Raw genomic sequence first — 127,916 nt, 5'->3', positions numbered from 1 at the left:
TGTGCCCCAGTAGAGCTTCTAACCTCCTTATCTACCTGCTCACTATTTCTGCCCATAACACTGTCCGTAGGTAGGTGCTGTGATGATGAGCTTGCTGAGCCACTCCCTGCACTGAGACGTTCACAGGGACTGGCGTTGATGTTCCCCGAGGTGCCCTTGCCACCAAGTGCAGGGTCTCTGGAAAGAAGTCAGACCTTAAATAGGTGTTCTTGCAGCAGAGTAAAAAGAAAGAACACTGAGACCAGCAGGAAGAGCAGCCCAGGTCTGTCCTGATGCTAATGGAGATCAGCACCACTCCAGCTGAGCTATTCCAGGGCTTATTTCCATCTGATTGCGATTGGGAAAGATTAACTGAGGTAGGCAAGATATGCTAGATATTAGTCTTCCAAGATATCAGTAAGGCTTCCAGGATACTGTAAATGATCCTAGAAGCCTTCTCCTTCCTTTTCTCTCACAAATTAGCCTTTGGGAGGGGTGGGGGACCCCTGAGGGTGGGGCACAAAGGGGTATTTTAGTGAGTCAGAGTAGGGATTTGCCATTGGACATGCCCCTCCTGTGCTGGGCACAGAAGGCAGCCCGGCTGCCACAGGGGCACAGAGACCTGGCAGTGCCTTGTGTGACTGATGCCAGGCTGTGTATGAAACGGACCCAAGAGACCTGAAATAAATGGGTTGGGCTGTGTTCTTGGGTATTTCCCGCCACCAAACTGATGTCCCTCTGACTGCATGTTCACAGGCTGTGTGTTACATGCTCCTCTGCTTTTCTCTTCCTGCAAAGGCAGATGCTGATTCACAAGCTACTGCTGTTGTTCAGCCAAAACCCCCATTCAAAACCCCTTCTGTGGGGTCTGATCTCAAAACCAGCAGTGAGAATCTCTGAATCGAAGGCTACTTGAGCCTTAAGGTAAGATAAAACAACATCAGATGTAAGCAGTGCCTAGCAGTGTGAGAAAACACTGTGTTCTGCCAGCCCAGTGAAAAGAGAAAAAAAACCTGAAGTGAAAGAACCCATCAGAACCACAGTTTGGATATGTTCCCCCCAGGAGCTGCTCCATCTCTCTGCACTCAGGGCATGTTCACACCACGGCAAGGAATGGCATGAACTCACTTTCATTAATCACTTCTTGTCAGCCAAGCAAAGTGGGAAGTAAATTCTGTTTGCTGAAACCACCATGCAGGTGGTCTAAGCGAGTGGATGTCAGCTCAGCAGGAGCAGGGAGGGGTGTGCACCAGGGGTTACTGTGGGTCAGCTGGTGTCTTGATTGCTTGTGATTGTGTGAACTAGCCTGAAGATGCAGACAATATAAAGCAGAGTGATGCTTATGAGGTTTTTGAATCTCATATCTGCTCTTACTTGGTCCTGGAGGTTTTCGGCAAAGATCACCCACTGAAACAAAGAAGAATCACTTTTCTGAAACATAAAGGACCAAGTCATGTATTCAACCTCTTTCAATGCTTCTATGATCTTGCAGAGCCTTTGAATTCCTCTTTACCTACAAGAGGTTTACTACAGTGCAAAATGAGTTCCTGGAACAAAAAGATGCTCCTTTTCAAGGGGATATGGGTTGTTGAGGCTTCAGGTAATGCTTTGAGGTGAGTTGTCATATGTTGCTAAAATAATTTTTTCCCACCACTTTCCTCATGTCAGCATTTCTAGAGCTCCAGTGCATTGTGGCTGCTGTTGTTATGTAAGAATTTATGAATGACTGAAAAGTTCAAAGGCATATTGGCAACCCCAAGTCCCAAAAAACTAGGAGTCATCCCAAGCCCTACCCCGTTTCCCAAGACAAAGTTGTTTGCCAACTATTTCTTTTCTTAACTTTTTTTTTTATTAGCCCACAAACTTTAGGAACTCTTTATTCACCTCCCAGGTTTTTTGAGCTTTTAGATTGCACTAGTTTCATGGTTTCAAATCTTTCATCCACAAAACCTTGAGGGCTAGGGACATACTTTGTTTATAAATGAAAGCTGAAATTCCCTTGTTTCAAGGAGCTGGGATTTTTAGGATATAATACCCAAAGCATAAAAGTTGTGATAAAATCACAGGAGTTGCCAGCAGTGCACAGAAAAGAGACATTGGATTGCAGTGAGCTGCAGGCATCACTGGCTACTGTCATTTTAGTGAGTCAAATAAAAATAACATTGTGGTTAAACATGAGCTCTACAGGCCTAACTAAAGAAGATAACCTCATCTCTTTCTAGCTGCAGTGCTTCACAAAAGCATTGCCTTTGTAATCCTCTGGATTAATGTTCACACTCAAGCACTCTGCCCCAGAAGCCTCTGCACCCCTGGCAGAGTGTGTTTAAAAGGATAAAGCCTCTCTGGGATGCAGAGGAGGCTGGTGCCAGCCAGGCACCTCCTGGGACACGTGGCTGTGGCTGCTTCCAAACCAGGAGCATTTCAGCCCAAGTAATCCTTCTTTCTTCCCTCTCATTCCTCTTGACTGTTGCTTTTATTTCAGTGTCGTGCCGCCTTTCACGTAGCCCCCTTCAGCCTGAATTGGATCCCTATTGTCTGTGTTGTCAACACAGCTGTTTAAATCCCTTCCCCCAAATACCCCAGCTTTCCAGAAAGCTCCTGCCTGCAAGGCCCAGGCGCTGTTCTGAGTTTGCAGCTTTCTGTCAGGTCCTGGGCTGAACTCAGATTCCTGTTTGGACCAGCATGAAGTCAAAACGGAAACCAACTCAGGAAAACCCTCCACTTCGGCACAGCCTGATGTTCACTGACTGTGCTGGAGGCTGCTGCAGTGCTCCAGCCTGGGACTGGCAAGCAATGCAGGGCAAAGCGAATGACTAGCATTATTACAAATGCTTTGCAATTATACAGCACCTTTTCATCTGAAGATTTCAAAGCTTTGTAGCACTCACGCAAAGTTACTTATTATCCCTGGCGTTTAGCAGAGTCAGGAAAGGAAGGAAAGCAGCAGCTAAGTGACTTGCCTTAGGTCATGCAGTGAGTCGGCGTCAGAGGTGGGAACTCAGCCCGAAGTGCTGACTCTGTGGCTCATGCCCCAACGCGAAGACACACCTTGCCTTCTCCCAGAGTTAGAGTGCCAGACCACCTCCTTGGGGGGTGCAGAGATGGGGGAAGCACTCTGCCCACCCGGAGAGGCAGCAGAGCCCGGGCAGTGCACTGGACATGCTTGGCTGGGAGCAGCACCCACAGCTCCTAAGCCCCCCTCTGTTCCCTCTGTGCTCACTGCTGAGGGGCTATTGTGGCATCTGTTGTGCCTGAGGCTGCAGACCAGCTTGCTATGGCATGGTGTGGCTGAGTGTGGCTAAGTATACCAGTGACCTGGAGGGTCTGGAGGGCAGGGTGTGGTGTGCCATGCCCCGGGGCTAAGCATAGCTACTGCAGACCCCAACTCCAGCCCACTGGCTGTACGCACATGGGAAAACCACAGGGACCTTCCTTGACAGGGGACAGCTCTAGGGACAATTCAACCTTGATACCCCAGAACACACTATTGAGGACCAGAGATGGTTTTCCTTTATCAGCACTGCAGCCAGGCTGCTACTCTCCCACTAGCCAAGCCCTGGCTACAGTGAAGGTGCAGCAGCACTGGCTTCCTCCAGACCAGGCGGTCCAAGCCTGCCAAGGAGCCTGGATATACATTCAGTCACCTGCCAGGAGATCAGAAACACGTTTGTAAGATGTTACACTCTTTACATTTGTAAGATGTCACAGCCTTTGACTGGCTCAACAGGCTGTGCTGTGGGAGGGACTGGGTGCCAAACCTTTGTGGCTTTGCAGCAAGAGAGCTGAAAATGTTAAGTCCTTGTGTACCAACACTTCTCTAACTTCAGGCAAGTGGTGGGATTTAGTGACAGTGTACTGCTTCCTGGAGGAAAGTCAGAAGGAGGGAGAGGATAGACAGAGGAAAAAAGCAGATGTGAAATGGGGTGAACAGAGGCAGATAGACCTCTAGACCTCACCGGCCAGGAGAAGGCCTTGGCTGTGTCTCTAGGCCCTGCTGAGGTAAATCTTCTTGTTGGTGTTTACCACAAAGGATGACTTGCACAGTTATATTTATCAGGTAAAAAAAATAAATTCAAAAAACACCAACTAATCTGCTTCTGCTCTTCCACTGAGCTACTTATTTTTACCCTAAAACTATCAGGAAAATGTCCTTTGGTCAAGTTTTTTCTCAGAGACTTGAGATGCTGCAGGTTTTTTAATGATAAACAGTACCCTGTTCAAAGTATTATATCCCTATTATGAAGGCAGGCATGACTGATACAGCTTCAGACATCCAAGGGATGTATTTAAATAAATAACAGGAACTAATCCATATAGCCAGCTTTCCTTAGGAGCTTGGGGATTTACATGTCTAAACTTTACTGCCATGAGACTCCAGGACTGGGGATAAAACTCTAGTTAACTAGAAGCATAACTTCACTGGAGATAAAACCCAGGCAAGGGGAAAATCTTGAAGACAGAGACTGAAGTAGAATGAAATTCAACCTCAGAAATGATACTCAGAATGAGCAATCACTACAAGGAATCATTTTAAAAAGAAAAAGAACTGATCAGGTATAAAAGCTATATCTCAAAATTGAGTTGGAGTTTTGTCTTTTAAAGGACATCAATAAAAAAACGGGAAAAAGCTTTTCCTGTTTGCATACAGCTGAAGAAAACGGGAGGAAAAAGAGATTATATGGGGTAGAGGTTAATCTGTATTGGGTATGTGCAAAACCTGAACTCATACTTTTCTTTAACTTTTGATGAGGATGTTAATCATGTGGCTGCAGATGTGAGGGATAATAGGATAGGGGTATGGAAATGTTCATGGCCAGGATAGAAGCAAATCTCAGGGCTCCTTCCTGCCCTGAAGGCAGAGGAACGGGCTAATCCACATGCCAGAGCTCTGGAAGAACTGGCCCGATGTCTTTAACAGGTCCCTCAGTCAGGGACGGGAGCACAGTGAACCTGAACAGAAGTGAACTGATCTGGACAAGAACAGGCATGAAGGTTTCATCTTAATAGAATATGGACAGCTTCAGAAAAAAATGGTGAAGAAAAGGCTAGCAAAAGAGAGGGAGGTAATGGCATGAGATTAAATGGGTTTATCAAACCCATTTATCTTTTAGCTGCAAGCTATCTGCTTAGTGAAGGAAATAGGGTGGATCTCACCTATCTGGACTTAAATTGCACATTTTATATGGTACCATGCAGAAAGTTCTTAAGAAAAGGGAGAAGTGATTTAGCACAAGATATATAAAGATACATCCTTAAAGACCTGCTGTAAGAGCAGCGCAGGGCTGTCAGGCTGGAGGGCAGCTAGCAGGGGAGTGTTAAACATCACTCCTGCAGATCTGGCAAGTGCTTTTGTAAATGAGCCTGGTACTAATGTTACTGGAGAACTGGTGAAATTGCTGATGACAGAAAATATGAAGCAACCTCAGGACAAAAGAGGCTTGAGATATTACACAGGAAAAGGTAGTTAGCAGCAGAAAGTGATGGTCATAGGCACAAATGACCAAACCTTTTCCTACAAACTAACTGGCAGCTCACACTTTGATCAACAAGTAACTGACTTGCCAACACAGTGGAAACAGGAAACAAGAAATGCAGTCCTGGGAGGCAGCAGGAGAGGTGCAGCCTAGGCTGCAGTGAGGGCTGGGGTGAGTTTGAGAAGACAGTATTTTGCTTCATTTTGCAGAGCAAATGCCAAGAGCAGGAGGATTTCTCTGCATAAATACTTGTAGTAAGGGAAGAGAGAAGAGCTGATGGTGCTAAGGGCCAGTGCTGGTACAGAATAAATGATCAAAAAGAGGCATCAGATATTTTGATTAGAAGATCGTTACTAACCATTTGACAATGTGGTTCTGGAATAGCCTCCCCACTGCAGTTGTGCATGCAAAATATTAAATTGCTTTGAGGATGGAACTTGGCAAGTTTATGAAAAGGATTATATCACACAGTGCCTTTGATAGAAGAGCTGATAGCACAGAAGTTCCTGCCAGTCCTAAGCACAAAGGTAAACGTTCTGTAACCCTCTGTCCATATAAATATAGAGCATGTGATTATATACACACAAAAAGCAGGCACATGATTTATTAATCACAGGACCTCAGCTTGTCAAATAATAATTACAAGGCAATAACACACCTTGTTTTAATAAATGGCTCCCTAAGACACTCTCCCACAGTAAACCAGTAAAAAAGGACAATTATTCTGAGGTAAATGCGGTATTTTGTGTTTCTGATTGTTAGCTCTTAAATGAACTCACTGTCTGGAACCCTTAAATCAAGTACTCCCATTTTTCTGCACATTTCACAAGTTCAGCCCTTTCCAGTAAAGCGTCTTTTCAGATGCGTGATTGCCCTTTGTTAAGGCAAGAATGAACAGATGACAACGGCAGCACAGAGGAGACATGCCTGGAACAGTTTTACAGCGCAGACCCAGTGCTAATGCTTCTGCCAGCAGGGCGTACTCAGAACTGTGAACAGGGGAGCCTTCTTGTGCAGTGTGAGGGGCAAATCCTGGAAAGCCATCATAGAGGCAGGAAGGCAGTGGTTTGGGAAAGTGTTTATCCAAAGCTATGGCAGTGGGTGACACTGCAGTTTCCACGCTCAGGCAAACGCAATGTGATCCCCCTCCACCTCCAGCCTCGACAGGCGCTGCTCACACAGGTCTGCGGCGCAGCCCGGCTCCCAGCTCACTGACGGAGCCGCACGACGATGTTCAAAAGCAACTCTAATTACTGAGCTTCAAAAAAAGTGAAAGCGTGTTTTAGTACCCTTTCAACCTGGAGCTGACGCTGCCTGATGAGGAATGGGATTGCTGTGCTTGCAGTTCATTTTATAAAGGCACCTTTGTAGAAGATGCAAAAATAAAAGTAGTTTGAAGGAAAAGAAAGCAGAAGGCCAAGAGACAGGCAACTGAACAGAGCAGACTGATTTAACAGATATGATACGTTTTTGCTGTCTGCATTATGTGTTGAAATTTATATTCCAAGTTACACAGTAACAGACTCGACTGTAATCAAACAGCACTGCTGAGGTGTCAGGAGCACAGATGCTGCCTATCGAAAATACTTAAAACAGAAAGTAAAACTTTGAAAAATCCGCAGTGGGGAGCACAAGGAAAATACTAGATGTTTCTAACCCAAGACAACTTCTGTCTGTTTTTCACTGCTCTCTCTGATACGGGAGGTCGGAAGACCTATGTGAGTCACCCCAGCGACAGCTCCGATAAACCTTGATGAAAAGCAAAGGCCGGCAGCAGACTGCCCAGGGCAGCCTGGAGACACGCCGTGTCTATTGTGCACTACACATCGGACTGGGGGAAGGGCTGCTCCACGCGTTTTGGGGAACTTCAGCCAATGGATTCCTCCCCTGGGTGTTACGGGAGGGCTTGGCCAGCATGTGAGAAAGGGAGGGGAGAGTTTGAAAACAACCCAGTAGGCTCTAAGGAAGGAACGCTGCTAGAAAGTGACCTGCTCGCCTCCGTGCAAGCATTTTGCTCCAGGTGATCGGCGGAGCTCGGGGTGGAAGCGCAGGAGGGGCCTGGCAGCTCCTGGCGGGTCCCGCTTGGCGCGGGTCGGCACAGGTAACCCGGGATGCAGGTGCGGGGCAGCGGGCGCTGGGCTGAGCAGCCCACACAGGTTGCCTCGAGCTGCAAATCCACCAGAAATGGTCGAGAGAGGGTTTTTTTCCTCGGGGAGGAGGAATTCTGCTCTTTTGTTTTAATGGGGATTTTGGTAGTATTTTTGCTATTAGTATGGCTGTGGGAGGGAGGGCAACAGGGAGCAAGCAGGTCTCCACAGATCAGAGCTTGGGATGTGATCAGCTGTCTTTTAATTATTGCAGGCAGTTTTGAGGTTAGAAAGGCAAAAAGAGGCGATATCTTTTAGTACACTGGTTGATACAACGGAAAAATACAAATGATCTTTCGTGCACATCAGCTCTTTTACAGGTCACAGTGCTTTAGAAATCAGAAAATAGATAAATCTAGAGGAGATTTTCAGTGATTGATAACTCAGCTGCTAATAGACACATTCAGCAGAAGAAAGAAAAACCACACCATTTTCTTGTCTGGAGGTGTGCTGGATAGTTTGGGGTTTTTCATCTTCTTTTGGCTACTGACCCAGCTTTTAGGCCTCTTGGAAGTGATCCAGTCCTAAATGTCACCAGAAAATCTTCTAGCAATTTTCCATGGTGCTTTAAAATGTGTAATTGGCATGATGTGGTATTTTGTGGCATCTTCCCTTGTGCAGGTCCTGGTTACTGTTTCAGTTTCTTTGCCACCTCTTTCCTCTTTACTGAAAAATCTCTTTAAAGCCCCTTTCTGCCTTGCAGGGGAAGCTGAATTCCATGATCTATGTTAATAGCTGGAATTTATTTTCCAAATCTCGGTTGTGACATTGTAGTGGTTTCCTTGGTAGGCGCTAGTCAGTGGAGGTGCAAAGAGCAAACTAGGAATTGGTTTTTGATTGATGGGGAAACAACATCTTTTGAGGCTGCCTCTAGGTTGTGCATGAAAAAAAGTCTTGTGTGAGCACGTTGGACGGTTCTGACTTAAAAAAGTCTGGAATTTAGTGTCTTCATGAGCAAGAAAGGTTTTCTTTCTGTCATTTGTCTGATAGGGAAAGTATTTATCATAAAAATATGCAATCGTGCTGCACATTCTTGTAACAGATAATTGTTGTTTTAATTCTTAAACCCAGTTTTGATGATTCATGCAGAGCTGGGCCAGTAAATGAATTCAGAAGCTCTTACACAAGGGAACTTTGGCTCTTATTTCAGTCAGAAGTACACAGATTTGGAGTAGACTTATACTGGAAAAATATATAAAAATACTACAAAGATCAAGTCATAATCTGTTAACTGAGGAGGTTTCTCTCACTGGCAGCTGAAAAATCCTGTAACACACACGTACCAGAGCAGAAGTGATCTGTGTTTGCTTCCCTCATTGAGCTGGTCTGCTGTTGCTTGGGCTCTCGGGAGTGACAAATTAGGGAGAGAAAACAAAGGGTTAGCTGAGTTTTTAGGAGAAACCGTGAATGGAAGCAAAACACATGACAATGACTGTCATCTCTAATTAAGTGTCTGGCCTCAGGCTGTTCGCATGGAATAAATAGGGTAAATGTAAACTAAAATAAGGTAGAAGGTTTGGGAGGCTGTTGGAGGGACACGCACGGTTTGGCTGTCCATCTTACACCTGCCCTGTGTTCAGAGTTCCAGCAGTGGAGAAGGCGGATGCAGCACCTTTTCCCGTCGATTGCCTGAGTAGTAGGAATCTTGCCTGCCAAGTCTGTGGTGTTTCCCAGTCCCCCGCCCAAAACCCTGTCCCAGTGCTGAAGAAATGGTAGAGGGGTCATGTGTGGAGGAGCAGCAAAAGGTCTGAAATCCCCTTGTTAGGCGAGAGAAACACGCACAAAAAAGAGATAATATATTATTTTTCTGATGGCTTTAGTTCAGAAAAGGAAAAAAAAAATTGATTTCTAATGAAAGGGGGCAGACAGCACGCTGAGGGGGATCCAGGTACAGCTGTCCAGGCTTGACCCGGTGCAAACCCCCCGCGTCCCCAGGCGGGATATGAGGAGCTGTCCTTCCTCGTCCAGGGGTCCGTCCCTTCACACGTGACCCAAACCCTGTCACAGGTGTTGCCCAGCGGTGCCAATGATCCCCCTAAGCGGAAGGATTCGGGCTGTGACCGCCCGGTGGGGGCCGTGGGCGCTCCGGGCCGTGTCACAAGGAGCAAATGGAGGCCCTGGGCAGGTGCGTGTGCGGCGCCCCCTCCTCCTCATCCCGCACCAATGGCTCCTTCCCGCTCCCCCCGCCGGCCCGCCCAAGATGGTCTCGGCCTTCCCACAGATCCGAACCCGCTCCAGACCCCGCCCGCCTCCATCCGCGCCTGCCGATTGGCTGCGGCGGCGGGCAGGAACCAGCCAATCGCGGCGCCGATGGCGGCCCGGTCGCTGGGGTAGAAAACACAAACAAGCAGGGGGCGGGCGCGCGCGCGGGGGCGGGGCCGTGCGGAGGCGGGAGCGCGCACGGGCGGCGGGGGCGGGAGCGCGCGGCGGCGGCTGAGGGGACGCGGCCCGGCCCCGGCGGCCCTCAGGGAGCGGCGGTGCCCAGGACGTATCCCGGGAGCTGCGGGCGCATCCCGGGGGCTGCGGGTTCTCTCGGGCCGCAGCCGGGCCGCCTCAGCTGCTGCCAGGCCTGTGCCTGTGCGCCAGCCAGGCCCTCGGCCCCGCTCCCAGCGGCCTGAGCCCTCACTCCCTCCCGCTCCTCAGGGCCGGGGCTCCGTCGCCGCTGGTCCCCGCCGGTGGCACGGGTTTGGTGCGGGTACTGAATCTCACCTGGTTTGTGTGTGTGTGTGTGTGTGTGTGTGTCTGCAGAACAGCAGCTGGTGCTGGCGGGTCTCCAAAGCTTCGGTGATGGGGGGGAGGTGTTGGCCTAAAGCTGGGGAGAAGGGGAAAAAAGTGTATGCTGTGTGGGAGGTTCCTCAGGGATGTTTTGCACGTAAGGGAGGTCTTGATAAGTTCTGGAGGCCTTGTCCTGTAGCATGTATTGTTCCTTAAGGTTAATGTGCCACTGTTTGTCTGCTGGGGTAGAGTTGCCTGTTTGGATAAAGGAGTGGTGGTGGGTACAGAGCACGAAGCATATTTTATTGGTGGATTTCAGTGACTTAGGAAATACCCTTGTCTGATGAACTACTTTAAAAGCACTGTTCATATCACTGATTCATCTTAAGATCTCTTGCAGCATTTCTTTTTTCAGATGCATAAAGTGACTTCTGTCCATTTTCTTCCTGTATTATCTCTTGTAACAAAATCTGGGGGTTATTTATTCTGATGTTTTTAAGGCAGTTTTTCAACGTTGATTGGTAGTGCTGTATGCAAACTAAAAAGTGATGGGGTTTGGATACAGTGATAAATACCAGAATCTTGAAGCTCCAGCAGATCTGGTGGCTTGAGTTAGTGAAGGATTGAGAAGGTGCATTGCTAAACTGAGAGTGTATCTCCTGATCAGTGTGACAGCAGGAATTGTAGGGCTCAGGTATTTTATCATCCTTGTTATGAACAAAGTAAGGTGCTGGATCTGAGAAAGACAGCACGTGGAAGTTGTGTTGTTATTTATTATCTTGTCAGAGGTGGAGGATTTCAACCAGGGTCGTCTACAGGAAAAGCATTTCTCCACTTGAAATTTAGGACTTGATTACAAACAATGAAAGTTGTGATTATTATTGAATACAGGTTTTGTCCTTTGTTGTCTTTTTCAAAGAGTTGAACAACTGATGGAACATTCCACTGGGAAGAATAAAACTGTTCTTACAAGGTAGTTTGCACAGATTACACTGAGACCCGCGCAGAGAAATCTCTCAACCAAGAGTGACTGGGAACACTTGACTACTCCTGAATGACTGCTTGAGGTAACTCAGGGAAAACGTTTATCTAAAGAAGTGGTGTGGGGCAGGGAGGACTCTCATTACACAAGGCTGGTAACTTTTTGGGTTGGCACTAGGAAACCCAAGATCATGACAGCTGAATGCTGTGCCCTAAACCAGAGTTGCTTTATTGCCAACGGTCCTTGATGAGTCATGGGTCTGTGGTAGGCAAGTGGGCAGGGGAGGGAAAAACAAGGGAAGAGAAGAAAAGGGGAAGGGAGAGCAGTTGTTTGGTGTCATGATCTTGCCAGTCAACGGTGAGCAGTTCTCAGGGCAGCAAAGGATGGGGGGGGGGGGAAAAGAGCCACTGAATTTTTACGGGGCAGACACAAATACCAGTGATATTCCCAGGCCTATGAAGCGATTTGTAAAAATCTTGCAGGTGGAAAAGTGTATGGGGGAAATCTGAGACTGCTTAATTTCTTAATAAAGGAAGTTTCCTTACATAAAGGAAAGATGCATGATGCCATCCCTTTCACAGGGACTGGGGTGGTTTGTAGGACAGCAGCTACTAGGAAGAGGGAGAAAGAGTAACAGAAGAAGAGAAGTGTTTAAGTGTAGAGAACTTTATCCCTTGCAGATTTAATGGTGGTTGTAAAGAGTGTTTGAAGGGTGCAGAAGCACAGATGTGAAAGCTTGACAGCTGTATATACACATACAATAGAACATAAAGACTCTGTCCTTGAGGGGAGGAACAAAAATTAACTTGTTTTCTAAGGGCTGGTCTGAACTCGATAACTTGGTACCATTTTATCAGTATAACTCACGTGAAGGACGTTCCTCTCATGGATGCAATTATAACATTGATATTGTGTGCTCATACAGATAACGACTTTGGAGAACAGGACAGTCTAGGTTGATAGCGGTGGCTTTTATCAGCTAAAAAAAGGTGCATACACAGGGCTTTTACCCTTAAAATAACGGCTTTTGTCGCCTTTATAAGCAACAGAACTGACAGCTGCTAAGACATCCAGGCTTAGGTGTGTTTGAGAGTGGTGCTTCTCTCATGCTACACCATTTGCCTTCCCAGGAACTTTTCAGTGGTTACTGATAGTTAATTATAACTTAAAACCCACCGCTTTTTGCATTGCATTTTGTGAGTGAAACCTTTGCAGCTTTTTACTTTTAAGATTTGATCTAGTGTTTTTCTTTCCCTAAGCTTCTCTGTTTCTGTTTAGGCCTTGGAGGGAAAGCATTAAGACTTTACATTTCACAGTCAGTTCTGTTAAGCAACTATGGAAATAGAAAAGGAGCACATTTATATCACCCCTACAGGTAAGTAATGTATTCAGTATTTTTTCACTTAAAATTGCTTACCTGACTAGAAGTGTTCTCTGTAGATAAAATGTATTACCCGATAATTTTCTAACAGTACTGGTTAAAAAAACCAAACAAAAACTCATCAAAAATTTACAGAATAGTTATTTCAATTTTATATCATAGTATCCTGCTTTATTACATTTATTTCAAAATTTATCAAAATAACAAAGTTAACATTTCTTTAAGTTCCTGAATAGTTTTGGAACTTGTCTTCTTATCTTCTGAGTTCAAGTAATGCTGGTGTGAAGAAAAGAATAAGCTCAAAAGTAAAACGTGTAGATGTGTTTGAGAGGTACAAATTCTGCTTTTAAGTAACTATTTACCTCAAAATTAGAGGAGACAAATGATGAAGGGCTTGGCTGGAAGTGGGCTGGCATGGGAAAAATTTAGGAAATATGTGTTAGGGACTGCTCTGAAATTCACTGTTTTGTCCATACCACAAATGTCTCTTATGATGCTTAGTCAAGGTAACACAGCTTCATGTTGTTTTCTGTGTCTCCAAAGTTTATGATGGTCTGGACTGACTCTTTTATTCAGAGAGTTTTTGTAGGTTTAAATGTTTTTGAGGAAAAAATGTATATACGTTAAGATGGTATGTAATGCAGTTGAGGTAGCAACATGGTCCATATGATTTCTTATATTAAAGCAGGGTTAGGCTGATGTAGAAGATACATTGCTTCTCAGCAATTTAGAATTATATTTGGAAAATAAAGGAGAATCTGCTAGAGAGCTGTGTCGACCTAGTTTGGACAATTAAATTGGCGTGTAGGTCAGTACTTGTAGAAGGCTTTGTTAATTAAGGTAGCACCATAAAAACGCAGATTTTAAGTGAGCCTGCTGGCCTTAATGACAGGGTAATAAGGTAAATTTGGATAACTTCTTAGTATATAGCAAGCAAAGTATTGAAGTTTATAGAAGACTGTTATTGCTTATGTATGTGTATGTTTTATGATGTAAAATGAGAAGCTGGAAGATCTGCATCATTTTATATGTACTTTTAATTAAATTATTTTATTTTAGAAAATTGTTGGAAAATAATATATGTGTCCAGCCTGTTTTTTCAGGTAACTGATAGTGGAGGGCCAGTTGGTTACAGTATTATGGAGAAGGAGGTTGCAGCTGGGAGTGACAGTGTTATATAAAAAATATTAGTTTAGTAATGCAATGAGAAATATTAAGTATTATGGGTTGGATGTTTCCTGTGGAGGATTTCCGTTAGTCTTGAACCTGGGATCAAGATTGTGTAAGGAGGTTGAACTGTAGCTTCCCCTTTTATCCCTAGTTGCCAGATCCAGACCTGTGTTAGTTGTTGGCCATTTTCTTTGGAAACTGAGAAAGAAGTGGTCATTGAAAAGTGTAGTTTCTGGACAGCCAGGTCGCAGGTCTAAACTGAAGAAGTTCATGGGAGACTGGGCATGAAGAATTTGAGTGCATATTTGTCTGAGATGAGCTGGTTATGCTGATGGGGTCTCCTGGGGAATGAGAGGAAGGAAACCTGTTCTGTTTGGGTTTGCTTTTTCCCCCCTCTGCTAGCTTTATGCAAATCTCTCATTGTTTTATTAAAATGTTAGACAAACTGAGAAAGCTGCTTGTGAGGAATCTTTTCCTGGATGTGATGCATGCTTTTCTTTTTTAGCTTGCTGCAAGCGTAAAAGGAATGCTTTTGTGGGAGTAATGAGTGGAAAGATGAAGCTTAGACTGGGAATGGCTGCATTTGCTCAGCTGTAGCATTCGCATCTGCAAACACTAGTATCTAAATGTTATTTCTTTGATCACAAAGGAGGCAGTTCCATCAAACTTTACTCAGTTTGTAATGTAGTATCCTCTTTGATATGAGTAAATACTTTTGAGGTTGGAAATATTTTATTAGTGCGCTTTGCTTTCAAAACAATTTTTCATGGACCTGTTTTGAAGTGATAAAACACAGTTCTGAGAAGTACTGCTAAATGAATGTTGCTAATGAGGATGTATTGGTATGGTGAAGTGACACATTAGCTAAGTTCAAATACAAATTTAAAATACTTTTCATATTCTGGGTTCATAGCAGTAAACTTTTCTGTACAGCAGGTTTGGCACAGTTGGAAAACCAGCTGCCTCTGTGTGCCTTATTGTTGCCCTTCTAGGACTGGAGCTATAGGTTGTGTCTTTGAGATTCCACTTAGTCTGCAAGAAAAGGAGGCTGTTCCCTTTGTGTGTGTGTGTCTTCCAATTTGCAAGGACTCCTAAGGTACTGACTGGAATGTAAATAGGTCCCCAGGTGCCTTTTTTTTTTTTTAATGTTGATGAGTTAAGAAGGGGAAGAAGAGCTTAGGAAGGGTTTTGGCTCTAATGCTCTCAGTAGGACATTCTGCTGAACTATACAGCGCAGGGGGGACACAACTGTGAAATAGGACTTGAGGTCTAAATTTTAAATGTGCACTAGCTTCTTTAAAGTGTGAAGTTATTGCACTTCTTGGTGCTCTGAGACATTTAGAGATCCTTAAGTTGTGAGAGAGTTTTCTGTTGGGTATGAAACAAACCTATTATATCTGATTGTGCTGGAGAATAATCCATGTCTGTTTTAGAAACAGTCTTGATGAAACCTACAGTGAGGAGCAATCCATAGAGAAGAGAGATCCCACTGTTTCAAAAGACTTTATGTATTCTATGAATCTTCATTACTGAACTCTCCAAGCTTTGTATTAAACAGCATTTTCCCTCCCCAACTTTAAAAACAAAATCTAAAAGTAGTGATGTTTTTATATTCTTCTAAGTCTAAACCATTGCTTTTCTTGCTAGTGAGCTGTGTTTGAAATTCCTTGAATTGAAAAGGGGGAATGTTGGTTGATGATTTAGGGAATTAATTTCACTTGGGTGACTAGTCTTTTAACATTAGTGAGTTTGTAGAGAATTTACTGTATTGGCAGTTTCATTTGTTTCTAAATGAAGAGATGAGTGGGTGGAGTGAGAACTAGGCACTTAGATCTTACACACTGAGGAGTTCTGATAGTTTTTGTTTAACAAGGGTGGGGTTTTCTGTGCTTTATGTATTTTTAAATGGTTTATTCATTTGCTTTCCAACTCTTGACATATGCTGTGTTTAGGCTGTAGATATTTTGTGCAGGGGAGTAAGGAACTCCTTATTACTGTGATATGTAGTCTTATTTTAAAACAAACATAATTTGCCTTAATGCTATTGGAAATAGATGTTCTGTTTAATGTTATAATCCTTTTTCAATGCAGTGTGTTTTGGTATTCTGACATAAAAGTGTTTAAAACTAACAGATTTTTTTTTTCCTGTCTCCTTTTTAAGAACTTGAGAATCTAAATGATGCTCCATTTTCTGGTGATGAAGAAAATGGTGGATCTGAGGAACGAAAAACTGAAATCAATGGAAATTGGATTCCTGCAACTTCGATTACTGAAGCCAAAATAAATGCTAAAGCGAAAAGACGGTTGAGGAAAAACTCTTCTAGAGATTCTGGGAGAGGAGACTCTGTTAGTGAGAATGGAGAGACACTGAAGATTGGAGTTGTACCAACAAGCCCAAAGGGGAAACTCCTGGACAGGCGATCCCGGTCTGGAAAGGGCAGAGGTCTGCCAAAGAAAGGTTGGTGTAACTTAGTGAAGAGAGTAGCATGAAATTCATATATGTAGCAGGAAATCTTATATGTCTGTGATCAATTAACTTCTGTCTTTGAGTTAAGTACCTTTTTATAGAAGACTTAATACACGAATGTGAACTGTTGGTGGTTCACAGAACTGTTCCTAATGCAAATTTAAAGCATGGTTATATGAAAGTACAGTTTCAACCTTCAGTAATTCTTGTGCAGTTTCATACTGCTCCTAGAGTCTTACCAGAAAGTGATGAAAAGACTGGTTGCTGAAGTGAGAATACATCAGAGAAACATACCCTTTTCAGTATATATTGTTAGTCAGGAGCTGGGCACAAGCAGTGATAGATCACTTTTAAGTGAAAGGATTTTGTGTTGAACTCAGAAGTGTTCTTTGTAAACTGGTGGTCCTTACTTTCCCATATTTTGCCAGGTGGAGCAGGTGGTAAAGGAGTCTGGGGGACACCAGGTCAAGTGTATGATGTGGAAGAAGTAGATATTAAGGATCCTAATTATGATGATGACCAGGTAGGCAAATAGTTTCTTTGCAAAGTTGTGTTTTATTTCCTTTACTGATTTCAGTTGCTGTGATGGTTATATTAATGGAAGCTTGAGTTATGTGAATGTCAGCCTGGCTGCACTAAATGCTCGGTTTTATGTTAAAAAATGGATTATTGGCTAGTTAAAGTCAGCTGGTGTAGAAGTGTCACAGTGTAATACTCACAAACCTTACCCCCTGAGCTGTCTTTCTGTGCCTGACTAGGCAGTGCTCCTTTCCCAGGTGTGTTCTCCACTGCTGGTTCCCATGGAGGTGGATGTTGCGGTGCTGCTCTGTGTTGCACACGGGCACTGTGTTAAAAATGCAACACAGACTTGCTCAAGTTGGGAGTTAAGTGGGGGACAGTATCCTTTATGGATTTTTTTCTCATCCCTGTATTCCCAACCCTCCCAGTGTCTTGTATCTATTTGGTATAAACTCTTCAAACACTAACAAAAAATAAATGCTGACATGTATTTATTTGGAATATGTTATGGAAGGTTGTATCTTACAGCCATATTATTGGGGCAAGGGGAAGAAAGTAAAGCTCACTGGGCAAAGGAGGCTTTGTAACATTAAAAGGGAAAGACTGACTACAAACACGCTGTTAAAGTCCCTGAGATCAATATAATTGTGAGACCATAAGTAAGTTCTGTGTTACATAAGCAGAACAATGGTGGCGTCCTTTGAGTAGAGGCTGTTTGCTGTAGCCATAGCTGCTGAAAGAGTGGTATGTGGGAATATCAAAATCTTCCAGGATCAATTTTCCCTATAATTCAATATTTTACATTAATAGATAGTCATTAAAAATGAAGCACATAGAAGAAAGTTTAATGAAGATTGAATATTCTGTGTAACTTCTGTAAACAGAGGCTGGTGTGATGGAATTACAGGTTTTTTGACTTCTGCTGTTATTTCTTGATCATGGAAAGTTTCTTTCCATTAAACGTTAGTTGGAAGACTAAGTCTTTGTTCAGATTTCTTTGTTCAGATCTGTAGTGTTGCTCCAAATCTTGCTTCTGTGGTCTGTGCAGAGTAGGGAACTGAATGATAGCAGGGAGATCTGGTGTGCTGGAACTCTGCAGGACAGGTGATAAAAGAGGTAGTTGCTGTGGGACTCTTTTTTTTCCCTTGGGGAATGTCATTGCTCACAAATATTCTGACAATGCCTTTTCTCTGGTTCATACATGGTATCACCTGTCTGGTCACACAGTCACTAAGGAAGAGGGAACAAGGCAGGGACTTGCTGTCAGGGACCCAAGCGCCACTTGCAGGGGAAGGTGCTGTGGCACAGCCAACTCTGCTGGCCTGGGACAGGAGCTTCTGTTGCTCTCCCTTCAGTACACAGGCGCCTGAACTCTCTACTCATGTGATGTCAGCAGAATCCTAGGAACAGAATTTGGAGTGTTTACCATTGTTTACCAGTAAATTCAGCCTTTCAGTTGAATTCAGGTAACAGTAAATTGAAAATACGAAGAAGCATGACATCTAGCCAGTATTGTCTACACTTTAACAATGGAGACATAATCTGACATTTTCTGGCACAATACTCACTACCAAGAATAAAGCATTAAGGATTTAGAAGATCTATTTCAAAAGTGTTAGCACTGCATAAGATGTAAGAAGAGACAGTACTCAGGGTATATACTTTTGTTATCTTTTAAAACAGGAGAATTGTGTCTATGAAACAGTAGTTTTACCTCTGGATGAAAGAGCATTTGAAAAAACTTTAACACCGATCATACAGGAGTATTTTGAACATGGAGATACTAACGAAGTTTCGGTATGTTACATGCCTTTTTATTTCTTTATTTTAGGTGGCAAACCCGTAGCATACAGGGTAATCCAGTTGCTAGCTGTAAATGAGTTTATAGAGAAATTGGCAAGAAACGTGTTATAAGAGTACCCAAGCAGTTACATTTATTACCTGAGCAGAAGCATATATGTAATTATATAAATATAAGCACGTAAATATTTATTTATAATCTGTTTATACATTTAAAGACAAAAAATTATGAAATCTCATTCTGTTCTGTTTTTCAAATCTTTCTTAGGAGATGCTGAAGAATTTAAACCTTGGTGAAATGAAATACAGTGTGCCAGTGCTGGCTGTTTCCTTGGCCTTAGAGGGGAAGGCCAGTCACAGGGAAATGACGTCTAAGCTTATCTCCGACCTTTGTGGGACAGTAGTAAGCAAAACTGATGTGGAAAAATCATTTGATAGACTGCTTAAAGAACTACCTGAATTGGTGTTGGATTCTCCCAGGGCACCACAGGTATATTTGTAAATTTTTATGCCAGTAGTCAAAAGCTTTGTGTGGCGAAAATAGATTGAGTAAATTGAAATAGACTCTATATTTCAAAAAATATCCGTTGATTTTCTTACTGTCTGTAATCCTTACCCAATTTCCCAGGCTGCTTTTACTTTGAGACAGCTCATTTAAATAAAATCTGAAAACCAAGTAGGTTATAATTATCTACTTAAAACTTCTTTGAGATTCAATGTTTACTTAAAAATGCTTCTGTTTTCTTGCAGTTGGTGGGCCAGTTTATTGCTAGAGCTGTAGGAGACGGGATTCTAAGCAACACCTATATCGATGGCTACAAAGGCACTGTGGATTGTGTCCAAGCTCGGTAAGTTTCTTTTCTATATAGTGACAGTTTTATATTCCAAAGGTGATGATCAGGAATTTAGGACTTCGGGATAAATCATATGGTTCTTTAGCTTTTTTTATTTTTAAAATTTAAAATAATAAAGAAACCCCGCAAAGTCTGCAACAAACCCAACAAAATCCAGAATGACTCAAGTCAGAGGAGAAATACTGAAAGTGCCTGACAAATGTATTAATATATATGAGTTCAGTTTGTCAGATTTGTTGTCCAGCTTATGTTTGAGGGTGAAAAATGAGCTGCAACAAAAAGTGGTTATGGAAGGTTTTGTCTTAGAACAAGCTTTAACGTGATTAATGAGTAAATATAGCATCAGGACAGCTGCTGTAAATATGTTGTGAAATACACAAGGGATTAACTGTTTTGCCTTACAAAGGTTTGAAGCTTGTGCAGTGCTTTCCGAGACTTTCTCTGTAATGCTTTATTTGTCAAGAAGTGTAATTGTTTTCCATGTCATTGTGAGAAGTTTGAAGGAGCAATCCCTAACAAAGAGGGATGTTTTAATAATGAGTCATGTTTTATTATTTTTTCTCTCATATGTTTCAGGCTTGATACAGAGGTGCTGAACTCCTGTATCTTCTAGAAGTGGCATTTGTAGTGACTGTAGTTGAGCACTTTTAGAAGGAAGGGGAACTTAGCTGCCTACCTCGGGGGTCCAAGTTGTGACAATTGTCTGTCACTTATACAAATGTCTCCTGTGGTTTGAAGGATTGTAGCCTGCATTCTGCACATCTGGGATGCTTTGTTGCCTTTTTTATTTCTTGGCCAGTCTTTTCTGCTCGTTAAATCTTGGTGAATAGAGTTATTGTTATTGGCTTGCCCCCAGCATGAGGACTGGGATAACTGTTCCTTCTTTAGCTGGAGGGTACATACTGTATCCGAGGCTTCTTTTTTTTCACCTTACTTCCCTTTTTATTCTTTTTTTCAACAAACTGGCAAGCATCCCCAGCTTGTGCCATTTTTTCCCAACTACATATTTACCTTCTGAAGTGCTTTCTTGGCTTAAATTCTTAAGGTTTCATAATTCTTTAGACCCAAATGGAAAATAATATTTCAGTAGAAAAGCTGTTCTTCAGTGTGGCAGCAACTCAGGCCTTCTTTGTTTAAGATACACCTGCCAAGCTGTGTTCTTGGAGGAGCCAGGATACAATCCATCTCTGCGTAAGAAAATATTCAGCTCTTTCCTGTGAGGATGTTGCAGGGTCTGCATTGATGACTCAGATCATGCCATCACAGGGTTGTTACCTGACCTTACCATGGTATGACCAGGAGTGTAAAGGTGGCAGAAAGAGAATGTAGGGAGTTCAGTTGCTGCATGGTTCCCATGGAGTTGCTAACCCTGACCTCTTCCCTGAGACCTGATAGCTTTGCCTGAAGAGAAATGGCCATGGAAGAAGTTGAAGATGCATTTTAATGAAGTTCTGTAATACTGTTTTAAAACACTGACTCTGCTTTTAGAGCTGCGCTGGACCGAGCGACTGTGCTGCTGAGCATGAGCAAGGGTGGGAAGCGCATTGACAGCGTGTGGGGGTCAGGAGGGGGCCAACAGTCTGTGAAACACCTGGTTAAAGAGGTTGGTTTTGTTTTGTTATTTGGGTTTTTTCTTTTTTATAATTCACTTACACAAAGTAGTCTTTAAAAACCGATATTGGTAATTTTGTTGATTTTGTAGTACTTGTCACTGGTGAGAACATGCTAGTACAATAACATTCTGTATTGCAAGTGTATGTTTATTTTTGCTTTAAGCAAAACTTTTAAACATTTAGCTTTTTAAGAGCTCACAATATAAAATGCTGAAGTAATTAGAAGAGCCAAGATGAAACTGGCAAAACTAGATAAACTATTTTTTTTGGCATTGCTGATCAAAAGCACAGTAACAACTGTGAAAAAAGAGAGAGGCAGAAACAGGAGTGTTTAGGGATCCATTCTGTGAAGTAAGCAGGTTTAAAGGAAATAATAAAAATAATGTCTAGGATGTGAGGGTAACAGATGACAGGAGGAGGCGTTCAAGGGAGCAGATAAACTTAATGGCACCCATATTAACCTTCTATGGTGATACAAACACAGCTTATAAAGCAATGGTTTTGGTGCTTGTGCATTAGCACTGTGGGTAGGTATTTGGCTTACACTGTGTTTCAGGTTACTGATAACGTCTCAATTTAATTAATGCCTGAATTTAATTACATTTATAAAAAGACTGGAAGCAAGTTTGAAGAACTAACTTGCTGCTGGGTTGATTGTGGATTATCAAAACAGTTGACAGGTTTTAAATTTATCTAATTAGTGTTGGGATTTTTTGTTTGTTTTAAAATTCAATAGATTGATATGTTGCTGAAAGAGTATTTGCTTTCCGGAGATGTACTGGAAGCTGAGCGTTGCCTTCAGGAACTGGAAGTACCCCATTTTCACCATGAACTTGTATATGAAGTAAGGAGAAATCAGAGTCCCTTTAATAATTGTCAGCAATTTGATGTGGGCATGCAAATAATATAACTGGAATTTGAAGCTCAGGTTGCTTGTTCTGTTATTTGAATAACTAAATTGTTTCATGCAAAGTTAATGGTTTGTGTGCTCATTTTTGTGTGCATTGTGAAACAAGTAAGCTGCTGCTGACTCTGGGAAGATCCAGAACTAATTTTGGGGGGTTAAATAGTTGAATTCATATTATTATAGATTCCTGAAAAATAAGAGCTCAGTTTATTTTCTGCTGTGGAATAGCACCAAAAAATCTCCCAGTGCTCTGTTTTGGTGTGGTTGTTTTTATTTGGTTTTTTTTTTTTTTTTTAGTTTCAGATATCTGGGTATTCTAATGGGTATTACCTCTTTTTGTTAAGTTATAGAGCTTCCTTTTTCAGGGTGGGATTGTTTCATCTAGGAGATTTGTAAAAGCTCTGAGATATTTCAGACCCAGACTATATGGGAAACTGTTACCATTTGTACTCTTTTATCTGCCAAATTGGGAAATGGTTGTTTATCAATAAAGCTGAACACCCACAATCTACAAAATTTCCTTTGCACTAAATTGACTCATTTTAGAAAATTCCTTCACAATAGAAAACCAGAATCATTTCAGTTGATGTGGGTTGTGAAGATTTATAGATTTTAAACTTCTTAGTTCTTCTAAAATCACAGATAAAAAAACTAAGGGATACAAAATTAATTTCACAAAATTAATTATATGCCATCTGTACTGCAGCAGCCATATGGATATAGTCATGTAGTTCTGAAACGAGAGACAGAAAGGTAATACTTCTCACTCTGTCTGGTCCTTTCTGGTTTTTCATACCTTTTATCTTATCTAAAGAACTTTTCATCAGTTTTCATTTTCAAATGATAATAATAATAATAAGCTGACATTATAAGTGTATGTAACAAATGGACTTGTTTCCCCAGAAAATGCCTAATAATGTATTCATTCCATTTTGCACTTACACACCATGTACCTGAGCCACTGTTTTCTTTTTAGTCAGAACACTTGCATAATTTGTTTTAGGCCATTGTGCTGGTTTTGGAGTCAACTGGAGAAAAGACCTTTCAAATGATACTGGATTTGTTGAAGACTCTCTGGAAGTCATCTGTCATTACTGTGGACCAAATGAAAAGAGTGAGTATGGCATTTAGAGAATTCTGTGTAAAGTCTTCCAAAATTTCTATAGTTTCTACCTTCATTTAAGTACTACTTGCAGTCTCTTGCTGACTGTTGGGTTGTTGTTTTTTTTTTTTGAATTCTCCATGGCCATTCTGTATCCCATACAAATAATTTGTTGCTTATGGGAATGGCCTCAAGTTGTGCCAGGGAAGCTTTAGATTGGGTATTAGGAAAAAATTCCTCACTGAAAGGTTTGTCAAATAATGGAACAGGTTGCCAGGGAATCTCTGGAGGGGTTTAAAAGACATGCAGAGGGGGCACTTGGTGGACTTGGCAGTGCTGGGTTAACAGTTGGACCCAATGATTTTAGAGGTCTTCTCCAACCTAAATGATTCTGTGATGTATGTACAACACAAAGATTTCTAGCTGCCTTTATGCAGTTAAATGGTTAAAATGAATAATTTAAAATGCTGCAATATTGCTTAATTTTTAAATTTATCTTTTTATCCGGTAGTTCTTCCTAATTGAAGTTGTACAATAAAGGCCCACTAATTACAATGTCAGTTAGAACGGTGTATAGAAACTAGTTTTACACAGTTGGAGTCAGCCATGGCTTTGCTTCTTGGTATGAGTATGGGACAGCAGTTCTGTCCCAGGGCACAGAACTGGGTACCACACCAGAACTTATGGCAGAATTTACCCAGCTGTGATGAAGTCATCTCTGGTTGTCACCATTGTTTCTCTTGCTCCATAAACTTGTGGTGGTGATTTGTGGCCACATTTTTTCATTTACATGGAAGACATACCAAATTTTCTTCCCATGTTACTACTACCCATGTGGTAGCAGCCAGGCTAACATACAGATTTTGTACTGTCTGGATTTCTGACTTCTAAAGAAGTTAAAAACTCAGCTGGTGTTTTTATAAAGACAGGTAGTTGCACAATACCATGGTATTGGCTGGTATTATGCCTTGTTTTTTCACTGACCGGCAGCTGCTCTGCTTCAGGTTTGTTGAAACCGTCCATGGTATGGGTGAAACCATATTGAAAAGTAAATCCTCTGAGTGCAGAAGGGTATTTAAAGATTGTAATAAAACTGTAGGATAACCAGATCATTATTTGAATCCTTGTACTGCAGGGCTATGAACGAGTTTACTGTGAAATCCCAGACATTAACCTGGATGTGCCACACTCCTATTCCGTGCTTGAGCGGTTTGTAGAGGAATGCTTTCAGGCTGGAATAATCTCCAAACCACTGAGAGACCTCTGCCCTTCAAGGTACTTGTTTCCTTGTAGATGGTTGAAGGCATGCTTTCTTCCTATTGTGGGTAACAGAAAGCAGGATCTTGTGACCAAAGTATTACAGATTGGAAGTGGAAACTATGGAGGATGGACAGAGTTGAACTGGTAAAAAGTTTATTAAGAAGCTGCACTGATGTGAAATCTGTTATGTGGAGGCTGGGATAAATACTTGAGGAGAGTCAGCCTCTGGTGAGTCCCAGGCAGCACCTCAGTGCTCCCCAGAGGATGAGGGCTGCCTCTCCTCTGGATTGCTGACTTGCTTGATAGAAATCAGTGCAGCACCGAGATGGAAGATTCAGGTGTCACAATGATCCATATAGGTGACAGTGGAAAACTGTCAGCTACAGTGGGGCAACCCCCCTCCCCCCAAAAAAATTCTTTAAAAATGGTTTAAACTTACCAAACAGCATGAGTAGAGTTCTAAGATGAGACAGCCAGTTCTAATCTTTACGTCAGGACATTAATGTGAGATAAGTTCTATACATCCAATCCCTCATATCTATCTGTCATGTGGGTTTGTATAGTGCTTTTGGTTTGTTGTTGTTTGTTTACTTATGGCATAATTAATTCTGTTTGAACTGTAGTTAATCAGTCTCCTGTTTTTTCCTTCTGGTCACAATACAATTAACCAGTTTCATTTCCTGTGGGGAACACATGTAAATACATGTAAATTTTTAAATGTGATGTTAGAACTATTATTCATAGTTTTATGCATTGGGAATACTATTTATTCGACAGATCTTTTCCAGTTTAGGTGTTTTGTTAGAGTTCTTAAACTATCTTGACAGCTTGTGATAAATTTGGATCTTGAAATGTTAGTGTCTTTATCAAGAACAGCCTCCATTTGTGAACTTTACACTTAAAACTGTGTTTGTGTGTGTCTTGGTATCAAATGCTTTGCAAGTTTGGGGTGTGGGAGGGTTGAGAGTCATCACTGCATCAGAAGCTTGATTATATTTCAGTTACCATTAGTATACTGAGAGGCATTTTTGGCTCGTGTGCTTCAGTTTTGGGTAGAAAACTGCCATTCCTAGGTTTTCAAACTTGCATTTTTAAGCAGCTGAGCTGATACTGTGATCACTGACAACCCTGCTGAGCTCGCACACCTTATATTTGACTCCCAAGAAGGTTCTTCTTAGGGATAAAAAACAAGCAATGCTACTCTCAGTTACTGAAGATATTTTCTACTTTCTTACAGGGGCAGAAAGCGTTTCGTGAGCGAAGGAGATGGAGGTCGTCTTAAGCTGGAAAGCTACTGAATGTGAGAACTGACTCCTGAAGCCTTACAAGTTTAAAGGGAACATAGCTAGCTATCTATATATACAAACACGCATGCTTCTTCCGTGTGTGTATGTATATATGTATACACATATATAATATACCAAATCTGAGAGTTGCTTAGCACAGTTCGTATTTTTTTAAAAGCACATGTTTTGGGTACAAATTGTTTTTTTGTTTTTGTTTTGTTGTTTTGTTTTTTTGGTTTGTTTTTTTTTTTTTAAATAGTTTTGTAAATTTCAGAAAGAAATGTTCCTTCTTTGGGCATAATAGTAGAACAACTGGCCACTGCTGTGGTGGTGCCTTCAAATAAGCTATCTCTGTACGTGCCATGTTTATGACCTAATCATTCCCCATGTGCATCCATGTCCGACTGCTGCGCTCTTTCCAGGACAGTGCTGTCATCATAAAATCACTGTTTATACTAAGCTTTATAGAAGGGTCAAGTTAAGCTGCTGTGATCCCATTTCCATTGCTGCTGAAGAAATACTGTGCTTTGGGAGGAAAAAAAATAGAAGTTTCTTTGTTTTAAAGAGCCCAAGAAAATAAAGAGTTGGATCATAAAGATAAATTCATCTTTTTCAGGGGAGAACACTGGTTGGTTTCACCCCCCGTGTACCAAACTTGTCTTTTTTTTCTATGTAACTGGAAAAGTGAAAAGTTCTGGTAAAACATATTAAAAATATTTTTTGTGAAGCTCTTGTTTGTGCCTCCTTTTTATTTCTTTTAAACAGAACAAATTTAACTGTGTCCAAATCTCTGAAATCTCTGTGTGCAATTCGGCAGTACATCTAACACCGCCCTTTGGTATTGCAATCAGGGCGAGAGCACTGAATAATTAAACTCATGGTAAGTATTTACCAGATCTGTTTTTGAAAACACAAGTGCCTGGCGTAGGAGCATCCGGGCTGGCACAGATACTGTGAACGTGTCTGTACAGCACAGCTTTGCCAAGCCCTTGCTCAACAACAAGATGGATCTAAGGAAGACTCGTGTACAGGAACACTGTGGAGCCTCTCCTGTGTTTTTCAGTTTCATGTGAAGATGTGAAGTGTTCAGAAGTGCTGGGAGTAGCCGTTCCAGGCCCGGGAACACGACGTGCTCCAGCAGACAAGCGATGCCCTGCTTAAGCGGTCTGGTAAACCCCGCTTAGAGCAGTGGGGTTGTGTAACTCGGCTCCTCCCGCGGTCTGCCGGGGCCGTCCCTGAGCAGCTCCTGCCGGGGGCGGTTCTGGTACCTCTAAACCCGCGTTTAAAACCTCGCCTTGGAAGCGACCAGTGGAACTTCTACACGAAAAGCACCCGACACGCGGCCTCCCCTGCCCAGCGCAGCACCACCTCCTGCGTTCCAGGCCAGACTTTAATCCGCAAGCCCCGTTACAAAGCGCTACCTCTATCGCAGGAGCGGCCCCCCAGGCTCGGCCCCGCCTGGCTCGGCGCCCTCCGCCCGGGGCTATGGCTGGGCCGGCGCGGCCCCCGCGGACGGCGGCGGGGCCCCCTCGGGCGGCTGCGCGGCCTCCAGCGCCGCTCGCTGCAGCTTCTCCAGCTTCTCCAGCGACACGGACTTGAGCGGCAGGATCTTGGGCTTGCACAGCACCATGGTGGCCGCGTCCTCCACCGACAACTGCCCTGAGGGGGGAGAAGGTCTGTGCGTGAGCGCTGGGCCGGGCGGGCCGGGCCGAGCCGCGCCCGCGGGCCGTACCTTGCTTGGGCAGCACCTCCCGGAGCGCTCCCGTCCCCTCCGGCATGGCGGCTCCGAACGGGACCGCCGGCGGGGGAACTACAGCTCCCAGTGCGCCCCGCGCGGCGCCCCGCCCACGCCCCGCCTGTCGTGCCCTCCCGGTGCATGCTGGGAGTAGTAGGCCTAGCGGGAGCGCTGGCTGCCAACGTGCGCGCTGGGAATTGTAGTCCTTGGCGTGGCGCTGCGCCGGGGCAGCGCCGGGCGGGACGGGAGTGGCTCCGCCGGGGCTGTCCCGGGGCCGGGATGCCGCTCCCTGCCTCAGCTGCGCCGGGCTCTGCGCTGGGGCGGCGCCGTCCCACCTGCGCGGGCCTGCCTGGCCCCGGCGAGCCGCTGCCTGCCCGCCCGCCGGGGCCGCCGCGCCTCCCCCCGCTCGCCTCGAACCTGGGCTTTGGGGCGTTTTTATGGTTTATTTTATGGGGTTTTTTTGGTTTTTCTTTGTTTTTTTTTTTTTTTAAGAAAATCCCCAGCAGACACCGTCCAGCAGACAGGCGTGGCCAGGGCGTACGCGTCCCAGTGTTCATTTCCAGGCAGCGCCTCGGGATTCGCGACGTGAATCAAGGTTCTGTTTGACATGTAAACAGCAGTAAAAGCCGGTGCTTTTCTAAACACCGGGAGATTAAATGTCGCCGAACCTGATGGGCCAGCGCACCGGGATCCCCCACGCCCCCCAAGAGGATAGGTTCGCCTTTTGGAAGATCCTTGCCGCTGGGAGCAGCTTCCCTGGGAAACCCCCCTGGGGAGCCGCGGTGTGACCCGGTGTCGGCGGACAGGGATTTGCCTATCCTGGGTCTCTGCGATGTCCCAGAAAGCCCCGATTCCGGGACGTGTTGTAATTTTAGAGTTTGCTAATGAGCTTGCCTGTGTGCCCGGCACACACTGTGTGCCTTGAGGATTGGCAGTGCAGGCTGGTAATCCTGCTAACCTGGCCCTGGCAGGTGGTGACAACTCCTTTAATTGTTCTAGGATTGAGAGCTGGGTTCTTGCTATGCACAGGGCCTGGCGTGGATGAGTAAAATGAGGGAGAAAATTATTTTTGCTAATAATGCTTTTCCATTCTGCCTTGATGGTGTCTGTGGGCATGCTCCCCTCTGCAAGCTCAGGCACCATGCTGGACGTGTCGCTTAGGTTTGCTGGGACATAAAACTGTGATAAAACATTTATGTTCCAGTAAGTGACACCTCTCTGATAGTTATTTAAAGTCTCTGTCTGCATTGTTCCAGAACTATTTCCTTTTTCCTCTAAGCAACCTAGAGTAGGAAGCTGACGGTCCCTCAGGTAACCCGCTTTCACCTCGCTGGAAGCTTCGCCTGATGCTGGGTTGGAGGCCAGCAGAACCCACAGAGGGTGAGAGTGGGTCTCCTCCTTCCTGCCTTTTGTGGAGCTGGCCAAAGATAACACTTCTGGATTGGTCCCGCTTAGCGCAGAAATGGGCCCTTTTTGTTGTTACTCACATATTCCACTCTCAGGTCAGAAAACTGGCATTGATGACGCTGTAAAATGGACGTGCTCACTTGGGACATCCTTCTCTACTCTTTGAAGTGCTCAGAAGCGTTCCTACTGATTGCAGCGGGAAAAGATTCTTTGTCTGATGTGTTAGTCCATGTGCCAATTAGTATTTCATACTGACTGGAAGGGAAAGGACTAGGGACGGATTTATGATGGATGTTTGTAGAGCTGGGCATTTTAAACAGTAAGTGCAATTTGCAGATCAGTAATTTGGTAGTTGTTTGTTTTTAAAAACCAATTCAGCATCTTAGATATGGCTATGCCTGAAAGTAAACATAAAAGACAGCGAATTATGACTGAAAATTCCACACTGTGAAACCAAGAGTTATTCCTGTGGTAAAAAATACGGCCTGTGGAGCAACAGAAATGAACTGAAAGCAAGGTGTTGGAAATCGAATTGCAGGCCAGGTGTTTTGCCAGTGTCCTTCACAGTGCCAATGACTGCCTGGAGTCCAGCATTATGTGAGGACGGGCGTTTGGAGCCTGTCTCAGTCGTGTAGGGAATCACTTTCCAAATGCAGTTTTCCTGCCAACAGGGTTTGTTTGCTTGGTGATAAGAAACAATGGTCAACTCGATTTGTTACATGAGCATTTTAGTGACTGAGAAGTGGAGTCTGGCATCCTATACTAAATCCATTTTCTTAGTTACTCAATTGCCAGCTTGGCAGCTTATTTAGAAAGCTGATAGCACTGGGACAGATGTGACTGTGGAGGTTGTTTTCAACACTCTCTTGTAAGTCTACTTTTAAGACACCTCTCTCAGTTGGGAAAAAATCCCACAGTTACCACCTTCAGGACTGGGAGGTCTGGATGAGAGAAAGGAGAGAGGCATGGGCATTGTCTGCAGCTTAATATCCTACTTTTCAAAGTGCCTTAAAAACAGTACTGAGTTTAGTTTTGAGTAAGGCTGATTTATTCACTAGAGTGGTATTAGCTATACTTAAGAGGGAAAAGCGTGTCATGGAGGACATAATTCCTCTTATTTTGTTGGAAAGGAAACAAGAAGAGAAGTTGTGACTTTTCTAATTACAGATGAGGGATCAAATCTTTCCCTCTGCTAAAGAAAGCATAGTTATACCCTTTTTTTTTGCCATTTTTGGTCTCTGGGATCAACATGAGCTTTAACATACACTCATTTCTCTCATGGACCTTTCCAGTTTCCAGAAATAGCTAGAAAGTTATTTGCCAAAACCTTTCAATCTGGGAAAAAGCACCGTGCACTTGCAGTGGGTCTGTGCTGAGTCGGTGCATTATCTTGGTGTCACCCCATGTGGCTGGAGAAATCAGAACTAGACCACAGCCATAATGATGCCCAGGTCTCAAGTTGTGTCCCCATGGCATGCAGCTTCCCAAGTCCTGAGACTTGATCTTCAGATAAATCCCAGTGTTAGAGAAAATGTGAGCGTGGTATCCATGGAGAGGACAACACGCTCTCGGTTGCACATCCTTATTTTACTGATGTCACAAACAAGTTATTCTTGTACACTGCAGAAAGCCTCACAACCACAAAACCAGCAATAATTTTATAAATGATAAGCTTGTTTTCCTCCTCCTCTTCCCAGATACTCCGAGTGCAGCAGACAGCAGAGATGTGCATTGCTGGAATCCAGAGTGTTTCGTAATTTGGCAGCCACTTGCTGAAAGCCCTGCAGATACAAAACAACACTTATTTCAAGTCTTGAGAAACATCTACTAAGTAGAAGAAAAAAGCATTTAGGTGAAGCAATGTTGCCAGTCCCATTTGTTTATGAGGCTTGGGTTTTGTCTCTATACATTTTAAATGCTTTTTATTTTCCTTCTGCTTTTTGAGCCTTTCAAGTTCATGTTTTCCATGTTTTCCATATAACAAGAAAGTCTGGAATCAAGTCCTTACTTTAAAAAACAAAAATTTGGTTCAGAGTCCTGTATAATCATGTAGCTCCAGACAAAGGGTGTTTAAAAATAAAGCCGCTTTGATGAGAACTACCCATCTTGAAGGTGACTTTCTCTCCTGAGTTTAAGTACATACTTTGTTGACAGTTTAAGAAGCTTTTAACAGCACCTGATCTGTGTTTGCTTTCCACTCAGATCTCTCTCTCTTTTCTTCTTTTCTAAAAATCTAGAGGTGTTTCGCCTCTATATGTGCTGACAAGATCAGAAGTGCAGTGTACCAGCATGGCTGTGACTGTGTTGAACAATGCACACCAATGCTTTCAGAAATACAGGTGCAGATTTCATGCAATTGTCTCCTTAAGCTGCTGAGTGGTACCATGGGACACAGAGCCCAACTTCAGAGACAAGAGGGGGAAGGTGGTTTGGGTTTACTGGGTGGAGTAAGGCGGGGAACAGAAAGCCTGGTGTGACTCCCTGAGGGAATCCCAAAGAATCCCAAATGCCTTCAGAGCCTGAAGCTTGATAGCTTGTGTTTAACCCAGTCCTTGTTTTTGAAAGGGAGTTGACAGACGAGTGATTTCTTTTAGTTGAGCTTTCAGAATATGCTTATTTTAAATTTGTTGTTCGGTGCAGTGGGATCCTCAAGCTGTATGCAGAAGACAAGAAGGACATGATCCTATTCAGTGTGATGATTTTTCTTTCACTGCTACGTACGTAAAAGTGTCTGGAAATCTATTATCCAAGGGACACAAAACCAGCTTTTTGACAGGCTGCTCTTCCTGCTAAAACCTGGTAATTGCAGAGACCTGACTGTGTGTAAGTCCCATCCTGGGCTCCCAGGCCAAATGCTCTATCCTGGCATTTCTAGGAGGTTACTGCTCTACTTGTGTGGTTTGAATCGCTTAAGTCTTTGGCCCTGTGCCTTGGAGTGCCAGCAGAGGCATGCTGTAATTGCCCGTAAATGCACCGTCTGTCATATTATTGTTTAATTATTCCAGCTTCTTACCGCCACACACTGCTCAGTGTCTCTCTTGCTATCTTTATTTAATTGAGTGGAAAAAATTCGAGACTTGTGCTTCACTTACATCACTTTGTTTTTACTCAGCTTCGCTGGATCCTATGATGAAGTCCTGCCTTTTGTATGCAGAAGTCAGTCTTCTATATAGAAAAACTATTGTCAATATCTAAAGCATATGTTAGAAAGAGAATCAATATTTTAACACATGGTAAAGTCAAACCATAAATTTCCTGACACAGACAAATGATTGTATTATTCTGCCTTGAAACACTACTCCTCCCCCTGAGAAACAAGAGAGGGAAAGAAAACTCTTGAATAACTAAGCCCTTGTCCTCACAATGCAGGACTGTTCTTAGCCTGTTGCTCTGTGTCGCTTCTTTCTTTTCTGTCTACTAACTCTGTCTTTTTTGTGTGTGTCAAATGCCTTCCTTTTCAAGACCTGTCTTTCCCTAGCCCATCCCTGTTCATCTGTTCCAGACTATTACCGGGATGTCAACTCTTTCCTGAGATCAGCTCGTGATGACCAGTTCCACTGCCAACTTGCTACCATTTCAAATATATTTGTGCTTCCTCCCAGCCTTGCAACCAGCCCCTTAATAATGTGTGTTGAAAAAATAATCTTTCAGAGCTCTCTCCAACACTCTCCATGTCCGTATGGCCTATAAAAAAACTTGGCAGCACACTGACTGCTTTTCTTTCCTCATGATCCCTGTGTCTGTGACAAATGTATGTCATTTTTCTGGTCTTACATTATCTTTCTGCCTCTGAATCGAAACACTTCTTGCACAGCCCCCTGCACACAGATCAAGGCTCTTCTGCACTACAACAATAATAATTAGGGTTGCTGGTACTCACTCTGCTCTACTTTTCGTGGCTCTGGGCAGAAAGAGTTTCATGATGTCCTTTTGGAAGATCTATTTGCACCTGAATGATCTGGTTTTCAGGGTTTTTTTTTAGAAATCCTCAGCTGAAACTTTCCTCTACAGGTGTACTCCCTATAATGCCTGGCTCCCTAACGGAGAGGTTATTATTGGGGTGATTCTTTTCACTTCCTCTAGCTGAACTGTAAGATTACTCATTACATACTATTTTCTGATTTGTTTTATTTTTCATCCCTCTCTTTTCTGCAGGAAAGAGCAATTTATATTAGGATTGGAATTCACTTCAGGCTTTACTGCTATTTGTCACCACTCAGGAAACCCATCCCTAGCTCTAGGAGAACACTCAATCCCTGCTGACAGCCTGGAAGAGGAAGAGAAAATAGCAGAGCTGCAGCTATTAAGACCAACAGGCAAATATTTTATTCAAACTCAACTTTTTCTTCCTGGGTTACTTTTAAAGAATATTTTTCTGTTTGTGGGAATGTGAATGTGGGTTGTTTGTTTGTTTGTTTTCCTGGGGACTCTCCCATTCAGCCGATCTTCATCTTCTCCCACCTTTCAGACAGCAGAGCTTGCAGCAGTGACAAGATGTAATCCCAAGTAAAACTGCCTCTGCCTGTGGCCTTGGTTAACCTGCTAGCAGAGATACGTGCCTGGGCACGGGGCAACTGTTTTACACAGCTCAGCATGGACGTGCTGCCACTCCCAGTCACTTTTAGGACCCAGTTGAGTTGTTTACAGCAATCTCAAAAAAACTTGTAATAAAAATTGTTCTGCCTTCCTGAAGCCACCACTCCCAGAGACCTTTCCCCTTTCTTGTATACTGTGGGAGCCTCCTTCCTTTGGCTTCACACCTTTATCAGCTGAAAATGATCCAGTACAGAACTGGTTGTTGTCAGGCGCTCCCTTAGAAAGATGGGCTACACTGCCACTCTGTTGTGACTGTTGAGAACTGGAAGATCAGAGAGGAACGCAGGGAAGTGGAAGCCTGCACCTTCTTTTGTGTGGAACAGAGTCAGGATATGCCCTTGTATGAAGTTCAGCAGAGGAAAACTTGGGCTACACTCGCATTCCTACATACCATGCCATACCAGTCAGCCTGGTACTAATCTTCACGGACCTTTGAAGGCATGAAACAACATGCAGTGTAAATGAAATCTAAGCCACACCATACCAGATTATTGGTGCCAGCCAGTTTTAGAAGACTGACATGAGAGCCAAGTGAAACAGGTACAGTGGTAAGAGATGCCTTGTACCACCTGCAGGCACACAGACCCACAGCACTTGTGCAGCATCAGAGTCCAAAAGCAATGTGCGGCATGTAAAGAGCTGGTGAACCCAGGGCCACTTAGACTTGAATGCACTTTCCTGGGGAGGAAGTGGCTTTTCCCTTGGAAAGCTCAACTCCCCAGGGTCTGAATGAGGTCAATGGAAAAAGTGATTTCTTCAGAATATGATTCAGAGTGCCTAAGCATAGTCTTATCTTATTGACTACAGACAAAGCTCAACCTCTGTAGATTTAAACTAGCTTTTGTGAATACCCATCCCCTCTTGCCCCTTAATTGTGGGAGTTACACTAGTCCTGGACATGGTTAGTCCTTGGTAGGCCCACTGCCTACTGAAATTCAGGTGCTGCAAACTTGAGCTCGGAGAAGCACAGAATTTCCTGTTCGATCCTGCTTTGTCCTTTTGAGTTACCCTGTGATGTCAGAAATGGATTTGCAAGTACCAGAAGAATGAAGTCAAGAAAGGTTGATTTCTTTAGGGATGCCCTGATTGGAGCTGAAATAATCAGCATCTGTTTCAGTTTAACTGAGTTTTTCATTCTGGCCTTTCTCCCCTTTCAAAGTACAGGCAACTGAAGCCTTTAATTTGCCCTGTCTTTTCACTGCAGAGAAAAGTAGGAGTTCCTAACAGCTGATACTATCCTGAGTAGAATAGCTACACTAAAAAAATACAGTTTATTGTCTGTTGTGAATGAAAAAGCTCTTGCTTGTTTGTTTGTTGTGTTGACTTTGAAAGATAAATTGTTTGAACTGGTTGACTCTCCATTTGTATAACTGAAGATTAGCTTCTTGATAGCCTGCTGGATTTGCAGTTTTCTCTTGAACTAAATAAACCGAAGAACTGCTGGCCCAGGGAGTGTTAGGACACAATGCATACTGGAAAAAGTTTGTGTGCGTACAAGTAAGAGAAAATAACTTCATGCATGACATTCTGGATGTGCTGTTTTAGTGTTGATATGTCCTGTCGTTCCATCTGGAAGAGCTCCTGTAAGACCTAGGAAGCCCGCTTAAAAAATTGCCAACAGACACAGATAGGTGGCTAATGAGTTGAAAGTTGAAGCTGGCAGGACAAAAATTGTTTTTTACACAAAGTTCTACAATCCTAAATCGTGCTGCTTGTTTTTGAGAACATAGGTACTCGGTCCTCTTATCATACATTTGCTTTGTAGAAAAAAAATGGAGAAAAAAGCAAAAATAACTTCAAGTAAGCAGACCTGGCTCTGAACATGTAAAAGGAACAGAGAGTAAAAATAGCAACATCTTACTGTACTGAGTCCTTCAACAGAGAACCACAATTTGAGGTTCTCCTTCTTTGCATCCTCCTTTGGTATTGCAAAGGCACCTTGCCCCAAGCAGAAGCTTTTGCTCCGGGGAGGCAGCCTCTGTTTTCAGTGGGACAGACCTTAGTGTCAGCCACTCGATTGCAGTATCAGCTTCTGGACATTGACAAGAGCTCTGACTGTCCACGTGCATCCTCCAGGCATGGTTTCTATGCCTTACTACCCTTCAGCTTCTGAATTGTGCCAACTGGTCCAGCCATCCCCGTCTTTGTATACTCATAATAAAGGCAGTGGAGCCAAAGTGACAATCAGGGGGAAGATAGAAAAGAATGACAAAGGCATACACTATCTTCATGATGGGTATGATGGTCACAAAATGAAGTGGGCTTGTTGTGCCATCATCCTTCAAAACATGCTTCTCTCTCCCAGAATAGAGACCCATTACAAACTTTGAATAAGAGACTGAAGCCAAACTTCTGATAAAGCAATTATTCAAAGGAAAAGGGATAGAATAGGGCAGGAAGATCTGATAGACTGAGGTGTAGATGAGAAGATAAAAACCTAGGACAGGGAACTTGGAGATTTGAGATGGGATAGAGGGAAATTGAGATACACAAAGAAAGAGAAACTGGGAATTAGAGGAGTTTTATGCTGAGACTGGCTGGTAAGGATCGGGCAGAATTCAGTTTGCCAGTACATGAAACAAGAAGGAAGAGTGAAGGAAGTCAGGGGGATAGGCAGTGACACAAAGAACCAGGTAAGAGAACTGAACTAGGACCTGGCGTAGGGAACCAAAGTTGGAGACCCTATTGGAAGTTAAGAAAGGAGAGGCAGCCTGGGGAAGGAACAAGTGATCCAACTCTGAAAGTGGAGGCCAGGCACAGGCAAAGGGGAAGGGAATGGAGTAGCAGGGAAGAGCTGTGGGAAGCAGCCCCGCACAGGGCAGAGCAGAGGGGTATGTGGGTGGAAAGGGGCCCAACGGGCTGTGCTCGCTGGGACATCCTGACTTGCAGAGCTGGAAGTGGAACAGAGCTTCCCTGAGGCTGGCCTTCATATTGGCTCAGCCAGCAAAGAATTTGCTTCTTGTGCTGTCTGCCCCAGCCTACGGTACAGAATTGACTGGAGCCGAGTGTCCTTGGACAAGGCAGCGGCAGCTGCCTGCCTGGGGGAGGAGAGCAGGCTTTCTTGTAGTTACATGACAAAAATTTTACAGTTGGGAGGAGGTAGTGAAAAGGCCACATGACCAAGAGAGAAAGGGTCAATTCATTAGTCTGGCAGCCACTAAATTAAGAAAAGGCAAGTGAGACTATTATATCAGAGGTATCTGAATTCAGTCAAAGATGATTCTGAAGTTGCTAGATTGATCTTGTGGTCGGCTTAAGCAAGTTTAACTAATTAATTGCTTTATTTTGGCTCATTGTGTAAGAGCTAGCTCTTAATAAATCACACTGCTTTGTAGAAATATGCTTGAAACAACTGTGTAAATACTGAATAGCCTTAGGAGTGGTCTTATGAATCCATTGAATAATCCAAATTCCAACAGTCATCCCCCTCCACTGCTGATCTAGATGGAGGATAACAGTCCTGTGCTGCTGCTTCTCTTTGAGTAAAAGGGACAGAAGTCTGTGTTGGGCACACAAAGGTGTCAGCACGGCTGATGACCCATGGAGGTGCTGTGATGCTGCATGATCTTGCACTGACAGTTGTCCTTTTCAGGAACACAGGGAATGCTACCAGTATTACAGGAACATTAGGAAGCTTGCAAAGCCAAGCCTTTAAAAGTTAGGCAATGTTCAAATGCAATTGCCAGTGAAACCTTAATTCAGAACCCTAATTCATTTGTGTGGATGGCAGTAATTCAAGGTCCTTGCACAGTCCTGTGGGTTTTCTGGGGCAATGAAGACGGAGGAACCTCTGACTTGCTGTCTGTGGAGTTATCTTAAGGAGACGTACTTAGTCACAGTACCACATGGTTCAAAATAGGGGGCCGTCAGCACAATCTCCTGATCCTGAGAGCCCCCTAACTAATAATTGTAAGGGTTGTGACTCTTATACTTGCCTTCTGCACTGGGACTGGTGTGCACCAATGAGATCTGGGGACAAACAGTACTGATGGAGACCGGGAGTCTGAGAGCTGAGCTTTCCAGCATCCAGTAGGAGGGTATAAAATTAACTACTCCATTTGTGCAGATTAAAAACAAATCTTGTGCGTATGAATTCTGCCTTTGCAAAAATGTCTGTTAGTTCTGATTGTTGGCACAAGTATTACCACAGTATTGGTCTAATCTTATTTGACATATTTAAGGGATTGCAGCAGAAGGGTGGAGTTACCAGTGTAAATTTCTTGGCTGATTCCTCATATAGTGACAATTGTCCTGCTCTGCTTTATATCAGCTTTTCAGTTTTATGTTTTGTCATGAAAAGAGCAAATCAGGGGTTTTGAGTATAAAGCAACATTTTTTTTTAGATTTCAGATCATAATTTTGAAAGCAAAGATAGTAGAAACAGAAACAGAATCTCTAAAAGAACCAGAGTAACATGTATCCTTTGTAAATACTTCAGTGCTAAGGCAATTGGGCAGTGGCACTTTGCACACAAAGAGCCTGAGAAATGTAAAGGTACATGGTCAACAAAACATTCAGATCCTCCCTACGTCTGGTGAATACACACTACAGTCTTTTATTACAGAAGAGTGTGTTCAAATAAGTCACACAAGGAACACTTCTTTCAGATTCCAAGCTTTCAGGGCAAAGCGTGTATTTCCATGTCTTGTAGAGGATTTTGTGCTGTTCACACTGAAGTTTTACTGAGTAATAACAACAAATAAATAGCCAGTCATTGTAATAAATATTGTCACTAGGAAATTACACTTAGTTTCTGCCCTGTGACCTACTATGCCAAAAAGTCAATTCTGCTTTTAATGCTGTCCAGCATTTATTAGTAAAAACCCATGTAACCACATTGAACTGCCTGGTTTGCCAAAGACTCACACAAAGGAAATTGGCAGAACCCAACAAATTGAATGTGGGTAGCCTTGTTTCACTGAAACCAACCTAGATGGTTGCCAAAAGTTGTAAAAAACCTGATGGAAATAGCAAAATCTCAGATTTGACTATCTGATGTAGGAAATAGCTACCAAATGGTTTTGATTCAGCCGAGGTGGCCGCTGTTTGTTTCAAACGTGAGCCAGTGGGACCAGTCCAGACCAGCAAGTACCAAGATCAGTTAGTAGACTCCCACTAGCTTGAATGTGTTTTAGAAATTAGAAAGTTAAGATACCACTGCAGTGCAGAATCTGTCTAGGTTTGAAAGGGGAACTGATTGCAACCACCTGAGAATTTAGCATTAAAAAGCTAAACCTTTCTCAGCAAAATACCAAAAGATCTGTTATAACAAGTCGTCAAAGAACTTGCTTTTAAATCCATCCAAAATCAAAGGACGAGTGATCACAGATGCTCTGCCACACTTGAGTGTACCTGTCTACACAGAGGTATGGCTGTTACCTTCTGAATGGCTGCTGCCATTTCTTGCAGCTCCTACATATCCCTTGCAAGGGCACTTTGGTTGTGATATCTCCTACAGACAAAACAGTCAGCACATTGGTCGGAGATCATAGTATTTGACAACTGGGGATAGTCCCGATTTTGTCAAAAAAGGAAATGTGGAAATGTCACAGTCCCCTGGCCCATCTCTTTGGCAATGTCTCAGTCCATAAAGGTGACTTGCAGCAAGAGCGGGGTGGCTATGCCATGAACACAGCACTGAGGAGAGTGACTTCATACCAGGTCATGGTATCAGAATTTCTGATCCTGCCTGTGCTGGGGGCAAGTTCTCCAGTTAAACTGTTGGAATGGCAGGAAAACACTTCCTGATTGTTGTAATACTTTAATTCGAGTTGCAGTCAGTCACCGGCGGAGCTGTGGGGCTGTCCTCCTCACCCGGGGGGATCTCGACAGCGGTGGCACCACGGCAGGTTCCACCGGGATGTGCGGAGCGCAGGGTCCCTGTCCAGGCTGCCCGGCGGGTGCGGGGCTTGCGGGACACGGGATCAGGGCAGAGACAGCGGGCAGACCTGCCCAGGGAGCCGGGGGGACGCTGGAGCGGGCCCCGGGAGCGCGCCGGTGCAGCCCGCACAGCCCCGGTCCCGCACGGCCCCGCTCCCGCCCCGCTCCCGCCGTCGCCAGGGGCAACGCGGCGCTTCCGCCGTAACCTGGAAGCGCTCGGTGGCCGCGGTCCCGCCCCGAGTGCCGCGGGAGGGCCGTGGGCGGGCGGTCCCGTGACGGCTCGGTGCGCACAGACGGTGGCCGGCAGGGCAGGGCCGGGCGGGCAGCGGGTGCCGAGCGCGCCGCGGGAGGATGGCGGAGCCGCACGGTGCGGGGCGGGGGCGGCGGGCGGGGGGCTCGGCGGGCAGCGGGAGGCGGGCGGGGGCGGCGGGAGGCCGCGGGCACAAAGGCGGGGAGGGCCGGGGCGCAGGTGGGGGTGGCGGGGCACCGGCGGGGTGTCCGTGCCCGCCCCCGCCCCGGCACGGCGGGGCCAGGGCAGGGGGGGCGGCTGATGGCCCCGCTGGCCCCGGCGGAGGGGCTGCCCCGCTCCCCCGCGCTGCCGGGCGATGGCATCGACCGCCACCACAACAACAACAACAACAGAAAAAAGAAAGGAGGAAGCTCCGTCTCACAGCCTCACCTCTCCTCCTCCCCTCCGGGTCCCGGTACCGGGAGCTGGCAAAGAGACATTTAAGGGACTTGTCGTGTGTGTAGTGGCAGTGGCGCTCAGGGTAATGATTACCGGCGTTCGGGTAATGATTACAGCTGCCTCTGCCCGTGTCAGTGCGGTCCCCCACCCTCGTATAGGCGTGAGACTCTTTTCCTGTTTCAGCCGATGTATTTATTGTGGCAGTTCTGATGGAGCCAGAGAGACAGAATCGCGTTTCAAAAGTCGTCGCCTTCCTGTCTAGCCAGGTGATTTTCCCGGTATTTAAAACAGAGAGGTGTGACAGAGAAAAGCGGTGTGACAGCTTCCCGCGTGTATTTGTGGCTGGAGAAGGCGTTTTCACCGAGTTGTACGTATCTTTCTCTGGGGAATGCCTCAAAAGCTGTAGTAACCTTAGTAAGGTGAACGGCTCTGTGTGTTGACTAAAATTGCGACTGGGTGTGAGCTATATGAAAATTCAGCAGAACTGAAGTGTGGTGAAACTGGGTTGCTGCTTGACGTGTCCATCTTATTTAGGAGCAGGTATGCACATGGAATAAAAAGTCACAATGTGTGAGAAAACAATTACAAAGTACCGAAATAGTACTGGTAATTTTTAAGTTGTGTATTTGAGATGGGACTGTGGAAGCATTCAGTTCTGCACATGTGCAGACACTTTTGAGGCAGAATATGCGTGATCAAGGAGTAGTAATTGTGTGTATTGTCACTGCTGCAGTACTTGATCGGGATTTTTTTGGACTATCAAAATAGAAATTAAGATGGTTTTAGTAATTACCTTCAGGTTTTAGTAATTACCTTAATTTTCTACTGTTTATTGTTTGCACATTTGACCTTATATATTTCTTTTACCTTCTAAACTGTGTGTTTTTATTTTTCTTTTTAATCACTAGTGATTATGGTATACTTCTATTTATAAAATCAAGGGCTTGAAGTAGGTGGTGGTCAAATTAAGTCACACTTATTTACAGCCATATTTCAGGCATATGTTGTATGGTGATCTTGATATAATCCTAGCCTGGTTTTGGGAAAGATTTACTGTATCTTATGAATTTGTTATTACACTGCTGTGCATACATTTTAATTTTAGTAACACCCTTATCCTCTTAATTCCCATTGAATGATTTGGATTTGACTATTTTGGTTTTCTGTGTAATTATTCTTTGCTCTGGATGAGTAAAATGGGAGATTATTGTACTAATTTGAAGCCAGATTCCTTTAATTTTAGGCTGTTTGTCAGCTGTCAGCATTTCTGTACGTGTGGCAAGGCAAAACATGTACATCAGGCAAAACTAATTTTATATATAATCTTGTAACACAGAAACATGATTCCAGACAAAGCTCTCCTTTGTGTCCACCGCCTTCCTTTGAGGAATAGCGAGGGATCCTCAAAGAGGATGCTGTCTTCTTCCACGTCCCTCTATCTGCTCTTTCTAGAAATGTTAAACAACCCCTAGCATTTTTTCTTAGGGGTGATGGCAAGGGTAGTGTCGATGAGCAGCGCTGATTGCGAATAGCTGCTCTTCCCGGTCTAGTTTTTCCTTTCCAGCGTAACAGATCTGTAAGGCAGGAGGTGCTGGGAGGGGCGTTCCTTTGTTATGTTGACACTTAAATCGCACTGACGGGTGTATTCTCCTCCAGGAATTCTGTGTGATTGAAGGAATTCCTTCAGACGAGGAATATTTTCTCCAGCTGTCTTCCTGCACTGTTAGCCTATGTACAGAAATTAATTGCTCGGAAGATCACTGCTGTGCGTGTGCCTTTTAGGAAACCCTTGGATTGATTGTTACTTGGCTGTGGCTTTCTAGAAAAGAATATTTCTGCTGGAGCAGGGTGTGTGTGGCGGTCCCGTTTTGTCACCGCGCGAGTCGGCGGCTGCTGACCTGTGTATGGCACCCATGGGATAGGTGTTTGGATGTGCCCGTGTGTGCTAATTGAATTAGGGCTGTCAAAGTATCTTCTGCGTATTTGGGATGAGAAGAGTCACCTTTTGTGATCCCTTCTTGACAAGCCTGAGGAAGCCCAGTAAATAACAAAGCTCTCTTTTGGGAAGGTTTACTGTGGTAATAAGGAAATAAATAAGGAAATAAAACTACGATAAGAGATCTCAGTGGTTCCAAAATACCATCGTGGAGAATTTGGGTGGGTGATAAGAAGGAGATGTTTCTCTTTATCAGCAGGTTCTCCTTCTTGTCTGAAGAAAGATGAAAACTTGCGCTGCCTTCTCCTCCTGCACACACTTGTCCCTTTCCATGGCCTGCTGTAGCCCCTGGGATGGCTCACCACGGTGCCCCCCTCGCCCCTGCCCTCCTCAGCACTGAAATTTGAGTGGCTCTGTGCTTTTCTGGGTGCAGGGTAGCTCCCGGCCCCCAGCCAGGAACCTGTACCCACATCCAGCCCGCTGTACCCTCCTGCTCAGCTTGGCTGGTGGCATTTCCCACCCAAAATGCTTCAAGGCTCATTGCTTTTGATTTCATCTTTCTGTGTGACAGCTTTGTGGATGCTCTTTTAATTGAAGCAACGCTTGCTTTCTGCTCTGCCGTCATAATACCTTGTATTTATTTTTTCCGGCTGCAACTGCATCTCAGAGGAGATATTTCTGTTTCTCCCTTTCTGGTGGGTTTGTGTGCGTGTGAGAGGGCTGGGGAGGACACGGTAGCGAAGATTGAACAGCCAGTTATAACTGATTGTACAGATAAAAAGAACCCTTGTTTATGTGAAAATTGTACTGGCTGACATAGTCTAGTCTGTTTGATACAGTAGTCTTGCTGTGTTACAAAATGGACTGGGATAAAATGTAACAGGTTGTTATAATAAGCAGGTAATGTTTGCAGTATTAGCCATTGCCCTTAATTTGCTTGTTTTTTGCTGCACTGCTTGGCCTTGACTGTGTTGTGAAATACGCATCACGTACTATTAAATCTGGGAATTCTGCGACATCAAATTTGGTTCAGTAAAAGCATTTGCAGCATGTCCAGGTCTCTGGATGAAAAACGAATATTAATTACTAAGAATTTTTCCATCATTAACCTCTAGGTAATGTATATTTTGTACAGAAATTATGTACAGTTTATAATCACTTTTTAAAAAGTGATTTTATACCAAGTAGTAATTTTAGACTGTTTTAAGATTGTCGCAGCTTAAGAAGTACTTTATCTGTATTGCTCTGCAAGAGAAATACATTGGAGAACAGAGCCCATCATATAATTGTGGACAGTGAGGATATATTAAGAGGCTGTGAATTGGTGTAGATAAATACTAGGATGCTCGGTCATAGAACTTCTTAAAACAGTCTGGCATGCCTGTATACTTGGTTCTTTTAGTATTGTTTTACCATTAAGGTGTACACGTTAAAAAAACAAAAAAACCCAAATACTTGAACCTATTTGTTTGTTTTTTGCTTTCTCTGCAAAAGCATAGCCTGTGTTCTCAAAGTGGATGTTCACTAAGTGGGTGCTAATTTCCACTCTTGCCTCCCTTTGTCTTACAACAGGTGCCGGAGAGTATTTTTTTTTTGCCACAGGAAATTGTGTACCCCGTTTTCATTTATTATTTTTTTAGCCTAGTTGAAAGTTTGCTGCTTGTGTGTTGCTGGTGGTGGGGTTTTGTAGAGAGGAGCTGTGCCTCAGCCCTATTGCTCGTCCTGTGAAACATGTGACTGGTGCTCGCGTTAAATTGGTTGTAGCTTGCCCTTACCTTTGCTATGCTAATCCTCTATGTGCTTTTGTCTAAGAACGTCTAAGAACGCTTCATATTCTAAGTATGAACACCATGTATGGTGTGATCCAGCAGGCAGTATTTCCATGGAGCCCAGTTGATCCCGTAGATATTGTATCCGGTTCAGTGGACCTGCCTACCCTGTGGTCGGAGGCTTTTTGTTATGCATGCATCCTAATTGTTCTTTCTGTTGGCATTGTACGTAGACTGAAGGGGCTGTGCACCAATGCAAATAGCCTTTCTAATACCTTACCATTTGCATTATAATGGCTGCATAAATATTGCAGCACATCTCAATTCACTCACTGCTTTGACTGCTCGGCTTTAAAATAGGTTCTTTCTGTAGCACAGATCTTGTTCGTGGTTGGTATTGCTTTGGAGAGGGGTTCTGAAGTGCATCTTTATTAAATAGTGAAGCCTGTTTGCGATGAGGTGCAATTTTAACTTAGCTATGTTCTAGTCTCCCACTCCTTTCAGCCCACAGGTTGATACATGCACTTGGAGGCAAAAAGAAATTCAAGCTTGAGCAGTTTTTTACCAACTATTTCTAAACTCGCTATATTTGGGGTTGCAAAACATGTTTGCTTGAGATTTGGTTTTGCATTAATTCCAGAAATCCTATGGATGTCTGTGAGAGTATTTTGTGCCTAAGGAATGTGAAACATTGTGCCACCATTGTTTTGGTGCTGAAACGTTTGTTGACTTATGACTAACTACACCAGAAGCACCCCAAATTTCCTTTGAAAGTGTCAATACCGTGATGTGACTGAAAGCAGACACTCTTTTTGGGAACTGGTGGCAGATTGCCATCACCTGTCTGTCAGAAGTTTGCTTTACAGAGTTGTTAAACAGAGCAGTGATTGGTATCACTTCTTGACTTTTAGTGATTAGTAGATGCATAGAGACTTTTTAATATCGCAGGATGCGAGCTTTTAAAGATGTGAATTAATTTCTTGTGGCTATAGTCTTGTTATTAATATAATTATATAAATTTTGGGAAGGGTAATACATGAAACTTATCTCTATTTTTTGGCTAATCAGTTCTAATCCTAGGGTTTGCTCTGTCTTATGTGATTTAGTGTGTGAGAACTGCAGCAAGAAAGCTATATTTGAATAAAATGTTAGTATTTCTTTTTAATGTATCTGATGTTAGTAGCTTGTCAGTCTTCCACTTGTTTGTATACATTAAAATAGTTATTCAGGTTAAGGATAAGCTGAATGACGTTGTTAGAATTAAAGTTACAAAAAAAGTTTTCTGAAACAGTAAGTGATAGTATTGCAAGAATCTGAAATTTACTTGGGATTTCTGTATGATGATTGATGATTCACTTACATATGAAGTATTCTGTGTAGTGCTACAGACAACATATGTATTACAATAATACAGTATTTTTAACATTTATTCTGTCAAAAACTTGTGTCTGCTAGAGGTTTAGAATAATTATTTTTAGTGATGGTCATGAAAATGAAAGGTTAAATAATGTTATGTGAAAGAATAAAAAAAATCCTGAAACCCTGACACCTGAGAACCCTAAGCTGTAGTATATCTATACTTTATGTATAGATATATATGGAATTTAATTATCCATTAGATATTACAGATAATGTTGGTTTAGTATCTGAAAACTACTTTGGGATTTGCTATTGTACTTAGATCTATGTTTTCAATGTCTCCATCCTAATAGGACTTCGTATTACATCAGAAATTGAAGAGTTGTTTCATGAGAGTCTGAATGGTCAGAGTGATCCATTGGTCTGGCATGTTGTGCTGACTGGGAAGAAAAAGAAGTGTATTTATTACTTTTATGAAGAAATACCTGACTGGCAGCCAAAACGACCAGGGCCTGATATTTGTTTGTAGCCGAGGTGAAGCAGTGATTGTGGGGAGTCTCTTTTCCTTTCTCTTGCCTGTGTCCCAGTCATCTAAATCTTGGCAAATAGGGGATTTTGCTCTATGTATATTATGAGGCTTCTATCCTGTGACTGGCAGTAGTGGTAATCTGTGTAATTATAGCATGTGAACTGTCCAGTCTTCTGTATAATAAGATTTCTCGCTGTTGTAATTTTTTGGATGCTGAAAGTTATAATCTGTTTTGTAATACACAGCATTAATCGTGGTTATTGAGAATTATCATGGGACGAAATACTCATGTTCTGTCGAAATACTTAAATCAAAAATATATTTTTTTTTTTTTTACTGTTTGCACTGTTGCATAGATTTTTTTTTTTAACAAAGCAATTCAGTGTGACACTGTAACTTAAAGCTTGTATAGCACAGTGGTGAAGGTTGTAGTAAATTTGTAGGTGATTGGCTGAAGCTCTTGTATACAGTGCAACTGCAGGTGCTGAGTAAAGTGCATTGTGCCGTGGAAAGGTTCAGGGTCTTAGCTGCACTTTTATTTTTTTTATCTGTTAGAATTAATCTAGCAAAAGACTGGAGTTTGTTCCATTCTCATAAAAAAAAATTAAAAAACTCTTATAATCTCTCTCAATGCTTCTCTCAACAGCCCCCCATCAACCTCAGCGATCCAAGGCAAGGAAATAATTGCGTAATCGTTAATCTCTTCATTAGATGAACAGTTGTATTTCTGAAATTGTGATGTTAGAGTTTTGTGCTCTTTTATATTCCCCTTCCCCCTCCACTGCAGAAAAGCAGAACTGTGCATTTCTTTTAATTCTAAAGGATAACTTCACAGACAGGAGTCTTTTGCAGATTGCCGTAAATACCAGCTCCTGTTCAGAGCTGTAGTTGCACGGAGTCACTGTGTGTAGCAAAGAGAAAATGACTTCACTGGCAAACTATATGGCTCCTGGAGGCATCAGGTGGCTTAATATGTAAACAAAAGTCCACAGCAGTCAAAAATAGATCTTTATAAAAAGAAATAGTGCAAAAAAGTGACCTCCTAAACAAGGAAGTGAAGGGCTACCAGAGAATCCATCTGCATAGTCCTGCAAAATGCTGATCATAGCGGAATATGAAGGACTTAACATGAAAACCCATTTTGCTGTTGCTTCTGACATAGCACTTAGAGAATATGACTTTTAAAAATGTTTCTTGTAGAGAAATGACTGTACAATCAAAGGGTCTAAAGCCAAGAAAAATCCTATAAAATATGCATAAGTTGGAGTGATTTGAATAATTTTCTTATTGAAGGGATGGATGGGTTAAACGAAGCCTCAGCTCAAATGTTCTTGTTAATATACTAAACCTATGCCTATTACTTTTCTAATAGATCTTAAGATCTAATGGCTATTGTACAGTACTTACAAAGCCTAAAATATTTCTTCCTAAAGAGAATTTTATAATACTGGCACTTACATGAGTTCTATTGAATTTAAAATTCTAGATGATTACTTTTCATAAAAAGGGAAATTTATGTTAGTAAATAGCATGAATTAAGATACCTGGGAACTTGTCTTTGTGCAGCAGATTTTGTTTTGGTAAGTCCCTTTAGCTCTTTTTGAACTCTTAGGCAGTGTGCAGATGATGACAAATTTCAGGTTATCATATTTATTTTTCATGGTGGGCTACATATTTGCTTTTTGGGATATTCAGAAAACTGTTTGGCAGCTTTCTTTATAGCATATTGTGTGTGGCAGGCCTAGTTAGGAGGGAACAAAAGTTTAAATATTATGCCCATGAGTTGTAATTCACAAAATACATAAAACAACCTGGATTTTTTTTTTCCCATGGCTTCATCCATAAATTTATTTTCTGTGTTTTTCGGTCATTGTTAGGAACATTTTTTACAGTAGTAATTTCTCTTCTCTCTTTTCTGTAAGAAGTCTTCAGATAAATGTTGGTAGTTATTTTTGCTTTTAAACTGTATCCTGTCTTGTCTTTTAAAACTGTCTCTTTGCAGTCCAGCTCTTTTGAGAAGCCCTAAGTCATACCCAAACAGATACCGAGGTTTCAGTTACATGCTCTCACTGTAGTATCATGTTTTCTTCTTCTAAACCAAGATGCTGTTTATTGAACCAATTAGCTGTTGGGTGCAAGCCAGAACTTTCTCCTGAAATCAGAATTAATGAATAAACAAATTCCACTGGAAGGATTTCTATTCTCCACGGGCAGTGACAGTTAACGTGTGACAAGGACGCGGTTCATACCCTGCAACCTCAGTGCCTCCGTGTGTCTGGGTCTGTACTCGGCCCTGCCAAAATCAGTGGGGCAAACTTCTGAGTGTGGATCACACGTTTGCATCATATATTTGATGGTATGCCTGTCTTGGACTGTTTTTGAAACCATTCCAGCTCTTCTGTAGTCAGCAGATGGGATGCATACGCCTTCATTAACAAGCAGTTAACTCCGCTGGTACGACTGAATTTTCATCACGCTCCGGGTCTCTGACTTGGCTCTTTCTGCATTCCAGCTCCCACTGTTTGTTCTGCTCTCTCTAAGAAGAAATCCACAGTAGCGTTACATGCTCCTGCCCTCCTGTGGTAACGAAAATCCAAGTGTTTTTCTCAAAATCGGGTTGTGTAAAAATAAAAGAGAGGAGAATAAGGAACTGGTTTTTCTCTTCTGGAGCAGCTGCTCTCATCTCAAGATGTGCGTTTGATTTTGGTGAAGTGTTCTGCTTCAAAAGCCCTGAGAAAATCATAGTTATTTCTGAAGTTGCTGTTGCAGTATCAGAAAAACATTGTAGCCTTTTATAGTTTTGAATTAACTTACTATGATATGCACTATTCCTTTTGCATTAGAGCAGAGAAACCAAGGCACAGAAATTACAGGGAAGATTTTTATCAGCAGCAATGGCAGTGGGATTGCTCTGCCTTCCCTGCTGTGAGCTGGTGGGAGCTAGAACCCAGTTCCAGCATGTGCCTTGGGGAGCCTGCCTGGATGGGTGACCCATGCCAAGGTCACCATGGTTAAGAAACAGAGGTGGATCCCAACCCCGAACTCCTCACTCCTTCCAGACAAGTGCAAGATGGAGCAGGGCAAACAGATGTGAAACCATTACTGCTGGATATTAGTGCGTTAGATCTTTGAACATGCGGTGTGGTAACCAGTAGTCATGTGGCCTGAAAGGATCCTGAAGTGGTTATAGTCTGTATGTGACCTCTTGTTTCTTTAATGATCCTCTGTATTAATAACACTAAAAGAAACCTGCTCTCATCTTAGGTTCAAAGCTAATGGTGTATATAAACTAGGGACATACTACCTCAGTCTCTATAGACAAATGTTTATGTGTTATTCTCAACCTGTAAAGTCTTGGAATGAGAAATCTGTGTTTGTCACAGCTTTCACTCCTGTGATTTTCAGTGTCTACTGAGACTGTGTTTTTTTTTCTTTTTTCTTTTCCACTTAAACCTGCATTATGTTATCAGGGAGACGTTCACAGTTTGCACACTGTTGGTTCTTTGGACCAGCTTGCTGGCTCTCTTTCAAAAATATTTAATATAAACTGATCAGTTGTATACCACGGTAATCTGAAAGTATGCTTTAGAGCTGCTGCTACTGATTTTCTCATTGTTTTGTACTTTTACAGTGTAATGTTTGGTCCCTCTTCATCTTTGAAGACGCATAATTAACAGTGAAAATACATTACGTTCAGTTCCAACAAAAAGAAATGGTCCAGAATAAATTTATGTAATTTTGGCTGTAAATGTCTTATTTTGTGACAGAGAAACAAGTTAATGCAAGGCAAATGGGTGTATAGAGCCTGAAAACTACTCATTGCTACTGCTTGTGTGTTCCTTTATCCTGAGGTAGCATGAGGTATCCTGCCTCTGTTCATCTCAATGCACACATTCAGGTATGTGTGCATGCCTGAACTTTTTCCAAGTAACTGGTGTGCTTGCACCATTCAATTACACTGTTAGCAAGTCTGTCTAGAGGTATAAAGTTTTGAAATACAAGTACGGGGAGAGAGCATGGAAGGGTTTGTATGTGAGTGCTACTTTCAATATGCTGTTTCTGAATAGAAATTGATAATGATTTGAACTTTCTCATGCACTTTCTCAGTGATAAAGTAGTGACTTGTATGTCATATGAAAAGCAAAGGATGATGAGCTACAGAGAGTTCTGCTTGGGTTGTGTGTGGCTGTAAAAGCTCACGGAATTTCAAGTTGTCTGTTTAAGTGCAGAATGTAAAATGACTGCTCAGACCCTTTAAATCCCTTTCAAGAATAAGCTTTCTTTCCTCTCTAAGAAACTTTCTCAAGCAGTGGAGGGTGAGATGGGCAACAGCCCTGGATATCTTAGTTATGATTTTTATGTAAATTCAGTGTTGTATAACCTGGTTTATGAACTACATGAGAGACCAAGGAACTAGTTATCAAGTCTTCTTTTGTGGGGTTCTATTTTGATGGATCTTCCACATGTACAGCAAGTGTGCGTATGTATTCATGCAGTACAAATGTGCTGCTCCTCGGTTACCAAAAGTGAATGGGCAGAACTTGATTAATAGAATAAAATTAATTATTCTGGAAATGTTACTTTTTGCCCAGTTTTTGGCCACTTTTCAGGTAGCTACTTCAAAATAAGGTTTTCATTGATCCATTGTACAGATGACAATTCCAAAACCCCAACGCTTAGGATTCGTTTGGAGTCTCATTTTCCTTGCTGCCAAAACTCTAATTACCAGCTTGCAAGCACTGTAAGTTCTCCTATCAGACTGGTTGTATGGTCTGTTTTCTTAATCTGATCTGATCATGGGCACTTTACATTTGAGACTACTGTTTGGTTTTGATTATTATTATTATTAATATGCACTTTAGCACTGCCTAGTGCTAGCAGTCTAGTGTAAATAAAATGTCCCAGCTCGAAAAGCAGTGATAAATGAAAGCTTAAACATGTGATCACAGAGCAGACTAATTAGCCAGTGGAAAGAAGTTGGTTCTTTTAAGTTAAGATTTTCATTTGCCTTTAAGGGTCACTTTCAGTATGAGGTGTTCTAATATGCTGACACCATTGTAATTATACCATTTTATATATATCTATATCTAAAGGAGGTGGGGAGAATTTGCACTATTTGTGAAGTTCACAAAACTCACTTGTGGATCACTCCCAGCTTTATTTTGATACTTCTGATAGCAGGTAGTGGTTCTTGAAGAAATCATGTGGCTGTTATGCAAATCTTATATTTGAAACAATATCTAGAAATAATAAATAACAAATTGAGAGCTCCTGATGATAATACAGGTGAGGAAGAAATTTTAACAGGAACAGATGGTATTTTTTCTGCTGAATTTAGATTTGCTGTGTTAGCTCTTTTTATTTAGTATTCAGTCTTTTGTATCTCTGTTAGCAGCTTCATATGTTGTATGTGCAGGCATGGCTGTTATGTTGGAGCGTGCAGGGCAGCAGAGCTTGGTAGTGGTCCACAGGTCAGAACTGCCTTGCAGGGCAATGATTTGCTTCCTTTTTCTGAAGGACAGGTGGAAGGTCTATTTGGGCAAGAAATACTTTGGGCACTGAACTTTTTCTTAGATAACACTTCGTAGCCCCATCTAGACATACCAATAGCATGACCAAAGGATGGAGGGGATAGACATTTTTCCAGCAGATTCCTACAGTTTTGGTGTGTTCGTAAATGTAAGAGAGGAAGTGGATCCATAAAAGCATCCCTTGAAGATATCACATTCTTCTGGGGAGCACAAATCAAAATAATAATTCATCGATAGATGCTAGAAGTAGGAAAGAGATGGTGCTCTGTATGATCATGCTGAATGCAGCCTGCAGTGATGAGCCTGACTGTTGGCAGGGATCATCTGGTCTGGATTTAATGGTAATGTTTTTTGCTCTGTAAAATAAGCTAGAGATAGGTTCTGAGAGAAGTGAGCAGTGAAGTAGTATCATCTGCACAGATCTGACGAGGAATTTGGGAGTTAGAGGACAGCACACAGTGTTTCAAACAACAGAGGCTGTGGTTAAAACCTCTTTTTATCAGTTGTGTTTCCAACTGGTAGTCCTCACAACCACATATCAAATTTAGACTTAGCAAACAAGAATCATTTAAAATTAAAATTTCCTTTTTTGCGTCATGTCTGAATTTGATCCCCATAGGATGGTGATTTAATATAAAGTGATTTTATGTGTATATTCATTAAAAAAAGAATTAAAAAATGTATGTTTATAGCATTGAAGTATACTTGAATACTAAGCCAGTACTGACAATATCAGACTAGTTATGTCACTCTCTGTCCATGTAACAATTACAGAAGCTTTTGGTTTGGTAGAAATTTGTGCAATACAAACAAGTGATATTCAGCTCTTCAGATTGCAACTTCTTCTCCACCTTCTGTTTGAAGAATTACTGTCAGACAATGTAAGAAGGGGAGGAAGGAGGAATTGTGGGGGAGAGAAGCTGCCCCCGTTTGCACAACCTTATGTCCAAGGAGCTGGAGGCTGGTAGGGAGGAGGAGGTTTCATCAGACACACGCTTATCCTTTAGCCCTGCATAGGAATAAAAGACTTGATGTAATTGGTCTGTTTCTTGCCTTGCAGCAAAGGGAAGGGATGGAGTAAGGCTTGGGACAGGGTGGAGGAATACAGCACTGGCATGTTGTGCCTTGCTGGGAAGGTGGCATTGGCCGTGCCCTGTTGCAGGGTTCATACCAGTTCAGGTCCTGCTCCACGTATCTTTCCTACCTAGTTCTGTTGTCCTGCCTGTCTGTCTGCTACTGCTCTCTGGTTGTTATTCCTATACATTGTCATACTTACAGTTCCTTGCAGCCTGTACCCAGTACTCCTGTCCTGCTTCAGGTAAGTGCTGGTGGTTGTCATCTCTCTTTTACCTGTACTTGTGTTCATTCTCTTTTTGTGATCCTTTATGTTTTTCTTGGAATGACATTCCTGTGCTTTTTCTTCCCTTCCCACTATTTTGAGAATGGTTGAGTAAAAAAGGAACAAATCAGTAGCAAGTATTTCTTAAAAGTAGTTAATCAACTTCCTTGGTAAACTGATTTTTATTTATTTATTTTTAGAGGTTCAGGTACCTCTACAGTGTTTCAATTTCTTCTTTTTCCTTCTGTTCAGGAGCTCTTTTCTCACGTCTTCAGATATTTTCCTTGTATCCTCATACTGTTCATATATAAATACAGTACCCTCATTTTGTACATATTGTTCTGGAGCATATTGTCGTACTAAAATTTGTTCAGTCCTTCTAGTCTATTTGTGAGGCTGTGTACTTTTTTTCTGAGTGCTTGGTTTGAAAAGGGCTAACTCTTTTAATATGGATTACTTCAACCTGTACTACTCCTGAAAGGAGCTGAGACCAGTCCTCACCTCTGCAGTTCAGAGAGGAGCAGATGTGGGCAATCCTAATGCTGTGAATCACCTGTTCTCAGCTTGCGCAGACCAGTGCAATCCTCTGGTCCATTTAATTAACATGAACAGATCTTGCAAGGCACAAGTATCTGGAGACTAGCAGGTCTGGTGAGACACTGTGTTGTGCCTGAGCTGGTGTAAAGGTTGCATTTTTAAATGATCACAAACAGATCAGATGACTCCTTGCTAAGTTACTTAGACTTTTGTAAATGACATGTGGTTTTTTCCCTAAAGCAAAGGACAATAAGGTGCAAAAATGTAATTCAGTATAAATAGGCATACAGTACAATTTTGATTTTAATTTTCTGAGGACAGTGATATGAACTTTCATGCAGTTCTAAGCTAACCTGCTTTTTCATAATTTTTTTCAGATTTCCGTTATCATCTTAATTTTTTTTGAAAGAGGTAATACAAAAGGCTTATTGTTACATCATATTTGTAGTGTTGTTTAGTTCAGATTGTGTGTAGATTTTTTTTTTTGTCACCTTTTTCAGATTAACATTGCTGCTACTTTCTACTTTTATAATACACAAGCCTTTCAAGCATGCTAAAGAGTATATCACCGAGCTGATTTTTGACAAGCAGAAATCATGTTTTTCACTGTTTCTAGGAAAAATGTCATTGGAGACCTTTTGTTTTTTAGAAAAAAAGGATGCCTCATCTGAACAGATTTTGAAGAATCTGCTTGGAAGGGATCATAGTGGTTTTCTTTTTTCTTTTTTTTTTTTTCTTTTGAAGGAAAACATCTTGTTCCTGTGAAGAGACCCAATTTATCATGCATTTTTCAGAATTGTTAGTATATGTGATATCATCTTTTAATCAGGCTTATAGTTATGAACAGAATGGTCTTTATTGCTGCTTGTAGTCTTTTGGGTGTTGGGCTGGGGCTTGAGGTGTTCTGTGCATCAGGCTCTTTGATAGGGCTGAGCATGAGGGGTATTCATGGCAGACCTGGACATTCCACAGTTCTTCCTAGGAAGGTGAAGATAGCTTGCTTTCTCTTCCTTGTTTGTTTCAGTTTTATCTTCCATCCTGGGAAAGAAATTTCTGGGATCATCTTGGGAATCTGTAAGAATGTGGATGAACTTGCAATAAATTCAAATGCTGTAAATTTTGGGGGTTTTGTAATGCTAATGCATTCAATGTTAAACGGGGGGAAAAAACATGTAAAAAACTAAATAAAAATACTCTAAATTAAGTTTGCAATATAAAGCAAAGAAAATTAGACAGGTGTGAATGAGGTGGCTTCTAGTGCTTTAGGTGACCATGCTTGTCAGAATGTGTTAAACACATCTCCAATCACTACATGCTTTTGCCATCTCTAAGACCCCTTCTCCATGCAGTGTGTAGGAGCAGGAGTGGTGCTTGTTGACTGATTACTTTCTCAGTATTTTTATATCTAGGATACTCTTATATAGAGTTTCTTATCAGCTGCTTCTTGCCCACCATCCCCTCCAGTCCTTGTTCTAGCTCCTGCCTGTTTCTCAGCTTGCCTATGCTCCAGGCAGGAGCTTTTCTCCTCTGCCTGGCTGCTGTGATCCAGTGGAGGGTGGGCAGGACAGTAGGAGGGTGTCTCAGCTGAAAGGAAAGGCCTGTTTGGCCACTCTGTATTTGACTTGCTCTGTGGGAATGTCTTGTATCAGAAGTTGTTGGCATGTAGGAGTTGAGGAGGTGAAGCAGGCTCGAGGTTTATGAAATACTCAGCGCTTTGTTGCCAGAGGAACTCCTTGCAGTTTTCTCATTAGAGTTTCAAAGTAGCCAGGAGTGAATACGTGGTGAAATTCACTGTGGCACCAGACATATTAACAGATTTGAAGTCCCTACTCTAAAATCAAAATGCCAGTTACGAAATTGGTGTTAAAATTACCTTCAACATGAACAAAGCAATGTGCTTTTACCAGCTGTCAGTCTTATAACCAGCTCAACCAAATAAATTATCTTAACTTTTCCCTTTATTCTTATGTCACTTCAAGGGCCCGCTCTCCAACCCCAAAACAACCTGAAAAATCCCAAGGGCTGGCAGGTGGATGCTGGTAAACGTCAGCTTTGAGAAGTGAAGTCAATAAAGATTAATATGATTCAAGAAGCCTTTGCCACAGTGCACTGGCTGTATACAGCCATGTACAGTGTTATGTGTAGAATGCATCTATTTGTTTAAATATTACACTCCTTTATGTCATTGGGTTTAATTCTGTTGTACTGAATGGGGAAAAACAGTTGAAAGCTTTGAATGACGCTTGGGGGCAATTTTGTTCTTCATCACCTCCTCAGAGTGTGTTACGAGCCCACATTTCTATGGTGCTGTTAATTTGCAAACTTCCCCAAGGTATTTCTAAGTTGCTTTGGCTTCTCCAGCTGTGGTTCAGCATCGTTTCAAGCAGTGGTGCAGGACAGTGGTCTGTCCATTGGAACGTGGAAGCTATTCAACCATGTGCAGCAATGCAGGACAAGAGGGTAAGGACAGGGAGGGAATAATGCAAAATCCAGTTGAAACTGCAGGGAGAATCTGGGTGGGCAGAATGCAATTAACCTGAGAAATGTAGGGGTTAAAAGTGAGGCTCTAGCTGGAGTGGACACACAAAGTACAGGAAAAACACCATTTCTCTTTGACAGTTTGTAGTTCTTGCATCTGAGTAAGAATTCTTGGAGGGCAGAAGTGGGCTGTCACATAATGTTTAGGCAAATGATTGCTGCAAAAAACAGATGAGAGTATTTTAACTTATATCCAATTATCTGAAAAACAGCAGTTTCTTTTACTGGTGTTCTATCTATATTCTGACTTGGCCTGAATCAGTTTGCTTTCACCAGGTAAGATGCATTTATCTGAAAGGGTCATATTACAAAACCAAACAAAAAAACCTCACTGGAAAAATTATTGGTTAAGCAGTAATAGGGGGAGATGTGTAGATATTTTTGATTTTTCATTCAAAATATTATAAAATTGTTTTGTTTCCTGTAATATTTAAATGTATAATGTAAACTTTTGGAAAAATATGCCATAATAAAGAAAACAACTTTAGTTGATCATTTTGCAGTTTTCAAATAAATTTTATTTAATTTAGTTGTAATGAAGCAAAATTGTACACTTAGATTGGAGCAAATTTGATGCTGACTATGGTGGTTATCTATGAAGAATGCTGATCTGTTCAAGGAGGTATTTATTTTCTGAGAACAGGTCAGATGCAAAATGTGTTAATGAATTTTAAAAAATGAGAAGATGTATAATTGGGAACTTGTGGGTAAATATATATATTTTTGGACTTCGCCAGACACTTGTATATCTTCCAAACTCACAGTGTTAGTTGGAAAATAAATGTTATTGCATATTTCCTTTTCTATACATTTGTTATATTTAAACTGGTTGTTCAATAAAACAAATATATCCAGGCTTTTCTCATCTTAGCTGAAGATCAAGAACTGCAAAAAATTTTAGCTAAAAAAAACCCCAACCTGAACAGGGGCCAGATATTGTTCAGTGCCGAGCTGCCATAGTGTAGCTCTTGTGGCTTTGTCTGCTAGAACATAGAAAGTAGAGTCATCGCTCCTTTTAATCTTCAGAATTGCCTTAAAAACACGTTTGAAGTTGATTTTTAGATAGGCTTTTTTCCTAGCATAGTATTCTCTGCAAAAGGATCTTGTGACCTGCAGAGTCACTAATTATGGTCAGAAAATTCAAGGGACTGAAAATCATCCAGCACTGAACTTTGTGAAATGGTCATAATTATTACATAAAAGCTGTTGAAGAAGATGAGCAAACTTACTGCATCAAATTCAGAGACAAAGAAACAAGGAGAAATGCTACAATAAACAAGATTTTTGGGTTTTTGCTAGATAATTCTGTGTTGCTGGTAGGAGTCAGGGTGGGGTGCCACTCTAGACAGTAGTGGAGCAATATTTTATTTAGCTGGGATGGAAGTTAATGTGTGGTTTGTCCCAATTTCTGTAGGATCAACATAACTTAATTTGTTGATAATATGGATAATTAGTAGATGATATGTTACTCTGCTGTTGCTCCGTGTGTTTACTTTCTTTCCTGCCTATCATTCTTGTTTTGTCTCCTGTTTGGTAGGTTTTGTTTTGATAGGTTGTTTTTATTGCCCAGAGGAAATTGTGAATGAAAGAAAAATATTTGATGCTGGTTTGAAGTTTGTATCATCACCTTTGGTGGGACCAGTGCCATTTTGTGTCAAATTTGTACCACAGCTGTGTGTGGCAGGCTGCTTCCTTTGTTAATAGGAACTGTTGAGGGACCTGAATGGTTTCGCCTGGATGCTGTGTAGCGGTAACAGTGAAGTTTTATTGTAGTGGAAAGTAAGTTTTTGCTACAGCAGGGCGATCTTTATTCAAAGGAGGGTGTTGGGTGGGTTGGGAGCACTTGCTGTCGTGGAAGGTTGTATGGCATGATAGGTACAGAATTTGTATAGTCACAAAAATGAGAACTGGGTTTTCCTAGATGAATATGTCCATTTAGAATAACTTTTCTTGAGGCGTATTAGAACCTGCGCTAAACCCGTGAAATTTGTTTCATCCAGCAAGTTACAATTTTCAAATTTCATGTATTATGCAGGATTACACAGCCTGCTGATACAGCGAGTTACCATGGAAACAGAGACATGCAGCTCAAAAGGTACATACTGGGGGGCCACACATGCAGAAAGTACCTTTTTACATATTAAAATAAGCTGCCACATGGAGTTAGCAGAATTCTTTGTACTTGCTCTTGGAGTCTGTTTCTACAAAAACATGAAATGGTACTTTATAACTTGGCCAAAAACTAGTGGGGGTTTTTCCTGTAAAGGAGAAAAAGAGAAAATGCTTCATAAAAATAATGTTGGAGCGCACAGAGTGAATCACAGTCTGTGTATTTTTGTACTTGGTAGGTGAGTTCAAAGGCAGGGCACAAAAGATTATTTCTACCTCCTGGGAACTTCAAGGCGTAGGTGACTTTCTGTCTGCAAGCGTGGAGCCTTTTTGTCCTGATAGCTCTGGACTTTGGTACGTGACCTGGCACTTTGTGTAGAGAAGTACTTCCAGAGAGCAGCAAATCTGATGACCAGTGAGTGAAAAGATGGATTCCAAAGCTTTGAAACCAGCAGTAACACCCATGTGCCTGCCTGTGTGCCGTGGAAAGGCATGACTGTGTCAGAAGCTGGGATGGGATGTCCTGGCAGATATACCTGGTTCTGCAAGCACAACATGATCAACTACCAAGCATCTCTTTCTTATTTATAGGAACTTCAGGTTTAATTGCTCATAGGTTTGTAATTAGGTGCCTACAGATACAGATGTGTCTGCAGATTTAAGGCACCACAAGTAAAGCGTAGGGAAGCCTTTGGAAACGGTCTGGTTGTTTTCCCCTTTGGGAACTTTTGTTCAGTTACTCCCTTGACCTCCAGGTTTTGCTTGAATGTGAGACTGGGTAATGCTCAGCTGTTCTGCAGCCGTGGAAGCAGCAGGCAGTCAGGGAATGGTCTTGACTGCAGTCCTTTGGCAGATGAAGATATCCTAAAGGGCTTAGTGGGCTGTCAGGGTCCAGGCTCCTCACTTACCCAGCTCCACAGGCTTGGGCTGTGTGTATAGGGAGGCAACAAGCTGCTCCCTCAGTGTGAGTGGATTAGGGTGGAAAGTGGGACCACAGCCAGGTGTACTGAGATCAGGCTACATTGGGAATCTATTAGCTACTATCTGCTGGGCATTTACTTGCAGGACTGAGATGAATTTAATGGTCAGCCTTCTCTGTTGAACAAGCCAACCATTGCAGCTGGCAGGAAGAGTCATTACAGTATTACGCTGCCATTGACCATCCTGTACTCCAAAATAATGGAGGTTCTTCCCAAAGAAAAGAAGGTGTCTGCTGGCATGTTTTAGGAGCACTACTTTTGTTGCGATAGATGAAGAGCTGTTTTGGATCTGTGGTGGTTCCCGTGCTGTCTCCCTGCTTCTGAATGAGGTTTTGTGTTCAGAGGAACCGTGTAACCACCTGGTGACTGATTCAGCAGTTTGCTCCCAGCTGGTCTGTGGTGGCTACAGTGGCAGAAGCTGAAATGCACTTATGCAGAAGAAAACTCTGTAGGTCAGATGTTTGAAGCTAGCAAATTGTAGGAGAGAATGTGCTTTGTTTGCAAGTGACCCGTTGGCTTAAGCTATTTGGGTTTCCAAATGAAAGTCGTGACCATGGTTTTGTTGTTTTTGGGTTTAGTGGGTTTTGTTTTTTTTTTTTTGCATATGTGGTATTGAGAATGGAAAGTCATTGTAGCCTCTTGGGCTAAGCTTTAAATTTCATCCATTGCTTATTGATGTGTTCATGTTTGTGGTGTAGTGGAATATGAAATGTTTTTTGATATATCCCATACTATTCTAAGTAAAGGGTAAGTACTTTTAAGAAGGTAGATTTTTTTTTTTCCCATTTGTTGTTTGTTCGTGAGCAGGTGTTGTTGCAATTACTAGATAGTGTTTGAACTCTGCCTTGTTGTTCAAAGCCACCTAGGGCTGACTAATCAGAATCTCCTAGATCAGAACTGCAATCTCGAAACATTTTCTTTTTTATTTTGTAGTGGAATCATTGTCTGCTTACTCTAGAGGGTCAAGTAAGTATGAGCTGATTCCTTATTTCTTTGACATGTTTAATATTTGGAATGATCCTCTTCCGTTATTCGGGTTGAAAAGCCCTAGCTGTGGTGTGCGCCCTTTGAGTTAAGTTTAGTACAAACACAGAATAAAGACAAAAATCATTCCTATTCCATGATATGAAATTATACATGTAGCAAAGAATTTTCCTTTCAAATGCAGGCCTGTAGGTTTCCTGCTACATTGCAGAAGTAAAATTCTGTTTCATTTGAGTGTAGTCTATTAGGCTTGAGTGAAAATGATGCCTTATATATCACATGCTCAGAATATTAGAAAGGTTGATGATTTCAAGTGCCTGGTTTGTTTACTGAAACACCAAGTGGGAACCAGTAAGAGTTTAGGTGGAGCTGTAAAGTGACCATGTTGTAAGATGATGTGCTATGATGATTTTCCTTTGGCAGAAAAGCCTACTGTTGGTTAGCCTCATCACTTAAAGGGAAATATTTCAACTGTGGGAGGATATTTTATTTCAATTAATGATTTCTTCTTCAACCACCTCTGTGAACTCAGAGGAAACTTTCGTATACTTTCAAGTCACAAGATACTTTAACACATCCTCAGAGCACTGAGGGAATGCTGAGAGTACCTCGTGCGGCAATGGCCTCGTTGTGGGAGTTCTCACTGCTCTGAGGTGGGAGCAGTGAGGCTTGGAGAGGGACCTGGGTGCTGTCAGCAACGTGAGCTTTGGCCATTCCTGCTGGCTGCCCCTGCACCTGGGATTGGGCACCCTGGCACCAGGGTGGCCCTGGGGCGGTGTTTCATTAGAGAGCTGTGTGCAAGCTGCTTGAAAGTTTGTTCATATGAAGTCTAAATTAAATATATAGTCGGGGGAAAGTCTTTACCAAACTATGAGGTAATATTGGCAGTTGATTATTTTATTGGGACTGGGGTAATGAAATTGTTCTGCAGTAGTGTGTAGGAGACAGTTAAGTCTTTTACAGCATTTTTTGAATAGCAGTTGGGTGAAATTTCAAGCCTCATATTGTATTAGATAGTGACCAGGAAACATCAGCATTTATATTACCAAATTGCAGTGATTAGTTTATTATTCCTAGGAATTGCAGACATGATTGTTCCTACATTACCACAGTTTTAATAAAGCATTTATTGCATAAAGGTTGTATTGCTCAGAATAACTGAAATCTCTTTTCAATTACTTGTACATATTAAAAAAAAATCATTAAAATATAGAGGATTAGTGCATTACTGTTATCCAGGCAGTATGGAAGGTGATACAGTTTAGGTTGAAGTTGTTTCTGTTTCTGAAAGTTCATCGGTTACAGTTGACCCAAAAAAATAAATACATCTGTTTTATGTTCACTTGACATGAGGAGTGAATCAAAACTCTGATGTTGGTTATTTATAGCTATTTACAAATATTTTACTTTAAACATTCAGAATAGGGAAGAGATTGTTTTCCTTAACTTCTCTAAAAGTTTTATTTTCCCTCATATACTGTGCCAAGCCAAGAGTATTATTAAATTTTCCAAGTTCTCCAGGACAATAATAGTTAAATGTTTTTATGTCAATTAATATTGACAGGAAGTCAGTTTGAACAGCATTGGAAAATGGAAGTAGTTGGCAGAACTGACTAATTTCACTGAATTTCCTTTTGCTAAAAATATCTCTAAAAGAAGCTCTCCTTTTGACATACAATGAATGTTTGTTTGACTGTAGTTTAGAATTGATGGTGACTCTTGTCCTTTAACCTAAAGGGCTTGAAAAATATGAATAACCTTTTGAAACATTTAGCTTCCTCTGTAGTATATGTAATTATACTCATGGCTACCAAAAGTTTACATATGTTCTTGAATTGATGTATGTGAGTAACCCCATGAGCTTGAATGATCTGCAATAGGAAGAGAAGTTCTGTACACCAGCTTATGTGAAGTTGGGCACTTCATTTATATACATGTTGGTAGGATTGAGGTAATAGGGTTAGGCCTGCTACCTGAGAGCAGCATACAGCATCAAATATGTATTCTCATTTATATTGCATGCAGCTATGTAAAAAATACTTTTATAGATAGGTTGCAATGGGAAGTATTAAAAGTTATAAAATGCTAGAAATAAGATGAATTTCATATAGTTGTTTAGGTTCTGTGCTGCCTCTGTTATAATACAAGAACACCATACTGTACTTACAGGACAGTCTAGAGCAGTTGTTTCAGAGATTTGGGCAATTTTGGGGGTAAGTCAGTGTCATTTGACAGGAAGACTTCTTGCTTGGACATCTTTCACTTGTGGGAGTTGATGACTGAGGGGCTTGGAGGAGAAGGGGCTGTGTCGTGAATTGCAGTTCTGCCCTGGCTCTTAAACTCTTTGGGACTTTTTCCACCTGAACTAAAACAAAGAGGGGAAGAAGGGTTGCAGGGATGTTAAGGGTAATGAATCACCACGACATAAATGTTGCCTTGTGGCAGAGGAATTTACTGCTTCACGGAGAAACTGGGTGAAATGTGGCTGATACCTGCTTTATGGTGGGACCTTCTGCTGTGGGGAATCTCATCCCTGGGGAGTGACCTGAAGAAAGGGCAGAGAGATACCAGTGTTTTAGGGCTGTCGGGGACTACAGATATGAGGCTGTTCCAGTTGAGGTGTTTTCTTTGATGTAATTCCCCTGCTGTTGTGTTTCGTCTGGTAAAGGTTTCATCATAAGCTTATTTTTTTCTTGTAAGTGCTAGTTGTAGTCAATCTAGGTATTAGATAATGGCTTTCTTGGGAAAGAAAGAGGCTAAAGCAGGTCTTATGACAAGTGGCTGAGGGAGCTGGGTGTGTTTATCCTGGAGAAAAGAAGGCTCAGTGGAGACCTTATCACTCTTTACAACTACCTGAAAAGAGGGTGTAGCGAGGTGGGGGTCAGTCTCTTGTCCAGGTAAGAAGTGACAGGATGAGAGGAAACAGCCTCAAGTTGGGCCAAGGGAGGTTTAGATTGGATATTAGGAGAAAGGGTGATCAGGTTTTGGAACAGACTGTCTAGATTGTGGAATCACCATGCCTGGAAGTGCTCAAAAGGCATATGGCTCTTGGGGATGTGGTCAGCACAGTCATCCTCGTTTAGCAGTTGGACCCAATGATCTTTGAGGTTTTTTCCAACCTTAATGATTCTGTGATTTTAAATCTTCTCTAACTATTTTAAAATACATGTTGCAGTCTCAGGCAGAAATTAAAATCCTCAGTAAAGAGATAAAGATGCCATAGTTGCAGTACATTTAACTGTTAGATTTTTTGTCTCTCTGAACAGGGAGTGTATTTTGAAGGCCTGCTGCACTGTAAGCTGGGCTCTGGTTTCTGTGTGTTGGAAAAACCATGTGTGCCTGTGGCTTGCCTACAAGTTGACTGCCTCCTGTTAAGTGTGGGATGATGTTGAAATCTCTGGTTATAACCTTTTGTATTGCTCTGGATTTTCTTTTATGTCTAAGATATTGCTTTTTAGTGACTTTTCAATTTTTATTCTTTTGTATAGCCAAAGGTTTTTTTTCCTTACCAGAAAACAAAATATTAATCTGGCATGTTGAAACAGGGAGTGCCCCTTCCCCTATTTTTTTAGGTACAGTTAAAGTTATTGCTAACAAAGGGAGTGAAATGCTTGCAGATTATTTGGAGCACTTGCACTACCGAGCTGCTTTTAGCAGTACTAATCTCCAGCCGTCTTTCCTTTCTGAGGCTCTTTCAAAACCTCCTTCAGCTGCTGTGCACATAAAAAGTGAAACAAATCTCTTGGTGGGTCCTAACCTTGATTGAATTGAAAGCTCATGAAAGCAGCAGCCCTTTGAGTATTTTGCACTTTGAGGCTGATGTGGAGCTGTAGCTGTCTGGCACTGCTACATGGCTGAGTTTTCTGTGTATTATCAGAATTTAGAAACTGTGTTAGTTCTGGATTCTTTGTGTTACCTTTCATACTGAAAACGTTGTCAGGCATTTCAGGCTCCCACCCTTTAGTCAGCTGTGTTTTTGCATTTGGAGTCATTACATCTATTACTGGAGTTTTACAAGCGTGTGGATTATACAGTGCTGAGAACAAGTTTTAAAATATAGTGTAGTGAGATTAGTAATCTTGAGGATTGGTCAAGTTAATGGATGGTGTAAAAGTTGTGTGGAAATCTTAAGGATACAGTAAAGAACCAACTTGTGCTGATTTAGGGAATTCAACAGTGCAGAAAGTTTCCGAGTTAAAAACTGCTTTTGCTTGCTGCTGCTGGCATTTGGCTATAGTCCCTTACAACAGAGTGGTCCAGAACACAGTAACTGGAGGCAATGTTTTGTGTTTTGTTTTTTTTTTTTTTCTTAATATTATGGGGTCTGTAGCACACACTTTGTGATTCTGCAGCAGTAATAAATCAGGGCTGGAAGGCACCTCCTGAGGCAGGTTCTCTTTCAAGCTTTATTACTAAACAGCTTGATTTGCAGCTGAGGAAAAGTGGCTTGTCCTTCTTACCATCCTTAAATAGATTTTCTTAACCTTTTCTTAAAAATGTGAATGAATATATACATATATATATATATATGGAGCAAAGCATGCACCTTTGTGTTCTCCATGTATATAAGGTAAGCATACATAGTGAGACCCCAACTGAAAATAGTTACTTGAGCTTTGCTAAAAAATATTTGTACTTAAAGTGCTTGCTGATGGCTTAAGTATGCAAAATATTGTTAAATTGATTTTGATTACAAGCTTTATGGACTTGTGCAGAAGCTGGAATGCCAGGACAGCGACACAGCTCCTGTAGAGGTTTTAAGGGTATTTTAATGTAGCTCAGGTGTCTGGGGAAACAAGGTACTCTTCTGAGATACAAATAAACTTTCTTCATCAGTTAATGCTGCATAACAAGACTAAAAGGTGTACTAACATGGAGACATGAAATTAGTGTTGCCATTGATTGACTGTTTCTTTTCTTCCGCAAAGAAACATTGAAAAACTTCTCCAGATTATTAAGAAACTTGAAGTTCTTGGCCAGGTCATGTGTTTTGAATTGAAACATGAAACAGAGCTACTTCCCACAATGCATGATGATTTGTAAAAATGTAAATGGAGCTGTATAGGTTTCAGACTTCTGTTCACTTATTAGGCTGCATTATAGTCATTGAAGGGGGAAAGATTCAAAATACTGTCTAAAGAGATGTTGTATCCTACTCTCAAGAGAAACTCCTTCATAGTTTGTCTTACCTTGAAGCCTAATACGTTACTTTTTCTGGGCTTACAGTTGGCTTTTTGGTAAGTTTATTTTAAAATTCCTTGCTTTTGAGTCTTCTAAAGCACATGAAGCTGGTGACAATGTTCTGCTCTACATTAAAAGCAGAGACCTGTGGTTCAGAGCTGTTCAGAAGAGAGCTCTTAAGGCAAAGTATTTGTGTTACCATAGTGTATTAGATTTCACTGTAGGTAGAATTGAGACTCTTTTGTGCTGAAAGAATAAGCCTATACAGGTTTGTTTGAAGAGGCAGGCACTTAAAATTGTAGCAGATCTTTATGGACTGATTGGGCGTGGAGGGGAGAGAATATTCATGTTTATGATCAGAGTGTTATGCTATAAGAACTAGGTAAGATGTAAGACGATGACTCAGATGTAGTAGTAAAGGCAGTATTATGTGTAAGAATTGTAATTTTTCTTTCCTCACATATACTAATTTAGTAGAGTTTTTCTACCACAGTGGGTCTTTTGAGCAATATGTGTAGTATATTTGGTTTAGCCCTAGGTTTTTCATTGACATTTGCTGAACAGAAGGACAAATCATTAACCTAAGTTTGTGAGCACATACTTTATGTAGAAACATTCAACATTTAGCTTAAAATTAAGTTCTATATTTACACTAACCTTGGCTTCTCTTCATTCTGTATTCCAGAAGTACTAATACGGAGCATTTGACCTAATCTCTACAGCTGAATCTCCTGAAACCAGGATAAGGAAAGAGTGCCTTCAGAACCAATATGTAGCAAATGGGTATCACACCTCTGAAGCTCCTCCCTTGGTTCAACACTTGCATGTTTTAAGGATCCTTGTTGCCTCAGCAGTGAATTGTTCTTGTGGACTTTGGAAACAGATTTCATGTGGTGCTTGCTAAACGTTGAGTCACCATGAGTAGTAATCTAGGAAAAGAAAAGGACTGTAAAGAGAAGGATCCAAAAGTCCCATCGTCAAAAGAAAGGGAGAAGGAGGCTAAAGCCTCTGGAGGATTTGGGAAAGAGAGCAAAGAAAAGGAGCCTAAGACCAAAGGGAAAGATGCCAAAGATGGAAAGAAGGACTCCAGTAGCACGCAGCCTGGGGTAGCTTTTTCAGTGGACAATACGATAAAAAGACCTAATCCAGCCACAGGTACTCGCAAAAAATCCAGCAATGCTGAGGTGATCAAAGAGCTAAATAAATGCCGGGAAGAGAATTCTATGCGCTTGGACTTGTCCAAGAGGTCTATACACATGCTTCCATCAGCTATCAAAGAGCTAACGCAGTTAACAGAACTTTATTTATACAGTAACAAACTGCAGTGCCTACCGGCAGAGGTGGGCTGTCTTGTGAACCTGGTGACACTGGCCCTGAGTGAGAACTCGCTCACCAGTTTGCCTGACTCTCTTGATAACTTGAAGAAGCTGCGCATGCTTGACCTGCGGCACAACAAACTGCGGGAGATCCCGGCGGTGGTGTACAGGCTGGGCTCTCTCGCCACCCTTTACCTACGCTTTAATCGTATAACTACTGTGGAAAAGGATATCAAAAACTTGTCAAAACTCACCATGCTTAGCATACGAGAGAACAAAATCAAGCAACTACCTGCTGAAATTGGTGAGTGGTTATCCTGATTGAAAGTTTAGACCTGTTCATGTGTTCGCTTTCCAGTTCAGTTAAGTACACATAAACTACTGCTTCTCCAACTGCCCTTCGTTTAAAACTTCATAAAATTATGCTCTTGATCATACAGTTCCATTATTAGCTTAATTGAGAGTAGTCAATACCTTGTATATATATATATTTTTTAAAACAACAAAAGTCATTTTTCTTCATCTGTCATCTTAAAATCAGATATATCTCGTTTTCATCTTTGCTTTGTGCTTTCACATGTTGTGTCTTTAGAGCCCAAATGGTTAAAAAAAAAATGAGAGTTACAGGGGCATTTTTCATTTTAAGGTTTCTTTATAAATCATTTATGAAGTGTTTCAAGTTATAAACACATTATGGGCATGTTACAGAGGGGTGTGACCATGGTAATACAAGGTAGAATAGGCAGCTACATGTTATTACCATGGGCAAGCTGTTGGGTGCTGTAACAGTTAATAATGGAGGTTAATGATTTGTGTAAGTCTCTACCTTTTGTAAGTCATGAATATATTAATACATGGACTCTAAATTGACCAAGTGTTGTATGCATGGCTGATGATTCTTATGACATTTTAATGAATAGTATTTGTTTTTCCAAACATTGTTACAAAAGTTTGAAAGATGGTGAAATAGTACGAAAGTGGCTTATTAATTTAAATGGTTTATTACAAAAAGTATGCTGGACTAGCTGTATATCAAGAACTACTAAGCTGTTCCTTTTATGACACTGTTCCCCAGCATTGTTTGAACAACATATGTGCCCCATAAAAGATTCTGTCATCAGTAGGTTTTTTAATGTGTATCACCAGTTTTTAAAATGCAAGCATAGCTCAATCCTTTTGAGAGGAGGGGAAGCATAAACTTCATGCAGTTAAGAAACTACTTTGACTTTCTTCAAATGTGGAAAAAAACTTGTAAAACACTGTGAGTAATAATTCCCATGCCCTGTTTCTAAAAGCTGATGTAGGACTTTTTCCTGTTGTCCAAGCCAGTGCGTGAGTATGTTGTTACTGAAGTTGGCCCCTGTGCTCGCTAATTTTGCAAAGGTTGGGAAATGGTGTTGTTTGTATCCCTAACAGATTTTTCTCAAACCAGTAATGTTTGCCTCTTTCTCTTGCCCCTTGATATGAAAGATACCTCAGAGAACATGTTCTTGATGGCAGGAACTCCTGGGCTTGTCTGAAGCTGCTGATCAATTAACAGCAGCGTGCGGCACAGACGGCGTTGTGCATGATAACAGGAGTGAAGAAATGCAGCGAGACTCTCAGCTGTGGGTCTGAGGCTTTGGCTCCCTGTAGCAGCTACTAGAGCCACAGAAACACTTTTTTGCTAGGCAAAAATGAAATGGTGTGTTTTCTGATCCACGTGATTTTTGAGTTGGCATGAGCATCTCAGCAATCCTGTGAATTTCCCATGGGAGAACGAAGGAATTATAATTTCCACCTATTTTGACACTTCAGTTTCAGTTCAACAGCCTTGTTGAATCTTTTGTTGATCAACAAATCACACTGGAAATCATGGGCTGATGTTTACCAAAAAACTGCATGTTTTTACATACATTGAAGAAATTGTGGCCAATTTAGCTGGTTGAGCTGTGCTGTACAATTGTCAGTACTGTACCTGGGTCTGTTTGTGGCTCAGTTATTCAATGTAATCTAGCAAAGAGCCATCCTTTGAGGTTCAACTGGGGATAGTACTGCATAAATTTAAATGAATACTAGTATATGAAGAAAAAAATTTTGAGATGTTGCATTCTAATGTTTGGTGTTGCACTTTAGAAGCTTTTTGTAGGTGTGTTTGACACTGCAAACTTTGTTGCTGGAACATCTTTGCTTCTTAACTAGTTTGTTTGCAGAGTATCATTAAGTTTACATTAAAGTGATTTCTGTATGTTTTCATTCACAGTAGCCTTGAAAGAGATCATGTGTAACAATTTAATGGAGAAAATTAGTAGGTACATATATCATGAGTATGTAACTTGCTTGTTTCATTTGTGGTTTTTTTATTGTCTTGGGTGTGTGTACAGGCAGTGTTCTCAGTTCTCTATCAAACCCTAGCTTGAGAACATTAACTACTTTACTTCTGTCTTTGTAACCAGCAGTTAGTCCTGCCTTTCTTTGTATTGTGATAATGCTCATATTCCTTGTTATAAATCAGCACCTCATTGTGGAAGGCATTTTAGAAGCCCAAATGCAAGAGGACTGTCACCCTTAAGCAGAATTTTGAAGGGAAACCATGATGTTCAACAGAATCCTTTTTTATTTAAAGTAAATTTCTCTGACTAGGTTGCCTGAAATTGAATCAACTGAAAAATAAAATTAATTGAAGTTTAAGTAACACAGATAATTTCAACTGCCAAGACACACAGAACAGGCATTTGGAAATATTTTTCCTCAAATAGTAAAACCAGATAAGATAGTTTCACTTTTGTAATTGATTTCTACTCACTTTCATGTTTCTTTGTTTGAAATATTTGAGTTGAAAACACAGCTGAAAAATGAAACTGCTGAGGACTGTATTTCTTATTCTCTAGTGGAATTTCTCTATTTCTTTAAACACTTGTCATTTCTCTACATCTTACATGTGCACTGTAAAAAAACCCTTGCCTTTTAAGTCTCAATGCTTTTAATTCCTTGTATGTTTTATAATACAGTTTCCAGATACTACATGCAAGCAAACATTCACGTTATCGGCTTGTAAATAACACAGAAATTTTTGTTCTGCAAAGCGGGAAGTAAAATAAAGCCATTATCTTTTATAAGGCAATATCATGTGGAGCATTTCAAATTCTTTGTAAAAATACCCCATTGTTCTAAGGCCTAAGGCTCACAATGGTATGCTAGTGTGCTTGTTCATATTTTTAAAAATTCAAAGCTTATGTAACCCACTGACTTGTGCAGCGAGGAAGAGTCTTGCAGCAGTTAACTATGATGTGTTCATGTTGCTGATCTGGTGCACAAGTTAGTTCAATATAAATTTATAGAGATGCTTATCTAGAACATCTGCTGCTTGCTGTGCAAGCGTATGGTATTAGTACTTGTTAGAAATAGATTCCTTTTAGGGAAACCTGAAACTAACTGTAAAACATTTCTTAAAAGTTTGAGTGAAGGTAAAACGTTGAACAAAATGTTGTTTGCAAAATGTACAGTTGATCAGATTTCAAGTGGTCCTGGAAACTGCTTTGCAACAACTGACCTGTTACAGTGTGTGTGGTCTTGAGGAAAACCTAGAAGAGGTGAACCTACCTGAGCTACTGGGAAATAAGCTGAAGTTTGGCTCTATTTTGGGCTTCAAACTGTCTTTAGTTAGTTAAACAACACGAACTTAAGTTAGGTAACTACACTTGAGGAAAAGTTGCTTTGCATTTAAAAAAAGCATTCTAGTGAGAAAGAGGAAGTGTTATTATCTACAGTTAACAAACAGATGTGTGTGTTTCTGGTATCTTTTTCCCCCAGGATTCAGTACCTCTCATTCCCTTGCACCCAGTTGCTTTATTATAGGTGAGCTTTATTTTAGGTAGATGCCTATCAAATAATTTCTACTAGTCATTTATTGGACTTGTCTTAACACTTTTCCAGCAATGTCTACATTGCTTCTACATTTTTAATACAATTGAAATTATTTCAATAGACTGTAGTAAGCTGAGGTACTGGATCAGCATTGTTGTATTTTTAAATATAAATAGATTTGTTTGAATAAGACCTAAAAATACTTAAAAATCTGTTTAACTGAAAACATATTTCAAGGTTTATGGGTTGTTTTTTGCTGGGGGTTTTTGTTTGTTTGTGTGTGTTTTTTCATTTTTGTTTGTTTGTTTATTTCTTTGGGATTTTTGTCTTTTTTTCTTGTCCAGCCAAAAACTCTATTCAGGAGTAGGTGAGTTAGGGGGAATTTTCATGAAATGGCTGTGCTGATATTTAACAACTTCATGATGCTGAAAGGGGCAGTATCCATTCCCCTTCTCAGAGCTTCCCAGCTGCTCACCCCTGAGCTGTTCATTGGTGGGCTGACTTATTTCACTAAACTGACAGAAAATATTAATGGTTTTGCTGCTTTTGTTGTCTATTACTTTAGATAGTTGAAATCAGTGTAGTTTCAGATAAGACTGGAACTGGTGTAGGAGGAGTGGGAGAGCACGAACTGGAACAGGGAGAGCAGGACGGCCACTTTGCCAACACTGAGCTGTTGAATCAGCTCAGCTCACTGAGAAGCCTCGCAGGTAGGATTGCTCATGTTGTATAAAACCATGTGAAGTGCACTGATAGTGGTTTGAGGAAGGGTGGATTGCTGTCTGTAGAGAGCTGTCAAAAATACATCAGATTATGTTTTCAGAATCTCGTTTTCTTCCTTTTTCCCCTGCTTTCCATGTCTTGTACCACAAAACCCTCTGTAGCTTATTGGAGTTCTGGTAGCATCAGCTCATCCCCTCCTTCCTGAAATAATTTTTTGTTATGTTTTTCCATTGATGGAAGTTTCTTGATGGCAAAGCAACTCTGTTTTGCTCTTTGTGAACCTAGCCTTTAATTGCATCCTACCTGACAGTGGTGATAACTTGTTTGAGTGCATCTTGCCCAGTATCCTGCTTCTGACTGTAGCCCTAAGCAAAGTGCATAAAAACAGGGTAAGTTATATGAGGCTTAACCTGACTCCTTGCCCATATCCAACTGTTTTCGTATCAAGGATTTCCTGAGTCTGGTGCAGCTTGTCTCTTTAGTAATTCTCAGTACACTCTTCTTCCATAGGCTTGACCCTTTTTTTCCTTTAAACTCCTATAAATGCCTTTCATCCTTAGCAAGGTCCACAAGTTTGCTTTGAATGCTGTTCCTGACTAAAAGGTCACTGTTACGCAGATGTTGAAAAAAAAAATACACACACACACACACACACACACACACACATATATATATATGTATATACACACCAAGTGCAAAGCAGAACTTACCTATTCACTTGGTTGTTCAATCTCTGGTGGCACCCGTGAAATTAAACTTTAATGAAAGGGTTTCCATGTGAAAGCTTTGCCAAAAGACAGTCTGGAGGGATAATTGTGGAAACGAGTTCACAAGGTGGACACCATCCTCATCGCCTTATCTGGTAAATTGTCCATTCCTCTGAGATCAAAAAGTTGAAGATTAGAATGGAAGAATGTGAATGCCTTGGTGAGTCAGACAGTCAGCATGAGAGGGATGAAAACCAGAGGAACTGTCTTGGGATGAGGCCAAGCAAATGTTTCAGTTTGCAGGCTGTTACTTAAGCAAGCCTTTTGCATTTCTTGTATTTGGAGTTTTATTGCATTTCTCCATGTTTCGTTGAAGGAATTGTTCTGCAACAGTCAAGTTCATAATATTTTCCTTGCAAAGACAAGGTTGCATCTTATACTGGTTTTGAATATTTTTGTTGTCTTAGCACACACAGCTCAAATAGAAATAATATTGTCAAATAGAACTAATATTGTCAACATGGTTGAAATGACATTTGCATAGTTTCTGCAAGTTTCTTGAGTCTCCAAATATTGTATTTTCTGTCTGTGAATGCAACTCTTATTCTAAGGAGAATCTGGTCAGGGCTGTTCTGAAAGGGAAATATTTTTAGAATGTAATTCGGGGAATCTGCCTACACCAGACTTGGAATGTCTTTGAGACTCTCTTCTGTTCTTCTCTTCCCCCATCTACCAATATTTAGATCATTTGTGGTTTCTTCACTGCTTCGAAACTCTTTTTCATAACATGTACACCTGTTTGGTTTTCAGTAGCATAGACAGTGAACCAGATGTGTTCATGAACCACATGAGTTCACATCTACTCACTCCATGCTGAATATGGTACCTCCTTATTAAAATGACTTGTTAGTAGAAAAGCTTTTCAGCGGTGTTCTAAATTTCATTTCCCCTTTTTATTAACAGACCTGACAATATAGAGAAATGTTTATTTACATTATTTGTGTCTAAGATCTCCTTTTTCTGTTTCAGCAGTTTGAAGGAAAACAAGTTGTGCTTCTTAGTTGACCTGTTAATGTCTGCAAACAGTGGTTGGGAATATTTTTATATATTTGTATTCTAATATGATAAAAGCATGAAGTTGTGAACAGAAGTGGAATAAATATAGGCATTAATACGTGTGTGTTGTTCCCTAGAAGTCAGAGAAGATCCAGTTTGCTTATTTGATCCAGTTCTGGTGGTTTTCTTGACCTGCATGAAAGGTTTAGAACTTGATTTTGGCCAGCTTCAGCTTTGGTGTCTGGGTTCTGATTCCTGTGAAAGCTCTTGTGGGGATGCAGTTTTGTCTTGTCAGCAGTCAAATTCCTCTTGATTACATTTTCTTCAGACTGGCTTTAGGATAATGATTAAGTAGTCCTGCCTTTTTGATCTACTTGCAGAGCTTACTGGGATGATGCCCCAAGTGTAATTCCAGTAAATACTGACAGCTTGTTAGAAGTCCAGCTTTTTTTTTTAATCAATGCTGCAATTATTTTAACTGTTTGAATACTTTCATAAGTGCTGAACAGAGGGAAATAATTGCTTCCCTCAGGCTGCCCCCTTGCTATTGTAGCCTGGTAGGTGGTTAGCCTTTATTATTTGAGAGTTTGTTCCACACTCAGAATGGACAGGATCCCAGATGTTACCCCAGATGCAGCATCACCAGAACCCCCGGTCCTTCCCTGCAGAGCTGTTTCTCACTGGCTGGTTTGAGGTTGTACCTCTTTACAGGGTTATTCCCTGCTAGATGCAAGACTTCACTTTTGTCTTGGCTCTCAAATGAGGTTCTACTGTCCACCTCAAACCCTGCCTTGAACCCTTGCTAAGACTGTTTTTTCTACATTTCATGTTTGAGATGTTGTTTGAACATGTTTTTAATTTTATTTATATTTGTTACTTTCAGTTATAAACAATAAATAAAAAGTGTTTTGCTGTTGTCTTGTTGAAGCTTGTTTTAGACCAGATTTTGAGTCTTTCTGTTCAGTTGAGCTTAATTTCTGTGTTTTTTGATTAGTTCCCACAACTAGATCCTGTTGTGCATCCTGCATATTGTAAATAATATTACTGTGCTTATTTTTTACTTACATGAGTATTTTAACTTTGGTACATAAGTTACTTGTGACCATATTAAAATTTAATTATTTCTACTCAGTAACTCTTCTGTGTAAGTTATAGATGTGCAGTAATAATTCAGAATAGCTCTGACTGCTTACCTGTTCTTTTAGATAGTTGGTAATGCACAGCAAAGACCTCAGGCTGTCTGTCAAGTGATTTTATCACTCAGATTTTATCTAGAGAGAAAAGATTCTGAAACTGTAAAATTGTTTTAAATTTTTTTTTTCTAAAATCAGGACACTTGTTCCAAAGAGTTTTATAGATTGAAAATTCTTTTTCCTTTTTTTTTTTTCTTTGCCAGCAGAGAACATACAAAGTTGCTTTGTAACTTGTTCCCAACATTGCTGATTTGGGATAATTGATCTTTACAAATGAGCTTCCAACTAGTGTTCTAACACGCCATCCTGAAGTCCCACTAATATTTGCATTCTCCTCTTCCTTGTACTTTCCATAAGAGTCTTGATCCTCTTGCTGTGTCATCTGGCCCAGGATTTATCATGTTGTGAAGGATTTCATAATTTTCAATCTGCTTAAGCATGGGAAGGCCCGGCATTAATCCAGTGGAAAACAGGCTACATTACAAATTGTGTTTGCCATCCAAGAGTGGTGCCCACTGAGTGAATTAGGAGATGCTGAAGCCTCTTTTGCTATTGACCTATATACTGTTTCCATGCATGACTGTTAATTTGTGTGTACCTTAATATTTTTTTAAGAAGCTATATTTTGTGTTTTAAATGGCCAAAAAGAATTTTCAGAGTTATGTAAGTCAGGGCATGTAACCTGGTCCTCTTTTCGTAACAGGCTTTCAAAGCTGGCTATGAAATGGGACTATAATTCTGCCTCATTATGCAGAAAATATTAGTCATTTCATAGTGCTGGGCTTTTCAGCAGGTATATTTAGCTTTGTTGTACTATAGCATTTATTCTTTGTGTGTATGAGAACAACAGTGATGTGATGGTTCACCCCACCTCTCTTAAGGATTCTTGAGATGAATACTTAGCTGTATTTTTAACAAGTTTTTTAACTGGAAAGTGCTTGGAGTACTCACAAACTGTTTTCTCTGAGAAATACCTGTGCATTATGGGAATTTTTTATCTTGTAGAGCCTTTTAAAATACAAATTTTTAAAAACTACATGATAGGATGTAACTGACTGTTTTATGAAAGTTATGTATAGAGAAACTGTTTAATGTATTTCCTAGGGCATTGCTTCTACTTTAAAATCTTTATTCACCACTGTGAGCTTAATTCTTGTCTGTTTTGGACAAAAAATAGACAAGAAAAAAGTTAGTTCATTTTACCTGTGGTTAGTATTTCCCTAAAATAGTACTTGTCTTCCTGCAGTGATTTTGGGTGTTTGAACAATCCTTTAGGGAAGTGATGCTGGTGTTGTGTCCTGTTCACATGGTGAACAGGAATGGATTTTTCTTTAGGAAACTGCTTTCTGGTTAAGGCTGATTTTGACCTGCAGCACGTTTCTAGCGGACATATTTCTGTTAAATCAAGATACAAATGTGTTTCAGCAAAGTTTATGAAGTGCACCAGAAAAGTGAAAATGTTGATTCTTTTAATATGAAAAAGATCATGAGCTCCTTGCTCATTAGCCGTTTTCCTTTTTGTACCTCCACAAATGTTTCTTTTGGGAAAACTTTCATTTTGATTTTGACATATGCTTCTTACCCTGGCAAAACAAAAATGCCAGATTTCAGTTGTATCTTGGTGAAACTTATTTTCACTTTTTTTTTTTTGATAAGCATTTCCTTCAGTACAATTGCTGCTGTTTGGACAATAAGAAGGACACTTCCACTCACTGGAACATGGCTCCTAGGAAGAGCATTATGCAGATGGCCTTCAGTTTGGCCTCTTTGTTCTTGCAGATCATTATTTGTTGTATAGATTGTTTCTGCCATGTGTTTATCCTGGTGTAATTTCTGACAGAGCTGCTGTTGTTCAGCAGTGCTGTGCACAGTGTGTTCATTCACGGGACAAGTCCCAGCTGTCAGTCTGTGGGGAAGGAGCTGCCCCTGTTCCATAGACACTGGTCTGGCAGCACCCCCTCCGTATCCAGAGGGGTTCTCATCCCTTGTACTGGGATGTTTTCAGTAGTGCTGGTCATGTTACCTGCAGTGTTCCTGGTACTCACACCTCTGTGCGTGCATAACAGGGAGCTTCTCACCCAGGAAAAGAGAGTTTAAGGAGAAGACAGGGCAGATGGTGCTGGTTGGCCATAGGGCGTGACCAGCATTGGTGTGTAAGGGACTGGACCCTTTTATTTCCTTATTCCCCTCTTTTCCCACACTTGTGCTTCCTAAACCACAGTGATTCCTCCCTTTCCCCTACCCTAAATGTTCCATAGCAACTCTTACCATCCAAAGTTGTTCTTCCTTGTACCTCCCAGTAGATGTTCAAGCCCCGCATGTGTAACAACCCTCAGTCTGAGGTGCTCTGAAGAGCTTTTCCATTTACTCACCCTCATGGCTCTCACCCATACTTGGACAGCCTGTATTTAGGTTCTCACACCCACAGCTGATCCTCTCTATGCCCTTGTATGTGAAGATGAGCCTCCACAACATGAAGTAAACATATTTCACCTTGTTAAGCATATGGGATGTAAGATTTTTTTTCCATACGTTGTGGGCAACAACAAGAGAAATGCACCTCGAGTGCTTTTTGTTGACTTGCACGCTCTCTGTATTGTGTCTCAGCAAATCCAGTTAAAGTATTAAAGGAATTGCAGTGCCAACAGCATTTCATCTCCCTTCTCCTTCTACTGTTAGAGGGAAAAAAAACATTTTGGTGAAATGCTGTCAAACCGTAAGTATTCTTATGTCCAAGAGTAAGATCCCTTACTGAGAAATGTGAACTAAAAACTGATTATTACAATACCTTTGAATTTGCTTTCCTTAAATCAGTGTATTTCATGACAGGGCTTTAACTTTTGCTTGATTTCTGCTCTAGAGTCTAAAATTTGTCCTCAATCTATTTTAACATTCCAAATTTTTATTAAATGTAATAATATTAAGCATGGCTATCCAAATTAGACCATAGTGTCAGCTTGCCCTCAATTGACTGAAGAGACATTGGCATCCCTTTTCTTGTTTTCCCTCCCCAGAATTAGCTGGTAAGATGTTTGTTTCGAACACGTAGCTTGCTGTTGTCAAAGTTTTCAGCAGGTGGAAAAATGAAGTGCAGCACATGTCGCTGCAAAAATCCAAGTATTTCTTCAGCTTCAGCAGATGTAGAGTGGGAAGAGTCAAGTAAATGAGAAACTGGTGCGATGAAATGAAATTTATGCCATATTTCAAATTTGACATCATTGGTTACGGTCTGAAGCGAAAACAAGTGAAAACAGCAATCATGAAGTGAAAACTACTGTCCTGAAGTGTTTGAAGGTTCTGGAGTTATCTTAGTAAAGTTTTCTGGGGCTCTTTTTTTTTTGTTTGTTTATTTTAAGGGAGGGATGTTTGTCTTCTTCAAACTTTTTGTCCTCCTTCTATTGCCTTCTATGCTTTGCCCATTTGTTTTCATGAGTAATAAAAAGATGCTCCTGCTACAGACCATTAACTCTTGCTCAATTTTTTCTAACATTTGCTTTCTTCTGCATGTTAATGGCATTGACCTGTGTGGTTTATGCAGTGCTGGATACAGCAGGTTTGACTATTGGCTCTGGTTGCCTGGAATCACTTGAATGCTGTGTAAGGGAGAGGACACTCACAGTGATGGAGGAGCTACTTAACCACCACCTTTACATTTCCACTTGCCTAGTTTCTAGAAAAACATCCCAATTTGGATTAATAAATGCAGGAAATAAGATCATTTATATGTTAACAATCTAATAAAAATGGAATAATGAAGCTGTTGAGGTTGACTTTTTTCCTGGCTTTTCACATTTGTTCTGTGATATGTAGTAAGTATTGTGGCTACATGATGCCTGCAACTCAATATAGAGTCTGAATTCATAAATATTTTATGATTTACTAAGTCACTAATTGTGATTATCTGCTGGTCTAATGGGTAGACATCTGACTCTACACATCAGAACTCGCCCAAGCTAGTCCTGCAGGCCTGTGGGAAAATCCTTAAAGGATTGTGTCAAAGATACACCACAAGCTTAAAAATAAACATTTGCTCCTCAAATGGCATTTGCTCCATTTCCAAGTTTGTTACTCACTGAGTCATGCTCTAATACACAATGCAGTGACCTCATCTTTACTGGATAGAGTTGAAGCTGTTGGAATCACGTGCATTAATTTCACCTCCATCAGATGCAAAAAATGCGAAAACATACACCTGTGTTCCTGTGCACAGTTGTTTGGTTTTTTTTTTAAACCCAGAAAGGTTTTGCTCAGAACACAGTGTATTTGTCATTAAAACAGGTGAAAATACTGTATGTAGAGTTGTGCCTAGCTGTGCTTTTAAATTTATGTGTAAATGTTGGTAATGAGGCAGTTCAGTGTAAAGTAGTTCTAAACTCTAAGCAAATCCAAACATTTTTTAAGGTTTAGCAGATAAGCCTTTTATTTCAAATTTTATTTGCTATAGATTGCTTGCATACACTTTACTTGTCATATTTTTTTTTGTGATGACTAAAAATAATTAAAAATAACACTCAGGATTTTGGATTATTTAGGTTGTCAGCCAAATAATTTTTATGTATCTTAATTGTTGATTTTATGTCTGAAAGTAATTATTGGTATAAAAACAGATCCTAATTTCTCAAAATTTAATACAATTCATTTACTCCGTGGTGTTTTAAACTTCTGGTCAGCCTGAAATAAATGTGAGGTATAGGTTTTGTGCTTGTATACCATAGCTTGAACTGTTGGAAGAAATCAATCAATAAATAAGATGTATTCAGAGAATCTATAAAAGCTTTTTCTTAGTTTTTTCAAAAATATTGATCATGTTTTAGATCTGACTGATGAAACTATGGTCCTGTAATACTTTATTTTACATGTGTAATTTTATAGAGGCAATAGCTTTTTTCCAACTTATTCCAATATCTGTCTGATTCTGTTAATCTCTGTGTGGAGGTCATTATCTAGAGCTGTACATTAAAGACCTTGATGTTTTGGTTTTCTTGTGTGCATTTAGGTGAGTTGTGTAACCTCATAACGCTGGATGTAGCGCACAATCAGCTTGAACATCTTCCTGAAGAGATTGGAAGCTGCACACAGATCACCAACCTTGACTTGCAGCACAATGAGCTCTTGGACCTGCCAGAAACCATAGGTATGTGTAGATGCTGTAGAAGAGAAAATAAATCACTATTTCAAAATGTTCAGTAAGAGGAATAAATTTAAGAATGAGTATTTGGTTGGTGACTGTAGAGTGACTGGTGTTCAGCTTAAGGCAGCTTTACACTTGAGAGTAAAAGCAAGGTGTGCCTGTTACCTTAAATGTTACCTTAAATTGTCGAAGAGTGAGAATACAAAAAAAACATCCATCACTTCTGAATCTTAAGGTGTTCTATGGTTATAAGAAAATGTCTATTGGTTCTTTGTTCATTCTGTAATAAAACAGCATATAAAGAAGTGAAATGCTAGAAGACTTGTAGTTAATGTGTAATGCTTTGGCAGATAGTTTTAACTAACATCTTTGCTAAAAAAATAGAACTAAAATCATAAATGTTTTAAATTATATTATGTGCTTTGGTAGAACATCTAAAAAACCTTCCAAGTCCACAAAATTATCATGCTCTAATGCTATAGAATACATGGGGTTTACAACTTACATTGGGAATAATGGACTAAGCTAAACACTGTTTCAGAATCTGACATAGGATGAAACAACAAAATATGACTTTTGCTTTTTCACTAAGTCAGTTTTAGTCACATGGCAGAAAAAGATGGCTGCTGTGATTAATAAAGACAAAAACCAAAGCCATCATGATTTTAAGCTGTCTTTGTCACCAGAACATACTCAGAAGAATGGATGTTATCAGTTAAACACTATTTAATGTTGAACATCTCATTAATGTACTTGAATGTATAGTAAAGTGAATGAGCAGAAGTGCGAGGAACCACTTAACAACACTCCAGCTTTCCTTCTAGCAGTAAATTATTGAGTGTGGAGTTACTGTTGCTTTTTGTTGAGAAAGTTTGACCTGAACACAGTTTTACATTGATGATACATCCACTGAAACTAAACTTTTTTCCTGGATTGGTGGTATTTTCAAACTCTGGAGATCTCATTCCATCTGGAATTTGCATCTAGCTTACACAATTCATAAGCACAACCTTTATATTTACGGGTATTTTGTAAATCTAATTGAAAGTTGTTTACATAAAATTTATTGTAGTGTTTGTGTTGTATTTAGGAAGCAAGTTCTCTGGATAAACTGCTAATTATGGGGAAAATTCTCTAAGCAAGTGTGAGATTTCTGTTGTCAGGGCTTAGAGACTGCTGTTGTTGATTCTTGTGCATACAGTAGTACAATATACTAAGTTGTTTAGTGACTGGCAGTCACTGAGCTTCTCAGAGGACCAAAAAAAAATCTCAGTCGTAATATGCTGCAAGACTGTGCTTACGGGGGAAAGTCTTTGGGTAGGAGAGGCGGTTGAGTAATTTGTGATGGATACGAAATTGGTCACTATGCAATCAAGATAGTTTCCACTAAACTTTCTTCAGAAAGTTTTTGTAAGCTTAGGTGGTTTCTACTGAATCAGGTTCATATCTGGTTGGACTGGATTTTTGCCTATTTCCTTTGTTTTGTTTTTCCCTTGCATTGTCTTTATAGTGTTTTGAAGTTACTTGTTTTTAAATGTATGTAGTTGTGTAGTAACATGCTTATCTGAGCTGAATATCAATGCTTTAGAGCTCAATAAACCACCAAAGACAGCTGAATAAGGGTAAGAGACAGCAGTGAGCTGTGGTGTCATTAACCTTACACTGGTTCAGTTTTTGCTCCACTGGAAAATACCTCTTGTAAAAAGTACATTAAAAAAAAGTTAAGTATTTAAATAAAAACTTAAAATCGGAAATCAGTGTTTGTGCTACATACAGTTCTTAAACAGAATTTAATACTGAAGGGAAAAACTTTAAGTTCCATCTTAAATGATAAGGATCAGCCTGCATTTTTGCATGTTGCAGAAAAGGCAGCCGTAGCCAGTTCAGCAACATTGGCTTTATTTCTTAGTCATTGCAGTTTTGGTTCAACATATTAAAGCAAGTTGTGGCATGATTTTAGATTACAGCCTGCTTTGTGGTTAGAATTGTTCAGCAAGAAACTTTGAGTACTGAGAAAAACCCAGCGAGTCACTGGCGCGTGGCCGCCTGCGTGCGCAGCCGTGGGGTGGCCTTTCCAGCTCCTCCGTCTCTCACTCCAGTTTCTCTCTTCCCTGCTCATGGATACCTACCTGGTCTTTAGCACAACTGGCTTTTCTTGCTGCATTTACATGCTTCCAGGTTTCAGGATGCTCACAGTACATGTGCTGCTAATGTTTCCCCAGTTCAGTCAGACTGCTGGGGGGTTGCAGACCAGGGCAAAAAAGACCAAGTACATTTGCTTGTTATCAATATTTAATGTTCTGTGAGCCTATGAGCCTCCTGTTATGGACCAGACTTTCCATTACTGCCAGGTCTGTCCCCTCCTCCCCCACTGATACCCTTTTGATGGAGGCCTCTTTTTTTTCTTGAGAGGGGTGCTTTTGTCATGCTGCTTTGAAAATCAAACAGCCCTTCTCTGTTTCTCCCTCCCCACAAAAAGGACTCCTTCCCTCATCTCCTGTTTCTCCCTCCTCACAAAAAGGGCTCCTTCCCTCATCTCCCTCTTAAAGTCACTGCTGGACTAACTGTGGTTTTGCCACAGAAAGATTTCTGGATCTGCCAGATGAAAAGAAAAAAGCTTGTTTTCTAACTAGCAGAGTGTACTGAAATGTCTGGAGCCGAAGGGACGTTGGAGAGTGACATGCAGGGGAGTGGCAGGGAAGGGATTATGCATCAGCAATGATTACAGAGGTAGCAGAGCCAATATACCCACTCTGTAAAAATACCAAGTTCTTGTTTCAACTAATGCTGTAGAAGCACACTTTTGTGCAGTAACAAATGTCGATTTTAGATATTAGTTGTCAGGAAGTGACCTAATGTCTTGCTTTATAGATACTGGCTTAATACATTCATATCTGTATTTCTCTTGATTGAAAATTGTAAAGTACTTTTTATATTAGATCACTTCCTGTAAGAAAAATGAGCTTTGTGGAATGGCTTGGTGCATTCCAAGAGTCTCAAGTCTAGAATCAAAATCATAGTGGGATCTTAGCTGTTTAGTGTTTTAATTGCAGATTGTACCCCCCTGTATTGTGGTGGTTTTTTTCCTTTTGGGGGGTGGTGGAATTATTATCTACTTTTGTTTACACAGTGTCTTATCTCTGTATACTTAGCTGGCACACTAATATTCTCAAAAGATATATAAAAAAAGGTGAAGAACATACCATTTATATTAAAATTATTAATTGAACTTTGAGACAGAAAACAAATTTTGGGTGGAGTAAAGTGTTTTTTAGGATTACAAGATAGTTTAGATAATTTTGTTCTGCAAATACCGTATTGTGAGTATTTCCTCTTTGAACTTATAATTTTAGCATTCTGTACAAATGTGTTCACAACTTCATACTTAAAAGAGCAGAAACACTTACTTGAGAAGGAATTACAGCTTTGAAAAAAAAAAGATTCTTCATCTGCTTTGTAATTTTCTAGTTTTGTGTGTTTACATGTGCAGTTTGATTATAGTCAAATGTTCCATATTCACGGACATTTAAGGCAACAAACATTTTAATAAGAAAAAGAATAGTCAGTTGTAAATGTTCCAAAATTATACTTTAAAAGCACAAAAAATTCCGTCACTGGGCACACTTTCCATTGTCTGATGTAGCACTGTTCCTAAGAGATGGTTAGGAAAATGAGAGGCATATTTACAGCGCTGCACTACACTCCTGCCCTTCGCTGTGGCACATGAGCTCAGAAGCTGAAATCACAACTCTCATGAAAGCAAACATTATGTGGAGTAGCTTTACCTTTTTTGCAGGTTGAAATTGTGCTCCGAACTAGGCTTTTAAAAGTTTATCCCCAGTGTACCTCTGAGAGCACTGGAGTGCTTTTTAAACATGGAGTTGATAATACATGAAGCGCTGTTGACCAGAGCCAGACACATGTAATTGGAACAGCTCAGGTTATACAAAATGTGGTTGAGAGCTCTAAGTCCCTACAAGAACAGATATTTCTGCAGAAATGTGGAACTGCTTTAAAATGATATTTTAAATTTGGCAGGCTTAGCAAAAACGGGAGTCTTATTCTCAAATGTCTGAGCACCTGCAGCGCCCTCAGTGCTCAGGGGTGATGTTCATACACAACTGATGGGTTTGATGTTATTAATTACCACTGTTCTGATGGAGCAGAGTGCAGAGGCTCCTGCTCCAGCTTTCATGGCAATATCCATATTCTTAACATTTAAGTACATGACCTCGTGCTTTGGTCTGTGAACACTCCGTACTTTGAAGCATTAAGCCTTTTTCCGTAGGCTCACATTGGGAGATCTGATCAGCATTCAGTGCTTTGTCTGTGGTTTGTTCTTGGACTATGCTGTTAATGAAACATCTTTAATTGGATTCTGCTAGTACTGGGCAATTGCAATAAGCTCAGCCTTTTCTTTATATGAAAGCAGTGGCTCCCACTGTTATACTCTAATTTTGCTCTTATTATAAGCCTTGTCTAGTTCTCATGGTGGTCTCAAAAGGAAAGAAGCTTCTGGTTCTTGTTGGCTTTAATTCTAGACTTAGTAGGTGTAAAGCAGCAAAATTGACTGGAAAACCGCAAGTGGCGGGAGAGGGTAAGTGGGAGGTGACTGCTCTCTGCATCCTCCAAGATTGGAAGGCAGGAGTGAGGCAAAGGTGTGGGTTATTGACCTCACACTGGTAAAAAGCAGATCGTGCGATGGGTAGGGAACATCTGGATCTTGGTGTTCCCACAGGTTGCTGTAGATGATAAAAACTCACAGGGTGATGTGGCAGTTATGCAGAAGAAAAGTATAACATCTGGGAAATTCTAAATTTTTAATTCTAAAGTTGGGAAGTCACTGAGCCATATGCTTCTGAATCTTCCCCCAGCTCTTGAGGAAGTTTCGGGATGTCTTTTCCCCTTTCCTTAGGTTCTTCTCTTGGTATCTGGTGTTTGGCAGCATTTTTTTTTTAACTGGAGGGAAGATACTAAGTGGAATGCTGGTCTATGTGCATTAATTCTTACATTCCTTAATTAGCTAAAATTATGAATGTATATTTTTGTGTCATACATTTTATATGTTCGCTTTATATAGTAGGGCTGACTTAAAAAATTAAACACATCTTTCACTTGGGAAAGGTTAATCTTACTGCGTTGCCAGTTAGGTCTAAACTGCTCTTATAATGTGATTTACATTTATATAAATCTTTAATTTCACATAAAGGCTTTAAATAGTAATTTGAAAAGGGAAAAAAAGACTACCAATGAAAAATTAAATAAATTTCAGTTGCTTTGTGTCACTGCTTGCAGGATGACTTAAGTAAAATGCAACACTTCCATTGATAGCCCAGAATAAGGTCTGGGTCAAATACTTTTGAAGGTCAAATAAGGTCAAATACTTTTGACTCTGTTGCAGTATGAAGTGGTTTTGTATTTTTGTATCATTTTCAGCTAATGATAATTTCCCTTTTTTGTTTTCATTAATACATCTCCAATGCAAAGCCAGTGTAGTTAAATACGTATGCATTGTTTTCTTTAAAGGTTAAACTGGCTTCTGTTGGCTTATCAATTTTGAGTTTATTGATTCCATGTGTATCTATGAAAATATTTTTTATTTTGTATTTTGGTTGGATATTCTTCCTGGTAAGATTAGGATGGGGACAGTTTATTTTACTGAATGTGTGTAGCATCACATGGTAATTAGTCGCAGAGACCAATGTGTACAGATATATTATAACTGCAGCTCAGCATTTTCAGAATGATTTGTATACTGCAGAACGAAAAAGCCTGTAATCTTATTTTCTTTGTGTGAGAAGAAGGCACAAGGGAAGAGTGATTCAAGGGAACACATCAGAATTGAGACAAGCAGGTCTGTGAACTACGTGCATTTTGATGCACGCATATTAAATGAAGTTTAAGTTGAATTTTCATTGCTTAGACAGTTTCAGGAACATGTCACTAAGAGTTTGTGCTCTGCCTTATGCAGGTGTCATGTGTGTTGCATGTCAGGTACTTGAACCTCTGTTGCTCAACTTTAACAAGCATCTTGTGTGCACCTTTCACACATATGCAGTCAGCAATGTTATAGTCTTGAATCAGAGCTGGAAAATAACTGGCTGCTGATATGGTCACACTTAAGCCTTAATCTTGAAATAATGAGGGAAAGCTTGTCTTTGGATGATACTGTTAGACTGAAAATAGGGAGAACTCTGCTCTCTTCAGATGGCATTTAAACTAGGAGGGGTGGTAGAGAGTAATTTTAAATTCGTGTTAAATAGCTTTCTAATAGATAAAATCTTTATGAGAATTCCTAGAATTTGTGTAGGGAGGATAATGCGCTTTGGTTTGAGCAGGGCAAAAAATGATGGACCCTGCTGACCTTGGTAATTTGTGAGGCCTACACTGGCCTCATATATCAGGAGGTATTAAGGGCTGAAAAGAAAAATTAAAATACGCTAAAAACCACTTTACTACTAAAACAGTAAAATTAAGTCCAATTTTGTTTTGTGTTTAACTATACTTTTGCATTTGGAAGAGTATAATTACATTTCATGCTTTGGCTTTAGTAGTTGATAGCAATGATCAGGAGGGTTTCTCTTCTCTTCTGCAGTTTTCCTGAAGAGTGTTTGCCCTCCCAGCCCCATCACCCTTCTGTCACCATTCACTATTTCCCTAAAGCATCAACCTGTAGTCAGAGCGTATTAAACATTAGGGATGTACGGAGTGTAGAAAGGATTTGATCTGTCTCAGATGATGATTGGTGACACGAGTTTAAATTCATACAAAACCTATAGGCTTCAGTTTAGGAGGGGGTTGCCCCCAGATCAGATGAATGATTTTGTTCTCCTTTCCTCTGCAACAAGATCGCTGAGATCCCTTTTGGGGTATCTTGTTGGACCAGTCACTTAGTGCTATTGCCCTGTTGGACGTTGGCTTGTGGAATGCAACTGAAGGTTAAAACACTTTATCTGAAGCCTTTGGTTTTACTCTGCAGCTATCAGGGGAACCAGTTTGCTTTCTGATAAGAGATTAGATTAAACATGCCAACAGCTCCTTTCACCTAAAAATCTGCAAAACACTTAAACAGTTGTCACAGAGTATGGCTGACATCTGGAAAAACTAGTATAGAGTAAGTACAAAGTGTAATGCAGGCATCTCCTGACTCACAGCTATTTTAGACTAGGAGCACTGCTGCAGTATTTGAATGTAATGTTTAATCTCTATCCATAGCTGGCCATCTCTAGCCTGTATCTCCTATACAATTTGAAATTCTTTTAAGGCCCGTAGGTCCCACTTCCTTTGCCATATACTCATTGAAGTTCTTTTGGCTTTTTCTTTCATACTGTCATCTTTATTATTCTCACTGCAAGATCAATGCCATGTGGTGTATTATATTTAATTCATGTGTATTTTTTTTTTTTTTAGCAACATCAGGGTTAATTTTTTTTTAAAAAAACTTCTAATTTTGGCTGTACATCTTGCTTTCTATTTGCTAAAAATGACACCTGGTATCTTTTGTATGCAAACCAGCAGTTTCTCTTTGTTAGAAGAAGATCCCTCACTGAATTTAGTGAACACGTTACTCTATGAAGTAACGTGTGGTCCTGTAAAACATGTTCTTTAGTAGGTGGCTACTCAGTGTGTGCCAACTTGAGTCAAATCAAAATCTAAGAATATTTATAGAATTTAGACCATCAGAAATACTTACTAGCGCCATGTTGTGTGTAGCAAGTTCTTGCAATTTTCTATTGCGTGATGAGGTTAATTTCTACTTTTGATTATGATCCTGTGGAGTTTTGATGTGCACAGCTCTTGTAAGTCCGGTTTATGTTTTTAATGCTATCTGCAGAAGTTTTCTCTAGTGAACAGATTTTTAATTGACGTGACGTTTTTGGTTTATTTAGAAGAAAGCAACTGATCCTGATAGCAAACTAGCTCAGTGAACTAAGTTCTATGAAACAGAGTAATTAATCTATCTTTTAGTAATGCTGCACTAACATTTCACAATAATAATGACCCTTCATCTAAGGATTGGGAATTTGAAGGATTATTTTAACTAAGGGAGGGAAAGGAAGAGGTGTGGTAAACCTCAGAAGAGAGCATTTGTCATTCCCTTTAGAAGCACTGGTGAGACTTTGGATTAGGAATTTGTATTTCTTTGTTATCCAACATTCCAGTTCTTTTTTCTCTTGATTTTGAAATATTCAAAAAAGAGATGTATTGTTTCTACTTGGTGAACCACTTTAGGTGGTCTTTCTAAAATGTGTGTTTTTTTTAAGTGTGGTTTCCTGCTTTATTTCCAGCCTTTCCTTTGTTTTGGGATTGGCAAACACCTGTCTTTCCTTTGACTATTATTTTTGAGGTACCTTTAATAAAGAATTTAATTTAAACGATCTATTTAGAGTCCCTTTTATTGTAGTAGAGTCTAATTTAATGTTTCTGGATTTGCATGCTTCCAAGTATTTTTAATTCATTTCTGTGTAAATGAAACAGCTAATCCTGAGAGAAACATTCAGTCACTCCAGTGAAGGGATTGTGAATTCTGTGCTTAGGTTGCTTCAGACCTGAGAGCTTGGCCAAGGGGAGCCTGCTGTTGGGTGTTAATGCTCTGCTGGTGCGAAAATGGACCGGAAAGAAGGCATCTGTGTGAAACCTGATTCCCAAGAGTCACTGTGCACACCAAAAGTTGAACTAAAACAATTTGTCAGTGACTTTCTTGGGCCTAGTGTGAGTTTAGGGCTTAGTCAGGCTTGACTATCTTATTTTTAGAAGGACCAATGAATAAGGCAGTTGAGTTTACAAGGCTTTTTGTAATGAGCTCTCTAAGAAAACAAGTTGGAAGGGGTTTTACTTGTTGCTTTTCCTGCTCTAGTAGCTGCTTTTGGCTTGTGGTTATCAAACTGTCATGTTGATGAACATCTAGTTCTGTGTTTTCTGAGTCACTACCTGCAAGGGGATGATGTTTTAAAGGAGCTGCTGAGGTATGGCTTCAGTGACAAAAGTACATCTGCAAATGATCCTGATGACAGTCTGACTGAGTTGATGATGATCAGTTCTTGCCTTCCATGCCTTTTTTCTTAGCCTTAACCTGACAGCAGAGTACCTGATGTGCTGCCATCCCAGAAACCAGTAGCTGAACTGGAAATGATGGAGATGAGTGCAGGCACTGTAAAGTAGCTCCAAATATGAGTATCAGCTAGGTAACCCTGAGCTCAGGGAGCTGTAAATGGGATCACTTGATGCACAAGGTGTGCTATTTAGCAACTTGTGACAGCCTCTGTTGTAAACCAGAGTTTGTCACTTGGTCTTTGTGTTATCCAGCTGACCAGCAGCTGGCCTGTGGACCATGGAGCCAAAGATTAACATCATTGTTCCAAGCATTCATTAAAAAAAAAAAGTAAACTTCAACACACTGAACAGAGGGAAGAGTTCTAAGGGTCATCCTGTTTTGTGAAGACAAGACTAACATTTGTCTTGTCCAACCCATGAAGATTAAAACTGATAAGGGTTTCTCACTGCATTCACAATGAGGTGTGAGTATAAACTCTGAGGATGAAAAGATACGAGTCTTGTTGACAGAGACTAAATGGCAATAAATTGGCTATAAATAAATTTTGGCTTGAAATGAGAAGGTGACCTGTGCTGCCTCCATCAGCTCGGTGCAGGACAGTCCTTCCAGGAGCAGTGGGAGGGATGCTACTTTATGAAGCTTCAGCTGAAATCTTACTGGTTTTGTTCTCAGGAATTAACTGTATTTAGTGCTGTGGTGTGTAAAATAGTCCGGAGGAATGTGGTACATGCAGGATGTGTCTTCTGTTATGCCTTTGCATGCCTTTCCCATGGAGGAGAAAGATAACTAGTAGAGAAACAGTGATAAAGTTCTATTAAGAAATGCTACTTATGATAAGAAAAAAATTACTGGGAGCTGCTATTTATGCCTCCTTTCTGATAATGTCATGAGGATAGCCAGCGTGTGTCATTCTCTCCTGGAAAATTATGGTACATTTTGACTTTCTCTAATGGCTGCCTTGTTTAATTTTTCTGAAATGCCACATTGCTGTAGGAAGGGAGCCATATACATACAACCTGTGCTCACAATCTGGGAACTGGCATAGCAATGTTGTATTGCTAAGCAACAGTTGGCATCATGCTGTCTACTTCCCTGCTCATTCTTTTTGCCTGAAAAAAAACAGATCAGCATCTAACTTAAAGTTTTAAGTAGTGAAAAACAATAGTAGGTTGATGTCTTATTTTGTGTAAAGTTTGTTATTACTTTTTTAGTAAAGCATTAAATAACAATTCAGAGAAATACAGTCAGGATGTGTTTTGTTCATCCCTAGGATGGAAAATCCTAGTGATCTTGGTGCCTTGCAATGGGATGGTTGTTGTGTGAAATGAAGCCAGTATTCTATACAGCCAGGAATGCCAGATCTCACAAATATGGCATGAAATAGCTAAGCTATGTACCAATGTGCATCTTTGTGCTAGTGGATTGTAGCATCAGAATAGGTCTTAATTATTCTCTTTAGTACATATAGGCATCGTAGAATTTAACATGAAAAGATGAAGGTTTGTGCACTGGAGAGCAATATCGATAGCCCTGGATTTTAAATGTGGGGTTTTTTGGATTAAGTGAGGATTTTCTTTTTTGCTTCTGCAAAAATTAATTGTATACTTGCATAGAAAAAAAGTACTTAAAGAAATATAAATAAAAATCCTAATAGGAGATACTACTAGTTAAGTAATGCTGGGTGACTACCTGGTTTGACTTTTGTTTAGTTATTGATGGTACTAAGTAAAATTTGTTGCCAAGCTTGTTAGCTGAATGTCAGATATGCACTGAAAATTTATCCTCTTTTCTTTCCTGATTTGTAAGATGTAGATAACTTTTGTGCTATATAAGGGGTTTTGTGGGTTTTGGTTTCCCCCTCCTCCCAGTATTTTGGGGGGGGAGGTGTTAGGTTTTTTTGTTGTGTGTTTGTTTTTGGTTTTGGTTTTTTTTTTTTTTTTACTTTCACTGCTCTTGTGACTCTTCATTTTGGTAACTACAGTGAATCATACAGCATTCCCAATTTCCAGTTTTTATTAACTACATTTCCAGCTATTTGTTGATGTAGGGACATTTTTAGAGTATATTTTGACCAAGCTCAGGAAAGAGATATTTTGCTACTTGCTTTGTTGAAAATTTTCCTCTGTCTAGCAGACATACTCTACATTTACTTCTTCCTTTGCTGTCTTCCAATAACCTTTGTATAAATACATATGCGTAGACATTCATACAGCCTTTAGTTAATGAGTAGTTAGACTGTACATGTTAAGATCCTTCAGATTTCGAAATTATTTCTGGTTATTCATGCTGCTGTTTGTTAAATCTTATGTTTATTTTCTAATGTGTCTGTCTGGTACTTCAATTTGCAGAACAAACATGTTGTGCCATGAGTGGTTGTAAAAGCGAGTGTAAAATAGCAAATGTTTTGCAAGGAACTGATAGTGTGAACGTTTTCTCAAGCTCCAGTGGTGTGAATTACACATTACAGATGAGTTACAAATTACAGACACCTTTTCTGACTGTAGGGATAAGCCAGAAGACAAGTTTCTTTGTACTATTTGCCAACTGACTTTTCAGTGAAGTTCAAGGTCTTATTACCTGCAGGAGAGGCTAAATGCCCCAGTACCCTGTAGTTCAACAACATCCTTAAGCAGTTGATTTTGGTCTTTAGTACTTCTCAGATGATAAGAGCTGGGGCTAAAGGGAGCTTCAGATGGGAAATTTTCAAGTTGATATTTTTTCCTGACAGAAAGACATATCAACCAGGACCATCAGCCTGGCAATATTAAAAAATATTTTTACGTGCATATTGTCCAGATTTTTGCGGATTCCCTCCAGACTTTCCCTTCAGTATCACTCAGAAAACCTGGAAGTTTTGGGTTTTTTCCTATCACTTTTTAAAACCTTTTTGCTACTGGAGCATGGTAAAGTTTTGGTTTTTTTTTTTTTTCCCTGTAGAGGAAATTGTTTTGCCAGGACCTGAACTGTATGATGTACGCCCAAGTTCTGGTAATATGAGTCATGGCATTGAATGATACTATCCATAATTGGAAAAAGCAATTTTGGGGACATCTGGAAAATGATAGCCTGTTTTGTTGGTAGAAGGATCAGGATAGAAGGACTTCTACAATAGAACTTAAGCCTTGCTTGGTTACTGTATTATGCACAACTTCAGAAGACTATGTAATATGCACAATCTACTTCTGCATGGTTGACTTCAGCATTGGAAAGCACTGGAATCGATGTATCTCTTGTTTTGGGATAATAGTTCCCTTTTGCCATATGAAATTTTGAAGTGTAGAGTGTGAGACAACAGAAGAAGCAGAAGTCAAACCTTATTCCGTGCCTCTGTGTGATTCTAACAATATATTAATACCTGTTTTCTACCTGTAGGAAATCTGTCCAGTCTAAGTCGCCTTGGCCTGAGGTACAATAGGCTGTCAGCAATTCCGAAGTCTTTAGCAAAATGCAGTGAACTTGATGAACTGAACTTGGAGAACAACAACATTTCTACTTTACCAGAGGTGAGAATTAGAAGGAGTGGACTGGGGAGGCAATGCTGCTGTAGGGCATTGGTGTTTTGTAAGGGGAGTGGAACACGTGAAGTGATTTTGTCTTGCATCCTTACTCTGAGGAATACCCCTTGTTTTAATCTACACGTGTGTAATGTGAATTATTGCAATTCTGTACATATTAGGTATATCATATTAGTATGGAAGAACTAATGTCATACAACTTCGGTCAAAACTGGGAGCAACACAAGATTGTATTTGCTGTCTTGTCTCTTTAGAGAACCTTAAATAATGAGTCCAAGTTCCCCCAGTTCAGCTACATAAGTGTTTGTTAGTGTTTCTGTTTTATGAAGCATTAGTACCTGGAAATAATTGCTCTGATAACAGAAAAAGAGATTGATGTGATTGTTTCTTATCTTGGATATTTATTCCATTTCTTTAGAACCTTTTAAAATGAAGATTTCAGGACACAACATAAAGTTTATAGTCTCATCTGTTTTAATGATGATCCAAACTGCTTTCCTAAACTATCATTTCCACACCCCACAGTTGTATAAATTACTATTACAAAATGAGTTAAAAGGTTGTCTAAAGATGGGTATAGGGAACTATACATAGAAGAAAAAAACCAAAATGCATTTGGAGTTAGGCAAAGTACTTATAGTAATGAAGTGCAGTGAGTGACTACTTTTCTTCAGATATATTTCTGAACTCCGCAGTGATAGACTGAAAACAGAGAATTTAATAAGTATTTGGGCAACACTATAATTTAAGAAAATGCTACTGAATGAAAGCGACCAGGGCTTTTAAGATGAGAACTGAGCTAGCCCACCCCACCCAGAGGTGTTATAAAAACAACTATGGCATAATTACAGAAAGCTGATGTGAGGGAAGATTACTTGCTTTAAAATACCTTCAGTTGTAGTACAAACCTCTTTGTGACTGTGCTGCCTTCTTCAGGTGTATTTGCCAACAATATGTTAACACTTAAGCTGCTACCTTGCACAAGTACATAGTTTATACTGTGATCTGTTTAAAATAAAACATGCTGTGCTATAATACAAAGAACTGTACTTGTAGAAGAAAGTTCTGAATTTCAAAACATAGCTGAAGCTGCTGACACAATGACTAATAAATATTTTATCTTAAAAGGACGGGCGGGGAGAAGGCAGCACTGCCACAGCTCTCATAGATGTAAGAGCATTGTTCTCTTTGTACTGCCAAAGCTCCCTTGCTTCTCTTCAAATGTGTTTAATTACTCTAGGCTATTACAGTGTATTAGCTAACATATTTTTGATATTTTTTTGGTATGCAAGCAGACTTCAAAAATGGCTTTTTGAAATGCCAAGATCCATTTGAAGCAATAAAGTGTGTTAGTAACAGAGCTCAGGGACTGCCTAACCCTAGGACAAAGAATATCTGTTAATTAAAGTATAGGTAGAAGCAATATTTCCTTATCAAAGATTATACTAGCTAATGATTAGGTTAGATTAATACTGATTTGAAGATCCATTATTTTCTCTGTAGGGGGAAAAGTGCTTCACTGATACTTGCTGAGATACCCCCAGTGTCTAAAGTTTTAACCATGACATATAGACAAGTCCATATCTGATCCTGTTTCATTTACAATAATGTTAATAAACTATTTATAAAAGTAGCCAAAGCTTTTCTGGTGGAACAGCAAATCCATGTTTTACAGTGAATATAGCACTCAAATTGCAATCCAGTAATACTGACATTAGGAATATGGTTAGAATCATTATCTTGTTACCACTCGTTCCTGATTGCAGATGTTGCATTATTTATGGTATGTAATGCCATGCATAAATCTCCAATTTCTGTAATACTTAATCAAATAGGGCTGAATTCAAGTTGGTGTAGTAATAAGCAAAGGTGGCGCTTCAGCAGTAATTTAGATCTCATTATTCATCTCCACAGTTCCAGCAACGTGCTTGGCACGTAACTAACAGATAAACTGAGATATGCACTACTGAGATTTCAGAATCTAATTAAACTCTGAAGAGAAATTAAACTCTGGATTCAATGGACAACCAGAGTAACTCCAGACTTCTTGCTTTTCATTTCTTAAGGGGGAAAGGAAAAAAAAAAGATGGAGTACTAAACACTTAGGAATATTTTATAAACTGGAAACAAGCATGGAGTTTCCAAACCTTTCCCATTCTTTTTGTCTGTTCTGTCTGATTATCTGAAACTGTTATGACCTGGCCTGACAAGAAACTTCTACCAGTTACGATCACAATATAGATTTTTATTACATTAACAAAGATTTGCACTGGAAGTGTCAAAGGCCTGTTGTGGAAGCCAGTGCGTGAGGCTGATGCATCTTTGGGCCCCACTCTCAGCTGTGGTGTCAGAACTGGGTGAGCAGCAGGTGGGCAGCGTTGGCCGGAGCTGTGACTGCTGCTTGGGATGGACACGCTGTCCCTGCACTCCTGTAGCAATGTGTCATTACAAAGATTACTTTCAGAGGATGAAAGAGTTCCAAAACCTCCTAAACTCCTGATTTTAAATATGGTACGTTTGGTTTTTTTTGTTATTTCTGTCAATATGCACTGAGGAAGGGGGAAATAAGGTAATGGCTGATGACTGTGAGCAGAGATTGTTGCTGATGGAAGTTTTATCAAGTTTAACGCTGGTTCGTGTGTTGCAACACTTACTTAGGGGATGGAATTGAGAGGGGAAAAACATTTCTAATTAGACCCATAAGGGAAGCGAGATGTATTCAAATAAATCTGTCCTAAGTTCCTGGGTGGTTTTCTTCTTTCTACAGGGTCTTTTATCCAGCCTTGTCAAACTGACTAGTTTAACACTGGCCAGGAACTGCTTCCAGTCCTATCCTGTGGGTGGCCCGTCCCAGTTCTCCACAATCTACTCTCTCAATATGGAGCACAACCGCATCAATAAAATCCCCTTTGGAATTTTCTCTAGAGCTAAAGTATTAAGTAAGCTGAACATGAAGGTGAGGCACAGAAACATGCTACTGTGTAAAATCAATGAGGAACACTGTTTGCTGCTCCATGAATTCTGGCTGACTTAATGATATAAGGAATGAATTTATCACACTGAACTGGATGCTGCTGCTGTCACATACAGAAACAATTCTGTATTAGTTAAAAATTGTACTATCAAGATGTTACTAATTTGTCTTTATGCTTTTTAGTTAAGATTTTGTCACATTTGCTTGAGTTTGAACAATGAAAATGGGAAAGTTGCTTGCAAGGTTCTTGAATATTCATGTGGGACACAAGCATGTAGATAAGTTTGTTTCTCCCTCACACACTGTTACAGTTTAAATTATAAATGAAATTATGTAAAATTTTTTTAAATGTATTCTTTCAAAACCTAAGTTTAGAGACTTTGGGCAGTAGTTGTACAGCACAGCAAGAACTTTTTAAGTGTGCTGTATAGAGTGAAGTAGGGAAAAGAAATGGTGTTTTTCTGTGAATAGGTTTATTTCAAGTTCTTAAATTATTTAAAAAAAGAAATGTTTGAGCAGTAGCTAAGACCAGCTACTGTTTTAGAATATAGTTTGACACAAATGGAATCTCAATTTGCATTGACTGGTTTTTACCGTATACCCATTTGTAACTTGGCCTGTTTATGAGGACTTTGTATGAGCATTTTTTTTTAAAGATTTTGTGATGTCTAGTCTAGATCAAGTATTACAGCAACATTTTGAGCAGTAAGATGTTCAGATTAATTTCAGATACTTTTACTCTGAGCTATTAAGGTATAGGGTTTTTTTTCTGGTGGGGGGAGAGAGTGGTTTTTTTTTTTTTCGCTCTGTTGGTTATGATGGTATTTTTTGGTGGTGGTGTTTTTTCTTTTGATTGGTTTGTTTCGATTTTTTTTTTAACTCCCTATATTTTTAGGATTAACGCATTGCCGATAGCACCTTTGTAACTTATGGAGAATTTTCTGTTCTTCCCCCCCTCCATTGTATTCAGCAAAAATAGGACAAAAATTGTTTTAACCACTGGGATGCGTAAGATCTTGAGAATAATTTACTTTTAATTTTTCCACTTCAGTCCATATTAGTAACAGAGAGTCAATTCTGTAGCTCTAGGTCGGTACTACTTATGTTTGGAGGAATTTGAAAAAAACCTGGCCAATTATCAATGTATTCTTCTGATTTAATTATCAACTGTGTTGTTACGAAGTATTTTTGTAAGCAGCTTGTTTAATCTCTTGCCAGCTTCTTGCAAGCACAGACCCTAAGTGTTTGATATGTTAAATCATAGGACAATCAGCTGACCTCTCTCCCCTTGGACTTCGGGACTTGGACTAGTATGGTAGAACTGAACTTAGCGACTAATCAGCTCACAAAAATCCCTGAGGATGTATCTGGGCTTGTTTCTCTTGAGGTGAGAAGAGTGTAAACTAACAGCTAAGTGAATCCCTCAAAATAGACATTCTTTGCTTCAGGTTTAAGTTATATTACTTTTGGGTCAAAGAAAAACAAATAAATGTGTATGTGTGCTACTTAATCTGCTGTTGCGTCTGTTTATGGCTTTCATCAACAGCTTTTTGAATGTTGTTCTTCAAGCTCTAGATGAGTGTCTGTGCACAAACAACTAAGCACAGATATATTTTTAGCTATGTAGAAAGAAAATCTTTCTCAACAGAAAGTTAGTTTCATAAATGCAGTGGCACTGAACTTGGTTCAATTCCTGGAGACTATCATGGAAGCAGCAGGGATCAGAAAAACATAATGAAATAGTCTATGGCCAGAGGTGTCTTAAATGTAGTGCTGTGAACCTTGTAGGCAGCCAGGTGGGAATTCTCAGCCTTTGAGGGGGGAAGAACTTGTAGGTTGAAGCCGTGAACTAAACCTGTTGTGTCCCCTTGTCCTGTTTCCCAAGGTACTGTCAGCAGAGACAAATTAGTTGCCTTGGAGGGACATACAGGTAGAGGTACTTGTTTGGGCAGCTGAGGGGACTTTGTAGCCTCTATGAGTTGCTGGGAAAAATCTGGTAAAGAACAAGAGGAAATGACATATTTGAAATTGTGATTTTTCCAATGTGAATTCTGCTGTGAATCATTAATTATTCCTGTAGTTTGGGGCAAAACTTATATGACAGAGTAACAGCTATTTAGTGGGCCAGTTCCCTTTTAAGTTAAGGCTGTGGTTGATGTGATTGGGAAGTTAGTAACCTAACAACTGGATTTGCTGGTGGTCTGTCTGCTGCTGAAGCTGGTGAGCTGCACAGTCTGCAGATCCATTGCCACTGTTTTTCTCTGTAATTTAAGAACCAAATACAAAGAGCTATTTGGGCAGTGTTTACACAAAAGGGAAGGTTCCCACAGCAGTGCTAAGTCAGCTGCTTTGCACGTAGGTAATACTTTCTGTTCCTGCCTTTGTTTTTTGTACGTGATTAAAACATTACTATTCTTACCATTTTGTGTATATCGTAGTGCATAAAGGAAGGTCACTGAAATACTGCTTGTGCTAATGCTTTGGCTTTTTTTCATTTTGATTTTCACTTTGATTTTAACCTTGTTTTTGTTCTGTTCCTGCCTTTGATGTTTCCATGTTACATGAAGCCAGTGAGAGTTGGGACAGGCATTTACAACCTTGGCTGGTTGTGTGTGGCTGGGATCAGGGTCCACACTGGCTGCTCTGTCACATGCTCTTGTTTCAATGTGCCTTCTTAAATAACTACATATTAGCATTATTTAATCAGTAATTAATTACCTTACTATTCACTGTGCTGAGGCTTGATGACTTCTAAGAACTGCAGGACTTCTTTGGAGAAAAAATGATATATTAGTGTGATCTCCTGTTAACTTGCCCGTGGAATAATGAATAACTCTGTTAATTGACACCATAAATAGGGATACATTTCTTGAACCTGAGGTATTTATAATTCAACTTAGAAAGGAGGATGAAAACAAGAGGATAGCATTGTAGTAGGGGTGAGTGTGTGATAGGAGACTATTTTGGAAAGTCAAGGGGTACCTGTGTTGTGCTGATGTTCTGCTTAGGTGCTTCCTTCTGTATGTTTATTTGCTGCTGCTCCTAACCAAAGGGACATGGGGAGAAGAGGAAGTACTAAGCTTTTTAAGGAGGACTTGGCAAGCACAGCAAATAATATAAAACACGACTATGAGATAGCTATAAGGAAACTTAACAAAACGATAGGCAAGTCCAGGAAGAAGTTGTTTTTCTTTGGGCATTTGAAGAAATAAGGTCATTTTTGGTTTTGCTTTGCATTTATTATTACGTATAATAATATTGAAAGACATATGCCCTAAATGTATGTATTTGTATCATTAATGACTTTAAAAACTTATGTTAAATCACTGACTTGTTGTTGATTGTTTGTTGTTTTTTTTTTAAATTTTCATTATTTCCATATAATGTAAGTGTAGGCTAATGTTGGATTTCATTGCTTGAAAATATAAAGAGATTGTGTCTTAACCCGTTACTTACTTACTATGTTGCTGAAATTCTGTGTGTTTGGTTGTTTGTTTTTTTTTTTTTGAGGTTCTTATCTTGTCAAACAATCTCCTAAAGAAACTTCCCCATGGAATTGGAAATCTACGGAAACTCCGAGAGTTAGATCTAGAGGAAAACAAACTGGAATCCTTGCCAAATGAAATAGCTTACCTCAAGGATCTGCAGGTGAAACAATAATTGGTTGTGATAAACATCTTACCTCCTTTATTTACACCATGCTGATTTAATTGCAGCTATTTGAGACTGGACATAGAACCAAAAGTTAAGAATCTTGTGCAGCTTCACCCCATTTAGTCCCCACTGATTGTTCCTGAGCTTTATTAGTTAATATTGAAGAATTTTTGAAGCTTTTAACTGTTGTACCATAACTACAATACCACCACAGGAATAGCCCTTGATTTCAGTCATGCTCATAAAATCTTTTATGCTTAGGTGTGTGTCTTATTATGCACTATTTTATTTTTAAGTTTAGTGATGCTAATAGAGGTTTGAAATGTTGTCGAATGGTCGAAATTTTTCTTGTTCAAATGCAGGAGAGTAGAACCCATCCATTTATTGGCTTTATATCTTGTTACTTGCTGTCATTCCAAGCAAAAGTACTTAAGTTAATTTTTATAAATGTGTTTTTCCCTTAGAAATTGGTTCTGACTAACAATCAGCTGACCACCCTTCCCAGAGGTATCGGTCACCTTACCAATCTGACGCACCTTGGGCTCGGAGAGAATCTTCTCACACATCTTCCTGAGGAAATTGGTAAGATCCCTTTTTCAGGTTTGGTGCAGCATGCCTGAGCCAAAGCACTTATGATAGGCATCTACTCTGCTCATAAGTAAAAGCCACAAAATTCATTTGAAACTTCTAAATATGCATAACCTGATGTGAAGCATGTGCCACAGGAACAGCACTAGACTGTATGATCTTTATCTTGCTGAACTGTAGTGAAAAGGTTTCTCTGTTTTTCCCAGTTCTGCTGCAGAAAGCTGCTGAACACACACTAACTTGTAATGTATTCCTTTTTTCTCCAAATTCTCCCACAATTTTTGTATTATCCATCACTCAACTTCATGAATCTATTCTTGGAAAGAGAAAGGAAATGCACTAATCCTACTCTAATGCCATGGTGTAAACAAAAACCTTATGTAAGGTGTAGACAGCTGAAGCAAATGTTTCTGCTGAAAGTACCTCTGCACATGCTTTTGTTTATAGGCCATTATATCGTTCTTCACCTTGATGAGGTAAGAGGGGGAAGTGGAGGAAATCTACAGAAAGAAAGGAAGGAATAGGATTTTTTTTTTTGATCTACCTGGGACATTCAGACTAGATGGGTTCAGAGCATCTGAAACTGAGAGCCCACATTTGTTTTAAAACGAGTGTCCAGGATGTATGTCCAGAGTATGATTCTGAGCATCCAATACATGTTCAAATCTTATAGTTAAGCTTATTCTGGAGGAAAAAATGATGGGGCAAGCTACACAAAGCAAAATGTGGTCAGAAACAGCAATGTGCAGATGAGGAAGGCATGCTCTGTCTCTCCCAGCATCTTTAGTGAAGAACCATTACAGCGTCTGCTCATCTTGTATGTGCCTAAATGTGAGAAAAGCCTAAAACTGTCTAAACCTGATGTAAACTAATGTAGTTCATAATTTAGTGGAGAGATTTTGGATGCTGTGAAAACAAACTATGTAATTAAAATCAGTAAGCACATTTTAAATACTATTGTAGGAGTACAGTTTGGTTATTAAAGCTGGTTGTCTCCAAGGATTAGAGAATAGTTAACTATTTTCAGATGTGACTGCTTCATGTATCATGCTATCAACTATTTCTCATTATTTCTTCTATAGCTTTTCCTTTTTGTGGATTTTCCATGCCATGAGTCCTGGCTACTACTTTCTCTTGTGAAACATTAAATAGTCTCTTAGGTTACAGGAGATGTTTATGGTATATAAGATGAGAAAACGTTTTAAGGAGGACTCCTATGTTTTTCAAAGGATGAATGGAAGACTTAAGAATGAAGAAATTGCTCTATTTTCCAGCTTCTGGCTAATATGTACTGCAGTATCTGTAGTAGATGCAAGTTGAAAAATTTCAGTTCAGGAAAAAATTTTCACACTTGTTCGTTCCATTTAATAAATTCACTGCTGTGCAGAGAACACTCCTGCTTTCTTCCTGTGATACATGACAGTTACAGCTTCAGGTCTTTCATATATGGCTTCTATTTACATAAAAGGTATGACATAGTTATTTTTAAAGAGATGATAGATACTGTATGGTGTAAGTATTTTCTAAGTCCTTTTGACTAGATAGCTATTCACTATTGCTTGCAATTGCACAGCTCTTGACTGAATGGTTATGGTGAAGCCCCTTTTAGTTTCCCTTATTTTCTAGATTCACAGTTCAGTTATTATCTAAAGGAGAGGCAGTAATGGATATTTTTACAGGGAAACTAAAGCAAATTGGTTCTTGCTTAGGTACCAGTTACCAGAAATTGCTGTGCTTGAAAACGGGGATCTGGATGAGTGAGTGACTCAGTATTCTGTATAGGAAAGAATCTTCAAGTGGACTGAGAGCCTCTGTCTTAAAGTTATAAAGTGAATGAATCAAGAAGATACTAGTATTTATTATTTTATTTTAACCAGGTACACTGGAGAATCTGGAAGAACTGTATTTGAATGACAACCCCAATCTGCACAGCCTTCCCTTTGAGCTGGCTCTTTGCAGCAAACTGTCAATAATGAGTATTGAGAACTGCCCGCTCAGCCACCTTCCACCTCAGATTGTTGCAGGAGGACCCTCTTTCATCATTCAGTTCCTAAAAATGCAGGGACCATATCGTGCCATGGTCTGATGCTAATTGAATTGTCCAATACACTGTACAAAATACAAACTGCATTAATGTTGTAATTGTCTGTATATGTATATATAATATAATATATGTGGTTTATATTATATTATATATATATATAAATATATAAATAATATAAAAAGGCAAATTTAAGACTGCATTATGTGTTTCTGCTAATAGAGGAATCATAGCCATTTAGATTTTTTTTATTATGTAAAAATGCTTGTCTAAGTTTTCTTTGCTGAACTTGATGGAAGTTGTCTGAATAATCTGAAATTGCCAGTTCATTTAAAGCAATTGCCAATGAACTCAAACTTTAAATTTAAGGGACAAAACCAGTTTTGCTTAGATTTACTTTCAATTAAGAGAAATGTATAACCTTTATATAATGAACTTTTCTGTTTTCCTCCCCCCACCTTTTTTTTTTTGTGTCAAAACCTGAAAGGGTCATGTGCCCTAAGGTTGGGATTTTCTTTTAACTTATTTTGAGATTTGAAGCAAATGGTGTTTTTATATTGTTTACAGTCAGAGTAAATCACTGGATCTTGTTTTATTCTGATTTGCTCTGTTTTAATCAATCATATCTAGAATTTATATGCCTCTGCTGATGAATTTTTATCAACCTGTTTGTATACTAAAAACATATACTCATCAGAACAACTGGCAGGTGAAAAGGATGCAGTCAAAATGAAATGAAAAAAAAAGCTTGAATTCCTTTAAGTCTTGCTTCCCTGAGTTATCAGTTGCAGGCATAACATATCTGAACTGAGCCTTTTGCAGTTGGTCTTTTCTAGCACAAGTTAAACCTTTCCAGATTGGTAAAAACGTCGAGTATTCTCAGTGAAGAGCGGTTTTCATTGTGTGAAGTAACAAGTCCATGAGGTCTAACAGTTAAGTGACAAGGAAATAATATATATGTACATTTTTATTACAACGTTGAGTCATAAACTACAACAGGCAATTTTAAGGATTCCCTAGACCTTGTACAATAAATGAATGTGTCTTACTTTTAAACACTGCAATATATGTAAGTTTTAAGGTTGGTTAACAATGTACTATGGTTTTATATCTTGACTTGCCTTGTACCTCCTTCCATTACGGAACTTCTGTGTCCAAGCACAATATCTTCACACTGTGCTGTTTTGCTGCTGAACTAAATGCACTTTTCCCCACAGCTGGGGCACTTGCTTCAAAATATTCAGTTCAGTATCTTGATTATTCTTTTTTAACTTCATCCTATCTGTTTCAGTATTAAACCAATCTATTAAAAAAGAGGCACCTTTTTCATTTGTGCAGAGATGTTGGTAGCTCAAGAGAAACACTGTAAGTAGTGGACATTCAGTTTTATCGTGAATTTCTCGGTCATTTAAAAGGCAGAAGATGCTTCAGGGAGATTTACACTATTGCTGCACTTGTAGGGCCTGTTGTCCTTTTTCAGGAGGGTAGGAAGTCGAGGCGGTTGCATTCCACAATTCCCCAAGAACTGTTCAGTTTATACTCATTGGAATTGCTGCTGGCGTAGTGTGACTTAGAGGACTGTACCTTTTGCACAAAATCAAATCAATTGATGCCATGGGAAATCTGTTTCACATGCAGAAGTTTGGGAATATTACTTCTGGCTTTCAGGCATGTTTATTTAGATGTATTCCCTTGATCTATTTTCATTTTGTTTTGTTGTACATCTTTTCATTAACAAGAAGTAAGTTTAAATGGAAGGCAGGTGGAGATATAAAACCTTAGAGGGCTTAAACATGCTGTAAAAGTATTGTAGATGTCACTGGATTTTACTAAGTAATGTCTGTTCTTTCTCATACACTCTGTCTCTGTCCCCTCCCCTTTTTTTTTTTTTACATCTACTGTAGCTTTTCAGTTTAGACTTTAGTTTATAAAAGGCTAGTTCCTTACAGTTCTGCCTGGGTTAATCTTTCTCAGCATTAAGGTGTTAAAATATGAAGATGCTGAACTGCTTAGTATCAAGACTGTAATCTAACTTCTGAATATACTGCTAAGTCCGTATTTGTGCCCTCAGGTCACTAGGGGAAACTGGTTTTATTAATATGGTTCCTTGAAACAAAAGTGGCGACCCCTTGTGTTTTCAAGCGTCTTGGTCTCATTCCCTGTCTGCTCCTCAATCCCATTTTTATAAGAGTTGACGGGATTGGATTTGTTTAGTTTGTAAATACGTTGATTATTCACCTTGTTAAGGTACATGGTTAATGACTGTATGATTGGAGCTGACCCTCTTTCACATAAATTCTTGTGGAGAAGTTGGCTACCAAAATAGTGCTCGTTACACTCGCTTAAAAACAAACTATTCTTTTCAATACACTTATAGGAATAAATAAAGCTATGTTTTAATTCATTACTATATTAAAAACAGGATATTTTTTCAAACTATCTTGTATTAGTATGGTTGTTGCAATGCCAGATAATACTGAGCCCTGTTTTAGGAGTTTAATTTTATACACTCTGAGGTGAATGCTTATTTTTTCAATGTCTCAAGAGAGATTTGAATAAAAGCAGTGTGAGAGAAGTTCTGGTACAGGAAAAATCAACTCAGAAGAACAGTTCTTTAAAATTATCCTTTAATTTTAAATTAATTAATTTTAAGTAATGAATATCTGGCATGGAGTGGGAACACATATAAGTACTTACATGGTTTTATATCCAAATCTGTACATAGATCCATATAAATCCAGATGGTTTGATCATTCAAAACAGTCTTACATCCTGACATAAGAGACTTTTTGCATTTCCCGGGATGCTGGATTGTTAACTGTTATAGTTTCTAAGTTGTATTTAGTGCCTGATGACATTCAGTTGGACACACATGCTGGCTTTAAGAATTTTATTTGCCCATGGCAGTTAAAGTATGAATGGAAAGATCTTCACTCTGACAAGGGTATGTATACATACGTACAAAAATGTGTTTGTGTATCTGTAGATGTATGAAAGCATAGACAAGGTGGAGAAATTAATTATTTACAGCATCTTTGAAAACAAGTGATTCCCAGGTACTTGTATTAAATATTTATCCCCCTTGCCATACTGGGGGAAATAATTTAGAATGGTTATTGAAAAATGTGACAATCTTTACTTTGGGTGAAAATCATGACCTTGATTGCTTGTTCATAGACAAAATATCAATTTTGTATGTGTCTGTGCCTATGTACATACATACACATGCCCCATAAAGACACCATCCTGACTCATGCCTTGATTAAACAAGCTAAGCTACTATAAACTATATAGTATTATGGAAGTCTGGTAAGGTATAAAGCAGGTCAGAGATTTGCTAAATAATGAAAAGAGGGAATAATTGCTGTTGTGACTCATATTGGTTACATATTGAATTTTAGTTTACTAAATAGGAAGATGTTTTATAATTCTTTGCAAAAATGTTCTACTATAAACCCCTTAAAGTTGTGTCTCTCGCTGTCCTGTATTTTAGTTTGTCACCAAAGTTGTCAAGTATAATTGCAGTGGAAATGCTGCTTGTAAAGTTGGATCACACAGTTGTGCAATTGGGACTTTTCAGTTTGGCAGATGCCAATGGAAATGTGACCTTCATGCACCCTTTTTAGAAAGAGATTTGGATTGTTGAATATTTGCTTCAGTGCCTCTCTTTGATTTAGGTTTTTTCTAGGTGAGGAACATGCATGTGTAGACTTCTTGAAGGTCATGTTTGCCCATGTACATGATTTAGACAAGTAGTACTTAGAGTGTCTCTCTGGTTAGTGCTTAAATCCACTGTGTCACCTGGAATTGAAGTGTCATCTTTAATCCTGGGAGTTTGAAAAATGTCTTTTATTTAACAATTAGAAAATGTTGAGAGGTTATTCCCCCCCCCCGTTTTTTTAAAAAACCCCAAAATAAATTAAATTTCTGAATCAGCACAAATCCATATCAGGAGACTTTTCATACCTGTATGCAGCTAAGAATTTTCATTTTTCACACCTCAGTTGTATCAATGGACATGCCAGAACAGCTTCTAGTTAGAAATGTGCAGTTGGCAGTAATTTGCACAACACAAACTTCAAGGCACAGTAAGGATGATTATAAACAAATGATAGTACCTACAAATGGGTTTTGTTTTTACCTTAGCAAATATCAAAAAATTATGGTTTTTTATTCTGATTTAGGTCTTAACCAGGACTGCACAGGACCTTTGCTGTGGAAAAATACCAGACCACACTAATTTTGTGGTTAAAAGCTAAGCAAGAGTGTAAACAGTCTATAAAAATGTACTTTTAATCTGAATTATTGTAATGTTGATTGTTATGTCTATATAAAAGATTGCCTTGCTTTTTTATAAGAGTCATTCTGTATCAATGCATTCATTATAAATAGTATATTTGTAAATAAGCTGCCACTGAGTCTTTTGAAAGTTTTCTAGTATTTTTAGTCTGACACTAACTTGGATGTAAGTCATACTTTTGCAACATCTCAAATTATCAAGAACTACTTTCTCATTATATACTTACTGCTCTTTGAAAGATCTCAAAATATAGATTTTCATATAGAGCAATTACAAGAAACTTCAAAAGTTGGATGATAGTTACTGCTTTACTCACAGTCATGTAGACTGGACACCTATAAAGGAAACGTTGGTAAAAACTTTTACATTCTTTTTGTTACAGTGTAGTAGGGCGTGCAGTAAAAAAATCCCACAACCTTCTTTCTGAAAGGGAAATAAAATTTTGGATTTTAGTGCAAAATGCATTTCAACAGCAACAAAATTAAAGTAGGTACAGAATTGTGGTGCCTAAAAGACAGACACCAGCATTTAATCTTCTGGTTTAATAGAAGACAATATTTCCCAGCTGCTGTGATACCAGTCTGTGTCATAGATGTCTGATGTCTTTCAGCTCTGTAAGGCTCATCACTACAGACGCTGTTTCAAGGTCACGCTTACGTCGTGTCCTGCAAACAAAAACAAAGAGCCAGTTCCTTCACAGTTAGAATAGAAGGACCTCAGCAGTTTGGATATGATGAGGCAGAGGAGGACTATAGATTTAAAAAGCTAGAACAGGTTCTTTTAGTGTGGAGCAGTCACTCCTGCAGTAATGTGAGTGCTCCTGTCCTTTCATCAGATCTCTGCTGATTAAAATCAGTAGAGGGTCTGAGCAACCCACCTAATGGTCTGTGTTTGAGTAGATCCCTGTTACCAGAAGTGATCTGACAATCTGAAAACAAGCCAGTCTCCTCACAGGAGTGGCTGTCCTGTGCCGTGATGCTGGACTACATACCATCCATCCCCTGTACAGATGTACAGAACAGGGACCTGCAGTTCCTCTGTTGTACTGCTCCAGGCCTCACCAACCACAGTCTGAAGGGCTTGCAAAAAGGAAACAGCATCTGCATCACTGCATTTAGTAGCCCTTGATGGATTAGGCAAATTCACAGAAGAAACTTTTTCCTTGTTCTTTTTTGTTTTCTTTCTTTTTTCTTTTTTTTTTTTAAATTCTAAATCTCTTTGTATTTCTGGCCTCTGCAACATCCTGTGTCTAATAATTCTACAATATAATTATGTGCTGGGTGAAAAAGTACTTCCTTTTGTTTGTTTCGAACCACACCACCTTATTTCATTTGGTGACTCCTAGTTCTTGTATTCTGAGAATTTTATGAACAGTCTTTTTCCTGTTCATCTGCTTTTTACCACTCTTGAAGTTTTTTTTTCTCCAAGTAATGAAGTTCTAGTTTTTTAGCTTTTTTTCAAATGAAACCTCTTCTGTTCCATGATGATTCTTGCTGCCTTTCTCTGTGGTTTTCTAGTCCCAGCTCTGATTTTTTTTTCCCTAATTCATGGCCTTTAGCAAGCTCTTTTGTTCTTTGTGTACTTCTACTTAGTGAAATAAAAGTACAGCTCTGTTATAAAAATTAAATTTGAGTGGGTGATAAAGTTTAGTACTAAACTCCAATAGGGAATAATCCCACTAGGCAAGAATCAGATTGGGGTTTATACTTTAGATGCAGGCCACCCACTGCAATAATGAATTTTTACCTCTGATTAGCTATAACTGCCTTCCATCATCTCTTGCAACTAGGTATGAAAAACAAAATTAATATTAAATTTTCCATAGTGTGCTGCTTTAAATAATGCCAGCATTTAAAATACCCTCCTTATGCTAGTAAGAGTGCATCATTTTGGAAGATGTGACTTTTGAATATTTCAGCTGGCCTTTTTAAACTGTGAAAGCCCAATGTTTTATGGAAATACTGGGAAATTTCTAGTGTTATGGTTTTTTTGGAAGAAAAGTTGGAGACCAACAGTGCACTGGTTGGGTTTTATTTTCCTCCTTGCAGCCTTTGTAGAAAAGGAAAGAAATTCCCATAGTTGAAAAAAAAAAGAAAAGCAATCTTCCCCTGCCCCAGTGGCATCCTACCAACAATCGGTGTCAGCCACTTGGACGGGGGGATCTTGCTGGTCGTGGCCACTTTCTGTTCAGATGGCTGAATTGAGCATCCCCGGATGAGCCTGGCCTCAGAAGAATCACACATGTTGGCTATAATTGAGTGAAAAGTGAAGAAAATGTCTCATTTCTGCCACCTTATGTCCTTTAGGCTGTACTAAAGGCCTCAAAAATATGCAGACGGTGTCTTGTGCGTCTCTGGCGAGACAAACAGATTACATGTTTGTGTAATTAATCCAGCCTAAGTGCTTCAGGATACTGAGTCTCCCAGCACTGCTCTCCAGTGACAGGTCCTGCTTTCCACTGCTGGGAACTTGTGGATTTAGGTACCACTGTATGTCATTTAGTGTACAAACACTATAAAATCTGGATGCTGGGCAGCTTTATAGGGCATAGCTAGTGCTGTGAACTGTGTCCGATGGCCATGGTAGAAAAAAAGGTGTTAAAGGGCTGGAGATGTTTAGCTTTGATACAGCTAGAAGAGGCTGAGTGCCTTGAAAGCTAATTTATTTTGTTTTCACAATCCATCTCAGTCAAATAAAATACATCATCTCTTCGTTCAAGCCTTGCCTCACTTAGGATTCTAAGAGTAGGAGATAATTTGATTACTGATATCAAATGATGATGTTTTAGAGGAGGAGCCATCTGGAGGATTTGAGTGAGCAGCTGGCAGCCTGGGCTCCACAGTTAATGATCTGACTGTGTGCCTTGCAACTATTTTTTTCCACTGCAAAACCTTTTAAGAGTCTTTAGAGATCAATCTACCGACTGCCTCCGAGTAAGATGCTATCTGCAAAATTGCACACAAGTGTTCCCTTTTAAAAGCTCTTTCCACAATACCCTCTTTTTCCTTTCTATTAGCAAAGTATTTCTTTGTTAAGATTCATAATGAATCCTTAATTTGCTGTAGTTTGATACTTGCTTCATTTGACCTAGTAATAGCTGGTTTGCATTTTGTCCTGCGTTATTACAGCTGTGCTGCCTGAAGTGATTTCCAAATTTCATGTGGACAGTTTTGATGGAAGTACATTTTTCCTTGAAAATCTTAAAACCTTGTTTGAAAATAGCCATGGTAAGGACAGTGTGGTAAAACTTCTCTCCATATGACCCAAGGTTTTTGGATGCCCTTCAGCTTTTTTTGGCCCTTGCCAAATATGTTAACTGAGTGGAAAGTTAAAACTGAGAAGTTATAATTCTCTATCCTTGCCAGAGCAGCAGCAGGCAAGAAATTCAACTAGGTATGGAGCTGCTGGTCAGCAAGGCAGCTCTGATTTCAGGCTTTATAACCATCTCCAAGTAAAGCACTTCTTTTTAGGCCTGCCGGGCATTTCCAGCCTCCCAAGAAGCCGCATCACACAGCGCCGGATGGTTCTGGTGGGAGTCCCAGCAGCACCAGGGAGTCAGAGGTTTGCCTGGAAAGGGTGAAAGGCGCTGGAGGCAATTCCCTAAAAGCAAATTGATCAAAGTGAAGGGTGGTTGGTACCCTGGGGCCAGCCACCCTCCTGGTTGGTGTAGTTTACAGCCCACACCCGGCTGCAGCTCCAGGCACAGCCTGCCAGGCAGGAGAATGCAGCCAAGATTCTTGGGTCTGTGGCTCCACCAGATGGATGGTCCTGGAGCCAGGCCACTGCTTCCTCTGAAGAAGCTTTTTGAAATTTGGGGAGGGTTGATGTTACTTCAAAACAGAACCGTATTTGGAAGTAGCAGAATCCTCCTGGAGAAGGAGGGGCTTCTCTGGCAGTGCATGATTTTTTCCCTGTGAACTCTTAGTGTCTCACATCTGAGCTCTGCTTCTCCACTTGCACTCTTACCTGCCATCTCTCCTACATCAGATTTCCCTCTTGTCAGCAGCCACATATCTCACCCCTTGTGCCTCCCACACTGTCTTGAGCTGAAGTAAGTGAAGGAGGGCAGGGAGAACAAAAAGATGGTGTGGGACCAGTGGCTTCTGATTCAGTTGGTGCTGCCAGTTCTTCTGAATTTGCTTTGTATTGGTTATGAGCCCCTTTTCTCTAGTTCTGTTGCAGAATGGAGACACCAAGAGAAAAACAGGATTTGGGAACAGATGGCTGGGAGAGGGAAATAAAAAAGATGGATCAGCTGCACATGGCACAGCTGTGCATTGCTGTACAGCTTCTCTGTTGGCTCCTTGGACACTTTGTTTATAGAGCCCAGCCAGGTTTTTACATGGTGTCTCAGAGTCCCTGTGAAGGGATTGATGTCTGAGTACTTGCCAGATAAAAGATTTGGCTTGGGATACATGTCAAGACTCGGAAAGGAATGAATTTTGATTAAATGACAATTCTGTGGCCAATCTGTGCTTCAAACCATTTAGGAATAAGGATGAATGTATTAATTTTTGAAGTGGCACAGAGTGCTTAACAGTCTGGTAAAGAGTTCTGAAATATGTGTAATGCTTAATAGTATTCATTGCTTTTGCTTTAGGAAAACCCACATGCTCCCACAATTAAATTGTTAGTAAAATATTAATGAGAAAATGACATTCTCATTTCAAAAAGACATGTAATTTCCCAGAAATGTTTAAAAATTTACATTTTTTTAAGATATTTGTTAAAGTTGCCAAAATTGCTTTTTACCACTCCTCTCTTGCTCTGCTTAAGGAAAATTGAGATTTGATTGTAGTGATGAATCAATGGTGATCTTCAGGGACTTCAACTCCAGAGGACTTTGCTGGCCTGGTGAGGTGTCCCAGTGCTCAGAGACACTGGGAGCCCTCCTATGTACCACCTGAGCCTGGTGGCTGAGTGGGTGGGTGCTGGATCCCACTCAACAAAACGGTTTTGAGGGGCTGTCAATTGAAGCCAATTGCAGTAGCAGTGAGCTGCCTTTCTGAGGATTTGGGGGGAATATTTTCAGCCTAGCTAGAATGAAAGGGTGCTGTTAAGCCTTGAGATTTCAGTTGTGCTGTTTTTCTATATGTGCCTGATTGCATTGGGACTAAACCTCTGGTAGTGCTTGAATGCTGTATGGCACTTTCCGCTTTGTTGTGGAAGCACTTCTTTGTGTCCACTTCTTTGTGCCAAGCAAATGGCTTGGCTCCCATCAGTTGTTCTGGGAGTAGTAGGGGGCGTTAAAGACATCAAGCCTTGTAAAGATAGGGACAGCATCCTAACAGTCCTATGCACTGACCTGCTCTATCCTTCATCAGAGTGCCAAGACTTAAGTTGTGGCAGAAGCATTTGCTGCCGTTGCTTCGTTCACGGTTGAAAACAACTTCTCAGAAGAAAAACAAAAAGGAAGAGTTTGTAGCAGCAGAGATTAATGCTTTTTGACATGTGCTTGGTTTTTTGTGATACTTCAGGGAATGACATGGGTTATTTTGCTCTTGAATTTTGTATAGCAGGAATTTCCCTTGGTACCTAGAATGCTTCCAGGGAAAAGGAAAGTCTGAGTTGAAAAAACACAAGTGGAAATGTATTATAGTGCTTCTCTCAGCCTGCATTCTATAAGTGCTTTGTCCTGATTACACATTACCACCCTCAATTCCCAGATAGGATAAATGTTTCCTGGGGAGAGAGCTAGTTTGTATTGCTGAAAAGCAACTGACAGCGCTGAATAAGCAATAAATCAAAAGCTAGTGTTAATTTGAGCCTCTCAGGATAAAAAAAAGTTGTACCTTGCAATCTGCAATATCCCTGTGCAATATCCCTATGATTGTACCTTGCAGTCTGCAATATCCCTATGCAATCTGCACAGGGAACTGTGTTGTGGGCACTGTGGGAATGAGCACAGTAACAATGATGGATGCAGAATTTGCAAATCACCGTGAGGATGGAAAACCTGGCTTTGGAGAGAAGAGCCCTCCCTCCTGTTCTCACTAGATGATGAATGTTTCTCTGTGCTTTTGGCTCACCTGGCTGTCACCACACAGGCTGGGAAGGTGTTGGACCATCCACCAGCTGGAGATCAAATGTGGGGCAGCCCCTGGCCCTGCTGTGGGGGCTGCGCCTGCTCTGCGAGCTCTCCGTTCTGGGAAGTTCCCCTGCAGAGACAGGTGCCCTCTCCTTCCTTCCCACGGAACAGTTTCACGTGCAAATATTCCTGCCATGTCCAAGTGGGTGGATTGTGGCCAGGGCATGGGGAATTCTCCTCTCTGACATGGCCTGGTGGCAAAGGGGCAGCCAAAGGAGAAAGCAGCTCTGGAGACCTGATGAAGGCAAGCTCTCCTCAGCACCCCAGGCACTCGAGCACCCGGCCGAGTCCACAGTAAAGGTTTTTCCTTGGAGGTATTTGTGTCCCTTTCCAACACCCTTTCTCCTCTGCCCACTGCAGCCCTGGTTAACAGTTCAGCTGAGGTGGGGAAGGAAAAGTCTCAACTCAGAAGGACTCTGCTCACCATGATGTCTTTTCCTGGGATCTTGGCTCAGCCTGTGCCATTAGTAACTCATCTGGGCTTGATCACTGGGAGACCTGGGTTTGTTCTACGCAGTGCTGATCTTCTGCACCTCTCTATGCTTCTGTCCCCTTGGGAGCTGGGGCTGGGTGATTTTGAGGAGAGGAGGCTACTGGTGCCTGGGGGCAAAGTTACAGGAGCCTGTGGGTTACAGCTGGATTGGGGGGACAATGGGGACACAGCAGCATGGGGTTGGCAGAGTGGTCCATCTGGGATGGGAGTCAGCTTGTGCAGGGGACTCTTTATACAGGGTCATGGTTTAGAACTGGGGGACTTGCAGGGCTCTGGAGGCTGGCTGTGTCCTTCTCTGTGTCCCCAGCAGAGGCACCTGTGGGTCTAACTAGGAGGAGCTGGTGCAAAGAGCTCTTCCAGAGCCACTGCAGCTCCTGGATGGCTCCTCAGTGTTACTTGCTTTTGCCACTAGATGGTGAAATAAGGAACAAGGGAAAACATAAAAAGTCTTGCTGCCTGGCAGCCTCAGTCCCTGTGAAACCACACTGACAGGCTCTGCTTTCTGGGAACCCTGCAATTTCAGGCAATTATCCCCTGGACCTTTTATATAGCTCAGCCTTCAAGAACTGCTGCTGCCACCCTGACTCTTGGATCTTTTTAACTCCAGTGCTGCCACCCTGCATCAGTATAGACATGGCAAGCTGGGTTAGACACAGGTAGCAAACCTGCCTAATGCAAGGATGCATGGAAAGATGCTTCCTGCTGTAGCAGCTTGCCTTGGTCTGGTTTTTGAAAGGGGGTGTGTGATCTGCTTCCCCTTTCCCATGATGATCTGAACCTGCTGTGAGACCCACACTTGGGCAGGTGGGAATTACAATCCCTGCTTGGCTGTTTTCTGTTGTGTCCTTTCTTTTCAGAGCTATTTGCTCCACTGGAAGCTTTGACCTGGCTGTGCCAGAGCAGTTTGCTGGGGATGTGTGATGGACTGGAGAGTTACAGCTCACCTGGGGCACTTCTGCCTTTGCAAGAGGGATTGAATGAATGTTGCTGACGGCAGCCCCTGGCCCAGAGGTAGCGTTACTGTGTCAGTCTCCAACTGAGATGGTGAAGAACGGTGAGGGAAAGGGCAGATACACACATTCGGGCCCTGGGGAGTGGAACTTGAACAAATGAGTTACTCCTTGGCTGAGTAATTGAATGCCAATGTCTCCCAGTTGGGAAATTAAATGCTTTAAAGTGAGGCAGTCTCAATTTTGTCTTGAACATAGACTGACTGATCATGAACTTGTTGAGCTGCAGAAACTTGATTGGTTTCATTTAGGGAAGGTTATAAGGAAAGTTATTAGTGCCCAACCTTTCTGCTCTCTGAATGCTGTCCTTGGACCCTCTCTGCAGGAGAAACTCTCCAGGACTACCTGCTTTTCATAGAATCATAGGATGGTTTGGGTTGGAAGGGGCTTTTAAAGGTCATCTAGTCCACCCCCCCCCCTGCAATGAGCAGGGATATCTTCAACTAGATCAAGTTCCTCAGTGTCCCATCCAACCTGCCCATGAACACTTTCAGGGATGGGGCATCTGCCACCTCTCTGGGCAACCTGTTCCAGTGCAGGCTTGGACAGCTATTCCCTTTGCTGCTGGCTGGAGCAGTGACCTGCCAGCCCTGGATCCAGGAGCGTGGCAGTGCTTCTGGCTTGGTTATTGCTCAGTAGGGCATTGCTGCTGAGGGAGCCTTTGTGCTGGAGTGGATCAGGGAGTGCCCACAGGTTGTGTGAGGGCAGCCTCTGAGAGGTAGCAGGGCCAGAGGTTGGGGAGTATCACCTTCCCTTGCTCTAGCCAGGGCTCGAAGGATTTGGCTGCGTTTTCACTGTGTTTTGGCTATATGGTCCTATATGTATGGGAAAGCCCATCACAGTCTGGTCAAGGGTTTTATGAGGAGCAATGAGTCAGTTCCCTGAGCGAGGGAGTGATAGTGACTGGTGTGGTTTGGTTTATTTTCTACTGTTTCCACTGTTACTGGCTAATTTCAGTGGGATCCATCTTGTGAGCTGGCATGATGGGAAACCTGGAGAGGGGAACAGAGATGCTCCCCAGCACTGAGGGATGGCCCCCTGGTGTTTACTTCTGGCCACATTGCAGGATGAAGCAAGGAGGGAGGATTCCCAGACAGGGAACTGAATACAGAAAGCAGCACTGCATAAAAACAGAGTCACGTGTGCTTGGCACAGAGGAACATGTGTGTATATGTACTTGTGGGTGCTACAGAGAGAAAATGCACATTTCTCTCTCGTTTCTCTCTCTTCTCCCCTAGGCATTGAAGTGCCTGAGGGGCACAAGGCCAGTAACATGCAGGCAACCAGTGAGGTTTCTTGTGCATTGCTCCTCCAGCAGTGCCAAAACAAGCCTTTTATGTTGCAGAGGCCACTGTGACACTGGGCAGAAGCAAAAAAGTGAAAATACTGAATAAATAAACCAGAAGCTTGTGTGAGCACTGTCCCTGTGTCTCAGCCTCACCCCCAACTCTGCCATGCTATAGTCTGTAGCGTGGAAATGTTCCTCTTGGCTGTTGGTTTAGGGCTGTGCAGTCAAATCTGGTAGTTGAAATCCTGCTGAACAGGGCAGGCAACCTGAAAGGCAGAGGAAAGGCAAGCAGAGCTTTCAAGTTGTTTGCAAAAAAAAACCCCTGAGGAGCAGGTGGTCACAAAGGATCCATCTTGTGCTGGTTTGAGCCAGCTGTCTGCAGATGGGGGTAGTGAAGAACTGCCACCGCAGGTAATATTCAGTGTGTCTCCTTTCTTTCCCCTCTGAACATCTGATACTGTGCAGTGTCACTGCTTGCAAGGGGATTAGGTGCTAGTATAGACCACTGCCACAGCTCTCCATTTCCTACTGGTTTATTCAAATAACTAGGAAAAGTACATCCAGCAGCTGAGTCTAGACAAACTGTTGAAAAACATGGCTCCGCAGGAGCCATTGCTGTGAGATCTATGAAAAGAGCAAAACCCAGACTCTCACATGCAGCAGGGGATGGGGAAAGAAAGGGCTGTGGGTCTGAATGTGTGTGTAGAAGGGAAAGGGCCTGGGGTCCCAAAGCAGCTGGAGGGGTGGCCACAACAGCCAATTTTTAAATTAATTTTAAAAATAGAAGGAAAATAGGAATCACACCACTTGAGACACCCACCTGGGGTGGTGTGCTTGCTGTATTATTTTGCAGTGGCACTATTATATACCCAGCAAATCCAGGTTAGCCTGCAGAACGTCTGTACCTCTTTCCTGATGGCTCCTATAGTGTTTTTCCTCCTGGGGTTAACGCAGTAAAGGGGAAAAGCATTTTTTTGTGTGACTTGGATGCACCTCTGCCAGCTTGTTCTGGGCCTGTGGGAAAATTGACCAACTTGAAGCTGCTGTGAAGGGGCTACTCAATCATTAGTGCACAGGGTGTCACAAGCCATGGGATTTCAGTGCCTTACTCCAAGGGTAGCTGAACAGTTAATAAAGCAGATCTTCCTATAAGACACCCTGCTTTGATATATTCAGATACACCCAGTAGCATGATCAAAATACACAGCTGCAACAAGGGCTTCCTGCCATGGATATGCAAATACTGAGATTAGTGCAACTCACAGACCTCCTTGTACAAAGCAAACTGTGACTGCTGTTTACCTCCTGACACAGAGCACCCACAGCTCCAAGGCTTCCCTCTTCGATGGCTTTTGTCAAGTTGGCACAGAGCTGCTCCTGAAAGCTTCTGCTGAGCAATAATTTCTGCACCTTGTTCCAGTGGTTGCCTCTTTCATGTGGTCCCCCCAGGAGTTTGTGCTGCCATGGCTTGAGATAGTTTTAGGTTTGTCTAGCTTCTTCAGGCCTGAACCAGACTGTCTAAAAAAGCAAGCCTCAGTCCTTCAGCAGTTTTTGTTACTTTTTTCCCTGCCAGAATCTCACTGCTCTTCTGGAAACAAACAATTCCTGGGGCTGCTTGTTCAAAACACACATTTTGCAGCCTTATTACCATAGCAATTCTTTCCAGAGATTATTTCTCCATATGTGATTGGCTTCATGCTGTGAGCAGCTCCGAGACTGCACGAACGGTTCACAGCTTCTTCTCCCCAAGAGGCAGCAGGGGAGTGTGGTCCTGGCTCCCCCTGCACCAAAGGAGACGGTGCTGGAAGCGATGCAGGAGTTGATGGGCGGAAGAGATGTATAAACACGGAAGCAGCGTGCCTAATTAATGACCTGAAACCAGCCAGAAAGGTCAGTTTGTTTGCGGGGGACGCGCCCGAGGGACACGTGCTGAATGCGAACTTCGCCGCCGCGCCTCGGAAAGGGCATTGCTGCCCTCCCGGGATGGCAGCTGACGGAGGGGGAGCCATCAGAGGAGGATCGATAGCCGCCAGCCTCACTCATTGGTGCGCACCCAGGCTATCCCCCCGTTGTCTGGCGAGCCTGGTTCCTCGTGGGGCTCTGCTGAGAAGCCAGGCTGCTTTCCGGGGAAAGGGCAGGCTCCTGCAGCTCTTCATTGTGCGATGCTGCCAGAGAACAGGCTGTTTTCTGGGCTGTCTTGTCAGACACTTGTTGACTAAGTTTGAATTGCAGAGTCCTAACAGCTCATATCAATGCTGTCAGCAGCACGCATTCCAAAAATTGAGCATCCGGATGCCAACATCAGGGAATTGATATAAAAATGTTATTTACTAGCTGGTTTTTTGCCCCATGAAGCTTTTCTCTACAGTCTTCCGGGGGCTAAAAATTCAAGTTTCTTGCCTAATCCCAGGGCTCTGGGAGTTGAATGGGAGCCTTTATGAATATTCCAAATTATCATCAGGAATGGTATAGACTTGTAAAGATGACTGTCTAGTAGGTCAAGGTGTGCCACGGGTTGTTGATTGAGATCTTCAGGGTCCTTGCCAGCCCTGGCAGTTTCTGACCACCTTTCATCTCAAGAATTGTGCAGAGCCATGTGGTAACCTGCAGAGAAAATCAAGGGGAGAGTTGGCATTACTGAGTCACTTTGCAGACAGCGCTGAGCACTTCTGGTGTCAATAAAATCACAGAGATGTCACACGCACAACAATGGTGGCCGTGCGAGGAAAGTGCCTTTGATGAAGCAGGTTTTCTCTCTGAGATGAATACAATGCCATCCCAGCTGTTCCCCACTTGCAGAGAGCTCTCTTTCTAGCAGTGTTTCTGGAACAAACCTTTTTTCTTCTTTTGGCCTCATGTGTTCCCCTTGCACTCTTTGTCCCAACAAAGAGAATTGATCAAAGCTCTGCTTTTGCAATGTGGTGGCTTAGGAGCAATGTTATTAGCTGGGTTTAGCTTCAGGCAGACTGAAGGTGTCTAGCTACAAAAAGGGACAGAAAATCAAGGCAGCTGGTCATGTTTTGTCATTTAAATCATCCTGTGTTGGGGATTGCAAGAGGCATGAGGGGAAGGCAGGATGTTTCCAGAAAGGCACCAGCCCAGGTCTGGAACAAAGTATCTCAGACAGTGCCTGGTGGCCTTAGTGCAGGTGTTACAGCTGAGCTCAAACTGATCACAGAAGGAGTTATCCATGCAGGTGGGACATGGCCTGCAACCCTCCCCTCTCTGAGTCCTTCCACCAAGCAGTGACCAAGAAGGCTTCTGCCAGGGGCGATACAGATCCCACATCTGAGGGACGGGAAGACCCTCTGCTGGGCAGAACAACACTGTCCTCCTGCAGACCACACCAGTCCCCTGCGGCCAGCAGAAGGCAGGAGTTGTTCACAAAGTCCATCATCTCCTCGACCTCCCACCTGGCCTTGCCATAGACTTAGGTGAGTCCCTTCATCCTTGCAGTGAAGTCTGTGGTTATACATTGCATTTACTCTCAGATAGAGAAGTTTTGTGTGGGCATATCAGTTGTCTTGGATAATTTATAGATTACAAGTCACTCTCTGCAGACTGCCCTTTTCCCAGGCACACCAGTGTAGTGGGTACTGCACTCCTTTGCTCAGACAGTGGGATTCCCCCTCATTTTCCCAGCTGTGTGCTAGCTCCAGAGACTGTGCTCTCTGGCTCCCAGACTCTGTCTCTCCCATTCCTGCTCCCTCTCTTGGGCGTAATCGCTCCTAGGCCTGGCTTATAACATGGTGTGTGGCACAGGGACAAAGATGACAGGGCTTCCTCCATCTCGCAGAGGAAATACGTTCATTGGCTGGGTCATTCGGCACGGTGATTAATTGAGAGCAGCCTGGATCTGGAGCACCAAGTGAGCATCATTAGAGTGTGCGAGTGAGAGGACCGGGGCTGGAGTCCGGGTGAGTGATCTGTACAGGCTGAGAGCTGGCAGCGTCGGGGCTGGGCGGGATACCCGGAGCGTCACTATTGCTCCTGTGCTGTTACAAAGCTCCCATGTTGCTGTTGCAGCCATGCAGGTGCATGATGCCAACCCCGGACTGTCGGCGAGCATCTGGGGAGGCTTTCCAGGTGTGAGGCACCCTGTGGGAGAGCTGCCTGCTTCCCTTGAGGAGAGAAAAGGGGAAGGGAACGCGGGGGGAGGGTGTCCAGGAGCGAGTGTGCTGAGCCCGTGCTGTGGCACGGGGGCCGCCGTGGGTGCCCGTGCAGCCGGGTCTGAGCTGGGCTGGGGCTGATCTGGCAGTGGGGGCTGCCCCCATCCCCTGCTGCTCTGCCGCCCTGTGCTTCCCTAGTGGGAAGCGTGTCCCTGCCGTCGGGGCGGGACGCTGCGCTGCGGGCCGGCGGGTGCAGTGAGGCGCCGTGGCCACCAGGTGCCACTGCCCCGCCGTGCTGCCCGGGGCCGCCGCCGCCCGTCCCGCGGGGTCCCTCCGTCCCAGCGGGGTCTCTCCATCCCAGCGGGGTCCTCAGGTCAGCCCCGCCTGGCTGACACGCGGGGCCGTGGGGAAGCGCTGCCCTCCGGGCTTACAGCGAGCACGGCCGCACACCCGGCACCCCGAGCGGAGCCCGTCGCTGCCCCCCCGCGGCACACGGGACGGCAGCTTTCATCCCCTCGCAGCCCGGCTCGGGGCACCCCCGGCTCGCCCGCGGTGGCTGCGCAGCCGCCCGCACGTTGGTCGCCTCCAGCCGCTCCCCGCACGCCCATCCCGGCGGACAGCGGGAGCCGCTCCTCTCCCCGGGCGGGGCGGGGAGCCGGGCTGGGCGACACCGTGGGACGGGGACCGCGGGGTGCGTGTGTGCGCGCTGAGGTGCCGAGGGGCGAGCGGGGGTGCGAATGCAGGCGGGGCCGCTTGGAGAGCGGGTGCGGTGTGTGCGCGGAGCGGGCGGGCGTGAGAGCCGAGCGAGGGGAGTGTGCGGGGGGCGGTGGGCGCGAGTGTCCGTGTCGGGGCGCGGGTGCGCGGTGTGCGAATCTGTGTGTGTGTGTGAGAGAGAGTGTGGGTTTTTCTGTGCGTGTGCGCGCACCGGGGGCAGCTCCCCACGTGGGGCTGACGCGGCAGCCCCGGCCCGATCCGGGGCTATAAAGCGGCTCGGCGGCGAGCGAGGCAGAGCAGCCGCGGCGGCTGCAGTCCCAGCCCCGGCCCCGCTCCGCCCCGCCGCGCTCGGAGGGTCCCGGCGGCAGCGCCCAGCATGCACGGTGGGCGCCCGCAGCCCCCCGGCCCCTGGCGCGCCGCTCCGCCCCGGCCGGCGGCACAGTAGGACGCGGAGAGTCGGGCTTGGAGCTGGGCTTGGAGCCGGGCGCGGCGCGGGTGGAGCCGGGGCGAAGGGCGGGGGTGTCCGCGCAGCCGGCGTTGATGTTTAACCTGGAGCGCCCGTTCACGGAGAGGGGCCACTTCTTCTCCTCCATGGAGTACCAGCGACAGCTGGAGGAGGAGGAGGGCTACCCGCCTCCTGGCAGCAACGGGACTTTCAACGACAGCGGGGCCGGGCCGGGCTGGGGCACGCCGTACCCTCTGCACACCACCATCACCCTCATCAGCTTGGCCGGCTTGCTCATGCTCTTCACTGTCTTCGGCAACGTCCTGGTCATTATTGCCGTCTTCACCAGCCGGGCGCTCAAAGCCCCCCAGAACCTCTTCCTGGTTTCCTTAGCCTCAGCTGACATCCTGGTGGCCACACTGGTCATCCCGTTCTCACTGGCAAATGAGGTGATGGGGTACTGGTACTTCGGTAAAGTCTGGTGTGAGATCTACCTGGCCTTGGATGTGCTGTTTTGCACCTCCTCCATCGTTCACCTGTGTGCCATCAGCCTGGACCGTTACTGGTCCATCACACAAGCCATCGAGTACAACCTCAAGCGCACCCCACGCCGCATCAAGTGCATCATCTTCATTGTCTGGGTCATCTCGGCTGTCATCTCCTTCCCACCACTCATCTCCATCGAGAAGAAGAGCGGGCAGCAGGCTGACCAGGGGGTGGCAGAGTGCAAGATCAATGATGAGAAGTGGTACATCATCTCTTCTAGCATTGGCTCCTTCTTTGCCCCCTGCCTCATCATGATCCTGGTCTACATGCGCATCTACCAGATAGCCAAGAGGCGAACCAGGGTACCACCGAACAAGCGAGCAGAGCGCCCTGAGAAGAAGCAGAATGGCTTGACTGACAAGGAGGACCTGCCAGCCACAGCGCAGCTCAACGGGGAGAAGGCGGCAGGAGGCAGCGGCGGGCAGGAGGGAGAGGTCAATGGCATAGACATGGAGGAGACCTCTTCCTCCGAGCACCAGGAGAACAACCAGTGTAAGAAGTCAGAGAGACCGTCGAGAGGAAAGACCAAGACTAAACTGAGCCAAATTAAGCCTGGGGACAGTTTGCCCAGGAAGACGGAGGAGGAGAGGAACACCAAAGGATCCCGGTGGAGGGGCAGGCAGAACCGGGAGAAGCGCTTCACCTTTGTGCTCGCAGTGGTGATTGGGGTCTTTGTCATCTGCTGGTTCCCCTTCTTCTTCACCTACACACTGACGGCCGTCTGTGAGAGCTGCTCCGTGCCCGACACCCTCTTCAAGTTCTTCTTCTGGTTCGGTTACTGCAATAGCTCCTTGAACCCTGTCATCTATACCATTTTCAACCATGACTTCAGGCGGGCCTTCAAAAGGATCCTCTGCAGGATAGAGAGGAAAAGGATTGTTTGAAGGAGCGTTTGCTGTGGGCAGGACTAACCAAAACTTTGTAGGAGAGTAAAGCATGTCTCTCTCAGGCTGTGCTTGCATGGGATGGTTTCCTTTAGCTTGTGAGCAGGAAGCCTTTAAAACCCGAGAGGAACCTATGGAAGTGCTGGGAAGCAGCAGTGAGGAGCAGCAGGCAAGTGGAGGTCCGAGCTGTGGCATTTGGCTTTCCAGGGGAGGATGGCCTTTGACTTGCTTGGTTTATTTTGTTAGTTTTTTTTTTAATTTTTGCCAGAATCTCTCAGTGGATATTTTCATGACTGCTCAGTTTGACTCTTTAAAGACAAACAGCGTGCAGCTCTGTGAGATAAACAGCAAAAAGGGAGTATGCCACACCAGAGGTGATGGCTTTCTTATTTTGTTGTATCTTTTTTTTCCCTGTTGTATATGTATGAATTTTGACCCCCTTGTAAAATACAGTATTGTATTCTTGAATTTGAATGTCTTAATTTTTGTAAGGCAAGCAGCTTTGAAACTGTGAATGCTTTAATTTTTGACACCTTCAAAGTCTCTCTCTTCCCACCCCCTGAAAAACCCTTCTCTCAAAACCACTGAACAACTAGAGCCATCCCCTACCTGACAGTTTGATAATATTACCAAAATTTTCAATGTGATTTTTTTTATTTTGGCTATAAAGCTTAGGATCACAGACCTCACCAGACTGGCTATTTTTGTCGTTATGTTTTTATATCATACCTGTTTTTGTTTGATTGCTGTGTTGCCTGTGATACAATACAGCTGAGATGGCAACTGCTGTCTCGTTACTCATTAAAGCAGACCCTGATGGAGCGGTGCCTTTGCTGTGCAGGCAGGGATGTCCCAGGCAACCGAGACTATCTCCCCTGCAACATGAGGCTTGGGACCCAGCCAAGCTCCCCACGAGTTAATCTTGTTTGATATTATACCAGTCTGCAGCACCGAAATGTGTTCGATGCTCACTCGCTTCCTCCACCTCAACTGTAAATAGATAACATTTCAAAGCAAATAACAGGGCTCTGCATATCAAGTTATCTCATCTGTGTTGATTTGTGGTAGTTTAACTCCTGTGGGATTTCCTACAGAGAGGAGGGGGTTTGTGCACAGTGGCCGTTCCGCCTTTCTCAGTTAGAGGGGGAAAAGTTCAGTTTTTAACCTGCCAGTCTCATTTTTCTAGGACATATTAAAGCATCCCTCTTTCATTCTTATACAGGGCAAAACTCTGAAGTGGGAAACCTAACTGACATTTTTTCCAGTATTTTATAGTGTAATTAAGCTTTTTTTTTTAAAATATATGTGTAAATATTGTGAGATTGCAGCAGGAGAGAGAGTTAATACTGCTTTTACACTCTTTCCTGAAATGGCTTTCAGCTTTTTCTGCTAAAAAACCCCGAACAACAACAAAAACCCCAAACCAAAAACAAAACAAAAGTGGACAGAACAAATCTAACATCCTTGTGCCATGAATAAATTTCTGGAGAACATTTATAGGAAAAACTTTTTATTTCTAAAAATAAATGAGTCTGCAAGTCTTTTAATGTTATGAAAACAGCTTTATCAAATACTGACAAGTCATAGAAATTGTTTGGAGAAAGCAAAGTTTGTGTAAGTTTCATGTATAAGATGAATTTGCCTTCTCTGGAGTCGTATGGAAGAGACTTTAAAAATACCTTTTTACTTTTGAGAAGTGTTCTGTTGATTTTGCTCTCTCTTTTGACTTTGTAATTAACTCCAAGGGTCCTCAGATGCATCTTGGGACCTTGAAAGCAATGTTTACATTCACTTGCATTTTCAGAACTGAATCCTCAAGAGGTGAGGAAAGCAAATAAACTGTGCTTTAATGTAAAAAAAAAACAAACCCAACCAAACCACAAGCAGAAGTTGATATAATGGATGATTATTTTTATTAAATAAAAGAGCGTTTACAGATCAAGTGTGAAAACCCTCTGAACAATCTGTTAGCTGCTTTATTTTATTTTATTTTTTTGTATTGTATTTTCTGAACTGCTCACTGTTCCTCCAGCAGCCTTGGTCTTGACATTTTTTGAAGGACAGGGGGGAAAAGTGCTTTGTGTTTTCTGAAAGGCATTGTTAGCCCAGGTAGGGAACAAAGGCTCCGTTCATTGTGCAGTGGCATAATAACAAATGAGCCCTTAATATTTCTTCGGTATTTCCACTCCTCCTTTGTGCCACAGTGAGAGCATTCACGTGTTTCTTAAAGAAAAGAGCTCAGGGTTTGAGGGTGTGTTTTGCTTCCTGGAAATGCAGCCTGGCACTACTGCTGGGGACGCCTGGCTGGCACAGTGTTTACAGCTCTTGAGTTGTGAAGGTTTTTAATAATTAGGTTGCAGATGGGATTAGAAATGATTAGGCTGGAAGGAAACATTTCTTGATGTATGCAGGAGTGTCTATCTGAGTGGGGCTTTGTTTCCAGCCTGCAAGAGCCAGCCAGCCAGGCTCTCTTGCCCTTACACCAGGGCTGCCAAGACCCTCCTTGCAGCAGGTGATGAGGGATTGTTCTCTCAGCAAACGTGGAACTGCTTCTCTGAGGCTACCTGCCTCCCTGAGGATGCCAAGGTCTGCTCACCATCAGCTTCAGCTTTACCACAAGTGCCAGGTAACTCCAAAGGTGGGGAACACTGAAGGTGTCAATCCTGTGAATGCTTTAGTGTGTGCTTTGTTTTGCCTAGCAGCACATGTAACTGTCTGGGAGCTCTGGCACCTGCTCTTCCCACTGTTGGGTTACTTGGAGTCACCCTGTTTCCCTGGCATGCTTCTTATTTGGTGAGGAAATGAGTGACCAGGGCCCCATGCTGGAGCTGCTGCTCTCATGGCCCCACTCTGCCAGTGCCACTGGAGTTGCATTTGGAGGTGCTCAGCAGTCTGGGAGGGGTCCAGGGCTGGCAGGAGGCATGACTGCTGGGATTAGGGCACCTAATGGTGGCCCAGAGATGAACATCTTGCTCATCTGATGGTGGCCTTTGCAGGCCAGGGGAGCTTGATTCGGGTAGAGTGTCCTCCTTCCTCTCTCTGGCCATGGCTGACCCTTTGGCCTTGGAGGGTGTTACAAAGCAGACCCTGTGGGAGACACTGGGTCAGTACCTGGGACAGGAGGTGATCCAGCAGCCATTTATTACACTTGCCCCATCCCTCTTTCTATCTGATGTCTCTGCAGCCAAATCTCTAGTACAGACAACAGAGTACTTTGTTGGGTTTGGGGCTGGGAGATTGGGGCTTTGCTGGGGTTTACACAGCTGAAATGTCTAACTGCTCCTGATTTTCCATCAAAAGGAAGAGTAAGGTGCAAACTCCTGAAATAATGCCTCCAGAGCTGTAGTCCTCCCACAGCCTCGTGGCCTCGTGGTTCAGCCCAGTCAAATGAAATTCTCACTGGGCTCTTTTGTGCGGGGTAGTGGCTCCCTGCATCTGACAGGGCAGAACTGCCTGCCTGTCCTTGTGACTAATGTCTGAACTTCCCATCTCCTACTGCCTTTGCCTGACTAAGGCTTCTGTTTCATTTCCCTTAAGCTGCTGGTCATTTTGGTTTTGGCTGTGTCCTGGACCCTCTACACCTGCTGGGGATGGGCACATCCAAGTCTCAGTGGCCCTCAGGCACTGTGGGCTTGTGGTGGAAGTGCTGGGGTGAAACCACTGTCACTTTCCCTTTGGTAGGTGAGGTCCAGTCCTGCTGCTGCTGAGCCAGAGATCATGTTGTTGTGGGCTTCTCTGGGATGCTCCCTTTGGCTCTACCATATCTGTGTCCAGCTCTGCTCACCCCCATGCCTGCCCTGTCTCGCTGTGGGGCTGAGCCCTATCACCCTTGCCAGGTCCAGGTGTTTAGTTCTTCCCCTTTCCTCTCCTGACTCCCTCCCACGCAGGAGAAAGTTGCATTATTGCTCCCAGCTCATTCCCTCACAAATGACACATTAAAGGATGTAATGAACTTTGATTGTTTTTTATAACCTTTTATTTTGGGGCTGAAAGGTTAATGGTGTGAGGGTGGGGAGGGGCACCTGCCTCCCCCACTGGGTGAAGCCATCCAGGCTGGCACAGCAAACAGCGGGCAGAGATGTCACTGCCAGCTTTACCCTGCGGAGCGTTTCTCCACCACTCTCCTGCATTCCACCCCTTGTTTGGGGACCCCAGAGGAGAACGCAAAGGCGCCAGACAAAGGACATGCAGGAGGAGTTCGGTGTGAGTTGGTATGTGGGGCAAGTGTCCTAAAACATCCCCAGGGGTGAGCTGCAAGAGCAGGAGGGTTGCTCTTGCAGAGACCCGTGGCTGCCTGCCCAGGGCTTGTCCCTGACCCCCTGAGCCTACTGATATATGCATTTGTTTCTGTGGGGTTTTGGTTCTTGTTCTCTGGGGAGCAAGGAGCTGGTCACATAGAGGAGCCTCTCCAAAATATTCCAGCAAGGGAGTGACTTGGACTGAATCATTCTGCTTCCACAAAATGAGTTTCCCAGACCTGGAGGAGCCTCTGCGGGTTTCAGTCCATGTCCATCAGCCTTCCTGTGCTGTAAGTCCCACCCTGCATCCGCTTCCCCAGGGTTTGCTTCCCTCTGGGTTGGGTGGCTGGCCCCGCTGCCCGTGTGGCTTTTATCAGTGGAAGCTCTTTGTCTTATTTCTTAACATTCCCTGTTCTTTCACCACTGGAAAAGTTCAAAGTCTGTCAAGATTACTCCTTTATCACAGCCAGTGCCCTGGCAGACAGCTCCACTTGGAGCTCTCACCACCTCTATCATGAACCAACCACTCTTTGCAGCTGGTTTGTAGGAACATCTCTGTGACTTGTGAAATGCTTATAGCTGTGGCTGCTGTGCCTTATCCCAAGCTGTAGAAATGAAGAGAAAGCAGGGTTAGTGTCAGCCCACCCCGTGCATTAGCCACTAGTACTCACTCAGCTCACAAATGCTCCAGGACCAGATTCCAACTGCTCTGTGAACAGAAAGGGTTTTGGTCTGAGCCCTGGGAAGTCCAGGTGAAATTCCAGTTGGGGGTCACGCTGCAGTAATGCTGCACAAGGCCACAGCACACTCCCAAATATTATCAAGGCTGAGCAGAGGGGGTAGTGAACAGGGCTGTGGGGGGGCATCAAAAAATACATCTTTGGGTCAGACCATGGCTGGTCCCTGGAGGGAGGTTTGATGCAAGCGGAGGAGGAGAAGGAGACCTGCTGTTGTGGGACAGGGGATGTTGGGAGGTCTTGGAGATGCTGATGCTTGAGCTGGTCATTCAACACCCTTCCTTCTTGGGGGACCTTCTTGGCCATTTAAGTTATCCCCTAGGAGAACTCATTTCCCAAGGAGGACCACCAGTGTTTGAGGACAACATCTCATATACAGGTGTATAGGAATGCTAGATGGGTCTCAGCACCCAAATCCAACAGAGACACATGAGAACTAACCATAACAGGGAGCAGGAAGGCATCTCCCTCGCTTGAGCATAGGTGTCATCAGCAAAGGTGTAAACTTGCTGGCTTAAACTGGCTTAAAACTGCTTAAACTGGCTCTAGGTTAGTGTTAGCATGATTGTCAACTCTATATTGACTGAGTTAGGAGAGAGCATCCGTGCTGGCTTGTATCTGAGGTCCTGCTCTCCTTCTGTGGCTCTGAGAGTGGCCTGTAGCAGATTTTAGGGAATAGTGAAGAGCAAGAGAACCCTTCCCAGGAGGTTTGGGGGTCATTAGGCACTCTGGGATTTCCTGGGGCCAGCGGTGCCTTTTGCACTAATGGAGAAATTCCACTGACATGTGTTTCCTGTCAGCCATGCTCTGCAGCGGGAGGTCTGGATGGCTTTCAAAAACATGCTTGAGTCAGAACCAGCAACTGGGTCTGTGTGAGAGTAATGGGGTGAATAGGTTTTGTCAGGAGGTGAGATGAGCTGATCTGAGCATCTCTGCTTTCCTGCATGCAGTGCCTGCAGCGTTTGGCCCATATTGGTTTGGGCACAGCCCAAGGCATTGCACTTGGAGGAGCAGCCTTGAGGTCCTGCAGAGCTGTGTGACCTGCTGCAGGGTTCACTCTCAGACATGAGAAACATTTATTTTAAATCAGCTGCTACATGGAGGAATTGATTGCTCCTTTGCTGATTGAAACAGTTGTGTTTTGCTGGACCATGACTTTATGACCTTTTTCCTGTTTGTTTTTCAATTGGTCTCCACAGAAATAAGAAAAAAAGAATGAGCTTCTCACTACTGGACATCTCTGATAAAATAATTCCTGCTGAAGGCTTCTTTGTCCTCATCTGCGCATGTGGAGTTGCTGCAAAGCTTTCATCTGCAGATTGAAAACCTTAAGGTGTTACTGAAAGATTCCCTGAGCAAAAAAGAAATGTATAGATAAATATTTAAGACACTGCATCCAACCTTTTGCTTTTCTGAATCGACTGAACTTTTCAAAAGACTGAAATCCTGGATTTTTATTACCAGGAAAACTTTGCCACCAGGAAAATTTGGACAAACTATTCCTCCTGCAGACCAAACCCTGCAGGGCTGGGTCTTGTGTGTGGCAGACCTGGCAGCTTGGCTGCTGGGAGGATGATTTCTACCCTGCTGGAGCCTCCCCTTTCCCAGCAATTATTCCTGCAGTCACGATCCCTGGGGGCAATCTAGTGATAAGTCCTCTCTGTGTAAAGCTGAGTTTGTTCTTGGTTTCGCGATGCAGATATTTGACTTGAAATGGCTCTTTGAATAAGGTTTGCCAGAATGAGCTTCCTGTTAAGTTAGGCATGGCTGAGCCTGGTGCTGTGAAGCCTTTCTGTGTCACAAACACAGCCCTCCACGTTCTTCCTCTCTGCTGTGCTGTCACCCAGACAGAGCACACTTCTACAGGGGGCTACAGGTGCATCATACAATGATCACTTTTCCCCAGGAGGTACTCAAAATACAGAGCAGTGACATGACTTCAGTCAACCAAGTGAGAGTGGAGTCTCCCCGTTTCTCTTGGTTATGGGCTTGACCTGTAACCTAAGCACAACCTAAAGATTTAAACTTCAGAGATGTTATTTGAAAATAATCCTACATTTGTTACTTCCAAAACATCTCAAGGCTTTAAACCAGCCTCAAAATTAAGTGGGGCCAGAAGAGTTAAACCAGCCAGTTTAAATAGAATCACTTGACTTGCTTACTTTGAAAGATTTACCATTGTAGGGCCTTTGGCGTTGCTGTCTCAGGATAATGAAGGTACATCCGATACATTTTGAACAGCAGTATAATTGCTTTCATCGACACCAGTCAGCATTTGGGTGAGATGGCTCTGAAATGGTGCAGCTGGGAGGAAAAGAAAAGCTAAGTGCTGCTCTGCTGAGTTGGGCACGCACTGAGGAGAGCAAGGTAAGCAGTCCTGGATGCAAGGCAATCTTTCATGACTGTTGGCTCTACAGAGCCTAATTAGAGAATGTGTTCTGGCTGGTGTGAGTGGGGTTTGGTCCAAATAGGGTTTCCTGTAGTAAAATAAGATGGTTGTAGCAACAGATG

At 41.8% G+C, this 127,916-nt stretch overlaps 4 protein-coding genes and 1 long non-coding RNA gene across 12 annotated transcripts; 4 read left to right on the top strand and 1 right to left on the bottom strand.

The window, feature by feature from the left end:
• The first annotated feature begins 7,430 nt into the window (after positions 1-7,430).
• PDCD4 (programmed cell death 4) lies at positions 7,431-26,383 on the top strand. Of its 2 annotated transcripts, none has more exons than XM_027692225.1 (13): positions 7,431-7,554; positions 11,235-11,382; positions 12,576-12,672; positions 16,010-16,306; positions 16,744-16,838; positions 18,518-18,631; positions 18,903-19,124; positions 19,385-19,482; positions 20,977-21,091; positions 21,838-21,945; positions 23,012-23,122; positions 24,246-24,385; positions 25,608-25,854. In XM_027692225.1, the coding sequence occupies exons 3-13, from the start codon at positions 12,633-12,635 to the stop codon at positions 25,666-25,668; spliced, it is 1,401 nt and encodes a 466-aa protein (XP_027548026.1). In that variant the 5' UTR covers positions 7,431-7,554; positions 11,235-11,382; positions 12,576-12,632; the 3' UTR covers positions 25,669-25,854. The 2 variants fall into 2 exon arrangements, with proteins under 2 accessions (XP_027548026.1, XP_027548025.1); XM_027692224.1 differs by lacking the exon at positions 7,431-7,554 and adding an exon at positions 10,114-10,295 and having other exon boundaries at positions 25,608-26,383.
• BBIP1 (BBSome interacting protein 1) lies at positions 25,911-27,497 on the bottom strand. 2 transcript variants are annotated; one of them, XM_027692227.1, is made up of 3 exons: positions 27,389-27,497; positions 27,204-27,315; positions 25,911-27,096 (listed from the first exon to the last, which is right to left on the bottom strand). In XM_027692227.1, exons 1-3 carry the CDS (start codon positions 27,432-27,434, stop codon positions 26,814-26,816), a joined length of 441 nt encoding a protein of 146 aa, XP_027548028.1. In that variant the 5' UTR covers positions 27,435-27,497; the 3' UTR covers positions 25,911-26,813. The 2 variants fall into 2 exon arrangements, with proteins under 2 accessions (XP_027548028.1, XP_027548029.1); XM_027692228.1 differs by having other exon boundaries at positions 27,029-27,315.
• A 200-nt stretch (positions 27,498-27,697) lies between these two features.
• On the top strand, positions 27,698-34,745 carry LOC113971840. 3 transcript variants are annotated; one of them, XR_003535668.1, is made up of 5 exons: positions 27,698-28,771; positions 30,496-30,650; positions 31,036-31,137; positions 31,439-31,597; positions 32,954-34,745. It is a non-coding gene; the product is annotated as an uncharacterized LOC113971840 (long non-coding RNA). The 3 variants fall into 3 exon arrangements; XR_003535667.1 differs by having other exon boundaries at positions 31,439-31,621; XR_003535669.1 differs by lacking the exon at positions 31,439-31,597.
• Positions 34,746-39,539: 4,794 nt separating this feature from the next.
• On the top strand, positions 39,540-104,971 carry SHOC2 (SHOC2, leucine rich repeat scaffold protein). Of its 4 annotated transcripts, none has more exons than XM_027692223.1 (9): positions 39,540-39,557; positions 65,440-66,374; positions 78,592-78,729; positions 91,154-91,284; positions 94,064-94,252; positions 95,535-95,657; positions 97,781-97,918; positions 98,389-98,506; positions 100,390-104,971. In XM_027692223.1, exons 2-9 carry the CDS (start codon positions 65,672-65,674, stop codon positions 100,596-100,598), a joined length of 1,749 nt encoding a protein of 582 aa, XP_027548024.1. In that variant the 5' UTR covers positions 39,540-39,557; positions 65,440-65,671; the 3' UTR covers positions 100,599-104,971. The 4 variants fall into 4 exon arrangements, with proteins under 4 accessions (XP_027548024.1, XP_027548020.1, XP_027548021.1 ...); XM_027692219.1 differs by having other exon boundaries at positions 39,547-39,641; XM_027692220.1 differs by lacking the exon at positions 39,540-39,557 and adding an exon at positions 40,116-40,228.
• Positions 104,972-118,895: 13,924 nt separating this feature from the next.
• ADRA2A (adrenoceptor alpha 2A) lies at positions 118,896-122,390 on the top strand. The gene has a single exon (XM_027692226.1). It carries the CDS (start codon positions 119,096-119,098, stop codon positions 120,428-120,430), a length of 1,335 nt encoding a protein of 444 aa, XP_027548027.1. The 5' UTR covers positions 118,896-119,095; the 3' UTR covers positions 120,431-122,390.
• The last annotated feature ends 5,526 nt before the right edge of the window (positions 122,391-127,916 follow it).

This window comes from Neopelma chrysocephalum, unplaced genomic scaffold (genome assembly GCF_003984885.1).
Source record: "Neopelma chrysocephalum unplaced genomic scaffold, ASM398488v2 Primary Assembly neopelma1_85, whole genome shotgun sequence".
Taxonomy (NCBI): Eukaryota; Metazoa; Chordata; class Aves; order Passeriformes; family Pipridae; genus Neopelma; species Neopelma chrysocephalum.
Note: the sequence above shows the minus strand (reverse complement) of the source record. Positions and strands in the feature narration are given on the sequence as shown.

Coding starts and splice junctions, on each gene's coding strand:
- PDCD4 (XM_027692224.1), top strand. CDS start 12,633: ATGGAAATAGAAAAGGAGCACATTTATATCACCCCTACAG. Junction 12,673..16,009: donor CATTTATATCACCCCTACAG/GTAAGTAATGTA, acceptor CTCCTTTTTAAG/AACTTGAGAATCTAAATGAT. Junction 23,123..24,245: donor CTGTGGACCAAATGAAAAGA/GTGAGTATGGCA, acceptor CTTGTACTGCAG/GGCTATGAACGAGTTTACTG.
- BBIP1 (XM_027692227.1), bottom strand. CDS start 27,434: ATGCCGGAGGGGACGGGAGCGCTCCGGGAGGTGCTGCCCAAGCAAG. Junction 27,316..27,388: donor GGAGGTGCTGCCCAAGCAAG/GTACGGCCCGCG, acceptor CTCCCCCCTCAG/GGCAGTTGTCGGTGGAGGAC. Junction 27,097..27,203: donor CTGCAGCGAGCGGCGCTGGA/GGCCGCGCAGCC, acceptor CCGAGCCTGGGG/GGCCGCTCCTGCGATAGAGG.
- SHOC2 (XM_027692223.1), top strand. CDS start 65,672: ATGAGTAGTAATCTAGGAAAAGAAAAGGACTGTAAAGAGAAGGATCCA. Junction 91,285..94,063: donor ACATTTCTACTTTACCAGAG/GTGAGAATTAGA, acceptor TTCTTTCTACAG/GGTCTTTTATCCAGCCTTGT. Junction 97,919..98,388: donor CTTACCTCAAGGATCTGCAG/GTGAAACAATAA, acceptor TTTTTCCCTTAG/AAATTGGTTCTGACTAACAA.
- ADRA2A (XM_027692226.1), top strand. CDS start 119,096: ATGTTTAACCTGGAGCGCCCGTTCACGGAGAGGGGCCACTTCTTCTCC.